The sequence below is a fragment of the Nycticebus coucang genome, chromosome 9 (genome assembly GCF_027406575.1).
Source record: "Nycticebus coucang isolate mNycCou1 chromosome 9, mNycCou1.pri, whole genome shotgun sequence".
Taxonomy (NCBI): domain Eukaryota; kingdom Metazoa; phylum Chordata; class Mammalia; order Primates; family Lorisidae; genus Nycticebus; species Nycticebus coucang.
This window is the reverse complement of record NC_069788.1, coordinates 32,400,868-32,545,046: the sequence shown is the minus strand read 5'-3', so window position 1 is coordinate 32,545,046 and position 144,179 is coordinate 32,400,868. Positions and strand designations below refer to the sequence as shown.

The 144,179-nt window shown below is 41.9% G+C and overlaps 1 protein-coding gene and 1 non-coding gene across 2 annotated transcripts; both read right to left on the bottom strand.

Moving 5' to 3' along the window:
- Positions 1 to 50,853: 50,853 nt before the first annotated feature.
- On the bottom strand, positions 50,854 to 50,957 carry LOC128595103 (U6 spliceosomal RNA). Its single transcript, XR_008382785.1, has one exon. It is a non-coding gene; the product is annotated as a U6 spliceosomal RNA (small nuclear RNA).
- An 8,029-nt stretch (positions 50,958 to 58,986) lies between these two features.
- TNFRSF21 (TNF receptor superfamily member 21) lies at positions 58,987 to 140,589 on the bottom strand. The gene is made up of 6 exons (XM_053602211.1): positions 140,023 to 140,589; positions 119,516 to 120,167; positions 117,579 to 118,073; positions 80,924 to 81,189; positions 61,526 to 61,748; positions 58,987 to 60,207 (listed from the first exon to the last, which is right to left on the bottom strand). Exons 1-6 carry the CDS (start codon positions 140,110 to 140,112, stop codon positions 59,978 to 59,980), a joined length of 1,956 nt encoding a protein of 651 aa, XP_053458186.1. The 5' UTR covers positions 140,113 to 140,589; the 3' UTR covers positions 58,987 to 59,977.
- Between the last annotated feature and the right edge of the window lie 3,590 nt (positions 140,590 to 144,179).

The following is a 144,179-nucleotide window of genomic DNA, read 5'->3' as shown; positions in this document are numbered from 1 at the left end:
GTTTAGGGTTTCTTTTTATTGCAGAATACATCTACAGCACAGGGCCCAACTCGCTGGGAATTCAATAAATGTTTTATTTTGTTTTCTAGAATCAGGCACACAGAATTAGAACATTCATAATCCTTGGTTCATGAAATAGCATCAGTAGTAATCTAGGCATGACACTCTTTCATTTTATTTATTCTCTTGAATTTAATTATTTTTATAATGAGCATCTATGAACCGACCACCCAGCCCAAGAATGAGAACATTGTCTATATCTGCATCTCTGTGAGCTCTTTCTTCACCCTATCCTCACCCTGCTGAGAATTTAAATTTCTTTTTTCTCCATCTTGAATTTTCTCTTTCTCATTTTCTTGCTTAAAAAAAAACAAAAACAGTTTATATGCACAAGCCATTCATTGTTTTGGCTTTCTAACTTCATAAAAAGTATATTATACTGTCTATATTTTTCTGGGAACTTGTTTCTTCTTCTTTTTTTTTTTTTTTTAAGCAATCTTATCTATAACAGTAATTCAGTAATTCTTTAATTTTCTCTACTTTCTCTGCTGTAAATATTACCTCATAAGAATATCCCAATATTTTAGCCGTTCTCCTGCTAAAGGACATTTGAGCTCTCTCCAGCTATTTGCTATTATGATTGGTGCTGCTATACCCATTCTTGTATACATCTACCAACATACCTCTGTAAGAATAATGAGTGAAATACAAATCAAGTCAAAATTAGATGTCATTTGTTATTAAACTATTTGAAATATAAAAAATTAGAAGGTCTACCAAGATCAAGTGCTAGAATGAAAAGCATTAATTGGACCTTGTAAACATCAGTGGTAGGAGTGTAAGTGTAAGGACCATTTAAAACAATTTGACGTTATTTTTAAAGTTGAACTTTGGCATACCTATAACAAATCTCAATAACTGTCAAGCAAACAAAGGAATGACTAATCACCCAGAAATTCAAGATACTGTGTGTCTTTCTCCATTTTTGTCCCTCTAAGTCTCCCAGGGGCGTGTCCTTATTCACAGAGTGTGATCCCTGGCCTGCCATCTTCTTCTCCACCTCAGGCCTTGACGTCATCTAGGTTGACTTCAATCCCCAAGTGAATGACCCATCCAACATGCTGGCCTTCTCTCAACATGACATCGGCCCTGAGGACTAAATAAGCTAATAAATTTAAGTGCTTATGGCATTGCCTAGCACAGAGTACATGTTATATAGATATCTATTTATTATTGTCTTTCCTTCAAAGCTTTTATTAGAAAATGTGACTATGATCTGGTACTTAACTCAAATGTTCCTGGCTCTTGAGCAAATATTAAATGTGCATACCCTTTCCATTTCCTTCATTTTGACTTTTGGCCATTATATTTGTTTTTCATTGTTTTACAGATTTTTCTTGAGAGTACCCCCAAGGGGAAAGGTCAGAACGCAGTGAGTTCTGGGTCTAGCCAAATCACCTGTTATTCAAATAAGTCACAATTCCCTTTCCCTTCCTTTGGGAGGACAATAATTTCACTTGAGTGTTGCCTACCCACAGTGATTATGACGGCTAACAAATGTCAGAACTTTACCCACTGAAACTCTTCCTGTGCCTCCTTCGGGGCACATCATCTCCCCTAGAGTTCTGACTTCATTCATTGTTTGGGCCTGTTGCTTTAGTCTTTCTATTCCCTCCCCCTTCAATTACACAGTCACCTCGAAACTTACCAACCAGTGCTTGAAATAGTCCATGCTATTTTTCCTGTCCTTCCCCTCCTCAAACTAGCCAAAATTTCTCTCCCACCTTATATGTCTGTCTCAGTTGCCATTGATTTTATTATTGATTCCCTGACTATATCTTTCAGAGCACTGCTAGAAAATTTCCTTCTGGTTTAAAATAAAACATACACTAGGCAGGGCTATTTTGGAATTTAAAGCACATGCTATCAGATCTGGAGTTCACCATCTAGTATTCCCTCTAAGCCAGGAAGGACTTGGAGAGCAGGGTTCAATTTAATGATGGGGTTACCATACTAGTCATTTTTATCTCCACCAGGCAGAGGTCATCAAAACAAGTCTACCCCAAACATCTGGAAGAAGATTGTGTCCTAGATAGCTCTGATATTTTGTTTACAGGCTTCTGAAAAAGATCTTGGAATGAGACATGGGAGGTCTCACAGAAACATCTGGAGATTTGGTTTGCTCAATCAGGAACTATGGCATGAACTGGTCTGGGTCAGGCAGAAGACAAGAAAGACAGGTGGATGTGTAAGAAGAGTGGAAGGTCAGAATCAGATAACAGGGTTGAAGAGGGGTCACACGCTAGGCCATGCATGCCTTAGAATCATTGAATTTCAGAACTGAAAGTGACCTCAGAACCCATCTAATTTAACCAGCTTATGTTACAGGTGGGGAAACTGAGAATACAGAGGTAAATGGACTTGTCCATAGTCAGAGAGCTGTCAGTTGATGGAAAATTCTTTCCATGCAAAAGTGTTTTCTTTATACTTCATCTATTACAAGGGGATGAGGTAGGAAATAACCTACATGGCTAGAAATGGGAGGAAAGCAAGAAAAACTTTTAGTTTATATCAAGCAGTTTATTAAAAGAGGAAAAATACTTGCTATGTTGAGGGTTAAAAATAAAATAAAAATGCAATATAGTGAGATCCTAATAAAATAAAATAAGCCAAAGTTTAATGCTGTTCCCTTGGCCAAATGCCATCATTATTTCACCTCGGTTTTTAACCATTAATGGAGATTTTCTATGGTATAAGGAATTACAGGCATTTTTTTCCTTCTACTATTCTGTATTTCCATTATAAGTCTGTATTTTTTTCAGAATGATTAAAAATATATTTGACTTAGATGTATCAGGCCCCATCGTATTGTCCAGAAAGAAACAGTGAATTAGGTAGTCTATCATCTTCTTTTATGATATGTGGGACTTGGCAAATTTCATTGGTTGCTCTTGTCAGCAGAAAATCCCATTTTAACCTTCTGTTCCACAGAGATTCCCAAAGAGCTTCTTCACTCTCCGGTTTCCAAAGCACTAATACATAGTGATCTAGAGTGCAGAACAAATCTCCTTGGAACCTAAACTTTTTTTTGTTTTGTTTTGTCATAATAAAAAGCAGATCTTCCCACCACTTTTAGCAGCCAGATAAAAATAACTCCTTGCTCAACTTCTACTTGTGTCCAATCAGGTGAAGATAAATAGAGGCCAATCATCTTTGAAGTTGTTAAATCTTCCAAGTTAATCTCTGAACCTGGGCGCTGGCCAGGCTGCCTTCTTCATCTCCTTTAACCTTCACCCAAACCTACCCTCTGCTCTAGGACAACGGATGACTACTTAAGTTTTAGGAAATATTTACTTTAAAAAAAAAATTGTCATGTAACTCTTTTATTTATGATAACTTAGCTAGAAAAAGAAGAAACTAACATATACTCAAAACTTCACCATCCCCAAATGACCTCTTTTGGCATATCTCCTGCAGCCTTTTTATTAATTTATTTTTCACACACATATTGCACACACATGTTGCAGATTTTGATATAAAATTGAGATCCTTTACATACTATTTGTGCACGTTATAAACAGTTTTTCAGGTCACTGAATATTTTTTCACAGCACATTTAATCCCTGAATAATAATCATTTAGACTTACAATTGTTTATCAAGTCAATATTTTAGGGCTGCCAATTAAGCTGTATTCTATTTTCAACATGATATATTACACTATTGTCAACATCCTTAAATAGAAACCTTCACTCATAGCAGCAAGGTTTCCCTCATTTGCTATTAAAGTTAATATTTAATTATGCTTCATTACACCTTCTACCAGGACTAGGACCATGTCCCTATTTCACCTACAACAATTATACTTCTGATTAGGAAGTTTCTAACTACTAAGACTGGTCCCCCATTGGAGAAGTTTCAATGATCTTATATAATCTTCCTTAATTAACTACTTGACCTTTTGTTTCCTAGAAATGGTGGATTTTCTGCAAGACAAAGGAGCTGAGTTTTGGAAAGCTCCAGGCAGACTTCCTGACTCCAAGGTTCACTGAGCCCTACAACCTGATGCCAAGGCAGTAGCCCCTTGTTTGTTACACCTCAGCCTGCTCCGAGGTGTGTGGCCCCTCCTTTAAAAGCCCGGATATTCCCAGTCAGTCTGATTTCAGGCAGCCTCTCCTACTGTCCCCACAAGATGACTGTCATTTAAAAAATTCCTTCTTCCTTGGCAATCCTTAGTTGTTTCACTAATTGGGTCTTTGTGCAATGAGCAGGTGGACCTAAACCAAAGCCCCCTTGCAGTTTTGACAAGAATGATGGCGGCTCATCTCGGATGGAATTGCTGGTGGCTGCTGAGCAGAGAGAGATCAAAAACTTTCTTAGCAGCTGCTGTTCATATTTGCTGGTGGGTGGCTTTATACTGTCCCACCAGCTCCACCCTTACTAGCCTTCCTCACATTCTTACTGGCCTCTACCACATTGGTGATTGCCTCCTGATTGCCTAAAAAAGGAACTCTCGATTTGGATTTTGACTTTTGCGTCCAGGCAGGTGAGGATTATATGGGAGATTCTGAAGGAATTCTTATTTGCTTTGGGTTGGACAAGCCCCCAACCATTTGATTTGTGAGAGGGGGAACTAACCAAATTATTTTGATTTAGCATTCTCAGGGCTTATTAGGCAAACCAGGTGATTGTTGGTAAAAAAGAGGGATTTGTAAGATTAATAGAGGACATTGCAATTGCCACCCAAAACTCACATTTGATGAGGCATCATTGCATAGTACATCAAGAAAATTTATACACAAAAAATTTAAAAAATGAATAACATCATGCAAATTTTCATTAAGACTCTGAATTTCCTAAGGGCCAAGGGATTGAATCCCCTGCCAGTTCCAAGAATTCCTTATAAGTATTGATGTTGACTATGGAAACATTATTTGCTTTTCAGAAATAAGGTGGCTAAGTCAAGGCCAAATGTTGAAAAGATTTTATGATTTGCCATATATTATCAAGTCCTTCATGGTATCAAAAACCAAATTTGTGCCAGAACTTGACAATGAAAACTGGCATAGATTAGCATTTTTAGTGGATTTAACTGCTCATTTAAATGAGTTAAACATGTGCCTTCAAGGTGAAAACCAACTTATCAATACGTTTCAAACCATAACAATATTCCAAATGAAACTCAAATTATGGCAAGCTTAAAGTAAGGCAAACAATTTTATGCATTTTGACAAATTGGTTAAACATAGTCCTATCAACAGCAAAAAAATATGTAAGCTTGATTTTTGATTTGATACAAGAATCTGAAAACAAATTTCAAGATTTCTGGGAAAATTATCAAGATTTTGGTGCATTTGTGACTCCATTTTCATTTGACATAAATATGTTATCTGCCAATTTTCTAATGGAATGCACAGAGCTGTAATTTGACATTTAAACAGAGAAAAATTTGACTTGGCACCTGTAGCTCAGTGGCTAGGGTGCCAGCAACATACACTGGAGCTGGCAGATTCGAATCCAGCCTGGGCCTACCAAACAACAATGATAAATACAATCAAAAAATAGCCAGGTGCCTATAGTCCCAACTACTTGGGAGGCTGAGGCAAGAGAATCACCTAAGCCCAAGAGTTTGAGGTTTCTGTGAGCTGTGATACCATGGCGCTCTACCCAGGGCAGATTAAGATTCTGTCTCAAAGAAAAAAAAAAAAAAAAAACAAGAAAGAAAGAAAAATTTGATCATGTCTCTTTAATGGACTTTTATAGGTCCCATCTTCCCAGAGACAAATATCCCTGCTTCACAGTGACACTTCTTTCATGTCATTGCTTTTTGGCAGCATCTAAATTTAAATGAAAGTCCCAACTACTTGGAAGGTTGAGACAAGAGAATCACTTAAGCCAAGAGTTTGAGGTTGCTTGAGCTGGGATGCCACGGCACTCTACCCAGAGTGACATAGTGAAACTCTGTCTAAATAAATAAATAAATTTAAATGAAGTACAATAAGACTAAAATTAGAGCCAAAATATCTGATTAGCACTTTGAAAATTCACTGGGAATTGCAACTATTTCCATACAACCAGATATTGATGCATTAGTTTCTCAAATACCATATCAAATATCCTACTAGTTTTATGTTGCTTACTTTTCTTTTACATTTATTATAAAAATATACAAAAAAGATATTTTATGTACATTTCCTATGTCAGTGATCATAAACATAAGACTTGCTCAATAATTTAAAAAGACTCACTGAATGGGCCATTGCATAATTAGGATTATTACGTGAAGACCTTTTTTGCTTAACTATGGTGGTAGATATCAAGAAGATTATTCATGGTCTTTTTTCTTATATTGCTCTTCAGCTTTTGTTAGTGGCTGTATATTTAATGTGTGGCCCAGGACAAGTCTTCTTCCATTGTGGCCCAGATAAGCCAAAAGTTTGGATACCCCTTATCTAAAAGGTTAAAAGATACCTCTGTCTTAAGGGATGCTCGCTGATGGGCAGGGAAAGAGAAATAAAAATATGCATGGAGATTTATATGAAACTTCAGAGGCTCTCATGGCTCTAGAGTTCTAAAATAAAAGGTATTAAACTCTGTGTGCATGTGTATGTGTTTTATGTATGCACATATGTGTGTCTACATGGTACCCAAATTGGCTTATATATAAAAGAAGCTCTCAAATTAAATAAATAAGTCCAAATGCTTTTTAAGTTTATGTGAATGTAGTAATCTTTGGTAAACATGCTGGTTTTTTTTTTTTTTTGTAGAGACAGTGTCTCTTATCGCCCTCAGTAGAGTGCCATGGCATCACACAGCTCACAGCAACCTCCAAATCCTTGGGCTTAGGCGATTCTCTTGACTCAGTCTCCCAAGTGGCTGGGACTACAGGCGCCCGCCACAACGCCCGGCTATTTTTTTGTTGCAGTTTGGCCGGGGCTGGATTCAAACCGCCACCCTTGGTATATGGGGCCGGTGCCCTACTCACTGAACCACAGGTGCCAGCCAAGGACTTAGCATCTTGATATGTCTGAATTGTTCTACGTGGTCATAAATCTTCCTATGTTGTCATTAATACTAAGAGTTGTACATTCCCTTTTTCAAAAACTAGTTTTCTAGTTTCTTGCTTCCTTTATAAGATAACGTTATACAATCTTCTTAGGACTGATAAATTTTGGTACTTTTTTCATGAGGTTTGACTTTTTTTTGACTTTTCTAAGTCAAGTCTGAACAGGAATTGGGAAATATTGTACTAAAGAAAGTTTTCTTTACCTTTTGGTAACTGGCCTATGAACCAAAAATCATATATTTATGAAAGTAATCCTATGTTGCCCTAATTAGGGTTTTGATTACTTGGGAAAGCTATACTTTAAAAAGTTAAGATTTTTGTAACCTGGCTTATTGTACCCTCAATGAATCCCCAACAATAATAAATAAATAATTTAAAGTTTGGGGGAAAAAAAGTTAAGTTTTTTGTCAGCAAAATGAATTCCTATTATACAATAGCCTGTGATTCTGTTCTGATCAAATTTTTGAGTCTTTTAACATCTTTGACAAATGTCTGTAAAATCTAGATAATTTGAATGTCCAGCTACCTGTAAGCTTCCATTTTTCTGTCATTGTCAGAACTATTATCCTTGTGTTTAGAATGGTATTTGTTCATCTTGATACAAGTCTTTAAATCCTTAGCTCAAAGGGTTTGAACAAATGCTTCTGTTTTGTGTAGGGAATCCGTACAAGTCTGACAGTAGCTCAATGTTTATATAATTAATTTACATATAAGTTAATCTTACAAGCTTGCTTTTGGCACTTGGCTTTTTTTGCTCTTATGTTTTAAAGATTGATAAATGCCTGTCTACCTCCATTACCATCTGGCCCAGAATATTTAATTGGTTATAATTCTTCTGATTTAAGTCCTTTAGCCACAGGCTCCCCCTGAGGGACGGATGGAACCCAGGCAGTTAGCCTTGCTGCCCCCAGTAGAAATGATGGGACAAAGGAAAAGTGTGGTCACTGATGCTGCCTCCGGCAAATATTTGTCAAAAAGGGGAAAATTTAAACTAAAATAAAATTCTAGGCACCTCCCCCAACAACTGAATGGACCTCTTTTTGCCAAAGGATCCTTATGGAAAAAACCTAAAACCAAGCTTTTGGCCATGAGGGAAATGGAGGTTGGACATACCTCATTATACCCCATTCTGTCAGTCAAAAATAAAAAAGCCCTGGAACTCAGGAATACCCGTGTGTTCAATATTTAAGGGCAATAATGCAAATGGTGGAGGATTTTTTTTTTTTTTTTTTTTGTAGTTTTTGGCCAGAGCTGGGTTTGAACCCACCACCTCCGGCATATGGGGCTGGCGCCTACTCCTCTGAGCCACAGGCACCGCCCAAGGAGGATATTCTTCTTATGGCACCTAATCCTTATAACCCTCCCTACCAACTTCATCTGATTCACAGGAATAGATTTTAAAGATATTTCGTTTATATTCCTCTTGCCCCTGAATCCCAAGTACTATTTTCTTTTGAAGGAGAGACTTAAAGTCTAAAGGCAAATGCCTGTACTGCTGGACTATATTTTCTCAGGGCTTAGGAAAACAAAAACAACTCCGCAATGATGTTCAGAAAATTCTGGCCAGAGTTTTTAAGGGAGATGGCTTTAAGTAAGGAAAGGGTTTTACAGTGAATAGACAATACCAGCCAGTGAGACTGAAGCTGAGTCAAGGCAGGATGCCGTAACTGCATTAAGTTTACTGGCTGACAAAGGATATAAAACATCTCAGAAAAAGCTCAGATCTCACTTCCCACTGTCACATACTTGGGATTGGAATTGTCTCCTGAAACTCAGAACCTCCAGATTGAAGAGAGGCTGTAAATCGAATAGCAGTCCATAACACCCACAAACAGTTGTGAGGATTCTTGGATATGCCTGGGTTTTGCCGGATTCAGATTCCTAACTTCAGGCTAATAGCAAAACCCCCCTGTAAAGTCTTAAAAGGGAAAGAAAAAGAACTACTTACTTGGACCAGGGAACGCAGGAAGTCTTTTCTGACTATTAAAAATTAATGACTGACCCCACATTGGGCCCCCTGGACTTATATAAACCTTTTTGATTTGTTAATTCAGGAAAGGCAAGAAATTGGACTCAGGATATTGACACAAACTGTGGAGGATCATAAGCAACCTGTACCTTATTTTTCCAAGCAACTGAATATAATAACAAAAATATGGTCCACTTGTTTGAAAGGGGTAGTACCTACTTATGATATTTTACAGGAAGCTGAAAAGTTCACCCTTTGGGCAACTGGTAACTGTCCACACCATGAATTATGTACTACTCCACTAGAACAAAAGGGAGGCTTTTGGTTACCAGTGAGTGGCTGGATGGATAAATATCAGGCTACTGGATGGATAAATATCAGGCTACTTTGTTAGATTATCCACCTTAAATCCAGCCACCTTTCTGCTTACAGACTCCTGTTCCCCATTCCATGATTACAGTTAGATAATTGACCAGGATTGTTCTAGTCTCCAGGATTTGAATGATCAGTGCCTTTCAGGCCCAGAAGAGGACCTCTTTATGGATTGAAATAGTGTTAGCCGACAGGGACAAGGCAAAGCTGGGTACGCCATTCTGTGGTTCCTGGCCACGAGGTAATTGAGGCACAAGCCCTACTCCCTGGGATGTTGGAAAACATACATCCTGTACATCTAGCTGGTCCTTCGGGGATTTTCATTTGCCTGCCAAGACAACTCTTTAGTTGAGATCTCTCAATCATTTTATCTCTCACTAACCTGCCTCACTGTTGGATAAGCTACCTAAAACTATTAGGATGGAGATTTCATCTGGGGAACACTGGGCAAGTATTACCTGGGAGAAATCCAGAGAGGGACGTGGACTTTTTATGTATATATACTTGACTATCTCAGTGGAGAGCCAGTGGCAATTCAGAAACACATACTAAATAGTTTCAGTTACAAGACCAACATGTTCATTCTTCCTTGTGCCCCAGTTATATCCTATATCAGCAGGAAGTATTCAGATAGATAAACATTCTGATTCCTCAAGATCGAGGAATGAACTGAAAAGAAAGGGGGAGTTGGAACCGGCTCCCCATTGAATAGATTCAGTGACCGATTTATAATCTTCTCCCTTAACTACTACTTGACCTTTTGAGCTGTTTTCCAGAAACGGTGGATTTTCTGCAAGACAGAGGAGTTAAGATTCTGAAGGCCCCCAGGAAGACTTCCTGACAAGATTCATTATCCCCCACAAGCTGCCCCCAATTCACTGTAGCCCCTTTTAGTTATACTTCAACCTGCCCCAAGTCATGTGGCCCCTCTTTCATGGCAGCCAGAATCATATTAGCAATAGTCGTGAAGCCAGGCTTGAATGCAAATCTATCTGGGTACAAAGTCCCTCTTTCTTTTATAATATATCACCTTTTTTCCTCCCTAAATAATGAATAATCAATTTCCTTTAAAGACATTTAAAGTTAGTTTTTGAAAGGAAGAACCCAGGTCCAGTGGAATACCACCTTATTTACATGACATAATTCAGTTAGTCTAGGTCATTTTTAATTTTACGCTGGTCTTTCTTAATATTAAGCACATTATCTTCTTTAGTACACATTTAATTAATGACATTTTCATTACCTTTTTTTTTTTTTTTTTGAGACGGAATCTCACTCCATCACCTGCGTGGAGAGCAATGACATCATCACAGCTCACAGCAACTGATCTTTTGCCTCGTCCTCCCATGTCGGAGCTGGAAAGACAGGCACTTGCCATGCTGCCTGGCTAGTTTTTTTCTATTTTTAGTAGAGACGGGGGTCTCGCTTTTGCTCAGGCTGGTCTCAAACTCCTGAGCTCAAGCAACCCACCTGCCTCAGCCTCCCGGAGTGCTAGGATTATAGGTATGGGCCACTGTGCTTGGCCTCTTCTTATAGTGTTAGAGAACAGAATGGTGTGTAAGTCAATCTCAAGGAAATATCATCTGCGTCTGTGCTTCCACTCTTTCCATCCTTGCACGCCTAGAAGTCTTCCCTCTGAGCTATCTGTGCACCTGGCTAACACTGATATTAGTGATTCTGACTGCCCACCCTGCTGTAGCTGGCAGGGACCAGAGGGTTTCGATGTTCTCTTTCTGTTCCCCAGTTCCCCAGGGGTACTCAGGCTGGACACTATCCTACTGGTTGGCCAGATTTTACCTACCCTCTAAGAAACCACACAGCACAGTTAGAAGTTTTGATACTTACACAACCGAAATTCCTAGAGTAGGGAGAATAAGGCTATCACTAACTTCAGTAAGCTTTTGCTATCCCGAACACTGTATTATCCTTCAGAAGGGAAGGTTAGAGTTTTGAGAAAAATGATTACGATGTTATTATTTTTTAAAAAATTGGGAGAGAGAAGGCCCTCCAACATGGTATTCCTTCTAATAATGAATAGCTTTCTTTGATCTCAAATAACAGAAATTGACCCTCAAACTTCAGCAAAAAAGAAGTTTAGTAGTAAGTCCTGGATAGTGCACAGAATGAAAAAATAGCCTCGAAACTCAGAAACATGGGAAGGGAAGCAGTTCTGGAAATCTTGGTAACCAGGACTAATTGGCAGGCCTGACCATTGGAATAACACAAAGCCACAGGGATCATTTGTCTTAAACATGGAATGGGAGAAAAAGAATTTCCCCTACGAAAAAGATGGGTCCCTTTCAAAAAGATAGAAAGAATGATACCCAGCGTACTAAAATGCATGTGTGTGCACGTGTGCGTTGCAGGTGGGGAGAAGAAAAATCCATCCACTAAATCTATTTTATTTGCATCTAAATGAAGACAGCAAGGAGAAACTATAGAAGAGTCTTCTTTCCCAGGCTGTACCAGCTACTGGCTTTCACCAGCTCTCTAAAAAACTGACCTAAAAATTGGGAAGTGCTATCATTTGGAGAGTGCTAGGCTTCGTGGAGAAAAGGGGGTAAGGGTTACATAAAGTTGAAATATGCTTAGCATACATGACAGCAAGCTTAAATCATTCTCTACAAGGAAGCTCATGAGCTATAAGGATCTTCAGATCTGATACCGACCGATGTGCCTAATTGGGCCAAGCCCAGCCCTGTAGCCACGGGAGAAGCCTCAGAAGCTGCTCCCAAGGTATACTCTGATGTCCCCTCCAGCAAAATGCACTTGACTCACATCTTGTGCTTTGGGGAGATTGTAATTCCTCCGTGGGGGGTTGAAGGCCTTGCCAGAATTTTCACATTACTTAACTTGTTAGTCAGTTCTAGGGAGAAGGGTTTATGTTACAAAGGGTGATAAACAATTCTGAGGGCCCGGAATGGGACTGCAATATACTGTTTTTTTCCCTGGGAAGCTTCATTAGCTTTATGTAAGCTTTCTTTCCCCTTTCTTTCATGTAATTATTTAAGCCAAATATCTGAGTCTCTGGCTTCTAAATTAATAGGGAGGAGGGGATTGGGAAGTTTAAAGAACACAGTCTGGGCCTTTATGTGACAATAATCATTGTTGTCACTCCCCACCCAGTCACCAGTATTTCTCCAGGGGACACAACCATATTTTTCCATTTAAAACTGGCTGTATCATTTGTGGTAACCAGTACAGCATAAAAATGTGGCAGACCTTGTTCAAAACTTTTTAAGAATTTCAAGGCTGCAACAGCAGAGCATTAAAACAAATTTGAGTGCTCCTGAGTGCCAGGCCTTGTGTAAATGCATAGCTTGCCTGTCCATGGAGCTGACCCATTACTTCCAGCCCACTCAACATTCAATGCCCAGCATTTAAACTACTTGTGGAGCCCAAGAACTGCTCTATTCTCTCTTCCAGGTCTCTTCCAGGGCTGTCTCCATCCACACCTCTCACAGAGAATACCCAAAGTGTAGTAGGGAGAAGCAGTGTGTATTAGGGTTCTCTAGAGAAACAGAACTAATAGGACATAGATATTATAAGTAATGGGCCCACAAAGCTATGGAGGCTGAGAAGTGTCATAATTTGCAGGTGCCATGCTGTAAACCCAGGACATCACATGGTATAGTTTCAGTTCAAATCTAAAGGCTTGAGAGGCAAAAGAGCCTATGGTAAGTTCGGTCCAAGTCCTACACTGGAGGCAGCCGACCAGAGCCCCAGCTCAAAGGCAGTTAGGCAGGGAGAGTTGGGTTTTTAGAGGCACATCTGCCTGAATCTGTTGCTAACTTGCTTTGTGGCCTTGGACACATTTCTTTTTTAATTTTAATTTTATTTTTTTAAGTATCTTTATTTATTTATTTATTTATTTATTTACTTTTTGCAGTTTTTGGCCGGGGCTGGATTTGAACCCACTACCTCCGGTATATGGGGTTGGCACCCTACTGCTTTGAGCCACAGGTGCCACCCTTTAATTTTAACTTTTGTATTTACTTTTGAGGCAGGATCTCCATCCATCACCCAGACTAGAGTGCAGGGGTGTGATCATAGCTCACTGTAGCCTCAGACTCTTGGTCTCACGTGATCCTCCTGCCTCGGCGTCCCGAGTAGCTGGGATTTATGGACATGCCACCATGCAGCATTTTTCTTTTTTTTTTAGAGACAGGTTCTTGCTTTATTTCCAGGCTTGTCTTAAACTCCTGGCCCCACGCAATCCTCCTGCCTTGATCTCCCAAGTTGCTGGGATTACAGACGTGAGCCACTGTGCCCAGCCTTGGACATATTTCTTAAAGCTTCTGAGCCTCAGTTTCCTCAGCTAATATCTACTCTATGAGATTTATGTGAAGATCATAGATAAATGTGCAAAGTGCTTGGCGTATAATAGAGGCTCAGAAAATGGCTATTGAGAGCCCACCTCCCGTTCTACGACTGGATCCTTGCTGATTCCTTGTGAAGAAAAAGGGAGAGATGAGCCCCTCCTAAAGGCCTTCAACAGACCGGGTGTGTCCTCCATCTTCAAAGAAGAACCCTGGGGCTTGGTTAACCACTTGCTTTCCTTTCCCCAAATCACACTTCCCCAGCTGGCTCCCTGCAGCTCCTATCACCCTGAGGGTGATTGCTGGACCGTGCTGCCTGCATCCCCACCCCCTCTCACTCCTCCCAGGGCAAACATGTCAGCACTTGGTGCTCTGAAACAGAGTTTTAGGGCCACGCTGGCGTAGCCAAGGATGCAGTTGATAATCAGAGAATACCTGGGGACATGCAGGTGAGAGCTGCGATTCAGGCAAACAAAAATCCCCTTTCTCCCTTCCCCTCTTAATTTGTTCTATTTGCAGAAAGCCATCCACGATTGCTTCATAATTACATACTTGTGCCAATACCTTTCTCCCTGAGACCTCCCCACAGTTACACATTAAACTCTCAAGGCTCAAGGGCCACTGAGATTGATTTCCCCCACACCATACATAAAGGTTAAGAAGGCAAGGGCTCTGGATTCCAATGCTCCCCTGGAGTCATTCAAGGTGTCTGTCTGGCTATATTTAATGGGGCTATGAAACTGGCCTCCTTCTGTTACCAGACCTAAGACTGTGTCCAACTGAGGTCTCCTGGCCTCCCTCATTCAGTCCCGCAGGATGCCTGCCCTGCTGTGGTCTGCATGGCTGCTCCCCCCACTGCAGCCTCAGGCTGACCAAGGGCCTTCTGGGCAGGAGCCTCTACAGCAGGGTTGGCAAAGGTTTTCTGTAAAGGGCAGATAATGAATATTTTAGACTTCATGAGCCAAGAGTGAAAATCAAAGATATCACATGCATATTAATATAACACTTAAAAATGTATCATTTTTTACATTTAATAATTTTAATTTGTAGAGGTTCTGCCTGGTTGTCCATCAAGCCTAGTCCTTGTCTACACTCTCTTATTTTTTAGTCATCCGTTTGTAACATCTTTTTATTATTAAGCATATTAAATATGCTTAAATTCATTCTAAAATCACAAATTGAATATTTGAACTGTTGGTCAATCTGTATCTGCCATCCGTTGTTCTTGCCAGCTTTCTCATGGCGTCTTGTTTCCTGCGTACACTGTGATTCTTTTTGTCAATTCTAAGCTCCAGTTTGATGGAATTCTATTCCAGGCCTGTGATAACAGAGGTTTCTTCATTGAAGATTTGTGCTTGTTTCTAGACTGAGAGTCTTCCCAGCTCTGAACCACATTAAAGCAAACATGGGGTTTTCAAATTTACACTGAGAGTGTAAATTCGGCTGCAAGCCTACATGAAGGTAGCCTGTGATTACAACCTCTCAGACTTTTCCTCCTGCCATCCAGAGGCAGGGTAGAGACAGATGGCTTCCTGCGCATCCTTGAGTAGGAAAAGGGAGTTGCAGAAATTCTGGTGAAAACTGCCACTGAGGAGATAGCCTTCGGACTGTCAGGTGATTTATAAGAGGGTCTCTGATCTGACTTCCCATGTTCCCTGGACTTGTCTCACCTCTGCTGTGCACATATCAAAGCCAACTCTCTGGGTCAGTTGGGGACAGATGGGGGGCCCCTCCCAAGGGAGCTTTCAGCTTGGCACTGGCTCAGCTCCCAGTTGGGTGTTTCTTTGGGTGTTTCTTTGTTTGACCTCTTACTTTCCTGCTGGAATAGTGATGCATTTTAAAAGATTTTTAAAAATGGTTTATTCAGCATTTTTTTGGTGTTTTAAAGAGCTATCTGTCCTTAGGATATCCAATTTACTTTTTCTCCTCTGGTTTAAATTTTAAAAGCTCTGTTCTTGGCCACCACCCCACACCTGCAATCCTAGCACTCTGGGAGGCCGAGATGGATTGCCTGAGCTCAGAAGTTCGAGACCAGCCTGAGCAAGAGCCAGACCTGGTCTCTACTAAAAACAGAAAAGAACAGAAAAACAAAAGAAACCTAGCCGGTTGTTGTGGTAGGCACCTATAGTTGCAGCTACTCAGGAAACTGGGGCAAGATGACCATTTGAGCCCGAGAGTTTGAGGTTGCTGTGAGCTATGATGCCACAGCACTCTACCCAAGGTGACAGAGTAAGACTCTGCCTCAAAAAATAAAAATTAAAAATAAAACACTAGTCTCAGGATAGGAGTCTGGATAGATGATAAGAAATTACTTATTGGGTAAATATTTGTTATTCAGGTGATGGGTATCCTAAAAGGCCTGTATGAGATAACACGTTTGTTTTTCTCAGCACGTTTGTGCTCAGTTTGGAGGAACTTGCTGCACAGCAGTGGATATCAAGTATAAACTCTTTCTGCCCTATCTGAATTCTAGAACTTTTAGAAATATTTTATGGCCACATGTCCAGATGTTCCTCGTTAAACCATGTACCTGTTCTGCAGATAGGTAAATACCTTAGCAGCTAAGCCCACATTCTCTGACATAACTGACCGTCCCCTTTGAGAAAGCAGGCCTGGCTGCATAAGACACAGCACCAGTAAGTTATGTGGAAGAGAGTGCTGCGGGTCCGCAGTGGGCACCACACGGAAGTGGGCAGATCGTGAACAGGTAGGGAAGGCGGGGCCTGGAGTGACCCGGGTCCCCAGGAGGAGGGGGACACTTTGCTCACACCGTTTTCTCCCCTTGCTGTCCTGCCTGGCCCCCCACCCCAGCTCTACCCCTTCTTCACTCAACTCCCATCTCCCCTTGTCAGGGCAGCCTCCTCTGGCTGCCCCAGGGATAGTGGCGGGTCTCTCCTGTTGCCAGCTCCCGCAGCCCTGGCTGTCTGTGGCCTGCGGGCAGCACCCGGCATGCCCTCCCTACCTCCAGATTGGATGAGCAATGTCTAGGCCTCCGTGTGGCCCCACCCCCGCCCCCGCACCTCGCAGAGCACTGTGCAGAGGAGCTGCTCTGTACAACCATGAGGATGAAGGCCAACTTCAGGAACAGTTTGCTTCCTGGGAATCCATGCAGGGGTCCTCAAACTACGGCCCGCAGGCCACATGTGGCAGTGTGATTGTATTTGTTCCCACTTTGTTTTTTAACTTCAAAATAAGATATGTGCAGTGTGCATAGGAATTTGTTCATAGTTTTTTTTTAAAAAAACTATAATCCGGCCCTCCAACAGTCTGAGGGACAGTGAACTGGCCCCCTGTTTAAAAAGCTTGTGGACTCCTGGATTAGAGCCTTAAATAAGATGGTTCGTCCTTCTAAGACGTATTGTCCTCACTGCTATAACAGGGACAGTTCTGCAGTAGGGTAGTTCAGAAGCTCCTGAGAGGCACCATGCACGGTTATAGAGTGTGTGCCTTGGGCAAGGGGACCCAGCTGAGATCGGGCGTGAGGGCTGAAATCCAGTCACTGTTGTCCTCCCCAAATCTGTGTCAGCTCTCAGAAAGAGGCGGTTTTTGTAATTCATCCACCCAGAAGGCAACTTCCGTAACTTACGCAGGGTGCTGTCTGTGCTAGCAGGGCCCTGAGCACTTCACAGTATAGAGTGGCACCGTCTTGCCACCCACACGCTGCCTTTGAGGTGAAGCTCATGGACCCTGCTGTTTAGAGTGCTAGGGTCATACCGGAAGCCGGTTCGTTTCTCGGTCGTATGGTAAAGAAGTGGGTGCTGCTTGCTTCCCTGTGTGACTCACTGAACCCAGCGATGACCTCAGCTAGATCCTTCTTCCCCAGCCAGGATTCCTGTGGGCTGCCATGTTATTGCCTCCCCACCTCCTGTCATGCTGTCTTTTTTGTGTATTTAATGCCCATTGTTTCCTGGTTAAACCAGTCTTCTGTCTTGATATTTAATACTATTAAAATAAAAATGCCAAAGACTATTTTTATTTGTACAAACAGGAGAAAAGTCAAAGAAATGGGCCTCTTAGCTGCCACACAAGTAATACCATGGCCCTTTTGTTGAGGTGTGTGACACCAGAGGTGTTCCTTTCCATCTTCTTTCTAAAATCTTCCTGGACCCAGCAGCAACCCTTTAAGACCAAGAGAAAGTACTTATACTTCTTTAGATCACCAGGGTATGTTCTTATTTTTTTATATGTCTATAAACCTAAAACCTACCTTTACCCTGTAATCAAATTTCCAAACCATTCTAACTTTTGACCAAATTCAGCTGTTCATAATGGCTTTAAGCACACAGTAAAGAGTAGCTTTGATAGAGTGTCTAAAAATCAAAGATCAGAGTCTTATGTTCTCTCCGTAGCCCTGAGCCCCTGGGACGCTACTGAGTTACTCCTCAAGTACCTAGAGATAGCCTGTGTCTGTCTTCCATTACTCACATGTACTTGTTGCTGGTATTTTCCCATCTCAGTCTCTTTTTCTTCATCTGCGTTAGCATTATGCAGACACAGTATTAGAGGTTTCTGATGAACTATGAGTAAAAGAGAATCAGGGACGTCTTCCTAAAATAGTGACACCAGCAAGTATCACAGACCCCAAATACAGCATGAACGAGCCCTCTTGGGTTCAGGTATTGCCTTTCATTAGAGTCCCCCTACTTTCTTTTTTCCTCTCAAAAAATTTCTAAGCATACAGAAATATTGAAAGAAGTGTACAACGTGTACATCCATTAGAGTCTACAATGAGAGTTTTGCTGTGTTTGCATCTATCCATTCACTGATGGATCATAATTTTGATACATTTCAGAGTAAACTGCAGACTTCAGGACACTTCACTCACAAACTCCACAGCATGTGTATCATTCATTAGAGTTTAATATTTGTTCACGGTCCCTTTTTTTTTTTTTTGCAGTTTTTGGCCGGGACTGGGTTTGAACCCTCCACCCCTGGCATATGGGGCCAGCACCCTACTCCTTTGAGCCACAGGCGCTGCCCCATGGTCCCTTTTTTAAAGGTATTATTTTGAGCATACTAATGAGTCTTACTCTGGATCCTGTTTTAAAATATAAATGTTACCAATTGGAATAATTCCTGAAGTCATTCATGCTTGAGCATGAACTGGATTTACTTTTGTTTTTTCTTTCTCATAAGGAAAGACTCTGTAACAGGATTGAAAATGTATAGGAAAAGACAAGTAAGCAAATGTCTCCTTCATTACTTCATCTCAGGAGCAGGTGTTATTTTCTGAAGTTAGTAGCTCTTAATTGTGGAATGTATTTCCAGTTACCTACATATTATTGTGAAAACCAATATACCTAAAACATATCACCATTTTCACTAACATTTTTAAGGATCTTTTATGTGCTGGCACTGAACTTATTTCTTTATATGCATGTATTTAGTCTTCATGACCATCATATAAAGTACATATATATATATATTTTTAATGTAGAAATGAAGGTTGATAGAAGTTAAACAACTTGCTCACAGTCCCACAGCTCATGAATGGTACAGAATTAGGCAACTCTGACCCCAACCTTACTCAGTAATCAATATTTCACTAATAATTACTGAACACCTTCTAAATCATTACCATAATTCTAGGCACCAGGCACACAGCAGTAATCAAAATTTGATGCCTAGAAGATCTTACAGTTTAGTAGAGGAGATACATTAAACAAATAAACACATGAATTTTGTTTAGTAAATTAATTTTTGTGGAAACCATGAGTAGTAGATTTTATTATCCCAAATAATTTATGGCAAAATGAAAAAAGCTAGATTTCCCAAAATGACATAAGCCAAAGTCTGCAGTTCTGAAGAGTGTGCCAATGCATCGGAACAAAGTCAATTTCAAATGTAGATCCTTAATTGTACATGAAAGTTATTTTGTGGGCAAGATTTTGTAAGGAAAAAAAAAGTGGGGGGGAGAGGAGTAAATATAATCAGCAAAATCCTTTGACCAAAATGGAAGCAAAAGAGAAGACAAATTCAAGTGAGCACAGAAAACAATTGTACAGCCTTAGCCTCAGCCCATCCTCACCTAGAGAAAGATGAAATGTTCCATGAATTAAAACCAGCGAAGCAGCAGCAGTCTCTGAAAACTGGATAACTTGCAGCAAAAGGTTCCCAAAGAAAGCAATGTAAAGTTAACTTGGGGGGAAAAATCATCAAAATAGGTTTTTTTGGTTTAAAAGGGAATTATTTTCACACAACTGTAGAGCAGGCTATGTGACCTTATCTACTTTGGGACTTCTGAGCAGCTGTATCCACACAGAGCAAGTATGTAGCAAAGTAGATAGACGATCAATCTACGTCAGTTCAGACAAATAGCCCCTAAGAAATGTAAACTGTGGCAAAGCTGAAGGCCCAAGTTGCGTAAGTGATAATAATGGGAATCAAATTAATTTAATCCTTTTTTTGGCCGGGGCTGGGTTTGGACCCGCCACCTCCGGCATATGGGACCGGCGCCCTACTCCTTGAGCCACAGGCGCCGCCCAGTCCTTTTGTTTTGTGTCTTAGAAAATGGGATGGGGGAAGTAATATAATTACAATGATTCTTAAAATAAAATTAAAGCAGAATCTCTGGGTTGGGGTCCAGACCTTATTGCATTGGACAGGCTCCCTGGGTTGATCCTAACGTGCTGCCAGGGTGAAAAACCACTGGCATGGAAGGAAGAGCCTTGGGGGACGAGTCGGGAGACTGGATTTCATTTGCAGCTACAAGTTATCAGCATCGTGGCCTTAACGGAAGTTAATAATCTCTTATTCTGTTTCCTCTTTTACAAAATTGGAGATAACAGCAATCTTACAGGGCTCTGTGAATATCAAATAGGACAATGTGAGTGCAGCCTTTAATACGATGCCTGACATAGTCTAACTGTGCCATTAAAGTCAGTGAGGCTGTTCTTCACATATAACATGACAGATTTGAGTAATTTTGGTCATTGACGGTCACCCCTCAATTGTGCCAGGATTGTTAGAAGATACCAAGATGACTTATTTCTTCTCTCCCATCTTCCTTCCTTCCCTCTCTTCTCTCCCCCTCTCATACACACACACACACACACACACACACATACACATACATACACACACACAAGACAGCGCTGTGCAAGGAAGCTGCAAATATTGATAATTTCCAGGTGGGGAACTAAGCATCCAGGACCAGAAGAAAGAAAGAACAGGAAAGCAAAATATGGTGAGGAAGGGCTGAATCGGGGGCTAAAAGGACATCTCAGGATCCCGGGGAACATGGCCCAAAACAAGCCAAACAACTGACCTCTCAGAAAGCCAGACAGAGCATTAGGAAACCGGAAGAAAAATTAAACAAGTTAAGGACTCTCTCCAAAGTAGGACGGAGATCCATCCTGCACTTTTATGTTTTCAAACTGTATATAAACAGTTCTTATACAGTATAATCTTTACTGCCCTTAGCAAAGTAGTTGCTGCTAAACTCCAGGTATCTGATGTGAATGTGTTCATAATTTCCAACAGTAATAGCTAACAACCACTGATCATGTTGTGCCAGACATTGTGCTAAGCCCTTTACATGCAAAGAGGGAACAACTCTATGAAATAGGCACACTCTTCTTCTTCCCATTTTGCAGATAAGAATGCTTTCAGAGTAACCTGCCAAGGTATGAAGTCTATGTTACAGTGTTAGGACTATAACACATCCAGGTATGATGTTAGGACTATACCATAGCATAGCATTAGGACTATAACAACATGCCAAGGTATGAAGGCTGTGTTATAGTGTTAGGACTATGACGCATCCAGGTCCATCTGCCTCCAAAGCTGAGGCTCTTAGAAACTGAGTTCTGTGCTTATACCCACTGGTGTGAAAATCCCTTTATTAATCAATAAGGATTTACTCAGCAACTGTTTTGAGGAAGAAACACCCAGGGTCCCAGCTGAATAAGACAAGATTCCCATTGTCACATAATGTACAATCTGGTAAGGAGCCAGAGAACACATACCCATTTATTAAAAAGAGTCATGTGTGAAGGGTTACTGTATTTAACATGCACGTCCCCTCCACACACAAACGTGGGGTGCTCACTTAAATTCGAATTTCACATAAATGACAAATAAGTTTTAGCGTAAGTATTTCCCATGTAATATTTGGGCCACACTTAAACAAATTTACTTGTATACCTGAAGTTCAAGTTTAACTGGATGTCTGTGTTTTATCTGGCAACCTTACTGTGTAATAGCTGTATAACAGAGATTCGAAACGGAAATGCAGAACAGACAGAGTTCTGGAAAAATTAAAATCAGGATGTGAAAAATGGCAAATAGACAGGATGCTGAAGTAACTGAGAAGAAAAGGAGATTGTACCCAACTGGACAGTTAGGAAAGGCTAAAGGGAGCATTTAAGCTTGACCCTAAAAGGCGAATAGGGTTTGCTCATCTGTGGAAGAGTAGAGAGGCCGTTCCAGACCCAGGGAAAAACATGAGTGAGGGTGTGGACTTGGGAAAAAGCAGAGGTGTAATTCAATACCGAATTGAGTTGGTTTAGAAACTGGGTTTTTCTGGCTCCAGAGTCCATGCGTATTTCATCTTACTAGTTAGAGGATAACAAGTCTGCACAAGGTAAACACCAGCAGTAGCAGCTGGGTGGGACCAGAGTGTGCGGGTAGTACCGGGCCAGGTAGAGGCCTGTGGGCTTAGTTATGAATAATTTAGTACGAGGGAAGATACAACCTTTTGAAATGACTTGTGTGCCTCAGCCATAGCTAACAGGGGGATTCCAGGAGCCTTTAGGGGTGAGGCTGAAGAGAACAGCTGAGACCACAAAGCAGGTCACTTGGCCAGATGCACCATGGGCCAGTCCCATGCCCATGCCTGTGTGACGTCACTACTGTGTGACTTGGCATAACTGGGGACCAACGGGCCTGTGGCATTGGCCCCAAAATATGTTCAGTTTCAGCTAGATATCAGAGTCCAAGCCACTATGTCCATCTTGTACTGGTTTTTACCTGCCAAAATGTAGAGGTACAATAGTGAACGTCTCCCTTTTAAGTCAGAGAAAAAGAGAAAAGCCTTTTAACAAACTCACCCATGATTGTGCTGACTCTGGAAATGCTTTTGTGGTGAGTAGTTGGATCACAGGAACAGACATTCTAGCCTTATCTTGGTTGCAAAAATGTATCTGTCTTCTCACCCAGTTCCACCTGCGGGAGGTAGAGTGGAAAGAGACTTTGGAGTGGGGGTGGGAAGGGTCCAGGGCAGGGAAAGTGGACAAACATGCCTTGTGTGCTTTTTACCAATGACTCACCCGAGAACCTCTGGTCTCTCAGAGCTGCACATGTGCATAGTCTCTCATCCTGAACAGCAAACTTGCCACGTGGGCCTTCACCCCGATACTCGTGCATCTGAAACTCCAGAGACAGGCGGGGCACTAACCAATTAATAATCAAACTCATGATCTCGGTATTGAAGAACTTTGTGAATGATGTACTTTGAGTGTTGGGAAAGCCTTTGAGGAAATCAGTTCCTTGAAGGCAGTGTGGTGAATTAAACTTTTCCCAGGGGCCACCATACAAGGAAAGCACTTGCTATTTGCTCACCCATGTCTGCTATGGGCCAGGTACTTCATACCTCTGAAAAGTAGGAACACATTTTCTTTTTTCTTTACTTCTGATGCTAAACTCACTTAAGTTTTCTCTTTTTTTGCCCTAACCATGCTGAATACTTGTTTCACAAAACTAATTTATGGAGATAGAAGTTGACTATCCCAGAATGCAAGGGACAACCCCAAGTGGAAACAAGGTCATTTTCTAGAGTGATGAACATGGTCTATATCTTAGCTCCCTAGCTGCAGTTAAGAGCCGGTGTCTGACACGTGCCTTGGAGGCTCTCTCTTGTCTGCAGCCTGAGCTAGCTCTGTGCTCAAAGAAGGAAAATCAGCAGATTCTACATCCCCATAAAGCAATCCAGAAAGCTGCTGGTTAGTGACAGTCCAGAGTTTCCAAAGTCTGATATTTAAATTCTAACTAGGAATTTTACACTTCCATTTTTGTTTTACATTTTAACAGTTATTAGAAAACATGTAAATTGGCCCAGTAATTACATGGATTTATAGCTATTTCTCAAGTGAAAATGAGTAGAGAGAGATTGTGAAAGCTATTGCTAGTTGCCTAGACAAATGTAGCCTCTTACTTCATTCTTAGAACCCCAGTTTGTTCAGGAAGCAATGCTCTCAGTTAAAAATACTCATCTGCCCAGACTACTTTGCAGCTAGAGTCCCTGTGTGACCCAGTCCGGCCTATGAGATGTATGCAAAAGTCTACTAAGGATGGGTACTTGGGAAAAACTATTGTTTTCCTGAGTAAAAAGGGTCAGACAGCTGGCAGATGTCTTTTTTCTCTTCAATTCTCCTCCATACCCTGTCTTCTGCCTGAAAATCAGGTGAAAGGGCTGAACTAGCTGCAGCCATCTTGGACCATGAAGGTGCCAAGGTTGTTGAAGCAGGAAGGAAGAGGCTGTTACCTTGAGCAGCTGCTCTTGTCCTGAACTTCCTAACTACAGATGCTTTATTACATGGAACATAAGCCCCTGGTTGGTAAGCCACGCAGTTAAGTATCTCCTATATCCAGCCAAATACAATTCTGGTACTTCGAATTTAAATACGTTAACCTAAAAAATACTATTATTTATAATAATATTATAGTAATAATAAATAATGCTAATTAATAATAAATTATTATTATTAATAAATAATAATAATTAATTATAAGTATAGGTGGTATATGATTTTTTTTTTTTTGCAGTTTATGGCCGGAGCTGGGTTTGAACCCACCACCTCTGGCATATGGGGCCAACGCCCTACTCCTTTAAGCCACAGGCACCGCCCAGGTGGTACATGATTTTTCAGAAGATATAAATATGAGACACAAGGAACTGAGGGCTAAGAAGCATGGGAGAAGACTGTGAGCTCCTTGAGGACAGGCACCAAACATGTCTAGTTGTTGTTGTTACACTTTGTAATGTGCCCTGCACCAGCACATAATAGGTGTCTGGTTTCTTATATTTGTTGGCTGGAACTCCCTGCCAGCTTAAGCAAGGAACCACATTTAACGAATGCTTACCTACCAGGTCCAAAAATTATTTTCTCCATAGGAACTTGATAGAAAAAGAATCCCTGTATTTAAGAGATTTCTCCTTCAGCCAAACTTGAATTTTTCTTGGCACTATATAATGATTTTATTCCTCTCTTGATCTGTCCTTGATAAGGCACAAATAACCATAGACTCCCATTCAAAAAATTATAACCTCTAACCCAGTGCAGATTCTGAAAGAGGGTTGTTCCCGGATGGTATCTCTGGACTCACAGTAACGTTCCAGCTTCCCAGTGTGAGGATCAGATGGAGAGCCCGCTAGAAAGAAAACTTACCATGCGTGTTTGTTTTGTGTTGGGCTGAGCCTGCACACAGGGATTGGTGTGTCGGAGCTGCCTTGCCGTGGTGAGAGCCGATCATGTACGTCTTTGACCAATTCCTGCCTCAGTGACTTCACACTGGAGCTCCAAGTGGGCCATGGCAAGAGTATTTATACCATGGAAATAGACAAATGCTGCAAATCAGAGTTCCCTGTCCCACCCTGGTCCCAAGAGCTGGGTACTAAACTTTTACCAGCATACCACTGTGCTTGTCTGTCCATGTGTCTGTCCTCCCTCACACAGCCACTGAAATGCTGATATCATAGGGCCTTATATTTGGATGGTGGGTAAGAGTTTTTAAAGTGTCACCGTATAAATGACTCCATTTGACTCTCCTAGGAGCCCTCAAAGGTAGACAAAGATGTTGTTATTTACCCCATACTAGTTTTCAACTGCTATTGTAACCAATGATCACAAATTTGCTTAAAACAATATGTATATAATTATGTATACACATATATATATAATTTCACAGTTCTAGAAGTCATAAGTCTAAAATGGGTCTGAAGGATATAAATGAAGGTGTTGGCAAGGTTGTGCTCCTTCTGGAAATTCTAGGGAAGGATGAGTTCCTTGCCTTTTCCAGATCATAGAGGCCACCTGCTGTCCTAAACTCGTGGTCACCTTCAACCTCAAAGCCAGCAGTTGAACATTCCACATCCGTTTCCATGGTTACATCTCCTTCTCTGACTCTGACTCTCCTGTGGCCCTTTACCCCTTAAAAAGGCCCTTGAGATTACCCTGGGCCCACCTAGATAACCCAGGACAATCTCCCCATCTCAAGATCCTTAATCACATTATAAATTCCTTTTTGTTATTCAAGGTATCACAGTCACAGGTTCCAGGGATTACTGTGTGGACAGTGTGGGTGGGGGTTGTTAGTCTGCTTGCCATACTTCCCTTGACAGATGAGGTAGCCAGGTCTGAGAGACAATAGCTCTGGTTAAGTTCATGTGGCTGCCAGATTAGGGTGACTTGGCTGGCCCTGTCTTTCCATTGCAGCTACCTCTCTTTGTAAATGTTTGTTCAACAGCTGGCCCATGGGAGGGGCACATTCTGGGCTGTGGGTAGAGTGCATCAAGGATAGACAGTGTCTGTGGGCCTGAACCTATGACTTTGTGACCCCTCACAGGGCCGTGTTTCTGCTAACCACACATCTTCAACTTTACTTCCCAGACTCCCTGAAATCCTTGGGAGGGGGAGATAATGAGCAAAGGCCTTGTAGAGCTACATTTTCTATGTGTTAGTTGACACATAATGGAAGACTTGCCAAGACATACCAAGCCATTTCCTCCCACCTGCTCTTTAGCCACTCAGAAGTCCTATTTGACCCCTTTCCTTTCTGGGGCTAAGCCTCCAGCCTCAGGACTCACCCCTCTACCCTGCCACCCGTGGTCAGATGGAATAGTGGCTAAACAGGGGGAACTGTTCGGAGGTCCACACATCATAAGGCATCTATGCCCCCCATACTGATTAGATCCAAATCAGAAGAAGTGGAGCCTTTGCCCACTCCTAGTGCTCTGGGCCGAGAGAATGTAGCCTAAAAGTGATGAATTAGGAAGCTTGGATCTGCATTTACACACTCTTCTTCCAACTCATTGTGTGATGTTGGGCAATCACTTCTTGTGAACCTTCATGTCCTTACCAGGATTGATACATTATAGCATAACGTGAAAGTGCTAGATCTGGCATCAGACTGCCTGGGTTCTTAAGCCTGGTTCTCCTAATTTTTAGATGGGCAAAGTTGGATACAATACTTCTATTTCATTTTTCTTATAAATAAAATGAGGGTGCTAATAATGTCACCATGTTACGGATTTACTGTAAGGATTAAATGCCTGATGTAGGTAATGTACCGTTGCATAGTGCCTCACATATGATAAGCCCTTAGTAAACATTATTGTTGTTGCAGATTAGCGGTGCTGAGTGTGATCCCTGAACCAGCAGCACCAGCCTCACCTGAGAATTTACGAGGAACATAAACTAGTTTCTGAACCAGAGACTCTGGGGCTGGGCCACAGAAATCTGCATTTTACTGGATCCCCCAGAGAATTCTAATGCTACCTGCTGAAGTTTGGGAACCCCTGGTGTGGATGGTTCTAAGTTCTCTTCTATAATTTCACAGGGCAAATCATTATTATTCACTCGTGTCATGCCACAGACACTTATGAATTCTCTCTTCATATTGAGATCTGGGGATAAAAAGCAAAACGAGACACAGCCTATGGCCTCAAGTAGTTTACAGTTCATCTGACTACAACCTGAATTTGTAGGTTTTAAGATATATTATTTGTAAGTGTTTCTGCATTGGTTCATGGATACCTAAGTTTTACTGTATAAAAACACTATCTTTTTTTTTTTAAGTATTTTCTAGTGGTTATAGTCAAAGTAAGATAATAAATAAGTGACCTTGAATTTCTTCATTGTGAGAGTGAGATTAGCAATATCTCCTTCACTAATTGGCTGTGAAAATTAATATAATTAAATGTGATGACATGTAAGAAAAGACAGTGATAGATGTTCAATAATGATCAGCTGGGTCTCTGTTTGAACCTAGTTCATAATTAAGTATTGTTGATTACTATTGATTTTGCTTTACAGTGTGTATTATCAATATGCGAAATAAAAGGAAAATGGATCAATTCATTATATGTTGAAATCCAGCTCCTCGCTCAATGCTGTAGAAAGTGCACATCATTTTCAGTTCCTCTTTTTTTAGAATTCAGGCGATAAAGGCCTTCTTTGTACTTCAGAGTTAGGGCAGAGAAGTAGCTAATGTTTATCCAAAAGGCAACATTCAAGCCAGAAGTCAAAGGAAAGTTTAGACCAGCTGCAATCTCCCCAGTTATTTATAGTACAACTTTGAAATCCCCTTGGAAACTTCCCTTTTGATTCTATCTCAGAAGATTTTATCTCATTAACTAGACAGTCCCCAGATTCAAAGGAGTTTCTGCCCTCCTTGTTTAAAATCAAGGACCTAACCCCGACCGTGAACTGGAAATGTAGCTCCGGTAGTTCTTCAAATTCAGTTCAACAAATACCAAGTTGCTGAAAGACCGGGATGGACTGCTTTGAGGTCAGTGACTTCTTCAACCAAAGGGGCTCACTCAGCTTGGAAACTTTCTATGCATATGGAGGGGGCTGGCAACAACCCCACTGAGTGGAGGCCTCGTGCCGACTCTTCCTTTATCCGCCAGACAGTTAAGGAGAGAGTTTTTCTTGAAACTTTTTGGAGTGGAATTTTAAATGAGAACTAAATCCCAGGCAGGGAAGAAATAACTGATGAAAAACTAATATACAGATAGAGATATGCCCTCTATTTACAGAATCACCACTCTGCGGGTTCAGCCCTTTTGTACTATTCTGAACCTTGCCCAGTCTCCATTTGTCCAAATCTAAGTGGCTTCTCACTTGTGAAGATACCTGTGTAAGTCCTGGAGTTCTAATAAAGTAAGATGTCCAAGGTTCTAAGAAGGTGGATAGCAAATCAAGATAAGAATGTCTGGAGGGCTTCTGTGTTGAAAATGTAACTCTTTTGTGTGTGTGTGTGTGTGTGTGTGTGTGTGTGTGTGTGTGTGAGACAGAGACTCAGGCTGTCACCCTAGGTAGAGGGCTGTGCTATCATAGCTCACAGCAACCTCAAACTCTTGGGCTTAAGTGATTCTCTTGCCTCAGCCTCCCAAGTATCTGGGACTACATGTGACTGCCACAGTGCCCGGCTATTTCTGTTGTTGTTGTTGTTGTTGTTGTTGCAGTTGGTCATTGTTGTTTAGCTGGCCGGGGCCGGGTTCGAAACCACCAGCCTTGGTGTATGTGGCCAGCGCCCTACCCACTGAACTATGGGTACTGCCCAAAAATATAACTCTTGATAAATGCCACAAGGGGACACAGTCTAAGATGCCTTTTTGTCTATTGGACGAGATACCATCCACAAGGATTTCTACTGGGACCTGGAATTCACCGTGTTCAGACCTCAAACCATCATCATCTTCCTCATTCACTGAGTGTCTACCACATGCTTGTCAGGCATACAAGGTGCATTTTTTGCTTAACCTCATTTCACCCCTTGCAAGTCTTCAAAATTGATTTCATCAACCCCATTTTGGAGGGGAGATGTCAAACCTCAGCCTGGTCAAGTAAATTAGCTGATGTGCCACAGTGAATTCAATAAATGTGGTTCTGCCGTCCTCTCCCCAGCCCATCAGACTCCAAAACCCTAATTTTTCTATTTTAGTTAGTGACACAAAAACAAATGAACATGTTTACGACAGAACGCTGGGGATTAACTCCTCCTTCTCCTTTACCTCCGAACCTCTCTTCCACCTGATGAGCCATCAATCAAGTCTATAAAGACTCCTTTTTTCATTTATTTCATACCTGCCTCCTCCTCTATCTGCGTGTCCGGTATTCTCTTCTGTTTTTGTTGTTGTTGAGACAGATTCTCACTAGGTTGACCTGGGTAGAGTGCCGTGGAGTCATAGCTTACAGCAACCTCAAACTCTTGGGCTCATGCAATTCTCTCGCCTCAGCCTCCCAAGTAGCTGGGACTACAGGCGCCTGCCACAACACCTGGCTGTTTTTTGTTGCAGTTGTCATTGTTGGTTAGCTGGCCCTGGCGGGGTTTGAACCCGCTACCTTTGGTGTATGTGGCTGGCTCCAAATCACTGTGTTACAGGAGCCAAGCCCCAGTATTCTCTTTACTGTTGAGCACAATGTCCTCCCATTACATTCCTGACTCCAGTATTCACAGCCCTCTGATTCATCCTCTCTACTCTTCTCAGAGCATCTTTCTAAGACTCAAATCTGACACATTACTGACTTATATGAATCCTTCAATAGCCCCTCCACAATCAATAATAATCATTTTATAGCAGTTACCATGTGCTAGGTATTATTTTAAGCATCTTATATATAACAACTGGTACATCTTATATATAACAACTGGTAATGTTGGCATTAATCACTATTTTACAGATGGAGAAACTGAAATTTAGAGAATTATAGTCCTTATCCAAGAATCCCAGCTAGTAAGTAGCAGAAAGAGGATTCGAACTCCATACCTGTAGCTCTAGGGTCTATGCTTTTAACCCAATACTGTTTGTAAAATCTGAGCTAGTCATATGGCACGTGAACCCCCTCCCAATCCAATCTTGCCTGCTCTGGTCTCCCTCTCTGCCCTATGCTCCAGCCACTGGGAACTCCTGAGAGATTTCCGACTGTGCCCTCCAGGCCCCGCCTGCCTCCTCTGCCTACATCCCATCCTCCATGCCTGTGCAGCTGACTCCCACGCATTCTCTGAGCCTGATTTTAAGTGTCACAACTTCTGGTTGGACCTCCCTCCAATCATAGTTATTATTGGAGGCTGATGCTAAAGATGCAGTGTAATACAATGATCTGCAGGCTGCCTGGGAGCAGCGTGGGTCTTTATCATTACACACCCATGGTGACTGGCCCACAGTAATTTTCCTCTAATAAAAAAGTGAAAGTAGTGTTGGACAAGTGACAGGTAAGTTATACAGAAAACAAGACAGGAGAGGCTAATAGGTTTGAGAGAGGAAAGAGAGTTTAGTGGGCCGGAGCATGCAACAATGTCCTCACTTCACCTAAAAGAAAACTGAGGAACAGAGAAGTCAGGTAACTTCCCCAAGGTCACACAGCTAGTAGGGGTAGTGATACGATTTGAATTGTCATTTACTGGACCCCAGGATGTACTTGGACAAACCTTTTGTATTTTAACAGTATGTATTTAATTTATAGTATGTAAAAGTAAGGGCTATGAACTTGTAGTTTACAGATATTTTTGTTTAGAATGAAAATATAAAAATAATTGGTTTTGGGAGGCGGAGCAAGATGGCAGCCGAGTAACAGCTTCCTTGCATCTGGGCACCGTGAGTCTGGGGATATAGGACTCCAGGCATCTCTGGCTGGTGGGATCTGCCTATCATCACCCCTGAGAGGATACAGGGAGTCAGCGAGAGACTTCTGGATCCCAAAAGGAGGACTAAAACAGGGGAAAACCGGCAAGTGGTCGCGTGTGTTCAATCCATCTAAACCCGCCTGCAACTTCCACAGGCACGAGAACTTAAAGAGCAAGAGGAAGAGAAAGGAAAATTAGGGCAAGGAAACAGATAAAACAAATCACCCATGGGGAAGAATCAGCAGAAAACTCCAGGCTACATGAAGAACCAGTCCAGAAAAACCCCGCCAAGGGACCATGAGGTAGCTACTGCAGAGGATTCCACCTATAAAGAAATATTAGGAATGACAGAAAGGGAATTTAGAATACACATGTTGAAAACAATGAAAGAAATGATGGAAACAATGAAGGAAACTGCTAATAAAGTGGAAAATAACCAAAAGGAAATCCAAAAACAGAATCAAATAAGAGATGAACGATATGAAGAATATAAAAAGGATATAGCAGAGCTGAAGGAAATGAAACAGTCAATCAGGGAACTTAAAGATGCAATGGAAAGTATCAGCAACAGTTTAGACCATGCAGAAGAAAGAATTTCAGAGGTAGAAGACAAAGTTCTTGAGGTAACTCAGATAGTAAAAGAGGCAGAAAAGAAGAGAGAGAAAGCAGAACGTTCACTGTCAGAATGATGGGACTTTATGAAGCGTTCCAACATACGAGTTATAGGAATTCCAGAAGGGGAAGAAGAATGCCCCAGAGGAATGGAAGCCATACTAGAGAATATTATAAAAGAAAATTTCCCAAATATCACCAAAGATTCAGACACACTGCTTTCAGAGGGCTATCGGACCCCAGGTCGCCTCAAGTCTAACGGAGCTTCTCCAAGACACATTGTGATGAACCTGTCCAAAGTCAAGACAAAAGAAAAGATTCTGCAAGCTGCCAGGAGTAAGCGCCAGTTGACCTACAGGGGCAAATCCATCAGATTGACCGCAGACTTCTCTAATGAAACTTTCCAAGCAAGAAGACAATGGTCATCTACCTTTAATCTACTTAAACAGAACAATTTCCAGCCCAGAATTCTGTACCCTGCAAAGCTAAGCTAAGCTTCAAAATTGACGGAGAAATCAAATCATTTACGGATATACAAACATTGAGGAAATTCACCACAACAAGGGAATACTTCAACCTGTTCTGCACACTGACCACCACAATGGATCAGCAGCAAAGTAAGAACTCAGAATTTAAAGGACAGAACCTAACCTCCACACTGATGCAAAAGATAAAACTAAGCAATGGACTCTCACAAAATAAGATGAATAGAATACTACCACACTTATCAATTATCTCAATAAATGTTAATGGCTTGAATTTCCCACTGAAGAGACATAGATTGGCTGACTGGATTAAAAAACACAAGCCATCCATTTGCTGTCTGCAAGAAACACACCTGGCTTCAAAAGACAAATTAAAGCTCTGAGTCAAGGGTTGGAAGACAATTTTTCAGGCCAATGGAATTCAGAAGAAAAGAGGAGTTGCAATCTTATTTTCAGATACATGTGGATTTAAAGCAACTAAAGTCAAAAAACACAAAGATGGTCACTTTATATTGGTCAAGGGAAAACTACAACAAGAAGACATTTCAATTCTAAATATCTATGCACCCAATTTAAATGCTCCCAGATTCTTGAAACAGACCTTACTCAGTCTGAGCAATATGATATCTGATAATACCATAATAACAGGGGACCTTAACACTCCTCTTACAGAGCTGGACAGATCCTCTAAACAGAAATTAAACAAGGATATAAGAGACTTAAATGAGACCCTAGAACAACTGTGCTTGATAGACCCATATAGAACACACCACCCCAAAGATAAAGAATATACATTCTTCTCATCACCCCATGGAACATTCTCCAAAATTGATCATATCCTGGGACACAAAACAAATATCAACAGAATCAAACGAATTGAAATTTTACCTTGTATCTTTTCAGACCATAAGGCACTAAAGGTGGAACTCAACTCTAACAAAAATGCTCGACCCCACCCAAAGGCATGGAAACTAAACAATCTTCTATTGAATAACAGATGGGTGCAGGAAGAAATAAAACAGGAAATCATTAACTTCCTTGAGCATAACAACAATGAAGACACAAGCTACCAAAACCTGTGGGATACTGCAAAAGCAATTTTGAGAGGAAAATTCATCGCTTTAGATGCCTACATTCGAAAAACAGAAAGAGAGCACATCAACAATCTCACAAGAGATCTTATGGAATTGGAAAAAGAAGAACAATCTAAGCCTAAACTCAGTAGAAGAAAAGAAATATCCAAAATCAAATCAGAGATCAATGAAATTGAAAACAAAAGAATCATTCAGAAAATGAATGAAACAAGGAGTTGGTTTTTTGAAAAAATAAATAAAATAGATAAACCATTGGCCAGACTAACTAGAAATAGAAAAGTAAAATCTCTAGTAACCTCAATCAGAAACAATAAAGGGGAAATAACAACTGATCCCACAGAGATACAAGAGATCATCTCCGAATACTACCAGAAACTCTATGCCCAGAAATTTGACAATGTGAAGGAAATGGATCAATATTTGGAATCACACTCTCTCCCTAGACTTAGCCAGGAAGAAATAGAGCTCCTGAACAGACCAATTTCAAGCACTGAGATCAAAGAAACAATAAAAAAGCTTCCAACTAAAAAATGCCCTGGTCCAGATGGCTTCACTCCAGAATTCTATCAAACCTTCAAGGAAGAGCTTATTCCTGTGCTGCAGAAATTATTCCAAAAAACTGAGGAAGAAGGAATCTTCCCCAACACATTCTATGAAGCGAACATCACCCTGATACCAAAACCAGGAAAAGACCCAAACAAAAAGGAGAATTTCAGACCAATCTCACTCATGAACATAGACGCAAAAATTCTCAACAAAATCCTAGCCAATAGATTACAGCTTATCATCAAAAAAGTCATTCATCATGATCAAGTAGGCTTCATCCCAGGGATGCAAGGCTGGTTCAACATACGCAAGTCCATAAACGTTATCCACCATATTAACAGAGGCAAAAATAAAGATCACATGATCCTCTCAATAGATGCAGAAAAAGCATTTGATAAAATTCAGCATCCTTTTCTAATTAGAACACTAAAGAGTATAGGCATAGGTGGCACATTTCTAAAACTGATTGAAGCTATCTATGACAAACCCATAGCCAATATTTTACTGAATGGAGTAAAACTGAAAGCTTTTTCTCTTAGAACTGGAACCAGACAAGGTTGTCCTCTGTCACCTTTACTATTCAACGTAATGCTGGAAGTTCTAGCCAATACAATTAGGCAAGACAAGGAAATAAAGGGAATTCGAATGGGAGCAGAGGAGGTCAAACTCTCCCTCTTTGCTGACGACATGATCTTATACTTAGAGAACCCCAAAGACTCAACCACAAGACTCCTAGAATTCATCAAAAAATACAGTAATGTTTCAGGATATAAAATCAATGTCCACAAGTCAGTAGCCTTTGTGTATACCAATAACAGTCAAGATGAGAAGCTAATTAAGGACACAACTCCCTTCACCATAGTCTCAAAGAAAATGAAATACCTAGGAATATACCTAACAAAGGAGGTGAAGGACCTCTATAAAGAAAACTATGAAATCCTCAGAAAGGAAATAGCAGAGGATATTAACAAATGGAAGAACATATCTTGCTCATGGATGGGAAGAATCAACATTGTTAAAATGTCTATACTTCCCAAAGCAATCTACCTATTCAATGCCATTCCTATCAAAATACCAACATCGTACTTTCAAGATTTGGAAAAAATGATTCTGCGTTTTGTATGGAACCGGAAAAAACCCCGTATAGCTAAGGCAGTTCTTCGTAAGAAAAATAAAGCTGGGGGCATCAGCATACCAGATTTTAGTCTGTACTACAAAGCCATAGTGCTCAAGACAGCATGATACTGGCACAAAAACAGAGACATAGACACTTGGAATCGAATTGAAAACCAAGAAATGAAACTAACATCTTACAACCACCTAATCTTCAATAAACCAAACAAGAACATACCTTGAGAAAAGACTCCCTATTCAATAAATGGTGTTGGGAGAACTGGATGTCTACATGTAAAAGACTGAAACTGGACCCACACCTTTCTCCACTCACAAAAATTGATTCAAGATGGATAAAGGACTTAAATTTAAGGCATGAAACAATAAAAATCCTCAAAGAAAGCATAGGAAAAACACTGGAAGATATTGGCCTGGGGAAAGACTTCATGAAGAAGACTGCCATGGCAATTGCAACAACAACAAAAATAAACAAATGGGACTTCATTAAACTGAAAAGCTTCTGTACAGCTAAGGAGACAATAACCAAAACAAAGAGACAACCTACACAATGGGAAAGGATATTTGCATATGTTCAATCAGACAAAAGCTTGATAACTAGGATCTATAGAGAACTCAAATTAATCCACATGAAAAAAGCCAACAATCCCTTATATCAATGGGCAAGAGACATGAATAGAACTTTCTCTAAAGACGACAGACGAATGGCTAACAAACACATGAAAAAATGTTCATCATCTGTATATATTAGAGAAATGCAAATAAAAACAACCCTGAGATATCATCTAACCCCAGTGAGAATGGCCCACATCACAAAATCTCAAAACTGCAGATGCTGGCGTGGATGTGGAGAGAAGGGAACACTTTTACACTGCTGGTGGGACTGCAAACTAGTACAACCTTTCTGGAAGGAAGTATGGAGAAACCTCAAAGCACTCAAGCTAGACCTCCGGTTTGATCCTGCAATCCCATTACTGGGCATCTACCCAGAAGGAAAGAAATCCTTTTATCATAAGGACACTTGTACTAGACTGTTTATTGCAGCTCAATTTACAATCGCCAAAATGTGGAAACAGCTTAAATGCCCACCAACCCAGGAATGGATTAACAAGCTGTGGTATATGTATACCATGGAATACTATTCAGCCATTAAAAAAAATGGAGACTTTACATCCTTCGTGTTAACCTGGATGGACGTGGAAGACATTATTCTTAGTAAAGCATCACAAGAATGGAGAAGCACGAATCCTATGTACTCAATTTTGATATGAGGACAATTATGGTTATGGGGGGGGAACAGAAAGAGGGAAGGAGGGAGGTGGGTGGGGCCTTGGTGTGTGTCACACTTTATGGGGGCAAGACATGATTTCAAGAGGGACTTTCCCTAACAATTGCAATCAGTGTAACCTGGCTTATTGTACTCTCAATGAATCCCCAACAATAAAAAAAATAATAATAATAATTGGTTTCAAATGAGTAAATGAGTCCCTTGTCTTTAGAGAATAATAAGAGAATGGTTCCTAAAACTAACAAAAATCAGAACTGTGGAATGATAATGACTAATCAATGATTATTGTTATAAAACACATAATAAACTATGATAAGAGAAATGTTGACAAGACTTGTAGTTCACATCCCTACGTCAGATGGATGATGACATGTGCTATAACATCAGGTTAAATTGGCTCAGTAAAAAATTATTGAGTGGTAAATGTTTCCACTGTAACCTTGGGAACTCTCATTCTACTGTCAATAAATTCCTTTACACTTTGGACCTTTGCCCTAATCACTTTGACCTTTTCCTCCCCTTCCCACTTCCTTCCTCTACTGAAAAGCTAACTTTTTCTTTAGCCTTGCTTTTAACTCTCTTAAGTAGAGTTCCATTCCTTCATCCTTTCTCCTGTATCTCACAGTTGAGAAGAGGGAAACATTCACATTACCCTCCATCCCACTGTGGTTTTGAGATCATCTTTGCTTTATCTTTCATCTCCTAAATTTGACAGTCTCACCTCCCTTGAAATCCATGTGAGATGATTACTTTTCTCCACCTTTGCCGCTGCTATCTACCAACTTTCGTGTTAACTTTCCACAGTTTTGATGACACTGGCCACCATGATAGTTGAGTATGACTATCTTTTCCTTCCTGAAAGATTTCTTCATTTGTTCCTCAAGGTTTGGGTTCCTTCACTTAAAGGGTAGGATTTCTTCAAGATCTTACACAAAGCCCTTAACCCTTTTCCCTTTCTCTGTTCTACCTGGTGACCTTTACATCTTCAACCATTACCTCTTCTCAAATGCTTCTCAAGTTCACATCTCTTGCTCAAACATTCTCCTCAGCTATAGGCTACAATTTCCAAATGTCTCTTTGTATTATGTCCAAAATACCTCATCAGCCAAAACTGTAAAAGAGCAAGAACCCTCTTCCTTCTAAACCTGGCTGTCCCTCTTTACCCCCTTTCCCAGGAAATAGTTATGATCCAGGAAAGAATACTCAGAGTCACTTTCAAGGCCTTTTTCTCCTTTATCATCTTCCAGCATTGCTTGGTCACCACACCTCTCAATCCATCACCATTGTGCTGTTCTTACAGTTGCTATGCAGCCTGATTTCTTTGGTGCTCAACCAGACTGTCCCATGTGACTTTTGGCATGGGTCACACTATACCAGTTAACAAAACAGACTACTAGACTAACACCAGAACATGGTGATCTCTAACTTAGACCCCTTCCAAGTGTCAACTTTGTCTATAAAATGGAGTTAAAACATTTTAGCTTGAAAGTCAATATTCTCTCCCCAGTCTATTTTTTCCTATCACTTCCTTCTAAATAAATGCTATTCTAACCAACCCAAATTTCTTGATGCTTCCTGAATAATCTATTCAATCTTTCATTCATTCAAGAATATTTATGAAATACTTGGTATCAGCCCAACACTGTCCCAAGTTTTGGGAATATAATGGTAAACAAGACTTCTATGTTTAGACTTAGATAAGACAAGTAATGGAAGTGAAGTGTGGTAAACACTAATCTAGGAAGATAGCTATGGGCATTCAGCCAGAGGTTTCTCACTGGCTAGGGGCTGGCTTTGGGGAAAAATGGAATATGAAAGATTCCCTGTGGGAAGTAATAATTGAGCTGAGACTTGAAAATTAAATAAGAGTTGTTCAGGAATAGTGTGGGAAGGAGTATGATATTAAAGCAGAGGCAAGAAGAGACTGACAAAAAGAGAAGTTAGAATAGAGACTAGAGGAAAAAAAGGAAAAAGAAGGTGTTGTAGAAGCCAAGAGATAAGGCTGTTTAGAAAGGCAAGAGGGAGCCGCAGTGTCAGTGTAGCCAACGGGTCAAATAAGACAAGGACTGAAGCGTGCCCATTGGACTTAGCGAGGAAGGAGTCCTTACTGCCTGCACCAGAAGCCCTTTGAACCAGAGATATAGACAAAGGCTAGATCACAGTGGTAAGAGAAATGAATGAACTCGCAGAGGTCCTCAAACTTAAACAGGGGGCCAGTTCACTGTCCCTCAGACCATCGGAGGGCTAGACTATAGTTTAAAAACAAAACAATGAACAAATTCCCATGCACACTGCACATATCTTATTTTGAAGTAAAAAAACAAAACGGGAACAAATACAATCACACCACCTCATGTGGCCCGTGGGCCATAGTTTGAGGACCCCTGAACTAGAGGCTCTGAAAAATGGAATTATAGACAAATCTTTATGCACATTTAAAACACCACATCTTTATGCTATTTCCTCATTCTGGGCCATTTTCCTTTTCTCTTCCTTCTTTTCCTATCTGCCTAGACCCTCCCTCCCAGTTTTTCTGGCTATTAAAATCATAACCATTCTTCAAGATCAAATGAAATGCCATCATATCTTGGGAATCCCTGTAGCTAGAATGGATTGTTCCATACTCATCACATGAATCTCGGCTGAATTAGCAAACTGTTCTCATCTCACTGAGCACATGGCATTTCCTCTGGGTGCCTGTTACAGCACTTGCTTCTGACTAACTCATAATCTATTCAGCTGGGCACAACTGTCTTCCTGACTATGCAACCTGACGACGATTAACCAGCTAGGGATTAGTCATTTTAGCACCTCTCATAGTTCCCAAGAAACTGTTGTCAATCAGATTGAACTGAACTGCTCTCTGTCTTGCCTTGATTTAAGCTCGTGACATGTATGACACGATCTTTGTCCTTTTAGACAATGATTTTTAATAGCATATACAATGAGAAATGGGAAACCTTAGGATTTTCGAGAGTTTTCTTTAACCTCTCAAAGTATTTCCACTATGATTCACATGTTTTACATACTCTTCATTCTATACATTATTATTTGATTGATTCATTCAACATACATAAATGTACACTCTGCAAACCACCTTTCTGGGCCAAGTGAAACAACTTAGCTTTTAAGCCCGGAGTCTTCAAATAGCAACTCATTAATGAAGTTGGGTTAACTATTCACACATCTCTCTCTTTTCAAAGAACAAAGGAGGGAATTGTTAAACTAAGCCAAACTAGAAAAATGACATTGAACTTTTGGGTTTCTAAGGATAAAAACCAAAGGAGTAAGTAATACTCTTAAATTATAAGTGTCTGATGATCTTTTGGAAATGACTGATTTGAAGAGGGCAAGGACAATACCTGTAATGATGGATTCTCTCATTATTTTGTAGTTGAAAAGAATTTTAGAAACTTTCAAAAAGTTTTGTTGTTAGATAAATTAAGATGCACTTAAATTCTGATTAATACAACCGGTAAGCTCCAGTTTTCAATATTTTAGAATTTCCATTAAGCTTATTTCACAATTCTTCTGCAACAGAATCAGTAACTTGCATCATCTTTCCCCCAACACAGCCCTACCCTTGACTGCATTTTGAAGACTAAGCACAAAAAGATAAGCAAGTCATCCCTACCTCACATAATAAAATTGGGATAAAAAAAGAAAGCTCCACTTCTTTAAAAACAAAATTCTGAGGCAGCTATGACTAAACCTTAACATCTGTAAAACCTGGACAGTGGGTACCCAGGTTTTACTGTCTATGTTACTGTCTATTCTTTTCTCAAGATATAAACTATACCTTTTTTAGAGACAGGATCTCACTGTGTCACCCAAGCCAGGGAGTGCAGTGGAACAATCTCAGCAGCCTCAAACTCCTGAGTTCAAGTGCTCTTCCTGCTTCACCCTCCTTAGTAGCTGACACTACTGGAACCTGCTGCTACACCCAGCAAAGTCTTGTCTTATTTTTGTAGAGACAAGATCTTGGTATTTTTCCCAGGCTGTTCTTGAACTGGCTTAAAGTAATCTTCCCACTTCAGCCTCCCAAAGTACTGGGTTTAACAGGCATGAGCCCCCACCCCAGCCTTGCACTGATTTTTAATTATCCAAGTTCTCTGCTTGCACCATAAGCATTTAGAGGTCATGCTCAGGTTTCATAGGAAGAAACAAAATGAGTTCAGAAAAACCAAGTGATTCTGTAGCAAAAGCAAGTCCAAGCTCAAGTCAGAGTGAGAATTCCTGGGGCAGCAACAGAAGGGAGGCTGCCCCAAATACCGAATAGCATAATGGACCTTCAGCTGGGACTTGTTCGATTAATTGATTGCTGGTTTAATGGGAGTGAAGACTCAGCTCCTTGGGACAGGTGGTGTCTGTCACCTTCTGCTCATCACTGACTGGTAGTCCTGGCCCAATCTCAGGAGATGTTTGTGGGACCGTTTTAGATAGTGATGACATTTTAACATGGAACTGCTCTTATGCAGTTATGGGCACTATAATTGGAAAGAACTACAGAGCCTAAGAGCAAGACAAAACAAAACAGGCCCAAAGAAATTAACTTCCACCTCCTCTGCTTCATTCTGCCAGCTCTTAAATTCTGCTCTGTCCTTTGGTTCAATGCAGCAGCATTTATTAAACACAAACTTTCATCTGGTACCAATGGTAAGGTCCTCCCCTAGCCTCCTCCCTGCTTCTTCAGTGTAGTCTCTCTCTTTCCTCTCTACGTCTCTCAGACACACACACACACACGAATTTGCTGGCAGCTTGTTCTGCCCACAGAAAAGCCATGTTCAAAGTTCCCAAGGCATCACTGTTAAGCAACCGTAAGGAGCGGAATGGTGATAAAGGAAAGCAAACCTCACCTGAAGGGAAGATGTAAAAAACAAACTGGCCTCTGACTGATTTCCTGCATGCTGTTTTAGGATCCCTTGGCAGTGTTAACTCACAAGCTAATTACATCAGCTGGCAGGGTATCCTGAAAGAACCTCAGTAGCTACACACACCCCTGGGCCCTCCTTTCCCAGCCCTGGGTGCTCAGCTCATCCCGGGTCCTTCACTAATACCCTCTCTCTCCTTCCAACGTCACCCCCACTGCCAGGACACGCTGGTTCAGGCGGGTTCAGGCTCATGGCAGGCGGCTCGCTCACCTGCGCATTGGCTCACAGTCCCTCAGGAAGCCCCGGGTCCATCCCACTTCCCTGAATCCTTCACGTCTATACTGCAGGCATAGGAGTCCTCCCCAACTTATCAGTTTCTCAGCTTCCTGGGACTCCTGTGACACAGACAGTCTCTCCCCTCAGTGGGGAGTTCACCACATGAACCCTTTGGGGCTTGGTTACCTGTCCGCCCTAACCAGATTGACCTCTTCCATCTGAAACCACGGCCTGCGTTGCCCAGGGCCTCTAGTGCCCCAGATAGCCGCTGTGCTGACCACTGCTGTTGTAGGGAGAGGAAGCAGAGAAGAGGGTCTGGCAATGCAAGGAGGCGGGGTACAGCCTGCGAAGCAGTGTAGGCCGTGACTCTGGGATCACACGAGCACATTGCACGTGTAGATTTTTCCTTAGTTTTGTCTCAAGCAAGGGCCAGAACAAGGTGTGGGACAATTTTAGGGACAATGGTACAGGTAATATGGAACATCCTGGAGCTTCTTGGGGAAAATGTCAATCAAATTCCTCCTCTCTGAAAGACAGGTCAGAGTTCCAGGAAGCACAAGGGTGTGTGTGACTGTCACTTGCAGCCCTGGTTGGAGCCATGATTCCACCAAGGTCAACACTCTGAGACCATGAAGGTCCCTGGGGAATCTTGGAAGGCTGGGGCTGAAAAGGGCTGATGGAGCAAGAAGCCCAGGCTGCCCACTACACAAATGGAGAGGTGGGGCCTGGAGCTGTGCAGCTCTCGGAGCAGGCTGTGAGCAAGTGAGAACCATGCCTCAGCCTGGTTTCTAACATGCCTTGGGGTTGGGCAGAAATGCCCAGCTGGAGTCTCTTTGTTACCATAAAATACAGCCAAGGAAAAGTGGGAATAACGCGACTCTCCCTCTCATTAACTCGCCATCCTGGGCTTGGCAGCACATGTAGTCTTTCCAAACCTTGCTGCGGGGCCTGGCAGTGAGCTTGCTCCCCAGAGAGGAGTTCCTTCCACAAGAAGGAGCCAGAGCTGGGTAGAGACGGTTTAAATAAGTGCAATGTACAGACAGGTGGGAAGGGGGCATACAAGGTGAGCCAAGGAGAGCCCGCCCCAGACATGTGACTGTAAAGGCCCCTGGCCAAATGCAGCCCTGCGTTTTTTCTCCTCTCTGCAGGGGAGGAAATGCAGACTAGGCAGGTTCTGGGAGGTGCCTCTGAATATCCCAGCCACTGAATTCTTTGGCTCACACTACCTAGGAATGTGAGGTAAGGAGAAGGCACAGAAGCAAAGCAGATGTCAGGATGGGCCTGCAGGAACACGGCGTTAGTTCCCGGAGAAAATTCTAGTCTCCCCAAGCAAGCTGCCAAACTCCACATGGAGCCCCATGCTGGGCCAAATCTCAGACTACTACAGTTGCTTAGGGACTTCTTGTCAACGTTTGATCTCTGCCTAATCCAGAGCAAGATGTCATGTGCCTCATACCTGGTCCTCCAAAAATACACTCTCATCTCACCCCTCCCTGAACACATCACTCCCCTGGCTTCACGTTGCCTCCTGCTTCAAGGCTAAACTCTGCTGGCCCAGCCCAGGCCCATCCAGCCCATCCTCCTCCCCTCCCCTCCCCCTCACACGGTGCTTCATCAGAACCGCCTCCTCACCCTCCCCTGCATTCTCTGTGCCCATCCCTAACTCTGCCGCCTTCCCCCCTCTATATCCTCCCCCTGTGTCTGAAAATACGCTGCCTCCCCATCGAGGTATGGCTACTTCTTCCATGACTTCTTCACTAATCCACATTGCTCTCTCCCTTCTCTAAATGCCATTGTAACAACCCAGCGTCTACACCAACCCCAGGACTAATGCTAACGCTGGTGCCAACACTGGCCCTGGTAGTAAAACGTACAGGGTGCTAGCCACACGCTAGACTGCATTCTAAGTGATTGTGTGTGCTAGCTCGTTTAATCTTCCAATAGTCCTAGGGGTCATATACTCTGATTATCCCTGTATTTCATCTCTGAAAACCAGAAAGGCAATACAGCCTGGCAGTGGTGAGTGCCCTCATATTGGGTGGACATTTAATATGTAAGAGGACCTCAGTGGCATCTGATGAGAGGAGAAAGCCATACCCATTTCTTAGTTATAGGGTCATTAACGACCCTCACCAGCTTTCCAAAAAATAAACCATCCCTGAATTGAGTCAGGGTCTGGGGCAACCAGGTTCAAGCTGAAGGCTGGGTAGGAAGCAGAGTGCCTAGGGAGAGCTGAGTTTATCATGATAACTATCTTGTGCTTTGTGAAGTATCTGGCACATCACTCGTGTGCATTACATTTTGCTGAAGGCATGTATAGACACCCAGTTAGCGTTTCATGACCTCTACTGGAGCAGAACTCAGGGTCCTGATGATTTATTTTATATTTTTTTTTTGTTTGTTTGTTTTTTTTTTTTGTAGAGACAGAGTCTCACTGTACCACCCTCGGTAGAGTGCCGTGGCGTCACACAGCTCACAGCAACCTCCAGCTCCTGGGCTTACGCGATTCTCTTGCCTCAGCCTCCCGAGCAGCGGGGACTACAGGCGCCCGCCACAACGCCCGGCTATTTTTTGTTGCAGTTTGGCCGGGGCTGGGTTTGAACCCGCCACCCTCGGCATATGGGGCCGGTGCCCTACTCACTGAGCCACAGGCGCCGCCCTATTTTATATTTTTTTATTATGTACAATTTAAAACTCTATATAGAAGTAGAAAAGTTTTTTTTTTTTTTGGTTTTTGGCCAGGGCTGGGTTTGAACCCGCCACCTCCGACATATGGGACCGGCGCCCTACTCCTTGAGCCACAGGCACCACCCAGAAGTAGAAAAGTTTTATAAACCCTAGTGTATCTGTCACTCTGATTCAACAGTAACCATCTCATAGCCAGGCTTGTTTAGTCTATATTCCATTCATTCCCCGCCCAAACCCAAATTATTTTGAAGCAAATCTAAGACACTCTACTATTCCATGATGACAATATTTTAGAGAAAAAGAAAAGGGAGACGGGAAACATACATTTTATATAAATTTTACTTTTCCTAAAGCAAAGGATGGGGCCTCGGAAAGAAGGGAGCAAATTACAGGGCTCCCAGGATGGACAGAGGGTGACTAATTCTAGTCCATTTTAATTGCTTCTCTACTTCATATTCACACTATTTAGTCTGTATTATTGTCATTGTATATGTGGCCCTGTAATTGTCAGCTTTAATGGGCTCACTTGGGTTTGCCTCATCAACTCTAATTGAACTGGAAACACCTAGTTAGCAGACCCATCTTTTTTTCCTTACTGAATGTAATGCTGTGTTAGCACTCGGTATGACATCTGCCTTCCTCCCTTCCTTCTTTTTTTTTTTTTTTTTTTTTGGCCAGGGCTGGGCTCGAACCCACCAACCCCAACCCTGGTATATGGGGCTGGCGCCCTACTCCTTGAGCCATAGGTGCCGCTCCCTCCCTTCCTTCTTAACATCCTGCCTGCCTTCTTTACCCTTCTGCTCACTTTCTAATAACTTCCCTTCTTGAATCCCATGTTTATTGGGCACAGCTCCTGACATACAGTAGACACAATAAAAATGAGGTGGGAACACCTAGCAGGCCCCTGGGGACTGAGAGGTAGAAGAAGGTATCCCAGAGGTAATGGCACAGCTGGGTCTTGAAAAATAAGAATGAATTAGCCAGGTCAGGTCAGGCAAGGTGCCTGCAATCCTAGCACTCTGGGAGGCAGAGGCAGGAACATCATTAGAGCCCAGAAGCTAGAGGCTGCAGCGAGCTATAATGATGCCACTGCACTCTAGCCTGGGCAACAGAGCCAGACTCTGTCTCAAAAAAAAGAACTGGCCAATGAAAGACAAGGTGAAGCAGTTGAGGAGAGAAGGAAGGCCATTTGAGGCTGAGGAAGCTGCCCTGGCAAAGATTTGTGGAGGAAATTTGGGGCTACTTGGAGAAGTGGAAAATGTACCATGTAGCTGGACCAATAAATTTGAGTGGGTAGTTGGGGGTAATGAGGGTTGAAAATGTACAAATACAGTCAAGAGCCGGGATAACAATATTGATTGGAGTTGGGGAGATGGTTAGAGTAGGGCTGGTGGAGTAGAGTGGAATCCTGATATGGTAAGAGACATGGTTAAGATACACTCCCCAAGCATTTGGATTCACCCAAGAACTTTTCAACTTTGACATCGTCTTCTATGAGAACGTATTCTCCAACAACTATTGTGTCTTCTTGTCTCCTATAATGGGTTTTGCCTTGATCTAGAACCTACCTGTTACCTAGAAATATTATCTATGGCATGCACATTTGTTTAGTTTGCAAACATTTGTTTTTCCCAGAAAATGTTTTCAAAACAGAAGCTAGACTAGACCTGATTATTTTTATTTGTTTCCCTTGGTATAATAAGACAAAAGCAAAAGCAATTATGAAAGGGAAGCATGGTAATGTAGATAATCATTCTTATTGTGCAATTGCTTGGCGCTTGAAACTTTGCACTTGAGTTGTTACACTTGACTGGCTTCGGAGCTCCAGGGACTGATGGGTGATATTTTTAAGTTCCAGGGGTCATGAATTTGAATTGCAGTGAAGCATGAGCTTGAGAGCTGTGGGGTGAGAAGTGTGATTAAATGACCTTTAATGTACCTTCCATTTACATAATGCTCTAATCCTGGGCTCACAGATGTCTGGAGCCATTAAATTTATAGCTTATTTTTTTCTAAATTAAATATTAGTCAAACTTCAGAAAGCTAACTCAAAGACCAGTTTGGAGGGTGGAGGGAGGCGTTTGCCCATGCTGGGATCTAGTTTCACATTTTATGAGATTTAGATTCCAGGTCCACTAAGAATCTTATTCCAGGACAATGCCAGTACGCACATCCAGAATTGATTTCATTTCCACCCATTCATTGTGTGGAGGGGTCACCCGTTTTCCTCATTTTGGCCCACATTTTTCTCAGCTCTGACTTATATCATCTTGCTTGACTGCTGTTCACCCAACTCACTCCTCATCTACAAGCTCAATTTTGCCCCCAACTCTGGGGATACAACTGGTCTTAGAGAAGTTGAGCTGGTTTTTACACACCTAAGGCCTGGAATCCCATCTTTCCTCCTCAGACTGTCACTGATAGGGCTTCAACATCCTATTCCCAGTCTTTCAGGGGCAGATTGCCCAACACTTACCACCTGCCTTTTTGATACTAATACCCTGTTCTCTGGGCCTCAGCTGACCTCCCACAGTGTTCCTGCTTGGAGCCACAACCGGATTTTATACTGTAGAAACTTGGAAATTGTTCCTTGCAACCTACAAGTCCTAGGTTGCTGGGACACACACCCTTTGGAACCTGCCCCCACTTGTCCTCCAACTGGGCTCTGTGGACCTTCAGACTTTTCTACTTCACAGCTCAGCTGGGTACACAGTCCTACAATCCCTGCTAGCCTTGAAGCCTCACTCATGACCCTGGACTTGGTTTCTGTCCAAGGAGAAAGTGAAGGTGAGATCCTGGCTCTACCAAAGCCTTTCTTCAGTTGTCAGCACCACATTATTCCTTTCTAATTGCTTTTCCTGCTATCAGTTTCTTTCTTATATGTCCAGACACTGGTCACTGACCCAGACCTTGACCTGCTTATGGTAATAGTGTCTTTCTCATGCCTCTTGCTTCCTTGGAACAGTCAAAGCCACCTTACCCACTGTGATATTACCTTACTGGGATGTTACCTTACTGCGGTATTACCTCACTGTGATATTTGACTCAGATGTACTCAGATCTTCCCAGCCTTAACTATAAGCCACCATGGGCCACCAAGGACTTCTGATCTCAAATCGACTTCTCTCTCCAGGATGCCACAGTGTTGTGATTTAACTCAGTGTCTCTGAAACTCTGTTCTGAAGAAATAAAATAACTATTCTGAGACAATATGCCTTTGTAAAAACAAATTAATTTAAAAGTATTTATTAATTAAAATGTGTATGTTTCATGATCATGTGAATCTGGGAAATGCCGTGTTGCACAAGGTTAAACAGATCACTTCCTTAAGGGCATTTTGAGCTCACTAATATGCTATTAATGACATTACAATGTTCAAGGGATGGGGAGGAGGGTAGAGCATGTAGCTTTTATCAAATTTATCCACCTGCAGAAGATTTTTTCTGAGTATCATTCTCACCATCTCACCAAAAGTTCCCCAGAATGTCACTTGGGAAATACTCCATGGATTTAAGTTCCTTTGACACTAGAGTTACCTGGAGTTACCTGGAGTGGTTCTTCATGTTGCCTGGAGTTTTCTGCTGATTCTTCCTCATGAGTGATTTCTTTTATCTGTTTCCTTGCCCTAATTTTCCTTCCACTTCCTCTTGCTCTTTAAGTTCTCATGCCTGTGGACTAAGGGTTACAGGACCAGAAGGGTGAAAAGGTTGAAGAGCAAAAAAGGGATGAAAGAAAGGAGGACCGAGTGATAAGAAAAATAGAGAAAGGAGAGGGGGTGGGTAAAAGGAATATTGACAAAAAGAAGAGAGGCACAGAAAGAGGGAGACAGAGCAATATAGGTGTACAGTAGGGTACTTTGATACAACCTTAAAAAAAAAAACCACCTTCTGGGGGTGCCCAGTTGGGTGGTTCCCTTGAGGTCAGCAGCTCTTTGCTAACCTGATCAGACGCAGTACCCCACCTCCACCAAGTAGAGAGGAAAGACAAAAATGCTGTAAATCAAACCAAAACAAGCAAACAGAAAACTTTACGGGATAAAATTGGCTGGAAAAACCAAATGATAGTGGTAGAAACACTAATAGAAATGAAGTTCTAATTATTGAAATAGGCAGCAATGGGAAATTATAATTAAACTAGAAACATTGAGAAAGAAAAAGGATCTGTATGGAAAAGGTTGAACTTAAAAAACAAAACAACAATCAACAACATCAAAATAAACAAAAAAAACAACCAAACCAAAAAAAAAAAAAAAAACACAACCAAAAACAAAGCAGTATGTATATGTTATTGAATATTGTCTGGGCAACACGTGGTCTTCTGGGGTATGAGATGTTAATCACAGTTCTGATATGACTGGAGGCTGCTAGTTTCTCAAACCCCAGCAGGTAGACACCCTAAATCTCTCTTCAGCCCACTTAAAAGGCACTTTGCGCTCGTTCACTTGCTGAGCAGAAGCTTTCCCAGGGAATTGCTTGTTGCTGGAATCACTGCTGAAGTGGCTATCCACTTACCCTGTGTGCCAAAACTGGTCTCCCTCTGCCCCGGAGGGTTAGGGCTGCAAGGCAGCTCAGACCCCGCCCTGAGGCTACTTGGTCTCTGGGTTCCCAGCTCCCACCCAATTCCAGCTCTGCGACCCTGAGGGCGGAGCTTGCCGGGGCAGATCACTCACAATGGCTGCCTGTGACCCAGAGCCAAACACTATTAGCTCCGTCTGGCTCAGCAGCTCAGACTGGGGCCCTAGACAAAGGCCAAAGTTCTCCGCACTCTCACTCAGGCTCTCCCCAAGGCAGTTCAGCTGAGTGCCAAGTCCAAAGACACCAAAACAGTTCACAGGTAAGGCCTTTCTGGTTTGCAGTCTCACTGCTACTGAACTTAGAGTTGCGGGCGGGTTTAGATGGATTGAACACACGCGACCACTTGCTGGTTTTCCACTGTTTTAGTCCCCCTCTTGGGGTCCAGACGTCTCTCGCTGACTCCTTGTATCCTCTCAGGGGTGATGATAGGCAGATCCCACCAGCCAGAGATGCCTGGAGTCCTATCTCCCCAGACTCACGGTGCCCAGATGCAAGGAAGCTGTTACTCGGCTGCCATCTTGCTCCGCCTTCAACCTGGAGTTACCTGAACAAATTTCCCTCTAACAGAACCTAAATGGAGGGTAGTCAAGCATTCCCTAAATATTAAAATAAAATTATAAGGCTTGGCACCTGTGGCTCAAGTAGCTAAGGCACCAGCCACATACACCTGAGCTGGTGGGTTTGAATCCAGCCCAGGTCTGCCCGCCAAACAATGACAGCTGCAACCAAAAATTAGCCAGGTGTGTGGCAGGCTCCTGTAGTCCCAGCCCAGGAGTTGGAGGTTGCTGTGAGCTGTGATGCCACAGCACTCTACCCAGGATGACAGCTTGAGGCTCTGTCTCAAAAAAATAAAATAAAATAAAATTATGAGAGTGAAACTGGACCCTATCTTACCCCGTACATAACAATCAATTCAAAGTAGATTAAATACTATTTACATGTATGACCTAAAACTACAAAACTCCTAGAAAAGCCTTTTGATGTTCTTCTTGGCAATGATTTCATGGATACACATATAACACCAAAAGCACAAACAACAAAAGCAAAAGAGACAAGCAGGATTATATCATTGTAACGTCTGTAAACCATCAACAGAGTGAAAAAGCAACTAAATAAATGGGAGAAAACACTTGCAACCCATTTGTTTAGCAAGGACTTAATTTTCTGGGGCTTTCTCTATCTCTTTCTTTTTTGAGACAGGGTCTTACTCTGTTGCCCTTGGTAGAGTGCAGTGGCATCATAGCTCACTGCAACCTCAAACTCCTGGGCTCAAGTGATCCTCCTGCCTCAGCTCCCGTGTAGCTGAGACTACAGGCACAACACCCAACTAATTTTTCTATTTTTTGTAGAAATGGCATCGGGCTCTGGCTCAGGGCTGCTCTCAAACTCTTGACCTCAAGCAATCCTCCTGCCTCAGTTACAGATGTGAGCTACCACATTGTCCTAATTTTCAAAATAGACGAGGAATTCCTACACTCAATAGCAAAACAAGTAAAATCCCAATTTAAAAATGGGCTGAAGAAAAAAAAAAAAAAATGGGCTGAAGACCTGAAGAAACATTTCTGCAAAGAAGACATGCAAATGGTCCAACATCTGTGAAAAAACATGCTCAATGCCAGTAATCATCAGAAAAATGCAAATTAAAATCACAAAGAAATATCATGACTGTTAAGATGATAAAAATTAAAGACAAGTGTGTCGGTAAGGGTGTGGAGAAATTGGAACCCTTTGACACTGTTGATAGAAATGCAAATTGATGCAGCTGCTATGGAAAACAGTATAGAGGCTCAAAAGTAAAACTGCTATACCATCCAGCAATCCCACGTCTGGGTCTTTATCCAAAAGAATTGAAATCAGGACCTTGAAGAGATAGTGACCCTCCCATATTTACTGTAGCATTATTCACGACAGCCAAGATACGGAAACAACCTAAATCTGCATCACAAGATGAATAAAGAAAATGCGGTATGTTCAGGCAATGAAATATTATTCAGCTTTTTAGAAATGTTCAGAATATTGGGGGATACACATTTTGTTTACATACTTTGTTTTTGTACAGATTAAGTCTAAGTTATATTGTAAGTGCGCCCTGCACTGTACCCACTCAGTGCGAATTTACCCCTCCCCCCATTCCTCCCAGCTTGATTAACATTGAGATTTACTTCCATATGTGCACTTAAGTGGTGAACGATGAGTTTCAACTTGGTATTGAGTAAAAACACAGACTGCTCCAAGAATTTGCATGTCATCCTTGTACAGGGGCCATGCTGATCTCTGTACCATTCCACTTTTGGTATATATGGTGCCAAGGAGAGCACCGTTATTCAGCTTTTAAAAAGAAGACAATTCCATGACATGTGGCAGCGTGTATGAACCTGGAGGATGTTATGCTCAGTGAAATGAACCAGTCATGGAAAGACAAATACAGCATGATTCCACCCACATGAGGTCTCGAAAATAATCTATTTATAGAGACAAAGAGTGGAAGAGTGGTTGCAATGGCTGAGGGGAGGGGAAATGGGGAATTAATAATCAACAGGTACATAATTTCAGGTAAGCAAGATGAGTAAGTTCTAGAGACCTACTGTACAACATTACACCTATAGTCAACAGTACTGTACACTTAAAAATGTAAGAAGGAGGCCGAGTGTAGTGGCTCACACCTGTAATCCTAGCACTTGGGAAGCCAAGGCAGGTGGATTGCCCGAGGTCTCAGCTTCAAGACCAGCCTGAGCAAGAGCAAGACCCCCCCCCAAAATAGCCGGGCATTGTGGTGGCACCTATAGTTCCAGCTACTTGGGAGACTGAGGCAAGAGAATCACTTGAACCCAAGAGTTTGAGGTTGTCGTGAGCTAAGACGCCATGGCATTCTACCAAGGGTGACCAAGTGAGACTCTGTCTCAAAAAAAAAAAAAAAAAAATTTTAAGAAGGGTCTGGTGGCTTGTGCCTGTATTCCTAGCACTCTGCTAGGCTGGGGTGGGCAGATTGCTTGACCTCAGGAGTTTGAGACCAGTCTGAGCAAAAGCAAGACCTCATCTCTACTAAAAACAGAAAAAATTAGCTGAGCAACAGGGCATTCCCCTGTATTCCCAGCTACTTAAGAGGCTGAGGCAGGAGGATCGTTTGAGCCCAGAAATTTGAGGTTGCTGTGAGCTATGATGATGCCACGACACTTAAACTGGGGCAACAGAGTGAGACTATGTCTCAAAAAAAAAAAAAAAAAAAACATTAAGAAGTAAGAAGGTAGATCTTATGTTAAATATTCTTAGCACAATAAAATACTGTTTTTTAAAAAAAGAAGAAATTGTAGCAATTAAATAGAAGTGAGCAATAGGTAGCACTTTTCAATTTTGCGTTCTTACTTAGTTGCATATCTCCATGACTAAAAATTCAAGTTTGTACCACTACACATTTTTTAAGAATGACTATAATAAAAATGCTAACCATTGTGAGGACTAGCCAGGATGCAAAGCAACTGGTCTCTTACAGATCAGTAAGAGAATACAGCCTGTCTGTGGGCTACGTACAAGATAGATTCTGGAAGTTTGTTATTAATTGGAATTCATATGTAAGCTGGAACAGGTACATTTACTTTTTTTTACCTGTAATAACCTCTGTTTGTAAGTGTGAGTTGTATGTCTGTCCAATGGTTGTAACTCAGGGATTTGCTCTAATAGCCTCTGGTCATCAGCGTGAGTTGTATATAAGTCAGATGTTCCTCAGTGACTGCCTATATACAATAGTATCGCTAACAGTCTACTATACTGTTAAGCATACACTTGCCATAACACTTTCCAGCAGCCATACTCCTGGATATTTACCCTAAAGAAAGGAAAACTTATGACTGCACAGAAGCCTGTTCACGGTCATAAGAGCTCTGTATATAGTAGCCCAAACCTGAAAACAGTCTGAATTATCAGTCCATGGCTGAATGGGTAAGCAAACTATGGTACATCTATAACATGGACTACTACTCAGCAGTGTAAAAATACAGACAATTGATACGTGAAACAATATAGTTAGATCTTGAGGGAATTACGCTGAGTGGGGGAAAAAACCCAATCTCAGAAGCTTACAAACTGTCCGTTCCATTTATGTAACATTCTCTAAATGACAAGACTATAGTGATGGAGACTAGTTGTCAAGGTTTAGGGTGGAAAGGGGGGGGTATGACAATATGGGTTAGCAGGAGAAAGTTTGTGGTGAAAAAACGGTTCTTTATTCTGAACATAGTGGGGGTTACATAAAGTAATATATGTGTATTAAAATTTCATATGTACTATCATATATAACAAAAATGTTCACGGAAAAACTAGCACCGATTAAGGTCCACGGTTTTAGTTATAACACATGCACTGTGTCAACGTTAGTTTCCTGGCTTTCATAATGTCTGTAGCTATGCAAGAAGTTATCCTTGGGAAAATCTAGGTGACGGATAAATAGGAGCTCTCTGTAATAATATTGAAACTTGTGTATCTTATTATTTCAAAATCCAAGCAATTTTAACAAGGAAAAAGTGCACCCAAATTCAATTTTGACCGAGACTAGTGAGAGGTTCTAAGAGGGCAGGCATCTGACCCACTTTACTTGCCATTTTCTCTCCAGCATTCACCACCATGCCTTGGCTCTACGATCAGCCTTCCTGGCTGCACACTTTACTAGCTGTGTGACTTTGGGGAAGTCACAGTCTGTCGTTGCCCCAGTTTCCTCAGGAGTGGAATGGAATTAATAACAGTTACTACATCATACGAGGCAAGTTAAATTTGGAGAGTGAATAAAGTCAAGGGCTTTGAATACTGTATGGGAGGAGGAGTTCAGTGAGGGGACATGTACAGTGTGTGCTCAGAGTATGTGATATGTGCAAAGCAGTCGCAGTAGCGAGACTGGGCCTCAGGGCACACACACAATGATGGTTAACAGTAAGCCCAGGAAGTGGTGGAACAACCAATCCAGGGACGTACGACCTGCAGCCGGCTGGCCACAAGCTGATTTTGTGAGGACTTTTTTTGCTTATCTGTGGTGTCATGGAATATGAAAAGTAAGCACGGACCTTTTTTTTTTTTTTTGCCTCCCTAATCAGCTTTCCTTAGCGTTTGTGTATTTAATGCATGAAACCAAGCAGTTCTTTTTCTTCCAATGTGCAGCAGAAAAAAAAAAGGAAAAAATGGTTGGACACCCCTGGAAACAATTTAAACTCCTTGCTTATAATGTGTACAATACACCTGCGTTTCCCTTTTGATTTTCTTCTCCTTCTCATCTTCATCCCCAAAACTTTGAAATGCTTTTGACACAGTTCTCTCTGAAATTGATATAAAGTAGGTTTACACTAAGGGATCGGGCAGTATTTTTCCTTGATGCATATTTGGTTTCTGATTCTCCTAATATTCTCTATATTACTATCACTGCATTTCCATGTATTTGATTATCACCACCATGTGTCTGTTTCTCTCACTAAGCTGTGAACTCCTTGAAGCCATAGCTGGTGTCATCCATGTCCTCAGCTCATAGTGACTGAGCACCTCCTTGTCCAGTGTCGGCTCCAGAGGCTGAGGATACGTAGAGCAGTGAACAAATTCCCACTGGCAGTCTCTCTCACCTATCAAATTCTTCATTGTATTTTGGTTCCTGACACGGTGCCTGGTATTTGCCCAGACGTTTCCTGGATGGATGAATACAATGATGAAATGCATGTTTCTGTAGGAGGGTGCATTTAAACAACAACCAAACCAAACAAAACATACATGAAATTGGTTGTTTTAAGCATCTGGACTGAGGAACAAGGAGAAATAATTGTCACGGGACTTTTGAAAATGAGCTGTGTTTCTGCGCCTTCTTCCTTCCCCATGGGATTTCCCCTTTGGCATGCTGCTGTGGACAGAGCAGCAGGTGAGTGATAATGAGCCGATGCCAGTGCATTTGGGGACGTGAAGAACTTATGAAAGACCCATAAGAAATCTACTATGTTTTTCTTCATGCATGCAGTCATGAATTATGAGAGATTTCTGTGCCAACAAATGAAAAGATGTCTTGGCCAGAAAATAGCTGCTGTTCTCCACCTCTCTAAATTTCTAAGTTTGAATTATCTCCATTTGAACTTTTCATTGCTTTTGAGTTTGGGGGAGCCAGGCCCAAGGAGAGGATCAAGAATTCTCATGAAGAGGTTTGGGAGAGATAGGGGAAGGTTGGAGACAGGCCAAGAGGCTGATTCCCTTTGCAGATTTTACTCAAATGCTCCTCACAAAGTTATCGCTAGCATTTTAAGTCTGGTTCATATAACTCCTTACCTTGGGCTTCCTGAATGCACATTTCCTGTATGCCAAAAAATATTCTAAAAACCTTTTCTTTATAATTTTTTGAATTCAATAATACATATAAATGGTGAAAGCTCACGAAGCTCAAAAGAGCAAATCGTGCACGCCAAGGTCATGCCCTCCTTTTCTCCTTCTCCTAAATATTGGCCAGCCCATCCCCCTTCCCAGAGGCACCACTGATGTGTTTCTTATATCTCCCTGCAAGATATTCTCAAGTATCTATGTTGGAATCTAAGATTCCAGCATTTAAGTGTGTTTTACATACACAGTTACTAAAAGTCAACTAGGATAAAAATATTTTTAAAGCTCAATACTTGCTCAAATGAATAGATTTCATGTTCTACTTACTTTCAAGAAAAAAATGAAAAATAGCTTGGAATCATGAAAGAGTGCCCACAGGGATTAAGGCAACCAAGCTCTGCCACTGACTGGCAGGTGTGGGCCTAGCTCTCCACCAGAAAACCGCCAGGCTCCCTAGATGATGTCCAGATTTCTTTCCAAAGGTAAGAGCCACGGTTTGCTAAACAAGAATCCCATTTCTTCTCAAGTTCAGCACAGGTACCTGCAGCATCCACAGTATTGTACAGTGAGCTTGGTGCTCTCAAATGGCTGGGGCATGGCAATAAGTAACATTAAGTGTTTGAATTTTCTTAACTAAACATACCTATATATTATGCTCAAATTCATGAAGAATTGATTACTGTATCTGCAGGTAGCTTCATCACTGCAATTAAGCTCTGAGTATCACCCCATCCATGCTCTGTTTTTCTATTCTTAGCATAGTCACATAAAGTCTTATGGGAGGGTTATAGGTCCTAAAGCAAGTCTGCAGGGCTGAGTAGGACTGGCTATAGCAAAATCACTTTTAAACTATAGATGCCAAGCCAGGTGCAACGGCTCACACCTGTAATCCTACCACTCTGGGAGGCCAAAGCCGGAGGATTGCTTGAGCTCAGGAGTGAGAGACCAGCCTGAGCAAAAGCAAGACCCTGTCTCTATTAAAAATAGAAAAATTAGCAGGGCGTTGGGGTGGGCACCTAAAGGCCCAGCTCCTCAGAGGCTGTGATGGGAGAATTACTTGAACCCAGGAGTTTGAGGTTGCTGTGAGCTAGGCTGAGGCTATGGCACTCTAACCCAGGCAACAGAGCAAGACTGTTTCAATAAAATAAAATAAAAAAAATTACAGATGCTCAGGTTAATTCCCTGGATGATCAGATCTTGGGTGAGGCTCGAGAGGCATTCTCCTCCTGAGCTCTTAAATAAGTGACTCCACATTGGGATCTCCTGGAGAGCTTTCAAAATGCTGCTGAGTCCCATTCTCTGAGATCCCCACGTCAGTCTGGTCTTATGGCCTGGACATGACTTTCTCAAAATCCCCACCTCCTGCCCCTGCTTGCGTTAAATATGCAACCAGAACTGGGAACAACTCCTGTAGATGTTGACCATGTTTGTCTGGTTGTCAAAGTCTCTTTGAATCATCAGAATTCCTCTCATGTAGACTTGGTTTCTCCCATATTAGTGGTAGCCTTTGCATGAAAGGCAGGCATAATCTCAGGCTACCCAGTGTGATCTGAAGACCAGAAGTGCCCACAGCACTCAGGAGCTTGTTAGAAGTGCAGCCTCTAAGCCTGGGCCCCCTGAACAACTGAAAGGGAATCCGCCCTTTCACAAGTTCTCTGGGTGTTTCATTTGCACAATAAAGGTTAGGGAGGCAGCAAATTGTGCATTTCTAACACCAGGCTGTCAGGTTTTGTGGATACTGCTGGTCCACAGTGGCGAGGATCTAAAGCAGTTTTCCTAGTGTGGCCCAAATGGTCTTGTAGAAAGCTCATTTTAAACTTTACCACAAATCTCCTGAATCAGACTTTCTGGGCGTCTGTCGGGTGATTCTTACTTATATGAAAGTTTGAGAACCATTGATGCATGTCTACTTTTTCCCGGAGTAGGAATCATGGTCTCCTTTGAAAAGCAGCCCAATCTAAGTGCATTTAGCCTAAGGTGGTCTAGAGGAAAGTTATTACTCTCTAAGGGAAAAGGAATCGTCTCTTCCCTAGTCCTTCAGATAACTAAAGCTAGTCCTTTCTCTTGCCTGTATGACTTTCATTATGGGGCTTAGCTCTCCCAGCAGTGGCTCTTGACTCTGGTTTTTACCTTTCTGGTTTTCCTCACACCTCCCCACTCCCACAATGGAAGCCTCCTACTTCAGCCATACTCCTCAAAGACAGCTGAAACCAGAAAAAAGCTCAAAATGAGCAACACGCCATCAGAACTTTGTATCTTTTTATGATGCAGGTGGAGTTTGCATTCTTTATTAGAAAGGTGATGTATTGTGTTAGTTCTGCTTCAAGCTTCCATTTAACCACAACTCCTTTCCCAGGGTCACCAACAGATGCCACCTCATTCCTGCACTTTCACGATCTGAACCAGCCTGTGGGGTTTTACTTATAATACAAATCAATTTCATCCCTATTTTGTCTCTGAAGACTATTTCAGCCTGAGAAAGGGTTTCTGGTTGCTGGTCCTGCCTAGGATGAAAGGGTCAGTCTTGGATTCAGATAAGTCCGAAGACCTGGAATCAAATCCAATCTCTACAACTTTGCTGTAGGATCCTAAGTTATTTAGCTTTCATAAACCTATTTTTTAATCTGTAAAATGGGTGCAATGATAGTATCTAACTTAAGAGAAGAATTGTGAGTATTCAATAATATAACAAGCATTTTGTGCAATATAAAGCTGTGTAAATGCATGTTATTAAAAAAAGCATCCCTAAATTACAGATAATCTGTAAACTTAACCGTAACGCTAATTCATCCATTCATTCATTATGTTTTTCACCTCTACATAAAATTAGTGACACTCTTAAAATCCTCTGAAAAGCAAAATCGGTCTCTTCTGCTACTGCCATGTCTAACCCATTCTAGTTCATTTTATTTCATGATGGAGTTCCTGTTGTTTTATTGACAAAGGGAGGAGAAACCTAGGGTGAAAATCAGTGAAATTGAATACCAGGATACTTCTCTAGAAAGCAACCACATAGAAGTGGCTGAAACCAGAAGCCCTTTATGTTGCTGACATGGGCATCCAAATGTTCAGACAGGCCAACTACTTCCAGTTTCTCACTGAATGAGGAACTTAAAAATTGCTGAGGTTCTGATCATTGGAATTCTGTAGAGCCAGGGTTCCCCAAGGGGACAATGCAACGAATGATATATGACATAACATAACACATCCCCTTAATATAACCTCACCCTCTCTGCCCAGAAAGTCCTCTTAAGTTACTCAAGGGCAATGAGGTTTCATATTGAAGTCTGTGAACCTGTAAAGCCCTTCCGATGAGTGGTAAATTTACTAGATAGAAATGAGTTGAGAAGGTACTCCAGGGTGTGCAGTGATCTGTACCTCTCTACCTTCAAATCCTCATTTCTTAAAATAAGGACAATGTCAAAAATAGGAGCCCCAGGTTTAACCTAAAAGACTAGGAGATGCTTTTGTAATTTTCATTTGACACTTTCCTTATGAACCTCCAGGTACCTTTCTAGGAACAAACCTTTGTTCATTTGCGTGATTTACAGAATAGAGGGGCTGAGGTTTTTTTGTTTGTTTGTTTGTTTTTGGCCAGAACTGGGTTTGAACCCACCACCTCTGGCATATGGGCCCAGTGCCCTACTCCTTTGAGTCACAGGTGCCGCCAGGGGCTGAGGTTTTTAGGATACACTTACTTTTCCGAGAGACGACGAATCAAAGAGTTATATAACTCAAGCACATGGTCAAGGCCAGAAATTCAAGTAGTAAATACACTGAAACTACTCAAGTAACAAACACCTAATATTTATTAATAAATTAGTACACTTGAAGGCATTTTTTTGATATCAGTTCCTCACCACTAACCCTGCCCACACAAAGGAAGTCCATACCACCTTTGCATTAGAATCTGGCAACTTGCTAAAAAGCAAAATCGGTCCTTTTGCTTTTGCTTGGCCTTGGAGGGTACATTTATAAATGGGAGCATAGTTGCAAATATATAGACAAGACTTCTTACAGTTGCAGCCATTTTTAATTAAAGTAATTGAACTGTGAAGGAAACCCACCAAGATCAAGGCTTGAGGGCAGACTGGACCTATTGACTATGTGTGTATAAAAAACAAGACATCTTTTAAAGCAAAGCTGGGCAAATTCTCCATGGAAAAGGTGCCACTGGCACTTGATTTTGACTTTCCAAAGTGTGGCAATGTGTTCTAGAACAGCTCAATCCTAAAAAGATGAAGTTCAAGTTCTTTGGTGGCCCAGTTGTCAAGCCACTTAAATAGGAAGTCCTGATGGCTTGAGGACTTCATTTCTTCGGCCCAGAGCATATTAGCATAAGAGGAGCACAAGAAATCAAGCATTCTGCACGGTGACCAGGTGAAAACCATACAATCAGCAACAATGTGGTCAAGTTTCAGCCATGACAATGAAATGAATTACACAAAACATATTAAGAGAAAACTCAAAGTCTAATTGCATTACAATAACAATGGGTCTTAAATTTCCTTACTCCTTAAGAAAATTTGTAAAGGAAAAACAATAATTAAAAATAGTAATAATATTTTTAGAAAAAGTGGATGTGAATGTTAAGAGACATGAAAAGTTGATAAGATTCACAAGATGTCATTCATTACACGTTTAAGAGCCTCACAATCCGGTGCGTAGGAAAAGTCTGCATTTACAGTAAGTTAAGTGAATTTAAAGTGCACAGAACAATTTTGAAAGCACACAAAAGGCAAAATGGAGAAAATAATGGAACATAAAAAACTTTAGTGGTGGGTATTTTGCAATAGATATACCTTGAAAATGTGTATAAACTAACTTCCCAGAAGAGTTAAGAAAAAAAGAAATGAAAAGGGGAAAGAACTCAAACACTGGCCATATACTCTGTTAAACACACACAAACACATACACACACACCCAAAACAAAAATCAGAAACAAAACAAAAAAACCATCCTGCCACTAAATTGAGTAATTTCTGGAATGCAGTATCCCTATGTTCTACAATAGGTCAGGAAGATGGCTATAAACAGAGTCCAGGAGGGTCTGGCTGGCTTCCTGGCTCTTGACTCCAATAATCTCGAATAGCCGGTCCAGTTTGTCCTCGGCCTGGGGAATCTCTTCAATCACCCGAAGCTCCTCAGGATTCAGAATGTGGAGCATGTCATCGAAGATAGGCTGTAAGTCACAGGGGTCCAGGCGTACCTGCCGCAACACCGTGTCTTTCTTTTCTGCAGGAAGAGGGGGAAGGGAAGGACACAGGTGTAAGACAGCCATACTGGCACGTGGCAGGTTGCTCTGGGGAAAGGGGACTGTCCTAGACAGTGACATCTACTGCTCTAGCCTATTACGCATCACCCCCACTACAGGCAGTGAGTAAACCTTCAGCACATTTTAAACACACAAGAGTTTCTACTTGCATTCACTTAAGATAGCAAATAAGATTTGCCTGATGGAGATCAGACAAGGACCTGCCTGAATATTGATGTGTCATTAATGTGACATTTGTCTAGACTTAAGTGACTTCTAAATTCTTCTATAATTCAGAAAAAGAACGGTGAAATACTTAAAGAACCCCCCCAAAACAAACAAACAAAAAATAGTATTTTCCCCATCTGTAATGTGTTACCAAGGAAAAAAATACATAGGCCCACTCTTTTTCCAAATGATCAAAAATTCCAAACCAGTGTAGTTTGCTTATCTGACTTCTGATTACATTGCAGTATTTTAAAACTAAACTGCTGAGAGAGTAAAAGCACATGAATAAGCTAATATTGCTTCTAGGGTCATAGCTTACATTTGGGGGAGGAATCAAAACGTTTATTATTATTATTAAACATGTCTCTAAAATATATGTAAATTAAAATACAAACTAAAATATAAGTATAAAATATATTAGCATAAATAAGTAAAGCATATAAGCTATAAATATATAAATATAACATTTATAAATATATAAAATATAATATTAACATAAAATATAATTCCTTCAGCATATATAACCAGAATTACCCAAGCTAGGAAATTTCTAGCCAAGAAAATCTGTTTATCAATACTGTATATACACTAATTTCCTACCCTGATATTAAAAATTAAAAGTGGCTAATTATTTACCCAAAATACCAATCCACAACGTTTAGAACATTATTTGCAGTCTAGTTTAACAAAGTGAATTTTAGGATCAATTCAAGTCACTAAAATCTGTCCTTCCAACTCTCAAGGTAAGTTTAAATCATTGCATTCAGCAAACCTAGTAAATAATTTTCAAAAAAACCTGCCAGACTACATTTTATCAGACCTTCCCTGAAACACAGGTCTGATAGCGCCAGGACGATAAGGGGTGACCCATTGTCCTCAGCTGCTTTTTCAGGTGTACCCTCCCTGGCCAAAGGCGAGGCTTCTCTCAAACCAGCTCATGTTGGAGTTCAGGACAGGTGTTCCAGGGAGGTCATTCAGATAACTCAGCTACAAATTGGGGTTCAGGGCCAGCGAGGGAGAAACCCCAGGGGCCCTTCCAAGGGGCTCAAGCCCACCCTGCCCTCACTCTACCTTTGGTAATGAAGGAGCCGTTCCTGCTCAGTGCGGATGAGCCACTGGACGTGGAGTCGCAGCGGAGAAGGGGCTCCGACTCGTCCACGAAGAAGCCCTTGTTCTTATCCAGGGGGGACGGCTCCACTGTCAGGAGGGTGGAATTCTCCAGTTTCGTGTTGGGGCTGGGGATGGGGCTGAGCGGGCTGGGGCTCATAGGGAGAGCCAGTTTGTCAGCTTCCAGCTGCGGGAGAGGGAAAATCTGTATTATGTACTTCAAAAAGTATATAGAAAAAATAATTAAAACCCCTCCTTAGATGCCATTTTTGTGCCCTTAAATGTTTTATACATAAATTCTTCCATTTCACTTGTCCCTAACTTATTTATATTGTTGTTAGACACACACACACTTTAAAACCCTTCAAAAATATAGTGGGCCAACGTACAGAAAGGACAAAGCACACATACAGTCTAGCAAAGGGAAGGGGAAAGGGGGGGAGATAGGGGAGAGAGGAGGGCATTTGGGGGGATCTCACCAAATGTGCACAATGTGAGGGTGCTCAGATGCTCCCTGGGTGAAGGGCTCAAGTACAACCTGAACCTTATCTTATAATTGAAAACAATGTAACCTAAAAATCTGTACCCTCATATTAGTTTCAAATTTAAAAAGAAAGTTACAAAATATACTGAGGCTATGGATGAGTACTAAAAATTAGGAAGCATATGCACCAAGCTTAACAGGCGAGAAGAACTGACGGTGGGCGTGAGCAGAAAGATCCCCAACTTAAAATATCATTTTGAAGCTCTGGAAGGAGTCTTAGATACATATAATCCAGCATGTTCTTCTCTGTCATGAGTTGAATTGTGCCCCCACCACGCAAAATTCCTATGCTGAAGCTTTAACTCCCAGTACCTCAGAATGTGACTGTATTGGAGAGAGGGTCTTTAAAGAGGTAAGATGGTAAAATGAGATCATTAAGATCGGCCCCACTCCAGTGTAACTGACGTCTGTAATTAAAAGGAGATTAGGACACGAACACACAGAGGAAAGACCATGTGAAGACCACGAGAAGATGGCCCTTTAGAGACCTCGGAAGACACCCACTCTGTCACCTCCTTCATCTTGGGTTTCTAGGCACCGAAATTGTGAGAAAATAAATGTCTGGTGTTCAAGCCACCCAGTCTGCTGTACGTTATTATCACTGTCCTAATAGAGGAATACATCGTCCCTTCACAGGTAAGGGAACTGAGGCCTGGAGAAGTCAAGTGACTTTCTTAACTAAGAGCCGACAGGGAAGTGGCAGAACTAAAATGTGCTCCAGGTTTCCCGACTCCCATTTCAGGGTAGCTCAGGAAAAACTGCTAAAACAAATGAGGACAGAGAACGCCAGAGGCTTCCAAACGCTGCTGGGAGGAGGGGGCAGGGAGCGCCTGTCAGTGTATCCGCTCTAAGGATATGACAGAGACTGTGAGACTTGCATCCTGGGGGCCAGATCAGGGAGGTAAAAAACAAATGAGCAAACACACAACATGGTTTCAGATGCAGACAGTGAACTTCACCACTCTTCCTCTGGCTAGTGTGTAAAGAATGGATTTTAAAGAGGCAAGAATTACAGCACGGAGATCTGTTAGGATGCCCCTCCAATGGCCATGTAAGCTGTGACTGTGGCTTGCAAGGGTGTGCAATGAAGATGGGGCAAAGTGACAGGTGATATGACCCCTTTGACAAGCAAAATGACTAAAGACCAAAGGGGGCACACAGCTATGGAGAGAAAGCCAGTGCTTAACTCAGGCTCGTTTGATATCTTTATTTGAGAAAAGACTTTAGAACCTTTTCAAGCACTTGAGGCTTCTTCTAGTAATTGACTTTATCTTTTTATTGGCTCTTCCGGCACAGATGAAAATCTGGAAGCCAGCTGGCCAGATCACACAGGGCAGAGAGTTCAGGAAATGATGTGGGCTCTCCCTGAGCTGTTAATCACCACTCCTTAGAACTCTCATCCCTCCAAGCCAAACACTTTCAAGCTCTTCAACCAATACTCTGACATTTCAAAGTATGACACTAAATAGTTATATAAGGCACGAAGCAAACACAACTGTTTCTGAGAAATTCATGTAACTGATTGCAGATTGTGAAGACAATTGATCACTGCCCATGTGTGATGTTTCAGCTTGGCTCTTCCTCTGAGCTGCCGCCCACACCCTGATTCTGCTTCCACGGCAAGTTTGGGCCTTGGATCACTTACATACTCCAGCAGTCCTCTTCTGGTCTACAAACAAATTCTATGGATATGCTTTTAAAAATTTAATTCAATAGGCCTTGGCATGCGCCTCTTCTCCCTGAAAAGTCACATGGCCCATTCATGCCAACACACTTTTTTTATTCACTCAATTAGACAAAGAGCACTTGTCTGCATTCTGGTTCTTTGGGGACATTACACTGGAAGACATGGTCAGTCAATATAGTACACTGTTCTTGCTTAAAAAGAACTTTCCACCCACAAATCACATGCCAACAGACCAAAATGTCCACCCACCTATTTCCTGAACTCATTTGAAAACTTTAAATACTTAATTTTCTCCCAATTTTCCTAAAAGCTCCTATTGGTGGAAACTAAGCTTTCCAACATAATTTGTGAAAGAAAGAATGCTGACCTGGTGCCTTCCTGTAATCAGCAGTGTGTCAGGTGAATATAAAGACACCACTAAGAATAGTGTTGGCATCACCACCAGGCTAATCAGCATGGCCAAAGGCAATGACCATTTAACAATCACCTTTCTAGAAGATCTACTCAGCTACTCAGCATATGTCTCTCTCACTATGTACAACAGTAGCTGGTTGCATTCCACATTCATCTAAGGTTATTTGCATTTTCCCCACAAGGAAAAAAAAATTCTCCTGGAAACGTCTTTCCTCTCTTTATCTTAATATTTTTGATATCCATCAAAGCTGGTTGGCAAAACTGCAATTGGGCTTTGTGTTACCTGTGATATCTCTAATCAGAACACTGAGTCATCAGAGTATGTACAATAAATTAATTCTTTGTTTTATTAATTCTGAAAGTTCACGGTTCAATATTCTCAGTTTACAGCAAAGAACACCTCCTATAAAATTCAGATACTAAAAGGCAAATACTCTAAACAAAAAAAGCCAGATTTTCACAGACGAGAGTCTTCATACACTAATCCTTGCACATAAACTTACCAAAATAGTCCCAAATTAAAGTAACTTAATTTCTTAAACTTTTTTGAGCTTTCCAAATTCTGTATAAGGACATATTAACTTTCATAATTAGAAAAACAATAACTATTACTCTTCAAAGCAGTCAGCACTGGTAGCTATATTTTCCTTCTGCTAACTTCAAAACACTATGGCTGTAGTCACTCTTATTAGTAGCCAAGAATCAGGATAGCTGGAAGGTGATCTATGTGGCCGAGCTCCTCTCTATACGTTGTTAAATGTTCCTGGACACAAACGTTTTCATTCACTAGCCATTCTCCCTTCGACTTACTGCAGTGAGGCAGATATTAAGACTTAAAAGAAAAGCCTCTGGAAAAACTTGGCTTGTAAAGAAAATGTATCCACCAGATATTTAAAGCCCCTTTGGAGAAACTTGAAAACTTCCTTTTGCTTTATAGCCGTTAGTCACCCTGCTAACTTGGAAGACTCACTTGAGAAGTGAGGTAGAGACAGACAGAAAGACCAAAACTGTAAGGTGCAGGAATAATAAGAGAGCTCCCCAATCAGACCCACTGTGCGAACTTCAGGAGCATGTAACTTCCTCTGGCCAAATGAGTCTCAGTCTAAATTGATCAGGGAAGAAGGATAAATGGTTCACCTTCCTCAAGGGCTGAGTCACACCGATAGCTCCACTACTGACCAGTTTTCCTTTCTGAGTGCTGCAACTACTGATTATAAGGAACCATCCAAATAGATTAGGTGACCAGAGTATTGTTGGATATTTGGGGACCTGAGCATCTCTCGGTTCATAGCAGTGTTTATGAGAACAATGATTTAACCGTGTTTGGGTTTCACTGGAGTAAGCCACGGCCATTATCTTCTCCTTTCTCCATTTCCAGCTATTCCCTTGTCAACCCCAAACACCCTCCCAGTCAGAATTCCAAAACTGAAGTACCAACTCCAGATGATCGACCAAATCACAACTGAGAACTGAAGCTCCAAAATAATTCTAAATGAAAAATCACTTTCCTGCTTTTCCTGACCCTTCCTAACACCCTGGGCAAAGTTGTAGCGTTTCCCCAGCCCCTGGGATGGTGCAGCCATGAAGGTAAAGGAAAACCTTTCCCAGCCTTATTCATGGCAAGGGTGGTATATGCATGAAACAAGGTTCTGAGCATGTACTGTGAGCTGGCAGCGTTCCTGAGCAGACTCTGCAAGCAGGAATGGGTGAGAACTTCAGCCTCAGCAGCCGTCTCTACAGTCTGCAGTTCACGTTCCCCACAGTCAACTCCTAAAAATCAAAGTCATGAAAATCTTGGGAAATCATCACAAGGGAAGAGAGCAGACATATCACTAACTAGTTCTGTGGTCTTGGGAAAACCACTTCCTTCATCAGACCTGTGTCCTCAGTGCCAAAATGAAGAGGTCAGACCAGGTCACTTGTAAGTTCTTTCCATTCAAATTACGTCTTTATCTCTTATCTTGATATTGCTATTTCACTCTCCTTACCTCCCCGGCCCCCACCCCAAATCCCTTTCTTCTCCCAAGTCACCCCCACTGTTTCACTCAACTAAAGTTTATCACTGAGTTATTTTCAATTACTATCCAATTACACTCTCCCTGTGGTTACACAATCTGTTTTCATAAAACTAATTAACAACTTCGATGCATCAGTAACCCCCTGAAATGAAGCATTAATTACCCAGCCTGGATGCTCCTTGCCAGCTTACTAAAATGGTTCAACTTAACCCCTTGGTTCCTGGAACTACCCAGCTGGATACCACGGAGCCCTTTTCCCTGCAGTGTAGCCAGAGATGCCCAACAGTCTCCAGGGAAAGCCCCTTAACAGTCAAAAGTCACATGTCCGATCCAACTTTCCCCCCAGACCTCATCCAGCACCTAGAAGGAAGAGTTCCATGTAACAGGTGTGAAAATATCTACCACTTTAATAATTGTTTTTGAAATCACATTTGCTAAATCCAATTAAAACTAATTGTTAATTCCATAGGAGTTGATCAGCTTCTTACTCAGATCCAGTAAACAAAAAAGGGACATTAAAAAATAAGACATTACCAATACTGTGCTTGATGATTCAGTATAAAATATAATCTGTTTGCTACTAAGGTAGCTGTACTAGCTCCATTTCGCAAATGAAGCAATTGTGGTTCTAGGATTCAAGCCTGGGTATAGCAAGCTTCAAAATGACCCTTTCTTTTGCTGAGCCCTGTCACTTCCCTGTCTGGACCCCACAGCATTTAGGAAGTTGGCAAACCCTGTAAACTGATTATAAGCCATCACACGATCACAAGAAGTCACCCTGGCCTCTTGGCTATAGCGAAGGGGCCAGAAGCAGGGTCTGCAAGACGTGTGACTCAATGACTGACTTACAGTCCAGCTGGATGACTGCCCTGGGCTAACCAGGACAGACTCTGTAAATAACAGACACTTCAACTGTAGCCAATAACTTTGTTTTCTATTGAAAATATTTCAGATCTCAGTAGACCAGTGACTAGTTAAAAAAATAAATAACTCAATATCTACTTTATAAAGGTTTACCTCAAAGGAATTATAGTTACAAATAAATGTATAAGGCACCTATTTCAGAGTTATGATATTAACTAACTGGTTCCCATGCTCCTCCAGCTGCCCAAGATCAAATTAGATTACGAAGGCTTTTATAGGTCTATCTGGGCATGTAAGATTGAGCTTCGAAGAAAAGAACCCCTCCCAAACCACTATCCTCCTTGCCATGTAGACAGTTGTTGATATCTGAATCCATTTGGTTCCCAATGTGCAGAGAAAAGGAATTCAGATGATAAAGAATGTTTTGTTACCCAAATCTATGTGGTTCTAGGCTTTCAGATATATAAGGGGGTTCAGATAGTGAGGATTAACAGCCTAGTCACACAAAAAAATTTTCAGAAACTATTCAATTCCTAAGTTCAGATACTAAAGAACACCTGTATGTAACAATTTCTCCCTTAACAAAAAAATACATTGACCACACAAAGAAAGGAGGGAAAGGGTATGTTTCCTTAAAGACCCAGATGATCTGAGAGAAGAACTTTTAAATTATTCGTCTCAAGTGAATTCTTGTTAAATCCAAGCCAGAGTAAGGGGTCTTGGCAAGAATAACACAAATTAACTCGGCAAAATTTTTTGTACACAGAGAGGGAAATGGGAAAATGCTAATTTGGGAAAAGTCTTAGAACTAAGACCATGGACTGGAAATACACACACATACATTGATAAAACATAAATATGTTTTGTTTGTAGCTCAATCTTACATGCCTAGGTAGACCTACAAAAGCAAAATATGAATAACTATTAAATACAGATGGTATATTTATGGACTTTGTTGTGCTGTGCTTTCAACTTTTCTTTGCTGCATAAGAATTATTTTAAAGGGCGGTGCCTGTGGCTCAGTGAGTAGGGCGCCGGCCCCATATGCCGAGGGTGGCGGGTTCAAACCCAGCCCCGGCCAAACTGCAACAAAAAAATAGCCCGGCGTTGTGGCGGGCGCCTGTAGTCCCAGCTGCTCGGGAGGCTGAGGCAAGAGAATCGCGTAAGCCCAGGAGTTAAAGGTTGCCGTGAGCCGTGTGATGCCACGGCACTCTACCCGAGGGCGGTACAGTGAGACTCTGTCTCTACGGAAAAAAAAAAAAAAAAAAAAGAATTATTTTAAAAAGCTATGGGACAAAATTTAAAAGAAGGGTTAAAAGCCAAAAAAATCTTAAGACAAAAATCCCCCAAACTTTTCCTAGTCTTCTGAAAGCCTCTCTTTCATTTCTTTGCTTCTTTTTTTCTTCTCCTACTCAACCCTGACCCCAAGATACGATGCAAGGAGGTGCTTCTGTTATATAAGTCGGGAACAGTGTTAACACTTCAGTCAAAATTGTCAATTGGCAAGTGGGCAGCAAAGGTCTTCTGCTGTTTAGGGCTCCCTGGAATTAACAAACATCAGAATGCTCTGCCCAGCTTCCCCGGGGACCCCCAGCCAGAATGACTGAGATGGCACAGCAAAGCGAGGGGCCAGGAACTAATGTAGAGTCGAAGAACAAACTCACTCGCCATCAGGAGAATTTCAGCATTAACCTGGCCAAATAACACACCAAAACCCCTGGGGAATTGTTTTTAAAAAATACCCTTCCACTCACTCTTGATCTATTTGTTTCTACTGCAACCTTACTGAAAACTACATTCAGAGTTAGCCAGGGTGTGCTTCCAGACCTCAAACCTAAACCAAGTAGTTGGCTATAATTTTCTGACTATATGTTATCAGAGAATTCTGATCATTTTTAAGAATTAATTTCTTAAATCCACCCACATTTAAGTTGTTGAAGTGTAGATAGCTAATCCTTGCCCTGAATAAGACAACTGTTCATCTTCTGGATGTACAGGAGGGAAGCCACGAGGAGCCATAACACACAGTACTGCACAAAGCTGCCAAAGCTGGTAAGAACCAGCTGGCTCCGGAGGGAGGGGGACAGGGAGCGGGAGGGCGCACCCCGCCCAGATGCTGGCACGTGCCTCTGCAAGCTGTCCTGGCTGCTGACATCAACCATAACGCTATTGCAGCCCTGTGCTGACTCACTGACTAGCTTTCTCAAAAAAAAAAAAAAGGGAAGTGAGGACAGTAAGTGGGTGGGTGCTCCTGGTTGTGAGCTGGAGCCCACTCACATTTGAATACATTGCCAAGCCTTGTAAGAGCTCAGCATCATTGGAACACCATGCCTGGTGGAAATTGGTTGAGTTTCCCTAAACTTCTATTAGCAAGTTTCTCCCACAGAAAAAAAAAAGCCTTTCGACAATTCTTTTTGTTGTTGTTGTTGTTGCAGTTTGGCCGGGGCTGGGTTTGAACCTGCCACCCTCGGCATATGGGGCGGGCGCCCTACTCACTGAGCCACAGGCGCCGCCCAGCCTTTCGACAATTCTAACCACGAAGTAAGAAAGTGGCACAGATCTTTTTAAAGCTTGCCTTCAGACACTGCAGAGGACAGCAAAACATTTCACAGGGAACTCCACACCTTGAATTTCATAAGAAGGCTCAAGTTTATCTTTGTGGCTCAGGTTTTTTGAAATGGACAAATTCAACTGAATTAGTATTGTTTAATAAATGCATTAATTGGATCACACCATTAGAATTACAATACACATGGTCCACAATTCCAGAGGTACCTCCAACTTCAACCTGTACCTTCCAGGTCTCAGTTTCCTTCCCTGGTGGTTACTATTGTTATCAAATCCCTGCCTGCTCTTTCAGAGAGAGTCTATACTTACACTAACAATAACACATAGGAACATATATTGCCCACCCCACCCCTTCTTTTCTTAAAAATGTTATTTTTACATATATGTATTTACAGAGGATGCCAAAAATGTATATACATTTTAAGACAGGAAAAAAATGTTATTAAATCTGTAATACTCAAGTCACATTTGACTTCCACAATTACAAAGAAGTGCTCAATGTGACTTGTATTCATCTTTGTCATCGATATATATTGAACATGACAATTTTAGTGCAGTTTTTTTCTTTCTTAAAACGTATATATATATATTTTTGGCACCATGTGTGTTTGTGTGTGTTCATATTTCTTATAATATGGGGGTACAATGTGCACACTGTTCTTTGCTTTGCTTTTTCTCACTTAACAGCAATTCCTGAGGTTATCACATGCAGAGCAGCCTCGTTCTTTCTGGTAAATGTGTATGGTTCTGCTGTGTGGATTCTCTATCACTTAAGTAACAGTTCTCTGGGGCATCTGCATGGCCTCCACCCTTTTGCTATCACAAATGGCACCACAATGAGGACATTTGTAGTGGCACCATTCCAAATGTATGTGGCACCATTCCAAATGTATGTATTTTTTTTTTGTAGAGACAGAGTCTCACTTTATGGCCCTCGGTAGAGTGCCGTGGCCTCACACAGCTCACAGCAACCTCCAACTCCTGGGGCTTAAGTGATCCTCTTGCCTCAGCCTCCCGAGTAGCTGAGACTACAGGCGCCCGCCACAACACTCGGCTATTTTTTGGTTGCAGTTTGGCCGGGGCCGGGTTTGAAACCGCCACCCTCGGTATATGGGGCCGGAGCCTTACCGACTGAGCCACAGGCGCCGCCCCCGCGAGCGATCTTTCTAGAAGTAGAATCTTGAGTCCACCAGCATAGAGTATGGTAGATATTGCAAGGCTGCTCTGCATAGGAGCTGGATTAATTTATATGCCAGTCAGCAGTGTAGACTGTTCTTTCCATTTACTCCCAACACAAGAAGGTTGTACCTTTTCCTCTTTGCCAGTCTGAGTGGTTAAAAACCTAGGCATGTTTCAAAGTATCTCCCCTATGAATTGTCTTGTTCAAAAGACTATCCATTTTTCTCTTAATAATTTGTAAAATCTCCTTGTTTTTTAAGAAAATTAACCCTATGTGTCAACCAATTTCCCCAGTTATTATTTTGTCTTTTGATTTGTACATGGTGTGTTCTGGCTTGTGTATTTATCAGTAAGTATTTGAACTGTTCTTATATGGCTTCTGTGAATTCTCAGAAAAGTCTCCCCTACAGTTGCAATTATAAAATCAAAAATTTACCCCATATTTTTTGCTAGTAAGTCATCTTAATTCTTGGTCATTCCAGCCTGTCCCCTGACTCAGTCCAAATGCAGAGAAATCAGTTTCCTCTATGACAACTTTTTTTTAAAATGGAAAAATCAAGAGTGACATCTGCCTCTCCCAAAGAAATGCTGAGAATTGAACAATGAAAATGTTGAAATTAACTGGTGTACTACACATAATAAAACCTACTGCAGACCATAAGGCCATTCTTTATCAACAAGTGTACTCACTACTGACACAGATCAAGGGACAGTCTCACAAACACAGGCTGGAGAAACTAAGACAAAACTGGGAGCTGTTAAGTTTTATACAGATTGGTTTGGGCTTGATAAAAACAAAAAAAAAATGTGCTTTCCAGCGCTGGTAATTGATGGAAAAATAAGCTTCTTTTCCCAGTACTGATTCTGAATTCCTCCCAATGCACTTTTTGAGAAAGCCGGTAAGGGTGTGGATTAAAGGGGTGGGAAATGTCATAACTAATAGACTCAGCCTTTTCTGAATGTTGGACACTGTGTCTCAGGAAAAGATAAAAGTGCACTTAATCACCCCAGATAGCAGTTTCAGAGAATATACTCTGAAGTTTGGGTCACTTTGGAATATAGAAAGGGTAAAGTAGTCCTTCCTTCCGATGCTATCTTACAGTCTTCATGCACACTTCTATTATAAATTTTCTTATCCCACTGAATTCTAATTATTTGCACATATGTCTGCAACCCAGTGAGTGAGCTGTTGAAAGGCACAAACACTTTTCTTCTTTACCTAATACCAGGCATACAGCTGGTACTCGGCAAAAGGTTGTTGACTGACTGAATAGAACCCTGAAACATGACAGTAAGTAGAAGAGCCCGAAATGTCATCGAAAATCTAAAGTCTATTTATAAACATGGCTTCTTTGTGCACAATGACAACCTTAAACACAAGCATCACGAAGTGTGCCTGGGCTTATGTGTGTCAGCAATCCCTTCGGAACATCCCCTTCTCCTCACCACCCTGAAGTTCCCCAGAGCCTGCAGTCACACCCTGTAAATTCAGTAGCTTGACCTGAAATGACCCTTCACGCTGCAGTGACAAAGCAGAGGGCCAGAGCTAACTAGAGTTGCTAGTAAGTCATCTTAATTCTTGCTCTAGCTAACTCTCTAGCTAGAGCTAGAGCTTCAGCTAACATCTTAGGTTTAGGTCTTAGGTCTTAAGACAAAAGTCCCGATTTTCTACAAAATGACCAAATGGAAGATTAATGACAAAGGACTAATTTGTACAGACTAAAAGCCAACAGTTAAATGTACAGCTGGCATTTGCTTCTACTTGCCCTCACTATGTTACATTTCTGAAAATAGCTGGTCTCAGTCGGATCCGTAGATAAGGACAGCTGCATCGTGAAGCTGTAAGCAAAAAAATCAGTAACTGTGGTCCCCTATGCAGCAGAAGCCACAACACTGTTCTCGCCAGAATCGAAGGCCCAGCACTCCTCTAGATGCTGGGATTCTTGAAGTTGATTACACAGAGCAAAGCCACCCAGTCTCCAACACAGAGCCTACTACAAGAGGGACAGAGAGAGAGAGGCACCAGCAATCTGCCCTAAGACGTAGCTCTCCTATGTCAGCAGTCCCCAACTTCTTCGGCACCAGACACCAGTTTTGTGGAAGACAATTTATCCAGGGACTGAGGTTGGTGGGGCTTAGGGATGGTTCAAGTGCATGAACATTTATTGTGCACTTTACGTCTATTAAGACCACACTGTAGCACATGATGAAATGATCATACCGCTCACGATAATGCAGAATCAGTGAGTGATGGGCAGCGGCTGTAAATACAAGTAAAGCTTTCCTGTAAATACCAGATGAAGCTTTGCTCACTTGCTCACCTGCTGCTGAGCAGCCTGGGTTCCTAACAGGCAGACTGGGGTTTGGGGACGGTCCTATGTGGTTGTAGGAAGGATTAACATGCCCTGACAAATAATCATTCTACTACATAGACCTCCACAACAAGAACACTGACGCTGGGTCCTTGAGTTAAGCTGTGTAGCATTCATCTACCGCCCTACAGAAGGAGGATTAGAAGTTGCACATAGTGCTCACTCCCCTCACCCATCAACACCAGCCCTTTAAACGTGTGAATCTCTGATCAAGGCACACAGCTAAAGTGATAACTTCGTATTTTAAATTTTTGTGGTTGTTTTTAATATTCTCATTATTAAAGTGTCTATAAAATTTCTTTCACCTCCCCTTTTCCTTGGGAAACAATGAAGGGATGCCGGAACTGAAACCACAGTGACTTCTGAATCTAGCCACTAAATACCACTTTACTATCTCACTTCTCTACATCCACAGTTTAACACATCATCACCTCGGTTAATTCTGGTAACTACTCAGGGAGTGGGAAGGGTATGGCCTTAAATTCCCATTTTAAATGAAAAATTCTCAGAGTTAGAGAAACTATTAGATCAGGGTTTCCTGTGAAAAAGAAACAGATTTCCCCCCCTCTACTTTATCCAAGGGGAGAGTAGAGATTATATTGATTAAACCTGTCTGCATGTACAAAGGCTCTAAAAGAAAAAAGGGGGGGGGGACTGAAAACTGAAAAGAAACCAGTTGCTCAATTTTATTACCCTTTTCCTGATAGCTGTTAAGAATAGACCATTATCTTCCCACATACCATGGCTGAAGAAAACATCCCAGCCTGCCTAGGAACATTTGCTTGGGCAAGCCCTAAGGAATACATATCTCTAGTTCTAGGGTCTGAACCAGGCAGCATCCCTCTTGCTCCACCACCTACTTCAAGCAGTCTTGCAGTTGGGAGAAACACCCTACCCAACATTAAGTGCCCTTCAGTGTTCACAATTTCAAGGGTCCCTTCTGTGTATGAGTTGGGGCTAGTTGAGAACACTTTTCCATCCCTCTTGCCACTAGAACCTGGAGATAAAGGCAACTATTCATACAACCATTTGTCGAATGCTTACTGGGAATCAGTGAGGCCCACAGGACAAGCACTCATGTTGTTCCCATTTTCTCAGGAAGAAACTGAGGCAGAGAGGCCAAGTAGTTTACTCGGGGTTCCCAAAGCTGCCGGGAAAGGATTTGAACCCAGCCCACAGCTGCACACAAAGGTTCTGTTGGGAGCCTAACTGGCTGCTTACTGAGGCCAGCATACTACTACTCCTGACTGCTCGGATTTATTTTCTCAGATTCTATTAAGTATGTGTAAGTTTGTTCCATTCAACTGTAAGCTTCCTGGGTGGCAATGACTTTGTCTTATTCATCTTTTGCATTGCCCAAACTGCCTGGTATAATATTGTGCACAGAATTTGTTATGTAATATGGATTTAAAAATAAAATCACACCATCTCCTTTGCTGTTTACTAGGGGAAACTTAAATCCAGAAATTAACAACTAAAAGAAAATAATTGATAAGCTAAAATTTTGTTTCCAGCTATCCTTCAAAAACTAAGGTGAAATAATGCTATTCGTTTATTTATTTATTTAGTGAGTATGTTCCAAAGAAAAACTGAGTTAGTTTGTTTATTTATTTATTTATTTTGAGACAGAATCTCACTCTGCTGCCCAGGCTAGAGTGCTGTGGCATCATTGCTCACAGGAATCTCAAACTCTTAGACTCAAGCGATTCTCTTGCCTCAGCCTCCTGAGTAGCTGGGACTACAGGTGGCTGTCACAATGTCAAGCTAGTTTTTCTATTTTAATAGAGATAGTGTCTCGCTCTTGCTCAGGTTGGCCTTGAACTCCTGAGCTCAAGCAATCCACTGCCTCAGCCTCCCAGAAGTGCTAGGATTACAGGCATGAGCCATTGAGCCCAGCCAAAAAAACTGCATTTATTACTGAAAACCTACACAGAAATGTGATTTAGGCCTAAGAAAAATGATCACAGGTAGAAGGTGAAGTTGCAGGAAGGTATGAAGAACAGAAAAGACTGATGATACACAGTCTTTACCTGATACACAGGTCAATCTGTGTGGATCCTGACTGTGGAAAACCAGATGTATAGCATTAAAATTTATAACAAAATCAAAACATAAGAGAAGGATAAAAAGCATTAAAGTCTTTGAGGAATGTGTGTTATCAAAAATGGTAAAAGCAAAAGTATGCATTTATAACATGTCTCCCATATAGTCATCGTATAAGCCCTAGGGTATCTGTTGAAAGTAAAAAATGTGTAACTAACAAGCTAGTAGAGAAAGGAACATGGAATAATAAAAAATACTTGATTATTTCAAAAGAAGATAAGAAAGGAGAAATAGGCTTACAGACAGACAAGTAAAAGACAGACAAGAAGAGGATAGATTTAAACCCAGATACAAGTAATTACATTAAAAATGTAAATCCCCTGAAAGTCTCTAATTAAATGACAAAAACTGTCAGACTAGATTTAAGAAAAAAGACCTTAAATATGGGTACCTTAAAAGAGACATTCTTTACATAAAGACAAAAAAATTCAAAGCAAAGGTGTTGAAGAGGAGATAACATACAATTTGGAATGCTGTATTAGGGGTTCGTTTGGTTTTCTAATAGCTTTGGCAAAATCCCGGCAACTTTCAACTATCCTTCTACTACTTTGCTGCTGCTTCCAAATGCTGATGCCCGAAAGGAAGAACCGATATGACTCTGAACTTAGATACTGAACTTGAAAGAAGAAAGTGCTGAAAAGTATACCTCACCCCTGAGATAGCGAGTCAGACTCCAGATGTGTTTCATTTAAAAACGGCTAATAAGCCACCATGGTTAATAATGGACCAGCTTTTCTTGACAGAAGTAACAAAAAGCCACACCAGGGATAATCCTTTGAGTGGAATATAACATGGGTGCTCTCAGGATCATGAATAGGGAAAAATATTACCCATTAAAAAGAAAGAATAGTCATTTTTACACATTAAGAGTCCATTAACTCCTGAGACAAAATGTGAAATCCCAGCAGTACCACCATCTACAGAATATTCAAGTCCATCATAAGATGGGAAGAATACATCTCAATTACTCCCTGTGCTTCCTCATTTTCTTGTTTGGCTTGAAAAGTCTCCGTGATAAACTATGGAGAAACAGTTACATGCAGTATGATTACAGGATGAGCATCTCTCATCCCAAAATCCAAAGTCCAAAACTTTGTGAGGACCAATATGACACCACAAGTTGAAAATTCCACATGTACTTAACACAAACTTTGTTTCATGTAAGACATTATTTCAAATATTCTATACAGTTACTTTCAGGCTATGTGTATAAGAGGTATATGGAACATAAATGGATTTTATGCTTAGACTTGGGTCTCATTCGCAGTGGAGTCCCAAATTCAATAACAATCTCAACATCTGACACACTTCTGGTCCCAAGCATTTCACATAAGTGATACTCAACCTGTAATAAGAATCGGCAGCCAGAAATCCATGCTCATTGGCTAAAAGAGTCAGAACTGGATTCAGAATGCTGCTAGAAAGTGATGTACATTATTAAAATGTGGAACGAGGAGCTTAATATTGTCATCTCAGCCTCCATTGTAATGCTCTGACACCATTGTTTCTCAAAAAATAAATAACAAAAAATAGGCACTATTAGAATCTTTTTGTATTATAGAGGGGGTAAGAGGAAGAATTAAAGTATACAAAGTTTGGCACTTAGGAAGAAGGTGCTTAGTTTTTCTATTCCTTAACCTAATGATTTTGTTATGAATCACTCTCCTTAATATTCACTCTCTTATTTTTCCATGGGTCCACCATGAGTTTGGGGTAATCAAATCCTAACATCACGTCAATCACACAGAAGCTTTGTTATAAGCATCATCAAGGTCAAGTGACTTATTCTCAGATATCTAAATCCTTCTCCAAGCCTGTTGCTCATCCTCCCAGTTCTTTCCTGAAAGTCTGTTTTGTCTCTGGTCTCCCTTTTATTCAAACTATAACCATTTTATTTAATTAAAGGATAAACATCTCCCTTGCTTTTCCCAAAATCCAGCTACTTATAGCCTCATTTTGGTTGTGAATAATATTTATTGAAATTATTTTTCAGAAAGTCACAAAGGACAGGTGTTTGTCTTTCAATGTTTACTGCTTGGTCAATTAGTAGGTATTTTTTCTGCAATTCCACATGTCAAAGAAGTTAGAAATATGTCAGGAACTTTCAAGACTACCTTCAAAGTCTTTTAGAATCCATAAATTTGGACCCAAACCGTTAACATGGATAAAATGTTCACTTCAATGGTGAAGAAGTACTGCACTGTCTGTATAAAAAGATAAAAGCATTGGGACTCCCCAAATACATAAAGTATACTTAGGCATAAGTATGAAGTGTACACACTTGAGTTCCTTGATATACAAAAGTTGGTACAGAATGATAGTGAAAAGTATGAGTTGATGTAAAAAAAAGAAAAAAGACAAAAATTCTACCTGGCTCTTTCAAGTGGTAAGTTTGGACCTCTGGAATAATAACACAGTCAAAATAACCCTTTAAATCTTGAGTGGGTTTTGTCAAGTCTTAGTGGCAGCATTTTCTTTACTTTGGGAATACTTTCCAAAACTAATTGAAGTCTGTGGGAAATATGACTCAATACCCAAATCTATACTTAATTCATGGCCTTTCAGGGAAATGCATTATATTAAGAAAGGCTAAGTATCCTTAATTAGCTTCTCATCTTGACTGTTATTGGTGTACAGTCTCAAAGAAAATGAAATACCTAGGAATATATCTAACGAAGGAGGTGAAGGACCTCTATAAAGAAAACTATGAAATCCTCAGAAAGGAAATAGCAGAGGATATTAACAAATGGAAGAACATATCTTGCTCATGGATGGGAAGAATCAACATTGTTAAAATGTCTATACTTCCCAAAGCCATCTACCTATTCAATGCCATTCCTATCAAAATACCAACATCGTACTTTCAAGATTTGGAAAAAATGATTCTGCGTTTTGTATGGAACCGGAAAAAACTCCGTATAGCTAAGGCAGTTCTTCGTAACAAAAATAAAGCTGGGGGCATCAGCATACCAGATTTTAGTCTGTACTACAAAGCCATAGTGCTCAAGACAGCATGGTACTGGCACAAAAACAGAGACATAGACACTTGGAATCGAATTGAAAACCAAGAAATGAAACTAACATCTTACCACCTAATCTTTGATAAACCAAACAAGAACATACCTTGGGGGAAAGACTCCCTATTCAATAAATGGTGTTGGGAGAACTGGATGTCTACATGTAAAAGACTGAAACTGGACCCACACCTTTCCCCACTCACAAAAATTGATTCAAGATGGATAAAGGACTTAAACTTAAGGCATGAAACAATAAAAATCCTCCAAGAAAGCATAGGAAAAACACTGGAAGATATTGGCCTGGGGAAAGACTTCATGAAGAAGACTGCCATGGCAATTGCAACAACAACAAAAATAAACAAATGGGACTTCATTAAACTGAAAAGCTTCTGTACAGCTAAGGAGACAATAACCAAAGAGACAACCTACACAATGGGAAAGGATATTTGCATATTTTCAATCAGACAAAAGCTTGATAACTAGGATCTATAGAGAACTCAAATTAATCCACATGAAAAAAGCCAACAATCCCTTATATCAATGGGCAAGAGACATGAATAGAACTTTCTCTAAAGACGACAGACGAATGGCTAACAAACACATGAAAAAATGTTCATCATCTCTATATATTAGAGAAATGCAAATCAAAACAACCCTGAGATATCATCTAACCCCAGTGTGAATGGCCCACATCACAAAATCTCAAAACTGCAGATGCTGGCGTGGATGTGGAGAGAAGGGAACACTTTTACACTGCTGGTGGGACTGCAAACTAGTACAACCTTTCTGGAAGGAAGTATGGAGAAACCTCAAAGCACTCAAGCTACACCTCCCATTTGATTCTGCAATCCCATTACTGGGCATCTACCCAGAAGGAAAGAAATCCTTTTATCATAAGGACATTTGTACTAGACTGTTTATTGCAGCTCAATTTACAATCGCCAAAATGTGGAAACAGCCTAAATGCCCACCAACCCAGGAATGGATTAACAAGCTGTGGTATATGTATACCATGGAATACTATTCAGCCATTAAAAAAAATGGAGACTTTACATCCTTCGTATTAACCTGGATGGAAGTGGAAGACATTATTCTTAGTAAAGCATCACAAGAATGGAGAAGCATGAATCCTATGTACTCAATTTTGATATGAGGACAATTCATGACAATTATGGTTATGGGGGGGGACAGAAAGAGGGAAGGAGGGAGGTGGGTGGGGCCTTGGTGTGTGTCACACTTTATGGGGGCAAGACATGATTGCAAGAGGGACTTTACCTAACAATTGCAATCAGTGTAACCTGGCTTATTGTACCCTCAATGAATCCCCAACAATAAAAAAAAAAATATATTAAAAAAAAGAGATTAGGTGAAACACAGGTTATAGGAAATAAGATCACAAATGAAATTTTAACATATAATTTATACTGGAATGCAATAATAAGAACTTTGGTTATAAAAAAAAAAAAGAAAAAAAGAAAGGCTAAGTAAAACGAGCTACGTCATGATCTTAACTTCCACTTGTAGACCACCTTCAGTGAGTCAGGCATTTTATACGCTTTATTTCTGGTCCTAATTCATCTTATAAATTAGATGACTGCAAATAACAGAGGCAGAGAACATTAAAGTAACTTAGCCTTGGTCGCCCAGCTAGGAAGCTCCAGAGCCAGGATTCAAGTCCAGTTCTGTTTGGCTCCAAAGCCAGGGCTCATTCTGTACATAAATCGCACTCCTGAGCCCCTGCTCCCAGCTGGCATACAAAACTGAACAACCCCAGGAAGAAGATGGATCCTGTGCCCAACCACTGCCAATATCACCTATGTTCTCAGGAGAGAAGGTATAGCCTTGCTAAGCCACCTAGCCAAAGACATCCTCCAGAGGAGCAGAGGGCATAGGGGAAAAAGCTTTTTTCTTAGTTTTGTTCAAAATGTATACAAAACGAGATTGTAAATTGGGTAGTAAAGGAATAAATGTGGCTGCACAGCCTGATACTAGAATGTACCCCCAAAGACAATGATTCTCAGGCCAGGCACCGTGGCTGATGCCTATAATCCCAGCACTTGGGAGGCCGAGGTGGGCGGATTGCCTGAGCTCACAGGTTCAAAGCTAGCCGAGCTACAGCAAGACCCCATCTCTAAAAACAGCCGGGTGTTGTCCAAGTCCCAGCTACTTGGGAGGCAGAGGCGAGAGGTTTACTTGAGCCCAAGAGTTGGATGTTGCTGTGAGCTAAGACACCAAGGCAATCTACAAAGGGCAACAAAGTGACACTCTGTCCATCCCCCAAAAAGATTCTCAAACTTTGCACATTGAAATCACTTGGGAGGACTTTTAAAAATACCAACTCCTAGCATGAGAACTTTTTTGAAAGTTCCCTTGATGATTCTAATGGACAACCCTTGAGAACCACTGTCCTGGAAGGTAGGGTGCGTTCGTGTGTGTGTGTGTGTGTGTGTGTGTGTGTGTGTGTGTGTGTGTGTGTGTGTGTGTGTGTGTACCTAGATACCCAGCATCAGTTATTTTTCCTTGTTCCTGTATACCTGGTAACATGGGAAACACGGGGATAGATTAGTGGTAATGCACAGGGGCAGGGCTGAGTTACCTGGGTGGTATCTTCCATCAGCCCACGAATCTTCTCCACAACGTCGTTTCTGCGGTGCTGCCGCAGGGCGCTGATCAGCTGGGCCAGGCTGGCCTCGGGGCCCCGGATGGTCCAATGCTGCAGAGCGGCATAGGCCCTCTCGTGGTCGGCTGTGTACCCGCTGGAGAAAGCTGCTACCTCTCTCTCGCTGGCATTGCACAGAAACTGATAGATATCCTTCCACTGGCTTCCCACTTGGGCTGCTACAAGCTTCAAGATGTCAATACCTACACCGGAGATGAATAAATTAAAAAGCAAATACATGCTTGTAAGGGAAGGTCTTTGTATAAGGCCACTCTACTTTACTTCTATTTTTTTTTTTTTAAATAAGGTCTCGCTTTGTTGTGCAGGGCATATGGGTCTTCAACTTCCAGGGCTCAAAAGTTCCTCCCACCTCAGCCTCCAGAGTAGCAAGGCCACTCTGCTTTAACCAATGAATGAGAATAAGCTTTCCCATTGCTGTATGTCAAAGGAACACTGCCTTTCATAAACACATGGCACACTCAGGCCATCCCAGGATTACTTAGCTACCTTTGAAAGCCAAACCCAAACAAAGTATTTAGAGGGACTCTATTGTCACTACAGCGGTCTCCCTTATCCAAGGGGGAAAAGTCCCCAGACCCCCAGCAGATGCCAGAAAGTGAAGATGGGTTCCTTCTTCACAATTTCCTGGATAGAAGATTCATTCTTCCCATAGATGTCAGCAACCTCAGCTGAGAGGTTTCTGTCCTTATTAAGTCCAGAACAGTCACCCCTTGAGTGAAAGGAAGCACGTTACATCATATTCAACTTGTCAGCATCACTACTCTTGTGTTCTGGGGCCAGTATCAAGTGAAATGAAGGTTAGTCCGATACAAGCATGCGACACTTCAGCCAGCGACCTGATAATCAGACGACTACTGAGTGACTGGTGGGCAGGTCTGTCTACAGCCAGGACCCACATCTAAGACGGGACAGAGTGGGATAGCCCAAGTTTTATTGTACTACTTTAAAAAGTGTGCTATTTAAAACTTAGGGACTATTTATTTCTGGAGTTTTCCATTTAGTCTTTTTGGACCCCGTTTTGCCATGAGTAACTGAAACCCTGGAAAGCAAAGCTAAAGAGAAGGTGAAACTGCTGTTCTGAATACAGCTGTAACCAAATACATCAGAGGCCCGGACTGAAAAGTGCTGGCTTCATGAAATTAGGAAAAGGGAAGGTACAAATTCAATCTTACCCAACACTGTCTGGGAAAAGGGTGTCCTGATTCTGGGAAGGGTGTCCTTTATGTCAACTGACGGGCCCTGCTGTCCTAGCCCAATAGAGGCATCCTTAAGAACATCTATCTTTTTATGTCCTAATTCCTGCTCAACAAGTAATTTTCTGAACCATTATTCAGTCTTCTAATTTGACTTGCTTAGTTATAATTAAGACCACAGCCAAAATGACAGTATAATAATAACAATAGTTTTTTATCTCCCCAGTATTTGCATTAGCTCATTGAACATCTTTGTAAGACATTAATATTCCAATTGCAAAGCTAAGGGGAAAAAAAGCTTAGAAAAGTTAGGCTGCTGGTCCACTATCACAAAAGGAGGTAGGGTGGGTACTAAACCCAACTCACCAGTTGGCTTTTCAAAATCCTGTTGTATGACCACTATTAAAAATTACTAGATGCTGGGGTGGCGCCTGTGGCTCAGTGAGTAGGGCGCCGGCCCCATATGCCGAGGGTGGTGGGTTCAAACCCAGCCCCGGCCAAACTGCAACAACAAAAAAAATAGCCGGGCGTTGTGGAGGGTGCCTGTAGTCCCAGCTGCTCGGGAGGCTGAGGCAGGAGAATCACATAAGCCCAAGAGCTGGAGGTTGCTGTGAGCCGTGTGATGCCACGGCACTCTACCAAGGGCAGTAAAGTGAGACTCTGTCTCTACAAAAAAAAAAAAAAAAAATTACTAGATGCTACCATCCAAGAGGAAGGAAAAGCCTTGAGCAAATAATCATGTCTGCTTATTCTGCCCCAATATTTAATATTAATATATTGTCATTCTGGCTAATCAGTCACTTGTAATCTCAGTGAGCATCTATGGTCCCCAAATCTGATCAACACAGGGTGAAATGCCAAAACTAAATCTCAGGATCCAAAACTCCTAGTGGGGTGAGACTCTGTAAATAGCTTGCTTTGCTATCTCCCTCTTTCTAGCATCTTCCCTCGGCAAGTAGTGGCTTTGCCACAATTTCTACATGGGGTACATATATAATGCTTCTATAGTAAGGACTCTAGAATTTTACCACAACAAGTGAGTAATCAATATCTGAATCAATATCCTATCTCTACTAAGGCCATAACTCATTTTCCTCCATGTCAAAGTGGTTACAGTTAACAATGTCTTTCTCAAATATTTACTATGAAAAAAATGGGCTCAAGTTCCCAAGTGAGATTTAGGAAGAAATAAAAAGTGGAGAATGAAGAAGTGCTTACTGCTGTGATTTTTTTCTTTCCTTGCTTTTCTTTTTGTTTGTTTGTTTGTTGTTTTGAGACAGTCTCACTCTGTTGCGAAGGCTAGAGTGCCATGGCATCAGCCTAGCTCATAGCAATCTCTAACTCCTGGGTTCAAGCAGTCTTTCTGCCTTAGCCTTCCAAGTAGTTGGGACTACAGCTGCCCACCACAATGCCCAGCTAATTCTTCTACTTTTTTAGTAGAGACAGGGTCTCACTCTTGCTCAGGCTGGTCTCGAACTCTTGAGCTCTAGCAGTCCACCCACCTCGGCCTCCCAGAGTGCTAGGATTATAGGCGTGAACCACTTCCTTATGGCCTGTTGTAGTTTTTCTTTTTTCTTTTTTTTTTGTTGCAGTTTGGCCAGGGCTGGGTTTGAACCTGCCACCCTCGGCATATGGGGCCGGCGCCCTACTCACTGAGCCACAGGCGCTGCCCGGCCTGTTGTAGTTTTTCAATTAAGTAGAGATTAACCAGAAAGAAAAAGCAAAAACATCTTTTTTGCTTTAATTAGTTGTTGAGGAAAGTATTTATAAAATGAGCTCCCAAATTTTGCCTAATAAAAGAACAATAATACAGAAGATTCCCTAAAAAATAGAGGACTTTATGGTTCCTCAACATAAACCCTTGCTCTCCCATGCAAGCCTGGAAGACTGTATACACACCCTTAAATAATGGCCTGAAACTTGTCTTCAAAAAATAAGTTTCTAGTAGCAGGCTGCTTTCTTGTGAACTATTAAAAGTAGAATGCCACAAAAAAAAACACCTTTTTTTCAAGAAAGTAGAATGCCACAAACTGAGTCATTACTATACTTATCACACCATTTTCCCTGGCAGTGTGAAATATACTTGAACCTGTTGCTTTTAAGTTTTCATAGCAATGTTTAGTCAGATACAGAGATTTTCATTTTTTTTTTTTTTTGAGAGAGAGACAGAGTCTCACTCTGTTGCCTAGGCTGGAGTGCCCTGGCATCAGGCTAGCTCACAGCAAATTCCCAAGCTTAAGTGATCCTCCAGCCTCAGCTTCCCAAGTAGTTAGGGCCACAGGCACCTGCTACAGTGGCTGGCTAATTTTTCTATTTTTAGTAAAGACCTGGTAGTCTGGAACTCCTGAGCACAAAGAATCCCCCCGCTTCAGAATCCCTTAGGCTCCCATAGGGCTAAGATTACAGGTGTGAGCCACTGCGCCCAGTCAGATATAGAGCTTTGATTCAAGCAAATAGGCTCTTCAAAAAACCTGTCTTATTTAAAACTCCCGAGGTAAGTTTAAGAAACAAGCTCGCTCCTTCCAAATACCAAAATGCTTGTTAGTCCCTTAATTTACATCAATTTGACTAAGGCCCCTAAACACGACTGCATTTCATTGTAAGCAAGATCTTTGCTGAAATCTTCCTTAGGTCAATGACAGTGTGGCTTTGGGCAGACTTCTAACCATCGTGACCATTTCCTCATTTGTACAATAGAGATACTCACTAGTTCCTGGAAATCAGCTGATTAACATTTTCTATAGAGTTCATTTATTTTTGGAGGTACCCCCCTCCTTATAAAAGCTCCATACACTAAGTACTAAAACTTAAGGCTGAATGCATCTCAAATGCAAATACATAGACTTTATAGAGTAATTACATAGTTTAAAGTTTTAAGTTTAACAACTCCTTCTTGCAAACCCAGTACTGTAGTTATACTTTTTTTAAGCCGTAAAATTTAAAAAAAAAAAAAAAAAAAAGGAGACAAACTAAAAGAATGGATACAGTAAGATTTCTCTTCAACTAAAATTGACGGTTAAGCTGAATTTAAGGCTTTGAAATCAGGTTTCATTCTCTCACTCAACTAGATTTCCCAAGTATGAAAACCTGGAGTCAAGTCCATGAACTGAGTGGAGTTTGCACCATTTTCCACCACTGCCCCTTCCCATTCTGGAGGAGTCAACCCATCAAAGATGGAGTTGAAAACGTCTTCCTCGGGAGACAGCAACCTTTCAGTCTAGCACATTATCTCAAAACCCCACTGAAGAGGCCAGTCTGAACTAGCCCGTGAGTTTGCTGCACCTTATTGCACCCACCGCAGCACCAAGAAAGGGAAAAGGAAAACTGAGGGAAAAAATTTCAAGAGTGTTTATTAAGCAGTCACTGTGTGTTAGGCTGTGTTTGCTAGACAGGTAACCTTTAGGAAATATTAAGACAAGCAACAGCTTCCTTGCATCTGGGCACCGTGAGTCTGGGGAGATAGGACTCCAGGCATCTCTGGCTGGTTGGATCTGCCTATCATCACTCTTATGAGGATACAGGGAGTCAGCGAGAGACTTCTGGACCCCAAGAGGAGGACTAAAACCGTGGAAAACCGGCAAGTGGTCGCGTGTGTTCTATCCGTCTAAACCCGCCCACAACTGTAAGTTCAGTAGCAGCGAGACTGCAAACCAGAAAGGCCTTACCTGTGAACTGTTTTGATGTCCTTGGACTTGGCACTGAGTTGAACTGCCTTGGGGAAGGCCTGAGCGGGAGTGCGGAGAACTTTGGCCGGTGTCTAGGGCCCCAGTCTGAGCCGCTGAGCCAGACAGAGCTAATAGTGTTTGGCGGTGGGTCACACGGATCCATTGTCAGCGATCTGCCCCGGCAAGCTCCGCCCTCAGGGTCACAGAGCTAGAAACGGGTGGGAGCTGGTAACCCAGCAACCAAGTAGCCTAAGGGTGGGGTCTGAGCCGCCTTGCAGCCCTAACCCTCAGGGGCGGAGTGAGACCAGTTTTGGCACACTGGGTAAGTGGATAGCCACTTCAGCAGCGATTCCAGCGAGAAAGCTGGGAAAGCTTCTGCTCAGCAAGTTTACAAGTTCAAAGTGCCTTTTAAGTAGGCTGAAGAGAGATTTAGGGTGTCTATCTGCTGGGGTTTGAGAAATCAGCAGCCTCCAGTCGTATCAGAACTGTGACTAACATCTCATACCCCAGAAGACCACGTGTTGCCCAGACAATATTCAATAACATATACAAACTGCTTTGTTTTTGGTTGTGTATTTTTTTCATTTTTTTTGTTTGTTTGTTTGTTTTTGTTTATTTTGACGTTGCTGATGTTCTTTTGTTTTTTTAATTTCAATCTTTTCCACACAGATCCCTTTTTCTTTCTCAATTTTCCTAGTTTAATTATAATTTCCCATTGCTGCCTTTTTTAATAACTTCAACTTCATTTTTGCTAGTGTTTCTACCGATATAATTTGGTTTTTCACCCAATTTTATCCCTGTAAAGTTTTCTGTTTGCTTGTTTTGGTTTGATTTATAGCATTTTTGTCTTTCCTCTCTACTTGGTGGAGGTGGGGTACTGTGTCTGACCAGGTTAGCAAAGAGCTGCTGACCTCAAGGGAACCACCCAACTGGGCACCCCCAGAAGGTGGGGTTTTTTAAGGTTGTGTCAAAGTACCCTACTGTACCCCTATATTGCCTTGTCTCCCTCTTTCTGTGGCTCTCTTCTTTTTGTCAATATTCCTTATACCCACCCCCTCTCCTTTCTCTATCTTTCTTTTTTTCTTATCACTCGGTCCTCCTTTCTTTCATCCCCTTTTTTTTGCTCTTCAACCTTCTCACCCTTCTGGTCCTGTAACCCTTAGTCCACAGGCACAAGAACTTAAAGAGTAAGAGGAAGTGAAAGGAAAATTAGGGCAAGGAAACAGATAAAAGAAATCACTCATGAGGAAGAATCAGCAGAAAACTCCAGGCAACATGAAGAACCAGTCTAGAACAACCCCACCAAGGGACCATGAGGTAGCTACTGCAGATGATTCCACCAGTATAGAAATGTTAGGAATGACAGAAAGGGAATTTAGAATACACATGTTGAAAACAATGAAAGAAATGACGGAAACAATGAAGGAAATTGCTAATAAAGTGGAAAATAACCAAAAGGAAATCCAAAAACAGAATCAAATAAGAGATGAACGATATGAAGAATATAAAAAGGATATAGCAGAGCTGAAGGAACTGAAACAGTCAATTAGGGAACTTAAAGATGCAATGGAAACTATCAGCAACAGGTTAGACCATGCAGAAGAAAGAATTTCAGAGGTAGAAGACAAAGTTTTTGAGATAACTCAGACAGTAAAAGAGGCAGAAAAGAAGAGAGAGAAAGCAGAACGTTCACTGTCAGAATTATGGGACTTTATGAAGCATTCCAACATATGAGTTATAGGAATTCCAGAAGGGGAAGAAGAATGCCCCAGAGGAATGGAAGCCATACTAGAGAATATTATAAAAGAAAATTTCCCGAACATCACCAAAGATTCTGACACACTGCTTTCAGAGGGATATCGGACCCCGGGTCGCCTCAACTCTAACCGAGCTTCTCTAAGACACATTGTGATGAACCTGTCCAAAGTCAAGACAAAAGAAAAGATTCTGCAAGCTGCCAGGAGTAAGCGCCAGTTGACCTACAGGGGCAAATCCATCAGAGTTACCGCAGACTTCTCTAATGAAACTTTCCAAGCAAGAAGACAATGGTCATCTACCTTTAATCTACTTAAACAGAACAATTTTCAGCCCAGAATTCTGTACCCTGCTAAGCTAAGCTTCAAAATTGACGGAGAAATCAAATCATTTACGGATATACAAACATTGAGGAAATTTGCCACAACAAGACCAGCTCTACAGGAAATACTTCAACCTGTTCTGCACACTGACCACCACAATGGATCAGCAGCAAAGTAAGAACTCAGAAATCAAAGGACAGAACCTAACCTCCACACTGATGCAAAAGATAAAACTAAGCAATGGACTCTCACCAAATAAGACGAATAGAATACTACCACACTTATCAATTATCTCCATAAATGTTAATGGCTTGAATTCCCCACTGAAGAGACATAGATTGGCTGACTGGATTAAAAAACACAAGCCATCCATTTGCTGTCTGCAAGAAACACACCTGGCTTCAAAAGACAAATTAAAGCTCCGAGTCAAGGGTTGGAAGACAATTTTTCAGGCAAATGGAATTCAGAAGAAAAGAGGAGTTGCAATCTTATTTTCAGATACATGTGGATTTAAAGCAACTAAAGTCAAAAAAGACAAAGATGGTCACTTTATATTGGTCAAGGGAAAACTACAACAAGAAGACATTTCAATTCTAAATATTTATGCACCCAATTTAAATGCTCCCAGATTCTTGAAGCAGACCTTACTCAGTCTGAGCAATATGATATCTGATAATACCATCATAACAGGGGACTTTAACACACCTCTTACAGAGCTGGACAGATCCTCTAAACAGAAATTAAACAAAGATGTAAGAGATTTAAATGAGACCCTAGAACAATTATGCTTGATAGACGCATATAGAACACTCCACCCCAAAGATAAAGAATATACATTCTTCTCATCACCCCATGGAACATTCTCCAAAATTGATCATATCCTGGGACACAAAACAAATATCAACAGAATCAAAAGAATTGAAATTTTACCTTGTATCTTTTCAGACCATAAGGCACTAAAGGTGGAACTCAACTCTAACAAAAATGCTCAACCCCACCCAAAGGCATGGAAATTAAACAATCTTCTGTTGAATAACAGATGGGTGAAGGAAGAAATAAAACAGGAAATCATTAACTTCCTTGAGCATAACAACAATGAAGACACAAGCTACCAAAACCTGTGGGATACTGCAAAAGCAGTTTTGAGAGGAAAATTCATCGCTTTAGATGCCTACATTCGAAAAACAGAAAGAGAACACATCAACAATCTCTCAAGAGATCTTATGGAATTGGAAAAAGAAGAACAATCTAAGCCTAAACTCAGTAGAAGAAAAGAAATATCCAAAATCAAATCAGAGATCAATGAAATTGAAAACAAAAGAATCATTCAGAAAATTAATGAAACAAGGAGTTGGTTTTTTGAAAAAATAAATAAAATAGATAAACCATTGGCCAGACTAACTAGAAATAGAAAAGTAAAATCTCTAATAACCTCAATCAGAAACGATAAAGGGGAAATAACAACTGATCCTACAGAGATACAAGAGATCATCTCTGAATACTACCAGAAACTGTATGCCCAGAAATTTGACAATGTGAAGGAAATGGATCAATATTTGGAATCACACCCTCTCCCTAGACTCAGCCAGGAAGAAATAGATGTCCTGAACAGACCAATTTCAAGCACTGAGATCAAAGAAACAATAAAAAAGCTTCCAACTAAAAAATGCCCTGGTCCAGATGGCTTCACTCCAGAATTCTATCAAACCTTCAAGGAAGAGCTTATTCCTGTACTGCAGAAATTATTCCAAAAAACTGAGGAAGAAGGAATCTTCCCCAACACATTCTATGAAGCAAACATCACCCTGATACCAAAACCAGGAAAAGACCCAAGCAAAAAGGAGAATTTCAGACCAATCTCACTCATGAATATAGATGGAAAAATTCTCAACAAAATCCTAGCCAATAGATTACAGCTTATCATCAAAAAAGTCATTCATCATGATCAAGTAGGCTTCATCCCAGGGATGCAAGGCTGGTTTAACATACGCAAGTCTATAAACGTTATCCACCATATTAACAGAGGCAAAAATAAAAATCACATGATCCTCTCAATAGATGCAGAAAAAGCATTTGATAAAATCCAGCATCCTTTTCTAATTAGAACACTGAAGAGTATAGGCATAGGTGGCACATTTCTAAAACTGATTGAAGCTATCTATGACAAACCCACAGCCAATATTTTACTGAATGGAGTAAAACTGAAAGCTTTTCCTCTTAGAACTGGAACCAGACAAGGTTGTCCTCTGTCACCTTTACTATTCAACATAGTGCTGGAAGTTCTAGCCAATACAATTAGGCAAGACAACGAAATAAAGGGAATCCAAATGGGAGCAGAGGAGGTCAAACTCTCCCTCTTTCCTGACGACATGATCTTATACTTAGAGAACCCCAGAGACTCAACCACAAGACTCCTAGAAGTCATCAAAAAATACAGTAATGTTTCAGGATATAAAATCAATGTCCACAAGTCAGTAGCCTTTGTATACACCAATAACAGTCAAGATGAGAAGCTAATTAAGGACACAACTCCCTTCACCATAGTTTCAAAGAAAATGAAATACCTAGGAATATACCTAACGAAGGAGGTGAAGGACCTCTATAAAGAAAACTATGAAATCCTCAGAAAGGAAATAGCAGAGGATATTAACAAATGGAAGAACATACCATGCTCATGGATGCGAAGAATTAACATTGTTAAAATGTCTATACTTCCCAAAGCAATCTACATATTCAATGCCATTCCTATCAAAGTACCTACATCGTACTTTCAAGATTTGGAAAAAATGATTCTGCGTTTTGTATGGAACTGGAAAAAACCCCGTATAGCTAAGGCAGTTCTTAGTAACAAAAATAAAGCAGGGGGCATCAGCATACCAGATTTTAGTCTGTACTACAAAGCCATAGTGCTCGAGACAGCATGGTACTGGCACAAAAACAGAGACATAGACACTTGGAATCGAATTGAACACCAAGAAATGAAACTAACATCTTACAACCACCTAATCTTTGATAAACCAAACAAGAACTTACCTTGGGGGAAAGACTCCCTATTCAATAAATGGTGTTGGGAGAACTGGATGTCTACATGTAAAAGACTGAAACTGGACCCACACCTTTCCCCACTCACAAAAATTGATTCAAGATGGATAAAGGACTTAAACTTAAGGCATGAAACAATAAAAATCCTCCAAGAAAGCATAGGAAAAACACTGGAAGATATTGGCCTGGGAGAAGACTTCATGAAGAAGACTGCCATGGCAATTGCAACAACAACAAAAATAAACAAATGGGACTTCATTAAACTGAAAAGCTTCTGTACAGCTAAGGACACAATAACCAAAGCAAAGAGACAACCTACACAATGGGAAAGGATATTTGCATATTTTCAGTCAGACAAAAGCTTGATAACCAGGATCTATAGAGAACTCAAATTAATCCACATGAAAAAAGCCAACAATCCCTTATATCAATGGGCAAGAGACATGAATAGAACTTTCTCTAAAGACGACAGACAAATGGCTAACAAACACATGAAAAAATGTTCATCATCTCTATATATTAGAGAAATGCAAATCAAAACAACCCTGAGATATCATCTAACCCCAGTGAGAATGGCCCACATCACAAAATCTCAAAACTGCAGATGCTGGCGTGGATGTGGAGAGAAGGGAACACTTTTACACTGCTGGTGGGACTGCAAACTAGTACAACCTTTCTGGAAGGAAGTATGGAGAAACCTCAAAGCATTCAACCTAGACCTCCCATTTGATCCTGCAATCCCATTACTGGGCATTACCCAGAAGGAAAAAAATCCTTTTATCATAAGGACACTTGTACTAGACTGTTTATTGCAGCTCAATTTACAATCGCCAAAATGTGGAAACAGCCTAAATGCCCACCAACCCAGGAATGGATTAACAAGCTGTGGTATATGTATACCATGGAATACTATTCAGCCATTAAAAAAAATGGAGACTTTACATCTTTCGTATTAACCTGGATGGACGTGGAAGACATTATTCTTAGTAAAGCATCACAAAAATGGAGAAACATGAATCCTATGTACTCAATCTTGATATGAGGACAATTAATGACAATTATGGTTATGGGGGGGGAAGCAGAAAGAGGGATGGAGGGAGGAGGGTGGGGCCTTAGTGTGTGTCACACTTTATGGGGGCAAGACATGATTGCAAGAGGGACTTTACCTAACAATTGCAATCAGTGTAACTGGCTTATTGTACCCTCAATGAATCCCCAACAATAAAAAAAAAAAAAAAAAGAAATATTAAGACAAAAAGAGCTTACCATCAAGGAAAAGAAGCCACACAAAATCTAACAGGCTTTGAAACCTTTCTGTGTTTAGAAAAATATGTTAGGCAAAATGAAACAGTACAAGTACTGGGAAAAACAGTAACAGCAGATGATTAAACAAATCGAGATGGCTACCTTGGGAGGGGGAAGGGAAGGTGCCCAGAAGAGACTTAATAGGCATTCACAAAGCTCTATTGCCTAAGCTGGGTGGTGAAGACACTGGTCTTCTTTTTATCTTATTGCCTTATTCGGTATTTATTTTACCATTCCTTCTTCAACTATCTATACAAGTGTATATAAAACACATGCATATATAAGACATGAGTTTATATACATTTTATAAACACACTGGTAAGCATTCATTTTATTGGTTAGGAATCTCACAAAGAGGAGGTTAGTGATGAGTGGCAGATCCACTGTGGTCAATATGGAGTCTGATGTAGTGTAGGAATGTCATCATTCACTGGAATTATGCTTCTTGGGCGTGGCTATCTAGCTTAGAGATGAATAGACTCCAGACTTTTTCCTGCCCTGTTATCACTGACCAGACAGCTGGTGGGTCGGCTTTCTCTGGGGCTACCAAGTTTATTTATTTTCTTTAAACCTAAGGTAACCTAAATATCAAGAGAGAGAGATGTCAGCAAACTTGTTCTGTAAGGACAATAGTAAATTTTAAGAGCTGTTATCTATGTATTACTTTTCAACATTGAATTGAATTATGGTAGCAAAGCGTAGTATGACTTTCACTCAAAAGATGATGTTAATCAAATGAATGCTAGCATCACCATACAGCAGGCAGAACAGTTGAGTACAGTGACAACGGACGTGTGAGTATGCAACAGAACGTCCAACAGGTCTGACAAGTGCACATGTTCGTGATGAGTTGGAGATGGGTGGTGCTGTGTGTGATGTGCACAGGGGAAGATCCGGACACTTTGGTCAATGTTGATCAAACAGTAGTCCACTGACACTGATGGTTCCCACTTTGAGCACCTCTTGTAATGGCGGAAGCCGAACGTGACTTGTATTCATCTTCTGCTATTGGTATATGTTGAGTATTACAATCAAATACAATTTTTCCTGTCTTAAAAGGGGTATACCTTTTTTTGGCATGCTCTGTATTTTAGGCGTTGAGCCCCATAGAGTCTCTGTGTTGTAATTCCTCACCTCTGTTGAGGCACAAAAGCAGCCACAGACAATACGAGTGAACATGGCTACCTCCTAATAAAACTTGACTTACAAAAACCCCTGCAAATACAGCAATGTAAACAGACCATAGCTAGACTGTTAAATAGCAGGAAGATTTAGATAAGCATTTTGTTAAAAGAAACTACACCCCCAAAACAATGAAAGTTCTCATCCTAATTATTAACCTCACAATGGTACGTGAAACAGAGACCACCATTCTGCTCAGCAGGATGCCATGGTCATCTGTGCCATCAGAGTTCCCAGAGTCGTCATCCGGAGTAGAGACAATCAGTGTGTGTGGAACTTATCTGAATAGTTTAACTGAACGTGGTGCTGGGTATCTCTTTTCTTATGTTGAAAAGTAACACAAACCTCAACCCACTGAAAGGCTGACATTCCGGGACGAGAGAGGAACCTATTAGTGCTTTTTCCTGTGGGGTTAGCCCTGGAGCTCTGGGGAATACAGGTGAAGTTTCCAGAGAAATCATGAAGGAGTCAAGCCCAACAGACCTCAGCCTGTACTAGTGAGGAGCCATCTGAGAAGGAGGCCCTGCCCCTGGGGAAAAGCATGAGCATTGTTAGGCTCAGGGAGTGGGAAGGTCATGAACTTGGCCTTTCATATCCAGTATTATGACTTGTTAGTGACCCTGGGCCAGTGACAACATTTAAGACTTCAGAATTTCATCGCTTTAGATGCCTACATTCGAAAAACAGAAAGAGAGCACATCAACAATCTCACAAGAGATCTTATGGAATTGGAAAAAGAAGAACAATCTAAGCCTAAACTCAGTAGAAGAAAAGAAATCTCCAAAATCAAATCAGAGATCAATGAAATTGAAAACAAAAGAATCATTCAGAAAATTAATGAAACAAGGAGTTGGTTTTTTGAAAAAATAAATAAAATAGATAAACCATTGGCCAGACTAACGAGGAATAGAAAAGTAAAATCTCTAGTAACCTCAATCAGAAATCATAAAGGGGAAATAACAACTGATCCCACAGAGATACAAGAGATCATCTCTGAATACTACCAGAAACTCTGTGCCCAGAAATTTGACAATGTGAAAGAAATGGATCAATATTTGGAATCACACCCTCTCCCTAGACTCAGCCAGGAAGAAATAGAGCTCCTGAACAGACCAATTTCAAGCACTGAGATCAAAGAAACAATAAAAAATCTTCCAACCAAAAAATGCCCTGGTCCAGATGGCTTCACTCCAGAATTCTACCAAACCTTCAAGGAAGAGCTTATTCCTGTACTGCAGAAATTATTCCAAAAAATTGAGGAAGAAGGAATCTTCCCCAACACATTCTATGAAGCAAACAACCTGATACCAAAACCAGGAAAAGACCCAAAAAGAAAGGAGAATTTCAGACCAATCTCACTCATGAATATAGATGGAAAAATTCTCAACAAAATCCTAGCCAATAGATTACAGCTTATCATCAAAAAAGTCATTCATCATGATCAAGTCGGCTTCATCCCAGGGATGCAAGGCTGGTTTAACATACGCAAGTCTATAAACGTTATCCACCATATTAACAGAGGCAAAAATAAAGATCACATCATATTCTCAATAGATGCAGAAAAAGCATTTGATAAAATCCAGCATCCTTTTCTAATTAGAACACAAGAGTATAGGCATAGGTGGCACATTTCTAAAACTGATTGAAGCTGTCTATCACAAACCCACAGCTAATATTTTACTGAATGGAGTAAAACTAAAGCTTTTCCTCTTAGAACTGGAACCAGACAAGGTTGTCCTCTGTCACTTGTACTATTCAACGTAGTGCTGGAAGTTCTAGCCAATACAATTAGGCAAGACAAGGAAATAAAGGGAATCCAAATGGGAGCAGAGGAGGTCAAACTCTCCCTCTTTGCTGACGACATGATCTTATACTTAGAGAACCCCAAAGACTCAACCACAAGACTCCTAGAAGTCATCAAAAAATACAGTAATGTTTCAGGATATAAAATCAATGTCCACAAGTCAGTAGCCTTTGTATACACCAATAACAGTCAAGATGAGAAGCTAATTAAGGACACAACTCCCTTCACCATAGTTTCAAAGAAAATGAAATACCTAGGAGTATACCTAACAAAGGAGGTGAAGGACCTCTATAAAGAAAACTATGAAATCCTCAGAAAGGAAACAGCAAAGGATATTAACAAATGGAAGAACATACCATGCTCATGGATGGGAAGAATCAACATTGTTAAAATGTCTATACTTCCCAAAGCAATCTACCTATTCAATGCCATTCCTATCAAAATACCAACATCGTACTTTCAAGATTTGGAAAAAGTGATTCTGCGTTTTGTATGGAATCGGAAAAAACCCCGTATAGCTAAGGCAGTTCTTCGTAACAAAAATAAAGCTGGGGGCATCAGCATACCAGATTTTAGTCTGTACTACAAAGCCATAGTGCTCAAGACAGCATGGTACTGGCACAAAAACAGAGACATAGACACTTGGAATCGAATTGAAAACCAAGAAATGAAACTAACATCTTACAACCACCTAATCTTTGATAAACCAAACAAGAACATACCTTGGGGGAAAGACTCCCTATTCAATAAATGGTGTTGGGAGAACTGGATGTCTACATGTAAAAGACTGAAACTGGACCCACACCTTTCCCCACTCACAAAAATTGATTCAAGATGGATAAAGGACTTAAATTTAAGGCATGAAACAATAAAAATCCTCCAAGAAAGCATAGGAAAAACACTGGAAGATATTGGCCTGGGGGAAGACTTCATGAAGAAGACTGCCATGGCAATTGCAACAACAACAAAAATAAACAAATGGGACTTCATTAAACTGAAAAGCTTCTGTACAGCTAAGGAGACAATAACCAAAGCAAAGAGACAACCTACACAATGGGAAAGGATATTTGCATATTTTCAATCAGACAAAAGCTTGATAACTAGGATCTATAGAGAACTCAAATTAATCCACATGAAAAAAGCCAACAATCTCATATATCAATGGGCAAGAGACATGAATAGAACTTTCTCTAAAGATGACAGACGAATGGCTAACAAACACATGAAAAAATGTTCATCATCTTTATATATTAGAGAAGTGCAAATCAAAACAACCCTGAGATATCATCTAACCCCAGTGAGAATGGCCCACATCACAAAATCTCAAAACTGCAGATGCTGGCGTGGATGTGGAGAGAAGGGAACACTTTTACACTGCTGGTGGGACTGCAAACTAGTACAACCTTTCTGGAAGGAAGTATGGAGAAACCTCAAACCACTCAAGCTAGACCTCCCATTCGATCCTGCAATCCCATTACTGGGCATCTACCTAGAAGGAAAAAAATCCTTTTATCATAAGGACACTTGTACTAGACTGTTTATTGCAGCTCAATTTACAATCGCCAAAATGTGGAAACAGCCTAAATGCCCACCAATCCAGGAATGGATTAACAAGCTATGGTATATGTATACCATGGAATACTATTCAGCTATTAAAAAAAATGGAGACTTTACATCCTTCGTATTAACCTGGATGGACGTGGAAGACATTATTCTTAGTAAAGCATCACCAGAATGGAGAAGCATGAATCCTATGTACTCAATTTTGGTATGAGGACAATTAAGGTTATGCGGGGGGAGCAGAAAGAGGGAAGGAAGGAGGGGGGTGGGGCCTTGGTGTGTGTCACACTTTATGGGAGCAAGACATGATTGCAAGAGGGACTTTCCCTAACAATTGCAATCAGTGTAACCTGGCTTATTGTACCCTCAATGAATCCCCAACAATAAAAAAAAAAAAAAGACTTCAGTAGTAACATGAATAAAATGGAAATACCACCTCTTATTTGGTAGGCTGGTTATGATTTCAGAAATTGACTATTAAAAACGCCCAGCACAGGACCACAGTACATGTTGGTTCTCCTTCCCCGGCTGTCCCCATTTCTGCAGGGACCAGAGTCGTTGGGACAGTGAACCTAAAGGGTGGTTAAAGTTCATTACCAACAGGTTTTAGCACCAACACTACAGACGCTGACCAAGGAAAACAAGCCCCACACTCCCGCTTCCCGTGCTTCTTGGAAGCTCGCGAGCACTGTCAGGTAGGGTGCCAACGCTGAGTCCCTCCACAGAAAGGCACAGGCAGAAGGCAAAATGCTGTTGCCACCACCTCTGCCACATGCGGGGTGTCACAATAGAATCCAGAGAGAGGGCTCTTCCAAACAAGCTGATGCTAACCTGGTTTCCAGCAAGAGGGCCCAAGATTAGAGGCCTGAAGCAATAAAGTGGGTCATTATGGAAGAAATGGCGTCATCTGGGGCCTTATAACACCCTGAATTAGATGTTATCTGGATAACAACCCTAATTAGAGGCTCACATTTTTAAGGCTCAATGTCAGCTTCAGGATGCAAAGAAAGGGCTCCTTTTCTTTCTATAAAAACCTGAATTAATCTTTATAATTAAAGAAGGAATTAAAATCCTTTTCTTCTTGGAGCTAAGTGTCTGAAACGAGTGCCATCCCCAGAACCCATAACAAAGCTTCCTCGGAAGAAGTGTGAGGACAATGCCGACAAAGCTTTCAGGGTTTCACGCTGTAGAGCCAGGCGGCACGTGGATTGGGTGCGTCTAAGAGATTCATAAATCCATAACCCCTCAACAATGCCAAACTCATCATGTAAAAGGATGCGGGCGTTCCCACTATATCTTGTTAAACATAACATCACTTCTCATTATCCTTCTAGAAAGAGAGGGAAAGGGACAAATAAAGAGAAAATCTCCATGGAGGCAATTAATGCACAGCCTCCTCCCAGGACAGATGACTCTACGGTTACCCTGGGCTGGCTTCTCAACACACACACAGCGGTCTCCCCAGAGGCACACACGGCAGACAGGAGACCCGTGTTCAACACAACCTCCCTGCTAGCACCATCCTGCTCTTCCTAGGTCTGTGCTGTGCCCTGGCCTTGCACACTGCAGATCCAGAGACAGGACAGACACAACACGTACAATGTAGGCACAGAGAACATACGTCATGTTCTGCCCTCTACAATGGCACGTCCTCAAAGATGCCTTGTCTTTTCTATCTTCTGTCCAAACCCCCCATCTGCTTTGACTACCCAGCACCTACCAGAGCCTAGTGCATAATGGGAATAACGCAAATATCTTTGGCTGAATAAATGACGAGAGCCTTTCTGCCAGCCCTGCCCTCTTGCCTTCTTGCCTGCCCCTCTCATTAGCTGCTGTAACTGAAACCCCGGAGAACCTGGGTGGCACCTGTCCATCACATCTTGCCCCGTGGCCCTGCTAGATCTCCAGCCTTTACAATAACGAGAAGGGCCAGGTTCCAAGGTGTGTTCCCCAGAGGATGGAGCCCGGGCTTCCTGGAACCCACTTCCTGTGCAAGAGTCTCTCCCCTGCCAGTGACCTCTTCCCTTTGTGGGGGGCCAGCGTTCTACTTCTGGGGCGAGCGTTCACAAGGAGGAAAGGACTCGAAGTTTCTCCCATGGCAGCAGAGTCCTGCAGTCCAAGCTCCGGCCTGGGTAAGTGCTCCTGAAAGCAACACACCCACTTGGACATGTTTTGCAGCAATCGGTCTATCGTAGGTGGTTAGACATTGGCCTACCAACAGGTCTAAGTCCCAGCGCATTTACCGCACAGGAAACTGCTTCATCAGGACTGGGAACTTGGTATGCTCTGGGTTAAAAATACTTCTGCTTTAGTTGAGGTATAAAAGTTGGAAGAGCTGTCTAGATTTTCTTTTAAACCCCAAAAATGACTTCCAAAGCACAATTAATGACTACCTTGTTGAAGGTTCAATAGACAGTAACTGTAAGGTGAAATGAACTTGGGGAGCTACTAAAAACCCCCACTACTCAAAGACCTCCTGATGGTAATGGCAGAATGTTTTCTAGTGACAAATTATCAAAACGGTAGCCAAGTTTCCAAACAAAAGGAATAGATATCACTAACACTGTGAGGAAAATGAATGATCTTTTATTTCCTTCTAAAAGGAAATAAAAGAGGGTTAGGGTTAGGAGACAAGAAAAAAAGAAAAATAACAACAAAATGCCACCTTCCTCCCTGACATAGTTTGTGTTTGAGGCTGTCCCAAATACTGAAGCTGTTCTTGTATTTCATCAAAAACACACAGAGCCTGTGCCCTGTGCCAGACACTCTTCTAGGCATTGGGGAAACAGCAGGGAGCAAATGCAAAGCAGAACAAAATCCCTTTTCCCCCGTGTAGCCTACCTTCTGTTAGGAGGACGTGGGAAGAACAAACAAGGTGAGTAATAAGACACAAAGAGCATTAGACAGGGGAGTGCCGGGGCAGCAATAAAGCAGGGAGAGCGGCTAGGGCGCTGGGGCGCTGGGGCTAAGAGAAGGCCTCCTAGAGGCGCCTTAGAGTCACACCCTAACTGTGCAGATAACTGGTGCAAGGAAGGAAGGGCGTTGGCATGCTCGAGGCGAGGCAGGAAGGGGATGTGGCTGGAACCAGGGAGTGAGGGGCAGGGAGTGGCAGGAGTCATGGGTGAGAGAAAACTGGAGGGGAGAAGGGTGCAGGTCACATCAGGTCCTCAGGCTGCAATTCTGCATTCAAGGAAAAGTCACTGGAGATTTTGGAAAGAGATGACATAATCAGCATTTGAACAGCATCATTCTGACTGCTATGTCAAGAATAAAATGAAGACAGATGGAAACCAGTTAGAGGCCACAACAAAAATCCAGCAGGGAGGTGATAGGTCTGGGCCCAAGCGAAGGCGATAGGAAGCAGGTGTCTGACTTCTGCGCATATTTCCAAGGGCAGAGCTGAGGGAGTTGCTAATGAATCATATATGGGTAAGAAAGAAAGGAGTCAAAGGTGACTTGAGGTTTGGGCCTGAGCAACTGGAAATCTGGAGGACCGCTTTCTCTGATTAGTGAACGATGTGGAGATACAGTTTGGAGGTTGGCATTAGACATTTCGGGTGTGAGATGCCTATTAGAGATCCAGGTGTGTCAGGCAGACAGGGAGATATTTCTTTCTTGAGTTTGGATACAAGGACCAGGCTGGATATACATGAACCTGGGAATAATCAGCAGAGAGATGGTATTTAAAGTCCTGGGTCACCAAGGGAGGGAGAGTGTACAGGTTGAAAAGTGCTCTAAGTACTAGGCCCTGGGGGCTCTCCACTGTTTAATAAAAGTCAGGGAGTTGAGGAGGAACCAACCAAAGAGAGAGAGAAAACAGCTGGAGACATTAGAAGGAGAACCAGGAGAGGGTGGTGTAGGGAAGACACCTTCAGAGAGGAGAATGCAAGGATGCCAAATGTCACCAAGGAGCACAGAGACACTGAGAATTGAACAAAGAGATTAGAATCATGCCATCAGACTCTACAAAAAATACTGCCATGTGTCACAATTCTAAGACATCTGAAGGGATATTTTAATCAAAGCCTTTCATAGGTTGGTTGTAGGATTTTCTTTTTGTCCTTAGTGGCATATAAAATAATGGTACATCTCACAATCATGTCTCAGATTTAAGGAAAAATATGGAGTTTATAAACTTGAACCCACCTATTAGTTAAAATGTCAAATATCATCAACAAACCTTACATGTCCTTGCCATGTTAACCACTCAAGAAGAACAATCAACAGAATTTTAGAAATTCCTCCTCCTCTGCAAATTTTGCTTATATAAACCCTGACCAGGTTGATTCAAAGACATACATTTTTAGAGTTTATTTTTTACTTGTATTTGAGCTCTATGTGAGAAAAATGCTTATTTATTTTTTACTATTGCAAATAGCTTAAATTAAAAAGCTGTAATTAATATATAGAATGATATATAGACATAAAAACTAAATGCTTTCCAAGCCTAGAGAAAGATGTCACAGGTGGATGGGCCTGGGAAGAACAGTAGCCTCTGACTCCCAAGGGCCAAGGCCATGTCTCATCTACTTTGTGCATGAGATAGGCATTTTTATGCTACAGCCTTAAGAGGCTTTTCTCCTGCAACCGTTTTGTGTGCTGTATAATCCTCGAACACCTTAAGAGGTTAAACAGAAAGGAGCAGTCTGCTAGAAATGGCATTTCTGGAAGCAAAGGTGGAAAGGCTGTGGAGTGGAGGTTGGGGGTGTGAACATCCTAACTATCCCATCGCTGTGAAATGACCAAGGCCTACAGCAGCCAGGGCTGGGACACCAGGACACAGCAGCCTCTTACAGTAATAATCTGTCTCTTCAGCCTGGCTTCCTGGTGTTTACCCTTCAAGTCTACTTCCCAGAGGAAATTTGGGCTGACAGACAGGATGACTGTCTGGAATTTTTAGTCAAGGAGTCTCTCTGGCAAAGGAGGGCAGGCTGCTTTTGCTGCTGCTACTGCCTGGTGCTGAGAAAAGCACTGAGTTAGACCAATATGAGTTCAGATTAGAAGGACCCTGTCAACTTTGACTTACTTGAAACAGCCTTTATTTTTTTCAAACAACCCCGCAGAGCCTTCAGCTATTAAATATCTGGCTCTAGGACTTTTTCATTTCAAGCAATTCATGAAAAAGTAGGAAACCAGAGAGACTTCTGCACAGAAAAACTCAACTCTTGATAACAATTTTGTAGGCATTTTGTTTTAGAACAAGCTGGGTTTTGCTAAGGTAAATAAATGTTTCTTGATTGATCAAACTTTAAAAAAAAAATCAGCCGCAAAACCCTGAGAGTTTCCCAGTATCAAATAATTGATGGGAAAATCCAGATTCTGATACTAAGGGGCAGTGTCTAAAGTCAGACTGGTGCCTGACCTTAAAACCTGGCACAGCCACTTCCTAGCATCTGACCTTGGGCAAGTTACTCTTTGTACCTCAATATCCCTATCTATAAACTGGGGACCATAGTGGCCTTCCTCAGAGGGTTATGAAAATTAAGTTCACATTGATAAAACTCTCAGAACGGGAACATAGCACTCAGAAAGCATGATGTCAGTCTCAGTTAAAGAAAAGCAGGCAATTAAAACTTAATGGTAACAGAAACCTTTCTTAAAAGGCTAAAAAATATATTTTGGTAGCCACATTTTGGGTCACCTTTGCATCCCTAAATCACCTGATCTTGTCTACTGTCAGTAGCAGCAAACAGCCACTAACCTCACTTCAAACAAAACCAAAATGCCAAGTACTAATGTGCTATCAAATTCCTAACTCACTTGATTTTGTTCTTCATTCTAAACACTGCTTACGATGGTTTTAATAATTAAGATAAAATGTTTTTTTCTTAAGTCATTCCTGAAACCTGATGGAAGAGTTTGTTGATATTGTTCAAATATGTATATCCAGGGCACAGTTTCTATTTGGTCAAGATCTGTCACCTAACCACTGAAAGTTGAAACTTCTGGGAAATACTTATATAAGAAACACAAATACGATTCCACTCCCACAACTGCACTGCTCTGCAAATCTATTCCCAACACTGGATTGGATCTTATTTATTATGCTGGAAAGAGGAAGAAGTCTGCAGAGTTGTGAGTCTGACAGATGCGTTACCGTCTCAACCCCCCATAAAAACCACCCCCATTCACTTGATCAGTCCTAAAGGAGGAACCCCACCTGGAGAAAGAAAGAAACCTTTCTCCTATGCCTGTCGTTGGAATTCATAAGGACCTAGAATTGTGAACGAGGCTGTTATTGAATAAAACCAAGATGGCTGGCTTGCTAAGTAAAATGGAATGATGTTATGTTTTGCTTGAGCAGTGAGTTGTAGATAGGGGACAGAACGGAAGGAATAAAAAGTTTTATCACCAGAAACTCAAGGCCCAGTTCACAGCTCAGTCCAATGGTAGTGTCTGAATTATATAAATAAGTGCAGTGAGCAAATCATGTTGTGGTTTTGAAGTAGCATTATTTCCCCTGAGAAAATCTTCACATACACATTGGTATATCAAAGTCACGCAGATAAGAGGTTCAACCACCACACCAGCACATCTGTAACATTAATTTAGTCTTTGCGTTTCAGTTTCAATCCTAAAATACAGAAGAGGGTTGGTTGTGGGTCCTTTTTAACTGCAAGTTTCAGTTTTTGCATCACTGAAAGAAAGGATTTTAAGATGGAAGGAAATAGTACAGATACTTGAATCCAAGACCTTTATCATACAGGTGAGCCAAAGCAGGACCACAAGATCCTTTCCTTGGCACAGCTTCCCTCCTGAGACAATGGTGCCCATCCTGAACATCCCCTCCCAAAAAGGTTTGCTGCTTCTCCTGAACATGGAGTGTTACCTTCTCCCACCTCCCCTGGCTGCACCACCCTCTCCGCAGGTGACGCTCATAGTACCAGAGCAGGCAGTGTGACCCAACGTCCTTTCTTCCATCCACTAGAATGGTTAGTATCAGACTACCTGTGGTGCTTTCTGATTTTTCTTTCCAGCTCTTTTCTTTTTCTTTTTTGTGCTTGTCAATCAGACTTTAAGGCATTTTATAGCCGAAGTTCCTAGTGCAGACCTTTTCTCTGCAACCATTTCTCCTGGCCCATGGGATTCATTAAAATTGACCTTAAATAGATTTACTACTTGGGTTGAAGGTCAGACTGTCACATCCCATTGTCTGACCTCAGCTCTCCAACAATGTTTGAGCATGTCTCATCCCCTGATCTTCCTGTGAGGGAAGAAGAAGGGAAGCCAAGCTAGCAACCTTGTCAGTATCACAAATGATCTTTTTGTCTGCATGGAAATCCCACGAGATAGGGGTTCTGTCCACATTACAGATGAGACACTAAGGAAAGGGTTCAGTAGCTTGGCACAGGGGCAGTCAGGACAGATACTTCAAACCAGGGATATCTGACTCATCAACCCTTACCTTTCGCCCCACCATGCTGCCTCTTGAACCAAGAGTTATCAACCACATCTTTCAGAGCCTTACTTGCTTCTTTGAATAAAAAACGTTTGTGTGAGTCTCCCAGCCAGCTCCTATTCCCCATCATGGAGTCTTAGAGAATGAAGCAAGGAGAAATCAAGGAGAAATATGTTGCAACAGTATACCCGTGACGGTCTAGGTTTCAGTTGTCCATCTATGTCCCCATCCCTCCTTTTCCAAAGGGTGCAGGACAAGAGTAAGAAACAATAGGTGCACTAGTTACCAGCTCAGAGCCCAAGGCCTGAGTGCCAGTCCTGACTTAAATGGGAAAATACACATATACCACATAGACTAGCACCTGGCTCATGGTAAGCGTCCAATAAACATGAAGTTTTATTTCTCTTCCTCCCCCAACCCAAAGAGAGATTTTCTTATGGACTTATTCCAGATAAGGGCATTTTCCAATAAAGTTGATTAAAGTCAGAGACTGGCAATAGCAGCCAGAAAGATGCTTGAGTCTCTGAGGGACAGGCTAAGAGTGTGCAGGAGAGGAGACGTCAAGGAGGGAGCTTATGCCTCCTCAAAGGAAAAGTGGGCAGATTCTGTGCTGATTGTAAGAGTTTTAAAAGTTTCTTTAAGTTCCTTTCACCTAAAGCCATGATCTCCTTATTAATCTCATAGCCACCAGCTCTTTCACCTCTCACAGCCAGAAATCACCTAGGTAAGATGCTCAGCAAAGGCAGACACGAACCACCTCCCCTCTGACCTGATTATCACCAAGGGACATCACCTTTCTCATCAAGGCAATCCTCAATCCGAGGAGAGACACCAGATCCCTGAGACACACCTGCCACCTCCCCCTCCTGGAGAAAACCCACCCCACATCCTGGAGAAAAGCCAAAGGGCTAAGTGCCTTTACTCCCTCAAACTCAGCCTCCACCACCTTCACAGGCAAGTAATTGTTATGCAAACTGCAATATCCTCTGAACTGAGAAAAACCCTGCAGTCTTTTGACCAGAAAGGCCACATGTAAAGAGTACTGTCCCAGAAATGAGAAGACCAGGCCTTGGCCCCTGTCTAATCCTACTGGCTGTATGACCTTGGTAAGTTTCCTCTCTTCCTGCACCTCAGTTTCCTCTTCTGCAAAATGAAAAGATTTCACTAATAAATCTCTTCTAAGCCTAACTTACACACACACACACACACACACACACACGAACAATTTCCCATGATCACTATTGCTCTCCAACATGTAAATTCTGCAAAAAATAAAACAAAAACAAACACTTTTTGTGTAACTAAAGCCTAATAGTAAGCCCTACTCTAGGACAGTGCCTTGAACATGGTATTCAAATACATATAATTAACTGAAAACATCACAAGTTAAGCAGATGAATAATTAATAAGTCTTTTTTTTTTTATTCCTACTCTTTCCATTACCTTGAGATTCTTTAAGGGTGAACCTAGTTACAGACTTATCCCAAACTTCCTTTCATCATTTCAGAGTAGCATGGCACAGTGTACACCGGAAATGTTGACTTCATGTATTAAAATCCCCTGCTTTAGCCAAAGTATTATTCAACCAATTCAGAATCAGGTAGACTGACTACTTAGTTTCTCTTTAGGAAAACAATTCAACATACGATTAAATATAACTGTCCACCAAAAGATAATACAGCAAAAAGCAGTACAAAGAGGGAGAAATATGTAACTAAGAGAATAATTCCTCTCTAATTTGATACCTCTCATAAGCATTTTTCTCCAAAGAAATTCATGGTTGTCATGGTTAAAGATATAATACCCTATGGAAGAGAGCTTTGCTGGGCCTCTGGAGAGTCGCCATCTTATCAGCAGGGCACTTAGCCCATCACCTGCAGGCGAAACCAGACGTGGACACTGCCTTTCTAGAAATGAAACAGATTATTTCTGTAACTCCACCCTTATATGAGTGACAGTTTTCACCATCCCTAAGGATCGCTTTTAGCTTATCATGTAAAAATATAAGCACGTTGTACCAACAAATGTTCACACTAATTAGCTGCAATAATACCCTATCAAAGTTAAAAAGGATTTCAGTATAGCCAAAGCTACAACCTATTTATGAATACTTAGCTAGACTGCGAGGGGTTTGCTAACAGGACATGTGTATCTTGGAAGCTGGCAACTCTCTATAAGGGGATAGGACCTGTCGACCTCTATCTGAGCAACTATTCCCAAGCAAGTATTTACTAGGTATGCTCCCCTTGTGACCAATGCAAAGCTGTTCCCAGGAGTCTCGGGCAAATAGCTTGAGTTTGGGGCTGGGGCTCTCTGGCCCATAGGAGAGGAACAGTCTCCCTCAACATAAAAACTCAGAAATGAATCGAGAGCTCAATACCATTTACAATAGCTGCAAAGAAAATAAAATTTCCAGAATATACTTAACCAAGGAGGTGAAAGATCTCTATCAGGAGAACTATGAAACACTGATTAAAAAAAAAAAAAATCACACATTTCCAAACAAATGGGAAAACATTACAGGCTCATGGATTTGTAGAATCAAGATTGTTAAAGTGTCCATACTACCCAAAGTGTTTTGCATATTGAATGCAATCCCCATTAAAATACCAATGTCATATTTCACAGAGTTAGAAAAAATAATCCTAAACTTCATATGCAACCAAAAAAGAGCCCGAATAGCCAAAGCAATCTTAAGCAAAAAGAACCAATCAGGAGGCATCACATTAGCTGATTTCAAATTATACTATAAGGCTACCACAGCATGGTAGTATTACAGTAGAAAAGTAGAGACCAACAGAACAGAGAACTCAGATATAAAGCCGTCTATCTACAATGAACTGGTCTCCCACAAAGCATACAACAACATACACTTTCCCCAGTCATACCATATTCAATAAATGGTGCTGGGAAAATTGGCTAGCCATATGAAAAATTAATTCAAGATGGATTAAAGACTTAAATCTAAGGCATAAAACCATAAAAATTCTGGCTTGGCGCCCATAGCACAGTGGTTATGGCACCAGTCACATGCATTGAGGCTGGAGGGTTTGAATCCAGCCCAGGCCAGCTAAACAACAACTGCAACAAAAAATAGCTGAGTATCGTGGCGGGCGCCTATAGTCCCAGCTACTTGGGAGCCTGAGGCCAGAGAATCGCTTAAGCCGAAGTGTTTGAGATTGCTGTGAGCTATGATGCCACAGCACTTGGCTATCTCAAAAAAAAAAAAATTCCATAAAAATTCTAGAAGAAAACATAGAAAAAACTCTTCCAGGCATTGGCCCAGGCAAGGAATTTACGACTAAGACCCCAACAAATGTAAAAATTAATAAATGGAACTTAATGAAATTAAAAAGCATCTGCATAGCAAAAGAAATAAGAGACTAATAGACAACCTACAGAATAGGAGAAACTTATTCACAAACTATACATTTAACACAAGACTAAAATCCAGAATCTATAAAGAACTCAAACAAATCAGAAAGAAAAAAACAAACAAAGCAGGCAAAAGATATGAACAGAGTTTTTTCCAAAGATGGCCAAACAGCCACCAAACACACGAAAAAATGCTCAACTAATCATCAGGGAAGTGTAAATTAAAACCACAATGAACTACCACCTTGCCTCTATTAGAACAGCCATTATTAAAAAGTTTAAAAAGAAAAAAAAAAGATGCACACATAGATCTGATAAAAAAGGAATGCTTCTACATTGTTGGTGGGGCTGTAAATTAGTACAACTTCTACGAGAAACAGTAGGGAAATTCCCCAAAGAAATAAAAGTAGAGTTACCATTCAATCCAGCAATCCTACTACCGGGTATCCACCCAAAAGAGAAGAAGTCATTTTATTAAAAAGATGCCTGCATGCAAATGCTTGTTGCAGCACAATTCACAACTACAACAGTATGTAATCAACCCAAGCATCTATCGGTGGCTGAGTGGATAAAGAAAATGTGGTGTGTATACACACACACACACTATGGAGTACTACTCAGTCACAAAAAGGAATGAAATAGTGTTGTTTGCAGCAAGTAGGATGGAACTGGAGACCATTATCCTAAGTGAAGTGTCTCAGGAATGGGAAACCAAACACCACATGTTCTCACTCATAAGTGGGAGGAGCTAAATGCTGGGTACACACAGGGCCCAAAGAGATATAAAAGGCATCGGAAACCAAGCAGAGGGGAGGACTAAGGGAAGTAAGGGATAAAAACTTACCTTCTGGGCACAATGAACACTACTCTGGTGACAGGTGCACTGTCTTCAGCTGACTTCAGCATTGTACAATTCACCCATGTCACAAAAACACTTGTACCTTTTAATATTTTGGAATTTTAAAAATGTAAAATAGAATAATGTGTTATTATTGGGATTGTGTAAACCAATCCCAAAACCTTTAGCAATGAGGGAGAAATCAGTATCAGTATTTCTACTGAACGTCATAGATTTGAGAAATGCTTTAGTATTATCAGACCTAAAAATTAAAAGCTTTCCATTATCTCTTAAATAAATTTATCAAATAAGAAATTAAATTCATAGTTATTTTCATCGTAAAAAATATTCAGAGCTGGATGAGACTTTTGCACTTGATCTTAGGCAAAAGGCCAAGAAATGATTGGATGAGATTTTTGAATAGAGTTTGTCAATTACTTTGCATGTTGAAATAATTTTTGGTGATACACTTGGAGTTCTATAATAACTGTTCAATCTCTACCACTACAAAAATGTCCCCGTCTCCTGAAAAACAGGCAACATTATTGCATATTCTCTTGGTCCCCCCCAATTCTCTGTCCTAATTTAAACAGAATTAAAAAATAATTTTTTTTTACTAGTCTGTCCTAACTCTCTAATAAGCTCAGGGGAACACCCTTTCATGTTGCTGTGAGCACACTCTGATGCTTCTTTGGCATCAAGGTGGCAGTAAGGCTGCCCTCCTTCCTCTGACCAGCAGAACACTGTTCTCTATAGCATATTGCAGGAGCCATGAGGCCATTGTATTCCCTAAAAAACATCAGTGGAACATCAGGTCTACTCCATGGAAACACAAATAAATTGGCACATTGATTGAAATCCGGTGGCCCTGCTGTGATGGGTTCAAGTCTCCTCATGTACAAAGAAAACTGAGGTTCAAAGAGAGAAAGTGACTTGCCCAGGATCATCCACACAGATCTGGACCTCAACCCATCCAGACCCCTCCTCTCTTCCTCTTTGTCTCTGGCAAAGAGACAAGCTGCAGGTTTATGGCAGGCACACCTGCAAGGTGAACCCCACATACGATTGAGCTCGCCTGGTAAAAGCTGATTTCTATTAGGAAGAGAGGGAGGACATGTAGAACAATTTTAAGGGAAAAAGTCAAGGATAGCTGCCACTTTTTCCTTGGTCTCATCCATAGCTGGTAGGTTATTACTCCTTCAGCAGACTGAGAAACAGTTACCACTAAAGATAAAGCTGAGTACTAAACACTGGAAATCAAGAAAGACTCCAAGAAGGATCAGACTGCTTACCCAAGTTGTGCAAGTCACTGGAAAGGAGAGAAAAGCTGCTAAAAATGATAAATCTCTGGTACAGATCAGATGCTCAAGAACTATGGCCTGCACAGCAAGCCACCTGTTCTTTCAAAAAAGCTTTGTTGGAACATAACCCCCCACATTTACATGTTGTGTGTGTCCGGTTATTTCCATATTACAAAAGCAAAGCTGGGGCAGCGCCTGTGGCTCAAGGAGTATGGCGCCGGTCCCATATACCGGAGGTGGCGGGTTCAAACCCATCCCCAGCCAAAAAAAAAAAAAACAAACAAAAAAAAAAAAAGCAAAGCTGAGTAGTTGCAACATATAATCCTAAAATATCTTCTAGATATCTCCTAAAATATCTCCCAGCTTGCTTGCTCCTAGTATAGTTTAGAGAAAATAGTGCTTTGGAGAGAATAGATTCATAGCCAAGTATAAAGCTGGTAGGAAGGCTGTGGATAATGGCTCACACTGATAACCCTAGCACTTTAGGAGGCTGAGGCAGGAAGATCCCTTAAGGCCAGGCATTGGACACTAGCCTGAGCAACATAGCGAGACCCTGTGTCTACAAAAAATATAAGAATGACCATAGCTGGGCATATAGGAGGATAACTTGAGCCCAGAATTTGAGGTTGTAGTGAGCTATGATACCACTGTATTCTAGCCCAGGCAACAGAGCAAGACCTTGTCTCAAAAAAAAAAAAGAAAGAAAGAAAAGAAAGAAAGAAAGGAAGAGAAAAAAAAGCCAACTAAGGAGTCACATTTGGTCACATTGATTATTTAAGAGGCTCTCTGCCCACTTGAGAGGACGTTGCCTGCAACAGTAAATTAAGGTTATAATCATAGCTGCTGTGGAAAACCACGTTTTTAATAAAGTCTTTTAAGGTGACAGCTTTGACATTCCCCAAGCACAGTTGCAGGTAACTTAAAGGAGAATGTTTCTGTCTTATTCACGGTCACTACTTCTGTGACTGAATCAGGAAACAAACAGAGATCACCAGTCAGGAGGGAGGTGCTGACAACAGTGGTGAGGGCGATGATGAGGCGTCACCTGCAGAGCCTCCGCAGTCCTCATCCTCTCCCTCACGCTCCCAGCACTGGTCACACATTCCTCATTTAGTCCTCACACAGCCTACCTGAGTATTATCCTCAGGCCATACATACAAACGGAAGCACGCAGAGGTGAAAGAACTTGGCCCGATCACAAAGCTAGTAAGTGAAGTGGAAACAAGACTCCAGAGTCTTTGCTCCTACCTGCACATGATAAAGCTTTTTTAAAATTTTCTAGTCTTATGAACAGAGGCCCAGAATAGTTAAAAGTCTTAACTGAAAATACATGATTAGGAAAAGGCAAAATTTTAGAGCCCAGGCTTACTAATGTAATTTCTAGTCTACAATGCTGCTTTCCTCCCCCAACTCCTCACCTCCGCTACCTCCCCCCCTCCCCTGCCTCTGACCCAAACATGTGACTCCCGCAAGCTCCTCTGGCTTCTCTGCTTGGCTACCCATGAGGCTAACCCATCCCCACAAAGGCAAGCACCGTGGCATTTAGGGAGCTGCCTTTGAGTGAGCAGGGTTCGCTCTGTGCGCATCACCAATCACCTTGCTCCCCTGTATCCAAGGGCCAAAGTGCCCTACTATGAAATAGGCAAATCAGATGAGGAACGCCAGCAGTCTTTTCCTAGTCAGTTTTGCATATTTTAAAGCACTGCTGTCATGCAAGCCTCCTCTAGCTTGGAAAAATAATTTTTCTTTGCATCTATGGCAATTTAGTACAAAGAACCCACCTTAAGACCTTTATGTTTAAATCTCTAACAACATCATATTTGTAAGGAAAAAATTCACTAGTTCGATGTCTTGAAAAAATACAATCCAAGCTCAAAAAGGACAAGTAGATTAATTAGTTCATGAGTGCTCTATCCAATGGAACTTTCTGTGACGATGGCAATCTTCTCTATTCGTCCTGTCCAATATGGTAACTCTGAGCCATGTGTGGTTATTGAGCATTTAAGAATGTGGTGGGTGCAACTGAGAAACTAAATTTTTAACTTCAGTTATTTTTAGTTTTAAATTAAATGGCTCCCGTAGTTGTGGCTAGCACGTGGGCCAGCTTAGTTCTGGACCACCCTCCTTGATCCCTGTGCCAGGCACAGAAGACATCAACAACACCCAGTATTTGTTCTCTAAGAACTTCTAATTTACGTTGGGAGACAAACCACATAGCCACAAACAGTTAAACGGTGACAGATGGGAAGAGCTACAGGAATTAAGAACTTGCATCTTCAGCTTACAAAATATCAGACTTGATAGTAAAAGGTATTTTACAGGTCCCATAATGTACGAAATATTTTAATCCAAAATCAAGTGTAGATAAACATCTGAGGATTGACAAAGGACAGCACTCAGACACCAACACTTGCAGATATTACAGGACAGGGTTGATTATAGAAAATAATCCAAAGTTAAAATAGTTAGATAATTTGTGTGTGTTTAAAAAGGAGTAGGAGATTGTTTTTACAGTGAGTTATAATTACATTCTAAGTATAGGTTGTGCATTAAAAATTTTAGACTATTTTGAAAACTAAATTTTGCTGTAATTGAACTCAAACTGCTTAATACTAGACCTTCATTCCTCGTGTTTCTGTAGAAGCATGTGCCCAGTTGTTGCTGCATCAAAAATATGAAGCATCCTTGTAAGTGAGGTGGGCATCAGTTATGTACTCCTCAAAGGACTCAGAAATGTAAGATGTGTGAAGAAAATCCAAGTGTCTCCATTTGTGCTGGATTTATAAGAGTGACCCTTTGTGCTTGATTTATAGGTGTGTTGTAAGTGACATCAGAAGGTAGGTGTTCAGAGTAACATTCTTCTCCATGATACTTAGAAACATCTTGAATTTTAAAAGTAAATTGTTTCACCAACTGCATATTAAGGTAATAAGATATAGTGGCTTTTTAAAAGCTTTTTTAAAGAGAATGTGTAAACTCAGTTTGTTTTAATAAAACAAAATTGTGTTTAATGTGGCTAAAAAAAAATAAATAAATAAGACATTGCACCTTAGAATCTAGTTCTACCAAATGAGATCTTTGCCCTCTTGTTGCTGTGGGTACAAAACAGTCTGCTTGGGAAACAGTGCCCACCCCCCACTTGCTTTCACAATCTGGAGATGTTGTCTTTGAATGGTATGTGCCTTAAGCAACCACACAGGGAAGGATCGTCCCTGTTAGAGGATCACTGCGGTATCTCCCTGAGGCAGAGCCCCGAAGAATGTGATAATCAGAACCGAACTGTAGTTGAAACTGGGTAAGTCCAACCCCTTGATCTCTCACCCTTTCCCCCCCTTATTTTTTCTTCACAGACTAAAAGAAAATGGTAGTCTGATCTGAGACAGTCACTGCCCAAGTTTGCTCCCTTTGTCACTCTGCAGAGTTTCACCCTCTCCAAGAACTTTCAGGGCAATTTCTACCCATCACCTGCTGTTCAAACTACCCACCCCCACCCAATTCCTATAGCAACAGGTTTCTGGGAACTAAACTTTCTACCTTTTGCAAATAGTTAACAGAGGGAGAAAGAATGGGGGAGACAGATGGAAGAGAGAAGTGGAGAAGGAAGGGAGAAGGCAAGCAAAAAAGGAAGGAAAGGTTCATAGAAAGGCAGAAATTAGAAGCTGATCAGCGTCCTCTCAGCCGCCCTGCTCTCACCTGGGACTGGACTGGACGGCGGTTCACATCTTCTCCAATTATAAGGAAGTGAGCCAAGTGACTTTTCCAGATCATTTGAGACTACGCCTCACTGCAATGTATGGCCATGTGTGTAGGGACTGAGCTTTACCATCTTTACTTTTGTACTTTTTTGAAACAAAACAGAGGAAATGAAACTATTATTCTCCGTGTAACTTCCCAATTAATGTGAACCTGCATGAATCTTAATTTCAAATTAAGTTGAACATTTTAGACACCCTCCTTACCCTATTATGCTGGGGTTCTATCACAAAAAGAAATGAATTTTCCCCCAAAATGACAAAAATATGACAAAATAGGCTTACTCCTTGATGACACTTCAAACTGCTTAAATATATTTTGTGTGTATAAAAATTCTTTTTTTTTTTTATTGTTGGGGATTCATTGAGGGTACAATAAGCCAGGTTACACTGATTGCAATTGTTAGGTAAAGGCCCTCTTGCAATCATGTCTTGCCCCCATAAAGTGTGACACACACCAAGGCCCCACCCCTCTCCCTCCATCCCTCTTTCTGCTTTCCCCCCCATAACCTTAATTGTCATTAATTGTCCTCATATCAAAATTGAGTACATAGGATTCATGCTTCTCCATTTCTTGTGATGCTTTACTAAGAATAATGTCTTCCACTTCCATCATGTATAAAAATTCTTAAGGGACTTCCAACTCCTGTTGCTGAAATGATTATATTGCAACACCCCACAGTCCAGTCCCAATCTACCAAACATAAAATTGCTCTGACTTCAGAAAGGGAGGAAGCATCCAAAACATCATAGCACCCTCACTTTTCCACCTCCAAGCCAGGAAAGGCCTCATCTCTGTTTCCAACACTAGAAATAAGTCCACAGTAGATAGAGAGGGATACGTGGAGCAGAATAATAACAGAGGGCCTTGTTGGAGGGAAAGATGGGAACCAATGGCCTCACTTTGAGTACTGAGGTTGCACATGGTTTTGGGGAGGATGGCCTATTTTGCTTACAGTGGACAGAGGTAAGTGACCTCTGACAGAAAAAAACCCAGGGCTAAATGATTTCATCCCCACTCTCATCCTCATGTACCATTCAATGTGAAATCAACAAAAACCAAGAAAAGATTTCATTATAAAGGACTATCTGCTAGCCAGAACTCACTGCAATCAGATCAACAAGGTATTGTTTCTAGAGGCCTCTCTGAGCACCTGGGATGGCTTTATTAAACAGAACTTCTCTTTGTAGTAAGATTTTACCTGGCTGTACTGTTGAGACTAGCAATTTGGAAAGAAAAGACCTTTCTTTTTTTTTTTTTTTTAATTTGGCCGGGGCTGTGTTTGAACCCGCCACCTCCGGCATATGGGACCGGCGCCCTACCCGCTGAGCCACAGGCGCCGCCCAAGAAAAGACCTTTCTTAGAAAAACACCTTAAATATAAACATTCTAATGCAAAAAAACAAAGAAAAGGGGCTGACCTATTGGATGTGATAGTTGCACCTGCATGAGATTGCTGTGATCTCATTTAAAAACCATACTGCTGAATACTGCCTCACAGAAGGGTATGACTGGGCTTCGTTTGATTTGGCACTTCCATTCTTTTTCAAAATAGGATATTGTGTTAAGGACACAGGCACAGTGGTTTACAAGGTTACTGTGGCCATAAGAATGTCTAAGGACATTGTATGAAATTGCTTTCTGCTGCTGGACCAGTTTTTACTTCTACAACTTGCTGTGTTCTCAAGAATTTTAAAAACCACACTGCGAAAGAGTTTAGAAATGCAGCTGGCCATAATCTAATCTATAATTCAACTACTAAAGGAATCGATTTGTTTCTTTAATAAAGTGAATAATGAGATAACAGTTCCAAATACATAAATTATCTAACAGGATGAACACATTGTTTTCTACTAATTAGGTAAATCTGGAACAGAGCAAGTACTCTGACTAGATACTTACAGGGGCAGTTTAATGCAGTATCTGAGCTTACACTGGATCCTATACCAAAGGAAAAATATGCATTATCTATCAATTGGGCCTTACTGGGTTAACATTAATTGGAATATGAGTGGCAAAGTATTGTGCTACTTTAAATTTATTTGTGGTTTAAAACTGCACTATTTTTAAAGAGAATATTCTTAGTTAGACAATACATACTGGGGCAGTGCCTGTGGCTCAAACGAGTAGGGTGCCGGCCCCATATACTGGGTGGTGGGTTCAAACCCAGCCCCAGCCAAAAACTGCAAAAGAAAATACACACTGAACTATCAAGGGGTTAAGGGCCATGAAATGATTCAGAAAAATGATTTTGTTTATGGACACAAGTGCATATATGCGCGTGCTTATATATTATATATTGTATATTATATAACATTACATAGTACATAATAAGCTATTCTATAATATATACTTTATAACATCATATCTCTATATTTTTATAGAAAGAGCAAATTATAAAGCAAAAGAGCAGAATGTTAATAACAGGTCAATCTGCTCAGAGATATGCAAATATTCTTTGTACTACTGTTGCAACTTTTCCAGAGGTTGGAATTATGTCTAAATAAAAAGTTCTTTTAAAGAAAATAAGTGGGGGGGAATTAAGGCTTTCCACAGGCAGCCGCTCCAGGGAAGAGCTGAGCTGTCTTCATCATGTCTACTCAATGTCTACACCAAATAGAAAGTCAGCCTCAGACTCATTTCCACTCAGCTTCTCACTATTAACACAAGTCAGCAAGGAGAAGCAAAATGATTTTTTAAACTTTCTCTAAATTTTCTATTGTAAAAGTAACATGTGCTTATTATAGAAAACTTGAGAAAAGTACAGAAAACTTGTCCCCCTGCACACTGGGGGAAAAAAATTATTTTGGCATATTTCCTTTTAGTCTTTATTCTAAAGTTTTTTTTTTAGTTTGTTTGTTTTTTAGAGACAGAGTCCCACTTTATTCTAAAGTTTTAAGAAGACTAGGATTAAAAGCATGTCATGGTTAAAAGCAAAAATTTTATAAAATCTTCAAGGCTAACGTAATACTCTATTATATGAATAGGCCATGTTTTACACAGTTATTTCCCTAAAACTATCCCTTTGATTATTTCCTATTTGTATTATATATAATGCTGAGTTAAAAGCTTAAGATCGTCATGCTTAAATCCTTTTTATTTTTTTAAATCCTTTTTATTTTTTGTATTTCTGAGTTATAGCTTTATGATAAATTCACACAAATGAAACTGCTGGACCAAATGGTATAAACATTTTTAAGACTCCATACAAAAGGCAAAACTGGTTTTTAGAAAAGCAGGCATCTTTGAAGAGAAAGGAGACACATGAATGTAATTATCAAAAACTGGTTGAAATTTTACTTAGGATTTATAGAAAGGGAAGTTACTGTCACAGTCTGAAAACTGCAGTCTTCAGATCACACTTAGCTGTGGGACAATTTCTGCAAGCTATGTTTTGCCCTCCAAAGAGGAAAGACCAAAATGTTCCAGCCTGTATCAACACACGCTGACCACTCGGTAACAGAGGTAAGAGACATAGGCCAAACATTGGGGTGACGACCAACATACTATCCTTTTGTCTTCTATAACCTAAAAGACCATCCTATCCTCCTGATAAAAATGGGATCCTAAAAATGTAAGTGCAAAAGAAAGTATATGGCAGGAAGGTGACAGGAATCAAAAAGCAAGGCTCAGATTCAAAAAGGCAAATTTATAACAAGTTGGCTTTTGCTCCCTCCATTTTCGTAGCAGCCCAGTCATTACAGAAAAAGCCAGGGCTCCAGCAGTGCAGAGTCTACTCCCATCTGTCCTGAACAAACAACTAGCCTCTTGTTTAGGTCAGTGGAGCCAAACCTCTCTGGACTCATTTTCTCTTCTGTTCAATAACAAACTTAAAGGTCCTAAGGGTCACTCTCAGGTCTCTGATTTGCAACATTTTCCTGTTTTAAAGTTATTCTCTCTGAACGCATGACTTCTAACAAGATGTTCGATCTCGTTTTGCATAACATGAGTATATCAGGTAGCATTTGGTTTACAAAAGAGATTTCATAAACTATGCATTTTCTATTAGAAAACAAGTACCAGGGGCCGAGTGAGGCAGGGAGATCAGTAAGCAAGGAGGAAAGGGAGCAGGCTCACCATGGCCATTGCAGTAGTAAATCCACTTCTCCCGGTTCTGGGTTGGAGTCGCGGACTTCTTCAGCCCTGCCTTCTCCACGATGGCGCTGGGATCCTGCCGGGGCCCCTTTTTCAGAGTCCTGGAGCTTTTCCGGATGCTGCACACTACTATCACCACGAGCACCAGCAGCAGGAAGAGCACAATCATCCAGGGCAGATGCTCATTGATGTCAAAATGCTTGTGCATGTTCTGTCTGGGATGGGCCCTCTTGGGGCCCTTCATGGGCGTGCTTGACTTCTCGCCCCCGGTGGCCTCCATGGATGGCAGCAGCTTCAGGATGTGTCTGTGGTGGGGGCCTTGCTGGTGGTTGACTACCTGGAGGTTTGGGAGGGTCTTGTTCATTCCTTCCTCCCCACTTGCTGAGCTTGTGTTGTCAGGGACTGTCCCTTCCTGGGTGCCATTCAGTACCTTTGGTCTAACAGAGGCAGAAGAGTTGGATTCTGTTGAGTTCATGCCTAGAAAAAAGAGTAAGGAGGGGGAAGAGCTATTCCATATTTGGGGATCTATATATTCCCTCCTGTCCATGGTCATCTCCAAACTAGGCCAGATAATCAAAGAAGAAATGACCTTGGGGCTAGAATAAATTACACTGCACATTTTCATAGAGGCCCTAATAGCACTTCCACATGGCAGGTAAAAACTGAACTGCCAAACTCACTTTCTTGTACCAAAACCAAGGGCATCCTCGGAGATCCAACATCTGAGCCTCAAGGTATCTTCTCCTGTACTTCACATACTGAGTGGACATATGTTCAGACCTCTAGTCAACTCTAAATGGTTTCCATTATTTAGAGAACTAGTTCAAATTTAATTCCTTTATTCCTTCTCCTCCTCTCCCATTTTTGACTATTTCATGATATAATGGTAAAACTGAGAACATGACTAAGAGAAAGAAAAGAGCTCAAATGCAAATCCAAGTCTGACTAGAGAAAGGTTTGGTGGGACAGATCAGGGAATAAAAGAAGCAGGACTCTCTTATCATCTGTTATCAACAAACTAAACAAGGTTTGAGCTGGTAGTTTTGTGGATTTCTTTCAGAAATGCTACCCCAACTAGTCTTAAGGAATGTGAGAGATGGGAAATTTTGAGTCCCAAGAGACACCGACTCCATATCAGTCCCTGAGAAAATCTGGAGTGTCCATCTGACTGTCTGAGGCTGTTTCTTCATTTCAAAATGGCAGGTGTAAGAAGACTCTCCAGGCCAGGAGGCACAACTCAGGCTGGTTATCAGCTCATAAAAATTCAATTCAATCAAAAAGGATTGAAAATAAAGGCTGAATTTTATATTCTGAGGTTCAGGGGGATTTCTCAGGAAAACTGGAAAACTTGATGAAAGACATGAAATTAAAATCATTGGGAAAAAAATACAGGTATTATTGTATTATTTTCTAGATGTGACTGCTACTTCCCTTTGACCTGACTCTAATTTGCTTGATTCCTGAAGCTTCTAATTTTCCTTCTTCCCTTCCTATATAATGATATTTCCTCCTCTTCTCCCTCTCCTCTGGCCATGTCTGCCCAAAACTGATGCCATGTTGGAAAACTTTTAATCTGGAAGGAATATCTAAATCACTTATTTGTTTGGCAAGTTTGAAACTGAGGCCTAAGGAGGTTAAATGACTTACATAAGGTCACATGCTGTCCTTGTTCCTCTCAGTTCTTATTATGTGACCTAGTTTTTAGATATTTGATCTGCCCTAATAGAAAACTTCTGAGTCTAAATATTTCTCATAAGTCCAAAGAAGCCAGACTTAATAGGCCACAAAATGAAGGCCTCTTCTCCAAGGGGTGAATTCGGAATACACAAAATGGAGAAAACACTGGTATAAGCTCACTCTTGGTACCTCCACTGGGCTCAAAGCCTTCCTCAAATAAAGAATTCACCAGGTTAAGTTACCTTTGGGAACGTAAGTGGAGGAGGGGACTTCATGGGAATCCGTGTGCTCAGGGTGTGAAAAGATGGCTGTGCCGGGGGGAGGCGAGGTTGTGCTGGAGAGGGATGGCAGTGTGCCACAGACGTTGTCTGCCTCCTTGGTCCCCGGCTTGATCACCACCAGGTTCTGACTCAGACAGTCTGTGTATGCTTTGCATTTCATCACACTAGAAGGCACATCAGAGAAGGTACCCCGAGCACACTGCTTACACCTCACGTCCTCAGTCTCTGTCCCTTTCTTCCGCACACCCCAACCCACAGGACACACTGTATGAGGGGCGCAGGTAGCGTTAGACTGGAACATGCCAGGCGGGCAAGTGCATTCTCGGTCAGTCAAGGCAGCACAAGGTAATTTCTCAACCATTGGCCATGGGCATGGCTGACTACAGTCATGGCATCTCTCTATGCCGTTCTCGTGCCTGGTAAAGGTCCCCACGGGGCAGCTGCTGCAGACACGCAGGCTTGTGTTGGTACAATGCTCGGACACATAAGTTCCTGCTGGACACTTGTCACAGGTTAGCACCTGGCCTGTGGCATGGTCAACATGGCGGTATGTGCCAACGAGATTCGAGGCCTTCTGTTCTGGCTGAGCAGTGGTGATGCTAAGAAATCCAAGCTGAAAGAAATAAAAGGGGAGGGGAAAGGAATAAAAACCAAGAAGGTGTTATATAGAAGCAGAGGAGCAGAAGGGACCCATAATCCCTGTGAGAGACACAGCCAGTCCTGCGTCCCTTTGGCCCTACTGCGGCTCACAGCGGAGAGAGAGAAACAAAGACTCAGATTCCTCCCTACTGGCTGCGAAGCTTTGGCCTGCTGGCCTGACCTTTGCCGCAGCTTCCTTTGTACTCATCTGTAAAATGAAGCCAACAAGCCCTCTCACATTGATTATGAGAATCAATTGATACTGTGTTTGTGAAAGCCTTTTGTAGCTAATATTAAAAGGGCCATATACTAGTCAAAATTTAAAGCAAGAGAAAAACCAACTTTCTGAATAGTTGTTCCTTTCCCAGACCCAAATGTAAAGCAGCCATTTCCGGACACCAAGGCAAAGCAACTGAGCTCCAGAAAGGCAGATACATGAGCTGCCACTTCCATGGCACCCATCGCCCCAGGTGCTAACCTGTAGTCATAGCATAATTTTTTTCAAAGGTTTTGACTACATGAAGCTGATTTTTTTTTCTTTTGCAAAACAGAGACAACCCTTTGGCATTCTTGGCAATGTGCTATGTCCTCTCAATGAAACAGCTTATGCCTTTGGAGTCACTTGCTGTTTGTTCAACCTCTGAAGGCCATAGCCACCCAAGCACCAACCAGCTGCCACCTAGGAGCCCAAAGCCGGGACCAGCAGGAAGGAATCAACAGACATTTAAATTTCATTCAAAGAGAAGAAACTTCACCCAACTAGAAAGAATTTTCCATTGTTTTCCAGAATGACACGTTGGGGCATAAGAAATTTTGTTTGTGGTACTAAATCCTGAGGCCCTTCTGAGAAGAGAGTGGTAAACATATTAAAAGAAAGCTTTTGCACTAGTAGAGATTGAGGGGTTCTGACAGTGTTTACTACCTTGAAATGGACAAAGCTTATATGTGAAGAAAATAATGGCTATCTCAAACTAAAAGCTGCCAGGCAGGCCAAATTCATTCTAACTGTGCTGTTGTATCAGTAACTAAGAGAATAAAGCAAGGATTTTTTCATAGTGATCAGATTCTGTCCTCCTTAGCACACTGACAACCCAAGACGCACTTACTTCCACCCCCAAATTTAACTATTTGAACTAAAATTCCTTTGAAGTCCTTTACCCTACCCCAGAGTTGCCTCCAGTCAAATGACATTCCATTTCATTTTATCAGAATACATTCTTTTTGTTACTATAATCTGAGACCAAATAAAAGGATAGCAGTTGATTTTCTTGTTAAGTCTTGGAAGAAGAAAAATAATCTTTTGCCTGATGATAAATTCTGAAATTTTGTAATGTCTTCTCTTTTGATTCTGGCTTTACCTTTTTTTTTCCTTCTTGTTCATTCTATTTGCAAAATAAGCCGCAGTCACCCGCTTTGAGCACGGCAGATGCACTGGCTAGAAGGAACTGTTCTGTGGAGCCCAAGTTCCATTTGGCAAGTACATGAAGGACAAGATTAGACCTAATCTCCCCAACACTAAAGACCAGACCCAAGAGGTTGCAAAAGTGGCTGTGTTCTGCCCTTTTCAGAATTATTATCTAGTGTCTACATCCAAAAGCAGCTTTACATGGGCACAGTGTTCTAAAAGTTTGAAAGATGGATCGGTAAATCCAAATGGCAGGTTATTCCACTTTAAATGAAAGCACAGAATCAAACTTGAGATCTGGCCGGGGGTGGTGGCTGGGAGGTGACGTCACTCTGGTGTGCTGTGTGATCCACATCTGCCTCCCTACCTGTGTGGGAGGCCGGGCAGTCAGCCACTCACAGCCACAAGGGTGCCTCTGCAGAACAAGCAAAGGGGGGGCACAAAGGTGTCTGTGTGGGTGTGGGGCTGGGGCCAGGCTTCCTACAGCTTCATATATTTCCCCCAAGGTATGTACTTCTAAATGTATAGTAGGGGACACTGGGTCCTGCATCAGTCCCCTGGTCACCAAAGAACGAGAGGTCTCCCTAGCTGTACACAAAACCTACTTTCAAACCCCAGTGCCCCCACACTTTTTCACACTTCAAGTGGATTTTATCAGTCTTTGTTCATTTGGAATAATAAATCAAGTTTCTAATTAAAGCAAAGCTCCTTAATCTATATCATACTGGGTAACCCACTTTAGGCAACGTGTCCCTAAAAATGGACCTTTGACCTACCTCATACTATAAGAAATGATTCTAGCTCCTACAAACAGCTGACAAATAGCGATGCCTCTGCAGTCTTGCCTGGGCTGAAGACTAGAAATTAAGTGTGTGCAAACAAACAGACACTAGGAATCTACTGGACAAATATTCATTGAAGACCTACTAGGTATGTGTATGTGTGTGAAGGGCGCCATGTCACAGGCTGAGGACACAGCCTTAGGACTGTTATTCCAGCCCTTAGGAAGTTTACAGTTGAAGGTGGGGAGGACAAAAAAACAAGTACACCAGCAATTACTTGATTGCAATTGAGATTACTGCTGAGCAGCAGAAACAGAACACTATGAGAGGAGTTTAACAGGTGCTTTGCAGCTCAGAGAAGTTAGAGAAAAGTTTTGATGTAGCTTTTAAGGATGAAGAAATAGAAATTAATGGGGAGAAGTAGAGGGGGATTAGGCACATACAGAGCAAAAGGATGAAGCGGAAGGAAGCTCAGCTCAGGAACTGGAAAGCTTGTGGCTCTATCTGAAGATGCAACAGAGCGGCCACAGTTAAATACAAGAAGCTCCACATTGTGATCTTTATCCAAAACACGAGAAGTGATTGCATGCTCATATGGGGTGGGGGAGCACAAAATGACATTTGTGAATACAAAAGTTATACAGCTGCAGGGTGGGAGGGGAAAGGGGTATGGAGGGGGAGCAGATGAGAAAATCCACTTAGAAGGTAAGAGACACCACCTTAGAATCCACCTTAGAAGGTGGAGGGTGGTGCTGACTCGGACCACGGTGGTGGCCATGGAAATGAAGCGGAGACAGTTTTGAGGGTTCGCATCAGCTGGATTTGGTGAATTGTTACTTAAAGAAGAGGGAAGAGGAAGAAATCCGTTATCAAAAGTGCATTGGAGAGAAAACACAGCTCTGTGTGCTCAGGCCAGGGGGGGATGCCAGGCAGGCTCCAAGGCCCCACTCCTGCCTCAAAGGTAGCAACTCAGCTTTAACAACTTGGTAATGGGGCTTCCAAGTAAGAATTCATCTGAAGGAAGGTTTATGACTAAAACAAGTCTGAAAATCACTTGAGTTAGAGGAACCCCCTCAGGACCTTTCCAATGCTAAACCTTAAACCCACCCTTTCCAATGCTAAACAGCTGAACCCATCTGTGCTACAAAGCTGGAGGACCGGGCCCCACAGGCGCTTTCCTTGCTGAAACCCTGCTGACAGCCAGGGGTGGCAATGAAGAGAGGACAACATCCCCTTCTCTTTGCAGAAACTTAGATGGCACCCAAGAAAAGTTACTTTCCTAAAGCCTTCAGTCAACTGATCTAAAACTAGACCTTTTTTCACTAGCCTAGCGGCAACTCCCTGATTTCTAAAAAAATTAAAACATTATAAAAATCATTCCCAAAGATGATTCTGGGGGTGCAGCAATGGGTAAAGGAGGTGAGACGGATCAAGTTCAAAATCAATATTTAAGAATGGCCCCTGGGTGATGTAAAAACAAGCTGAGGTGATACCTAAAACTAACGCTAAGGAAAAACCTGAATTAGGAGATACAGTCATTGAAAAGTACAAAAGAGCAAGGCCCAGAAGACCTGAGGCTGAGTCCTACTTGGTCAAGACCCTTAAGGCCCTCATGCGTACAGAGGTGGATGAACTACATTAGAGACTCACCAAAGCCTCAAGTCTCAAATGTAACATTAAAGTTACCCAGGAAGCTTTATAAAAAATTCACATCCCCAGTCTCATCATCAGAGAGCATTGTGGGCCTGCAGGAGGGTCACGGATACTTTTTGTTTTAGCTTTTACATATATATATATACACACACACACATATATAGCTTTCCAAGTGATTCTGATGCCTAACCAAGTCTTGGACACCCTGAACTAAGCTAGGACCTTATTGCCTCGAATCTGATTCTGAGATACATTCTAGAGACAACTCCAGTGTCAGGACCTCTCTCTCCACCTCTTATCCAACCTAGCACTTTAAACGGTTTTAGTGGACTTGTAAAATGAGTAAATAATTAGTATTTTATAATGAAAGTAAACATTTTTGTAATAATTATAAAGTACAGAGTAAGGGTGGCGCCTGTGGCTCTAATGGGTAGGGCACCCGTCCCATATGCCGGAGGTGACAGGTTCAAACCCAGCCCCCTCCAAAAAACACAAAAAAAAAAGAAAGAAAGAAAGTGCAGAGTAAAACATTTAAGTCTCTGCCCAAATCCAGTCATCCCTAGGGTGATCTGCTGTTAATTCTGACGCACATCTTTCCAGACCTTTTCAGAGCATTTACACACCCTGTGCGTGTGTGTGTGTGTACTTTAGCTGGCTGTTTCCACTGCTTCGGCTTTGTCTTGTTTGGGGGATCTGATGGAGCCGAGCCATACATACTGTTCTGTGATTCGCTTCTGTGCATCTTCCAACCTGCATTGTTGGAATTTTTCCATGTGAGAATTTTCCACGTGAGAACACAGGGACTGCTGCCTTCTGTCTAACTGTCACCAAGTTCTCTTCACCAGTATGGATAAGCCTGAATTTAGAGATTCTTCTAAGGACAGGTAGACTAATTACCTCCTTGCCCATGTGTCAGCCAATGCACTTTTCTGTCTCAATAATTCTCTCCTTCCGTTCTCTTCCCCGACCTCAGTCTCTTTTCTTTCCTTCACATTCCACATGACAGATACAAGCATACTGCTTTTGGTCTTTTGAGAACCCCTTTTTTCTGAAGTCTCAATATAACCCATAACTTGGAACGTCTCACCTCATCTTCTCATATTAATATGAATCCAGCCTCGGCGCCTGTAGCTCAGCAGCTGGGGCACCAGCCACACACACCGGAGCTGACGGGTCTGAATTCAGCCCAGGCCCAGCAAACAACAGTGACAACTACAACCAAAAAATAGCCGGGTGCTGTAGTCCCAGCTTGGGAGGCTGAGGCAAGAGAATTTCTTAAGCCCAAGGGTTGGAGGTTGCTGTGAGCTGTGACGCCACAGCACTCTACCGAGGGTGACAAAGTGACACTCTGTCTCAAAAACAAACAAACAACAAAAAAAAAACTATGAATCCACTATGTGTGTGTTTTCAGCCCATGGGTGGACCAGATCTAAAGTAAAAAGAACATTCAAGCAAAGACTTAGAGAACAAAATGCTATGTTCTTGTCCAGGGCTCTGTCTTAAAATCAGAAGGACCTTGTTTTACTCACTGAAAAAATTAGCAGGTTGAACTAGAGTGTATTTACTACCAGCCCGCCAAGAGTTTCTGACTATTTCTAAGTTCCAGCTTCTCTGTGAAGCCTTTCAAACTATTCCTAGACACCCAGATTCCAAGCAGATGAACAAACCCTTTGTCACATTTCCTGTTTCTGTTCCTCATATTGGTGCCTAATTATATATCGTCTTGTAATGTTTGCTGATGGCCTCATTAGTGTAAATACTTATCTTCCCATAATGATTACAAGCAGCTCAACGCCAAGGACAATCATGGAGATTACATTTCCTCCTTTGTGCAACCACCTTAATAATGAAGATCCTGGACATAACAAGTAAAGCATCCTCCCAGAGAGGGGCCAGCAAACCAAATCCCACAGGCCAGTTGTTCCTATAAATACGTTTACTGGAATCCAGCCATTCCTGTAGGTGTTGGCCACGGCTGCTTTCAGGATACAATGGCTGAATTGCATAGTTGCAACAGAGACCACATGGCCTGCAAACTTGAAATATTTACTACCTGGCCCTTTGCAGAAAACATCTGCCAACACCTGTACTGAATAGTCAAAAAAAAAAAAAAAAGTCAAAAAACATACAGAGACCAGAAGCTCACTCATAAGAACCGTCAGCTCTCTCTGAGAGTCTAACAATGAATACTGAGTTCTTGGCTTCCTTTCACGATACCAACTCCAACGCACACCAGATCTGATGCTTTCACCCCCTGCGTAGGACTCTCATTCACTTCCCACATGAAATAGGATGAAATGCAAACTCTTTAACACAGACAGGACTTCCTGTGGAATGCCACCCTGGCCCTCCCCTCCTCAACGGAAAACAAGTTTTCACAATCCTCTCTCATCCTCCTTTTTCCCCATCGGACTACCATATTTTGTGCTTAATACATTTATCTATTTAGTGTCTTTTCCCCCCTGGATCACAAACTCCAGGAAGGCAAGATCAGGTCTGTTTTACATATGGATGCTATCCAAGCCCCCAAGGACCCAATTCTTGGTATACCTGACAAGTGTTCCGTGGCCAAATGAATGAATGGATTTGCAGATCATAAATATCAGCAGCAAGTTAAGGGTGCTGCTGGAGGAGATTGCTGAAGACGAGCACATATATAAAAGTAAAGAGGAGAAAACCCCAAAACCTCCACAATGTAGCCACAAAAACTCAAAGAGATAAAGCAGGCTGACCTCACACCTTTCCGTGCATAGAAAAATCATTCATTTCACCTCCTAAGACCCTGAAGATCTCACTCTTGTAAATGCCTTACAAGAACCATGTTCTACATGGTGCTTAAAATGATAAGCAAATGTATTATACAAAAGGATTAAAACATCACCCCCTCATTTCCTTAAAACAGATTACACTAACTTAGTGCTTAGAATGATAAGCAGCTTAATGTGATTATTCTCCCAAAGTTACTACGCCCCACCGTAGTTCAAACTTTAGTTATCTGGAAAATTTAATGTATCTATGACCCTTATTTCACTAATAGTAATGGATAAATGAGGCAAATATCAGTGTGCCCTCCCACACTGCAGGACACAGGAGCACTATAAATATTTGCTGAATGACTAAAAGGTAAACCCAGAACAAAGCAAATTTCAAAAGAAGAAAGAGGTAGCTCTAAATGACCAGCTGTAAAGGATTCCAGGGTCTCAGTGCTCACCTGGTGAGCCACATCACACCTGTCCTGCTGTCACTTTTACTCTAGGGCATAAAGACAGGCCTAAGGGCAAGACGCATGCAGCTAGGATAAGTGCACGTCAGAACGTCGATGCCTATTGATTCTCTAACAATTTTTACTCCATGACCTCATACTCGAGTAAACGAAGGCACCTTGCCCTTTACAGTTACCACTTATTTATGTCATTCTTGTTCACTATCAAATTGTAACAATTTTTTAATGGGAAATGAGCAAATGCAAGGCAGTGATACATTTTTATCTATTCATAATTTACTAGCAGGGAGACCATCCATGGGTTTACTGTAGAATTCTTTTCATGCTGCATAAAACTAGCATTTTTAAGAGGAAATTTAGTTCCTGCGGAGATGATAAGGCAACCAAGCGACTCCTCAGACGGTGACAATAAAACACACGAACAGATGATCAAAAGGCAAAAGCCAGGCAGAGCTGAACGCCCCCCTCTCAGAATTTGGGACCATTTTCTTTTGAGCATCACATCAAAGTTGTAATAGCAAGACACAAACTGCTTGGAGAGAAAAGAAAGAATACTTGAAGGGGAAAGCTTTAAGATAACGTTCCCGCAAATCCCAGATACCACAGTTCCCAATGATGTTATATAAATGTAGTCGGCTCTTGCATTTCCTGCCATCCTCCTGATTTAAAGAAAAAAAAAAGTCTTCTGTTGCTAGGGCAAAAACAGGGACTGTTTTTATAATAAAATTGGCGACTATAGAGAAGTCCAGGCTAGAATGTGCTGACTACAGGACTGGAGGTAGGCAAGCTCAGGGGACACCGGTAAAAAGAATATCCAGGCAAGACTTAACCCAGATGCTATTTTGCCTGGAATCTGCAATGCAGAAGAGCCTGTGCCCTCAGCAATCAGTCTTTGGGCTGCAGAACTTAAGTCTCTTTTCCTCTCCTTAGAAATAACTATTTCTAAGCCCTCCCCCACATGAAGAAGGCAAGAGTAGGCTGCTCATTTGTTTAGTCACTAAGTAGTGAATGAATTGACATTACATAGGGGACACTAGGATAGGTAGAGAGGGAATTTTGCCCTGCACGGTGCTTACTAAGGATTTATAGAAGAGCATATAAACCAAGGTAAAACCAAAGACTCCAGCAGGCACTCAACTCCAGCATGAAAGTAAATATTAATATAAACAAAATCTATTTCAACCCAGAGTGTGCCAGACAGGCCCAGCTCTCTCAGGTACTAGCTGGGTGTGATCATGTGATATATTAATAAGAAGAATATATATATGTATTAAGCGATAAGAACGCTTAAGAAAATAGGCATAGATGTGGGACATTTCTTAAATGGATAGAAACCATTTGTAACAAATGGACAGCCAATACAGATGGCTTCCAACATGTACTTTCTAAAACCTTGAAATTTCCAGAGTAGTGGGTGTTTTTTGTTCGCTAATGAGATGACTGATGGCTGGGGGCCCCTGAGATATCTTTGTCTTTCAGGTAACCAAGGCATGATTAGAGAGTTGACACTTTTAGCCTATCTCCAAATTCTAGGGAGGAAAACGGGGCTAAAAGTTGAGTTGATTACCAATAGCCAATGATGTATCAATCACATCTAAGTAATGGAGCCTCCATAAAAACTCAAAAGCACACTCTGGGAGGCCGAGGCGGGTGGATTGTCTGTGCTCACAGGTTCAAGACCAGCCTGAGCCAGAGCAAGACCTCGTCTCTAAAAATAGCCAGGCATTGTGGCGGGTGCCTGTAGTCCCAGCTACTTGGGAGGCTGAGGCAAGAGAAATGCTTGAGCCCAAGAGTTTGAGGTTGCTGTGAACTGTGATGCCATGGCACTCTACTGAGGACTATAAAGTGAAACTGTCTCAAAAAAAAACAAAAATCTTAGAGGAAGAGAGGCATGGAGAACACGTGAGTAGCTGAACGCCTAGAGGCTCGTGGTGAGCTCGGGAAGGGCCTGGGGACTCCACGCTCTCCCCACACGCCTTGTCCTGTGCTTCTCTTCCATCTGGCTGTTCATCTATCTCCTTTGTTAAGAAACCGGTAAATGTAAATCAAGTGTTTCCATGCGTTCGGGGTGCTGTTCTAGCAAATCAGTCAAACCTGAAGAGGGGTTGTGGAGCGCTGATTTATAGCTAGTGAGTAAGAAGTACAGGTGAACAACCCGGGGCTGGTAATTGGCAAGTGGAAGTGTGGGCAGTCTTGCGGGACTGAGCCTCTAACCTGTGGGTTTTGCCGCTTCCTCCTGGTGCATACTGCCAGAACTGAATGGAAGTGGAGGACCCCCAGCTTGTGTCCGCTGGAGAATCCGGTTTCAAAAGTGTTGTGTTGAGCGATGTGTGAGAGTAGGAAAACACGTGGAGTTTCTTCTGTCCTTAATTCTGAGTAGCCTCGGCGAGCGGCTCACTCCTGTGTCTCTGTTTGCTCATCAGCATGAAGGAGATAATAGTAACACCTACTCTTGAGTGATTGTTTTGAGAATTAATTGTTCATATAGATAAATCGAGCAGAACATGCCTAACACATATCAAGTGTTCCAAAAATGTTATTTTCCTTTCACTCCCACGAACTTATCATTTTATTGCATTTTAGCTTTATTCCGTTGGGATTACACAATCTTATAAAACAACCCAATTAAAATGCAAATATCCAATTCATGAGAAGTACAGCAAAGACTCCAGATTTTATTTGATTTTACTTTATTATAGAGACAGAGTCTCACTCTATTACCCAGGGTAGAGTGCCATAGCATCACCCTAGTTCACAGCAACCTCAAACTCCTGGATTCAAGCTATCCTCCTGCCTTAGCCTCCAGAGTGACTGGAACTACACTACAGGCACCCACCACGATGGGGCTGTGAGCTAGGCTGATACTCTAACCTGGGCAATAGACTGAGACTCTGTGTCAAAAAAAATAATAAGTATATATGTAAACTTAAATTTTCTGTTATTAAATATAATAATATTAAAAGTAAAATGTAAAAAAGATGCCATACACAGCCAATAAAAGCTTATAACCAAAAATGTAGAAAGAATTAATGCAAACGAGGTTAACAGAATTTCCACTCACTAGATAAGACAGCAGACTACAGGAGTACATAATTATAAAGGTAATCATTATATGGATAAATTTATGACACCACTAGCAACTACTGAAATTAAAATTTGCACAACCAAGGGCCCTGACATATTAAAAGCAGCATAAATAAAATTATAAACTCCAACGCTGGCAAGCTTGTGAAGTGGAAAGCACATTCATAGGTGGCTGGTAGCCCTCTAAATTAATTCAGTCTTCCTGAAAACAGTCTGGCAATTTGCAGCAAAAACCATAAAACTGTTCATTCATTTCCTTTGACCCAGCAATTCCACTTTGGGGAATACACCTTGAGGAAACAAACCAAAAGGAGAAAAAGAGGAACTGGTTTGTACAGAGACAACTTCATTAACACTGGGTATAGTGGAAACAGCCATCCAAGTATCCAACAGCAGCTGAACGGCTCAACACACCAACAACCAGAAGGACTGCAGCTATTCCACAGGGCAGGCCTGAAGGCCTGAACTGACATCAATCACAAATCCCACCCACTTCTCCCGCAGGATTCCCTTTCAAAGTAATCAGACCACCACAGACTGCTCAACTTAGGAACCGGGAGTCAGCCTTGATCTTTGCTTTTTTTCAACATCGCCTGCCCCCTCCTACATGACATCCATAAACTCTCTCCAAAATCTCTATCCCCATCTTCACTGCCACCACTACTCCAGTATGACAATCTCTACCTTGAACTACTCTAATGCATTCTAAATGGCCTCCTGCTTCTATGCCCCCCTCTCTAATCCATTCTCCACAGAGCTGCCAGAGTGATGTTTTAAAATAAATCAAATTCAAGACATAAAATTACCTTGCTTTCCACTGCATACAGCAATCATCTGATGACTTCACTCCCTAAAGGGTCTTGTATAATCTGGCCCCTGCCTGCCTTTCCAACCTCAATCCAGGCTCTCATGGCCCCCATTCACTGAGCGCAAAGCACAATGATCTTTTATTCTCTGAACACAAGGCCTTTTCCCTTCCTTTGGGCCCTTCCATCTGCTATTCCCTCCTATTAGCACACTCTTCCTTCTCCTCCTTGAATGGCTGGTTCTTACTAAACACCACACCTTCTATGAACTCCGGAGGGAGAGACCATGAAAACAACCTTTCACTATCATATACCCAGACTCTAGCAGTGCCTGACATCTAAGAGATGCTGCACAAATTTTCTTAAATGGCTGAAAGATATATCTCGGCAGGACAAGAGACAATAGCTGTACAAAGAAAAGCAGCACATAAGCAAGTACATACACATTCATTTTAACTATACAGAAATACTGTCCATGAATTGAATTGAATTCAGAAGTCATATAAAGAAAATTCCATATCTGCTAGGTTCTTCAAGTTCATCAACTTGTTTACATTTAAAATGTTCTTTCTCAGTATTGAGATGTAGCTCAATCTCCAGCTACCCTCTACCTTGTCTAGAATGAAGGAACAGGCAGTTTAAAACAAGATCCTTCTGGAATTCATTCAACAATAGTTTATTGCTTACCTATTATGTGTCAGTAACTACCGTGTGCAGGACCCTGAGCCACAAGCACAAAGAAGAAGAGACATTGTCTTTGAGAAGCTGAAACAACACTGGCCCCGAGCATTCCAAATGCAGAGAGAAACACGGATAAACCTTGTCCATTTTGTTATTCTTCCTGGACTAGGTATGTATGGTGTCAACTCAAGAGGAGAGACCACTGACTTACAGACAACAAGAGCAAAGACTGAGTGATAACCAGCTAAATTACTCTGAGAACCCGTCCCTGTTTGACTTTGATTCTCTTTCTCCCTTGCTAACCCTCCCATCTCTCCTGATACCCATTGAGCAGACCTGGCCATACTTGGATGATATCAGTAATAGTCTTTCCCAGAGGATTTTCTGGGGAGGCCAGAATTCTAACCACTTTTCCAGGACAAATATTTAAACAATTTCCTCTCACCCTTTGCCTTTCTCTAGTCTACTTAGTCTCTACAATCTACAAAGAGATATTGAAAAGCTTGCTTAAGAGGGTGCTACCAGGGCTGGCACAGTGGCTCATGCCTGTAATTCTAGCATTCTGGGAGGCCAAGACAGAGGATCCCTTGAACTTAGGAGTTCGAGACCAGCCTGAGCAAGGGCGAGACCTCATCTCTACTTCAAGTTGCAATACTGGCCGGGAGTGTTGTCTCATGCCTGTAATCCCAGCACTCTGGGAGGTGGAGGTGGGTGGATTGCCTGAGCTCATGAGTTCAAGACCAGCCTGAGCTAGAGTGAGACCCCCGTCTCTAAAAATAGCTGGGCATTGTAGTGGGAACCTGTAGTCCCAGCTACTCAGGAGGTTGAGGCAGGAGAATTGCTTGTGCCCAAGAGTTTAAGGTTGCTGTGAGCTATGATGCCATGGCACTCTACTGAGTATGACAAAGTGAGACTCTGTCTCAAAAAAGAAAAAAATAATAAATAAAATAAAATAGAAAAATTAGCCAGGTATGGGGGGCTCGCCTGTAGTCCCACCAACTTGGGAGGGAAGCTATAGCAGGAGAATCGCTGGAACTCAGGAGTTTGAGGGTGCTGTGAGCTGGGCACTCTAAGCACTCTAGCCTGGGCAATAGAGTGAGACTGTCTCAAACACACACACACAGAGGACCACTCAAATCATAGAGTTAAACCAGTATCTAAGAGACCTGAATGAAAAGTGAACAGAAGAAATACCAATAACAGATGGTATAAGCCAATGTATTTATCCTATACAAATAATCAGGCTGGCAGCAGCAAAGAAAACCCTAAAACATCTTCAAGTTCTCAGGCTAAGTGAGTTGAAACTACATTGCTAAGCAGAACCCATGTCACACTGTTACTCACTAAGCAAATATTTTTCAAAATGACCCAAGTAGCGGGAAAGGGGAGCACCCACTCCCTATTTATAACATGTCAATTTGCAGGAGTATCTTTTCCATGTCAGCCATGGTGCCATGGCCCGTCAGAGTCACACCATAGGAAAATGCTTGCCAATAACTCTAGGCCCTCCCCTTTCAATTCACACACAGGTTGTTCTCACTTTATAACCACTAGTTTTGGCAGAACTTCCAAGCACCATCTTGGAGCAGAACTGCTCACCAGATTCCCGGAAAAATAATGTGTTCGTGGGTAAAAATCATTCATTTTAGAGGAAACAAAACTCTGATAAATTAAAGTGACCCACACTTGGCAAAAAGAGCAACATGCACAAAGCCACACTGACCTAGACTTGAATCCTCTCTCCGGTAGTTGCCAATTGCATGATCATAAACCTCCAATTTCATTCCCTTATCTGTAAAATGGGACTAATGCTAAGATTTATTGTAAGATTTATTGAGATCGTTTGTACAAGATATCCAATACAATGTCAATGGTAAACATTCAGTAAATAAGGGCTGGTGGCATCAATATCAATGATTAATATTAACAGCCACTTTCTTATTCCTCCCCTCTGTGCCCTCAGAGCTGAAGCCTACTGAATCCATAGCTGGTCTGATTTAGGATTCATGGATTCACTCTCCTCTCCTCTCTCCTAAATCCATTAAGCTCATGTTCCTTTTCCCAAAACAGATTTGCAAATGGCACCAAGCAACAGAGCCACCCAGCAGTTCTGGCAGCAAAGGAGCAAATGGAAAATTATATAAAGATTAGATAATCAGCCTTGCTGTGATTTAGCTTACTAAGCCCCTTCTTCTTCTTCTTTTTCTTTTTGTTGTTTTTGGTTTTTAGTTTTGTTTAGAGCAAAGTCCTAGGTATAATTTTCAAATATCTAAAGAGAAGATATTTACACAGGGCAGTGCCCTGACCCCCCACCTACACTCTGCCCAGTTCCACACTGCCTGAGATTCCTCTGAGCACAAATTTTCCACCACTCCAAACATCTGTCATCTCCAAAGCCAGGGCACTGAAGTGAAAATTCTCCTGGTGGCCTTCAGCACCCCTCAAGAACAGTGAGATCACTACTGCTTTGAGTCAGCAACCTAAGTATCAGGGAGTCCCACCTCTCTACAGCCAGCCTTACTTACATCTTCCAGGTTCCCCCCAAGTTGTAACCTCTGCCCAGGCTCCTCTTGGCTTCCATTCAGGTTGGAACTGGGGGTGGTAAAAAAGCCAGGTGGCAGCATGCAAGCCAATTTAGGATTCCTGTTTATTTTCTGGTATTTGACTAACACAAACATCGAGGCGAGGCCAGTATTTATTCATGATCTCGCCCCTCTTCCTAGAGAATTAAAGCTCAGCAGCTGCTACTGCAGCAGCCACCAAGTCCAGGCTCCTACTCACGCTAAGAGGGAATTCAACTTTGGAGACCAAGCTGACTCCCATTCTGGCTTCAGCTGTCATTCTGTCAAACACACACATCTGCCTATAATGGTATAGACTCAGTCTGCTTCAAGTGATTACTGGACACATGCCCAGTGCTCTGGGATAACCTGGGCTCTTCTTGTCACAGAAGAGAAGCACCTGAGTTTGCCAAGAAGTTGCTGGTGACCGGACATCACCGGAATTTGCCAGGCCTGCTTAGGGAAAGAGGGCCAGCAGAGTATTATTAGTGCTTACTGGAAAACAGGCATAGTGATTTCCACAAGGAAAAGTCCCTCAGTTCATACTGGCCACCGAGTATTCTGACAAGGCATCTGAATGTGTTCTGTCACCCCTTCCCCTCAAAAGAATTATGCTTACTTAAGCTCATTATAGTTTACAAGGTGTTTCATAAAGGGCCAGCTGAACCCTAAACCAATTTACAATTTCCCTATGGAGCCTCCAAAGAGGATTTACCTCTCATCACGGTGGATGTAGTCAAGTGCAGAGTTAAAGTGTGATGGCTCCACATTCTGATCTACAACGCAGAAAGCATACAGACTGCCTGCCAGAGCCAGCCCAGGAGCTTACACCTACCTGCACCTACCCAATAAAGACATACCTGGAGACAGGCTCTAAAACTGTCCTGTAAAATACAGCAATACCTGCGCTCACCACATCCAACTAGACAGACTAGCTACACTAAGATTCGCAGTGTAGGCAGTTGGTGGACCTATGCCTATTTGGTCTCAGTTTTTTTCCGTCCAACGTAAGGTAATCCTTAAGTCCCATTTACAAGGAATTCTTTTTTTTTGCTGACTTAATATGCTTCTGTATTTATTTACACTGGAAGTTGGTTAGTTTGGGGCTGGACCTGAGGGAGATCCAAACATATGCCTTTGGAAACAGTGGGTGAGAAAGCTCCATCCCACTCTACACATCTGACTGTAGGGATGACTCATGGGGTAAATGAGGAATCCTGCATTCCTGGGCAGATTCTGGCTTCCCTGTGCCTCTGATTAAAAGTCACCTTGCCTGCTGAGGCTAAGAGCCTTGGAGTTTTCTCTCTCTGCTTCTCAGACTGACAGCCAAAGTTATGTCAGGTTTGTTTGTTTGTTTGTTTGGCAAGTGTGCAACAAAACTTACTGAGGAAAAGAAATAGGTTTACAGAGCAAGATAAAGGTTTACAGAGGAACATACGTTCATCATATACAACAAACGGGCTCCCTTGTCGTGGCAAAAAGGGCCTTACTTCAGGTATTTGGAAGATTTTGGCATCGGTCTCATTTGGTGTAGCACTCTGAGTAGGGGACATTCATGTACGATGCCATGTGAGCAAGTGAAACCCAACCAGAACTACTTATGACCTTGCTCACTGTATACACATATTAATTTTACCTTCACCTTATATACCATATAAATTTTACCAAATCCCACTTCATGCCTAGGCTTCCACTGCTGAGGGCACTGCCTCACTCAGGAAGGGTGGGCTCAATGTAGGCTTATGTGAAAATGAAAAATAAATCGTTTCCACAATATAGTTTATTTTTTCCCCTCAACCAAAATATAGGGTGTTAGATCAGTAGCCTATCATGCTTTCATGTTCTAGGGTTACAGAATTAAGGTATATAAAAAGGGTGCTGAGTGAGGTGGTTCATTCCTGTAATTCTAGGACTCTGGGAGGCAGAGGCAGGAGGATCACTTGAGCTCAGGACCAGTCTGAGCAAGAGCAAGACCCCATATCCACTAAAAACAGAAAAATTAGCCAGGCATTGTGGCAGGCACCTGTGGTCCCAGTTACTCGGGAGGCTGAGATAAGTGCATCACTTGAACCCAGGAATTTGAGGTTGCTGTGAGCAAGGCTGCTCTTATGGTGCTCTAGCCTGGGGCAACAGAGTGAGACTCTGTCTCTAAAAAAAAAAAAAAAAGGGAAAAAATCTTTTGGATATATAATTTAAAGTTTTCCTTGAACTTGCCACCAAGTCTTGGTAACATTCAGGACTTCACTCACCATCAGACCACCCGACACCTGCCTAGTCAAACAGCCTAAGTAGAGTACTAATGTCCTGAGTAATTTCCATGGGTAAGTGGAATCCAGTGGTAGCACTAAGCCAGATGTCCAGTCTCAATGACAGGGACAAACACTGATACTTGGCACTTTCTAGCCAACCACACAGTTGGACAGGCTATCACTGCAAATGGTCCCTTATCTGGAATTCATAATTCATGCAAAAGAGTGGTTTCCAAAACTCCAGGCCTGACTTCCTTATCACGTATGGCTCCCTTCTCGTCCAACTGCCCCACTGCCAACATGCTGTTTGTGCAGTCAAAGCAAGCTCCCTGACAGCAAGAGCCATCTCTGGCTGAGTAGTGTCAACCAGGCAAGTCCTTCTTTAACACTAGCATAAACCTAAAGGTCTCATTTATCTTGTCTCCAGACTTTGGGCCTGGAACACATATCATGCCTTTCAGTTTGTGTTTTACTTCCCAATATCATGCAGACACTTCAACTCATCAGAAACAGACATGTGAGCAGCAAAAACACTTCCTTCCAAAGGCACCCATGTCATTCTCATTTACGTTCTGCACCAAACCAAACCACCGTCTCAGCTTCCCCCGGTGAGCCTTCTCTGTTGTTATATTTCGTCATCAAGCAGTTCGGACTTGGGAAACAGGCATTATGGCACAGGAGTGGGGGAGAACATGAGCTGAGGAGTCGGCAGACCTGAGTTCCAGCCCCAGTGCCATCACCTGTGGCCTAGAACAAAGCAACAAAGTTGTTGGGGCCTTCACTTTCTCATCTGTAAAATAGAGAGAATACCCCCTGCTTCACACAGAGGCTGAGAATAAATGAGATACTATGTATAAAGGCGTGTAGTCATTGCTCTCTATACACACACATGTGTATCAGCTACACATACATCATATTAAATTGCGTGCATATAGATTAGTACATTTTAAGGTTTGTAGTAAGCTGTCTTTCATGCAGTTAGCCTATCATGACAAAAAAATGGTATCAAAAAGTAATGACAAATAGAAAAAGAGAGATATTTGAAAGAAGAGAGGCAACTGAAAGGCATAATAAACAGAACATTGTACAGAGATTATTTCTTTTTAGTCCAACCGCAACATGTGGGCATGTCACTTATCTCTGCAGCCCGCCCCACCCCCAGTAGTGTTCTGAGTACCCTGCCATGTTTACTGGGCTTCCGTACCTGATGTCTGTCATTGAGATATGGCCAACAATCCCAAAGGGATAAATACTCCTTAGAACAGTGTCATGAGATCATCCTTTTACACATTAACAAGGCTTGCCCTGAGAACTCAGGGGTGCAGAGTGGGGATGGGAAAGACAAAAGACGGTTCCTCCACACCCTGGTGGGGGTTATGACGTAGTCCTGATGATCCCTGCCACACCCTCTGAGTCACCCTTGAAGATGATGGGGTCCACCCCATGCCATTCCATGAATTGAAGTGAGGACTTTTTATTACAGTTAGAGAAAAATAAGAAATCCTGTTTTGGTTATTGCCTTTACACTTCTTCTAAGTCTCAATATTAATTTCTTTTTTTTTTTTTTCAGCAGCCAAATTTAAACTATCAGGTCTTCAATTGCAAATCCAGTACACAATTTTTAGGTAAACTGAGTTTGAAGATTTAATTAAAAAAGGAGCTGAACCCTTTTCAGTCAGTTAGAACAACCTACCCTATGATTACATTGACACCTTTCTTTAAGCACCTATTTCATGCTAAAAGGTACACAACACTTTAAGATTTAATCTGAGAGTGGACTCTACAGGGAGCATAACAATCAGGTGTGGTGGAGGCACCCAACAAACATGTGGTATGTGACAGCAGTGGATGGAAGGCCCTGAAAATGGAAGCCCAAGGAGAGCCCCGACTCCACGATATTAGGATCAGTGTTTCCAACGTTTTCCTCTACACAAGACTGTCCATCCAGGTCCACTAGCCTAAGAAACACCCTACTGCTTATCATCCATCACATTTGCTTCCAAGATGCAAACCTGGAGTTTGCCGTTACTACAAATGAGCAGAAAAGATTTTCTGAAGTAGACTGGGGCTTGTCTCATTATAAATGCGAACAGCAACAAACTTTTCTTTAGTCTTTCTCTCCCTCTTAAAACACACAAGGAACCAGAGTGTCTGTAGGATAAATTCTCAGGCCATAGCAACTGCAGTGCTCTGAGATCTGAGCAGTTCTTGGCTGGCCAGGCCTTAAGCCCTTTGGGGGAAGGAGACAGTAAGCCTGCCTTTTCCCTTACACATCCCTGTTTGTTTTCTGTTTTTGCTTGGCTTTTTAACTAAGAATCTCCATCCTCCCTTCAGGGATAAAAGATAGGCATGAGAAGCTTATAATGGCTCAAAAGGGTTTGATGTCAAATTTTTTCCCACCTAACTTGACCCTTCACCTCAATGTTTGGAAATAAGAGAAGGGGATTTGGGGAAGGAGGAGGATTAAGTTTTAGGTCAAGGGTGGTTTCAGGCTTTGACTAGGTAAGTGATGGACGGAGGATGATGTATGGGGCATGCCCCAGATGTGGATGCAGCTCAAGCGATGAAGGAGCCTGCACCACCCTGCAGGTCACCTGCCTAGCCACAGGCAAACGAGTGATAAGAAACATTGGAGAAAATGCATCTTCCTTTATACAGATCTCTTTCCCCCCTCCCCCCACTCTAGTACCAGAGAGCTGGCTGGCTGGAAGCCGGCGCTTTGGAGGCGCCTGAGAGTGGATCGAATCTAGGGGTTCTGTTTGGTGTGCAGAGACTGGGACCCATCTGGGCCAAGAAGGGGCAGGCATGAGGGTGAAGGGATGGAGGAAGGGGCGGCTCGCGCCCCACTCGGGAATGCACCGCGCGGAAGCACCAGCAGGTTCTCCGTGTCCGGCGCGCACCGGTGCCGCTCTCTCTCACTGCGGTAGCATCCCGACATGACACTGCAGCTGCAACAAAGCGCCGGCCACCCCTAGCCCTCGGCGCCCGACACCGCAGCCCCTGCCCCACACTGAGAGGAGGGGCAGTGGCCACGGGTGTGAGACTGTGGGAGTGGAGTTGGAGGATGAAAGATAGGCCGAGCTGGGGCAAAGCCCCGAAATGCACAGGAAACCAGGCGACCACTTCTAGCGCCTCCTCCAACGCAGCCAGGCTGCAAGGAAAAACAATTCGCCTTCTTCCCGAGCCCCAGCGGAGCCCCACGATTCCCTCGAATGACCTAGTCCGGGCCCTCCTGCAGGCTGCCTTCCCCTCTACCACCTCCGCGCCCCCTCCCAGTCTCAGCCGCGCGCCTCCCGAAGCCCCGGCCCGGGGACCCGCCCAGCTCGCGGACAGCGACTCCCTCTGCTCCGGCGCGGCCGCAGCCACGGTACCCCCAAGCGCTCACCAGGAGAAGGGAGCCTGCGATCATCGTGGCTCGGGCCGGGCAGGCGGAGCGTCTGCAGGAGGCGAGGGTGGTGCTCGCAGAGGTCCCCATGGCTGAGCCAGGGGCTCGCAGGGGCGCCCGGGGCGCGCGGCCCCACGGCAGCTGGAATCGGCGGCTGCTTCTGCCCAGCGCCGCATCCACGGCCGCCTCGCGGGCCGGGAGCCCATCTACCTCCAACACCCCATGTGCACTGCGGCAGCCGGCAGCAGGGCAGAGGAGGGAGGCGGCAAGGGAGGCTCGGGGGCGCTCAGCACCTGTCCAGCGGCGCGGTCACCCGGGCGGGGAGAAGCAGCCGCAGCTGCAGCCGGCGCCTCCCGGCGCTCTCCTCCGACAGCGGCTTCGGAGAACTAGGGAGGAGGGCTGGGCGCGGGAGAGCAAAGGAACAACTTCCCATAGCGAAGCTTCCAGCCACTGCCAACCACCGTCCTCCGCTGCCCAGACCGGCCGGCGAGGGACTGAGTCGGGTGGCCACCGGGCTCGGGGACACACGTGGTGGCGCGGAAGGGGCGGAGGACCAGCCCTTTGTGATGTCACCGCAGAGGAGGCTGGGCTCTTTGTGCGGTCGGAAAAGCGAAGGCGTTCCAGGTGAAGTCGGGAGGAAGAGGGTGCCCCTTGGCGTTCGCTGAAGAAACTGCATTTGCTTGCTGACCCAGGGAAAGCGCGCACATCCCTCGCCTAACCTTACTTCTTTTTTCCAGGATAATTCTAGGTAAATTATTTCTCAGGCTGACTCCTCTCCATTGCTCTGACACCAGTATTAAAAACAACCACAGACCACAGAGCACTTACATCAACTGCGTGATCACAAAGAGACTTGTTCGTTGCTCCTTAAACTTTGCCGCCCATGGGAATCAATCACCTACAGAGTTTAACACGGATGTATGAATTCTCAACTTCAGAAATTCTTATTTACTTGGAATAGGATGTGACCTGACATAGGCAATGGAATTTTCAAAGTTCCCGGGTAATTTTAATGTGGGGAACTTTAAGACCCCCTGGAATAATGAATGCAATTAAGGAAATTCGGGAGGAAAAGGATTCCAAACCCAGAATCGCCAGTGTTGGGTCTGTGGATGGTCTTTGAGAGAACTTGGGACTCCTTAAATATGTGTGGACAGATGCCTTTTCCTAATTAAAGTATTCAGAGTTTTGTATTAGACTATCGCCAAGATTTTTAAAAATCACCCCTCCTTCCAAAAACACAGTTAAAAGTGTTTGAGTTGGGTTCCAGAAGCCTTAGTGGGTTGTGGGTGAATAGAACAGCGGTCTGTAGCACTCTGCTTCACAGGTAAGGACAGCTGGGATATTGTCCTGGATGGCTGGCACCTCTCACACTTCTGTACTTGAAGAAAGGCCTGTCACACCCTTCTTTGCATTTTTTTGTTTGTTTTTGTTTTTGGCCGGGGCTGGGTTTGAACCGGCCACCTCTGGTATATGGGGCCGGCGCCCTACTCCTTGAGCCACAGGCACCACCCATTCATCCCCTTCTTTGTTTCTCCTGGGGGAAGACTGCGTCTGCCTGACTGTGGCCCACCATTTCTGGTGCAGGGTTGCCCATCACCTAGGTACTGAGGGCACATGGCACACTGTACTGAAATTGCCAGATGGAGCCATCTGGTTCATAACACTCAACTGTGAGGCTGCTTGTGCTGAGCTTATTCTAGCTTTCTTTAGCCCTTTCTGCATCGAAGGAAACACACTTTCTAAATTATCTACTTCCAAACCCAACACCCAGTGCTCTTGAAGGTAACCTATTAAGGCAGAGGTGCCAACTTTTTGTTTTCTTTTTTTTTTATTTTTTTTTTTGTAGAGACAGAGTCTCACAGTACGGCCCGCGGGTAGAGTGCCGTGGCGTCACACAGCTCACAGCAACCTCTAACTCTTGGGCTTACGCGATTCTCTTGCCTCAGCCTCCCGAGCAGCTGGGACTACAGGCGCCCGCCACAACGCCCGGCTATTTTTTTGGTTGCAGTTTGGCCGGGGCTGGGTTTGAACCCGCCACCCTCGACATATGGGGCTGGCGCCCTACTCACTGAGCCACAGGCGCCGCCCCAACTTTTTGTTTTCTTATCAGTCAGTATTTTGTCTTTGGGGGGCTTTATTCTCTGCACACTTTGGAAGAAGCTAAAATTAATATGAGGATTAATTCCAATCTATTATTTCAAACATCTAGCGTAGAAAACATTATCACTAATATGAACTTTTAGGAAGTGAGTGATGTTTGGACTTGAAACTCTCAAGTTGCTTCCAGAAGTTAAAAGGGTGAAGGAGATGGACCATGTCTCCATGCATAGCAATTTCAATTATTTCTTCATGGCCTGGGGCAATGACTCACAACTGTCATCCTAGCCTTCTTGAAGGCTGAGGTGGGCTGAGGCTGCTTGAGCTTAGGATTTTGAAAGACCAGCCTGAGCAAGAGTAAGACGCCGTCTCTACCAAAAACAGGAAAAAAAAAAAAACAACTACAAATTAGCTGGTCATTATGGGGGTCCCATGTAGTCCTAGCTACTCCCAGCTACTTGGGAAGCTGAGGCATGAGGATCACTTGAGCCCAAGAGTTTGAGGTTGCTGTGAGCTATGATGACACCATGGCACTTAACCCCAGGACAACAGAGTGAGACTATGTCTCAAAAAATAAAATAAATTAACTAATTTCTTCAAAAATTCAAATGAGTATTAATACTATTATGAGGTGTCTATTTTTTTTTTAATCACATAGGTGTTAAAATGGGGTGGGAGGACAATCAAAGCCGTTTTTATTTAGTTCATTTCACTCTTTACATCCAAACTGACATTTCTCAAGGTAACTTCTGATTGCTTTACTCCACAGAGTTGGGTGAATTTAGAAGTTGGGTCACTATGCAGGAGCAAGGAATCCACCTCTCTCTCTCTCTCTTTTTTTTTTTTTTTTGTTTATTTATTTTCTTTTTTTGAGAAAAGTCTCACTTTGTCATCATAGCTCACAACAATGTCAAACTCTGGAAGTAAACCTCTTACCTCAGCCTCCCAGTTCCTCCTGCTTTGGCCTCCCAGAGTGCTAGGATAACAGGTGTGAGCCACCATGCCTGGCCCAAGGAATCCTTCTCATCTACTTATCTTCCTAAAACCTAAAAAGAAAAATGACTTGTGCTTGTACCACTTTGAAATGTCATGAGTTTTGGTGTGGCATTGATCACATCAAGTTGAAATTGAATAGACATTTGTGAGATTAAAAATTCACTCAATTGTGTTTATTATTAATGTCTAAATAAATGCTCCTCTCTATAAGTGGTAGATTATAGATAATTTGAATCTAGATGAACTGCAAAATGTTATTACTTTGAATTATAATATATAAATGCCTTCCATTTTGAAGTAAAAATGCTTCAACCATCAATTAATTCACTGCCTTGTTTTCAGTGTAGACATGTTTCTTGGAAAGAATAAAAATTCAGTGATGCATAAGGAAGTTCCTTCCAAAGTTTTAAAGAAAGGAAAGATTTGTTGATACATTATAATTATAGGTAAAATCAAAAAGCCTAGCCGGGATGTCTAACCTGCAGCCTGTGGTCTACATGCTGATTTGAGGAATTTTTGCTCATCTATAATGTCAGATATCAGGAAAAGAATACCTGAACCTTTTTTTTCTCATCAGCTTTCATCAGTGTTTGTGTATTTTCTGTGTGGCCAAGATAACTCTTATTCTCAAATTTGCAGCAGAAAAGAAAAAGATTGGACACCCCTAGCTACAAGAAGATATAAATGGACAAAAGCAATCTCATTTTGGCCATAAAATCACTGCCTCTAAGTTCCACCCTAACTCAGGACTTCCTCTGTGTCTGCCAATGCTGTATAATTCTCCTACTTTTCCAACCTCAAAATAATTACTAATTCTTTCCTCTTCCTTAGTACGTTTGTAATTAACCTACTTTTTCTATCCTTCCATGTTTTCCATTTTCTCTGTCTTTCTAGTTAAAACCTGATACTTCTTGACCATGAAGAAAATGCCAGGATTACCATCTTACCTTGAGTTTTGTCTTATTTCTTTACTTATCCTGCAAACATTGGAAAGTTCTGTTAAAGATGTAAGAACCCACTTTTCATAATGAAAATAACCTTTGCCCATGGTCTGAGAAGTG

Bases quoted from the DNA above. Each gene is read 5' to 3' on its own strand.
- TNFRSF21 (XM_053602211.1), bottom strand. From the start codon at position 140,112: ATGGGGACCTCTGCGAGCACCACCCTCGCCTCCTGCAGACGCTCCGCC. The intron at 120,168-140,022 runs GTGAGCGCTTGG...TATTTCTTTCAG, and splicing joins TCGCAGGCTCCCTTCTCCTG to CTTGGATTTCTTAGCATCAC. The intron at 81,190-117,578 runs GTGAGCCTGCTC...TCTCCGGTGTAG, and splicing joins TTACTACTGCAATGGCCATG to GTATTGACATCTTGAAGCTT.